This window comes from Argiope bruennichi, chromosome 8 (assembly GCF_947563725.1).
Source record: "Argiope bruennichi chromosome 8, qqArgBrue1.1, whole genome shotgun sequence".
In the NCBI taxonomy this organism is placed as follows: domain Eukaryota; kingdom Metazoa; phylum Arthropoda; class Arachnida; order Araneae; family Araneidae; genus Argiope; species Argiope bruennichi.
The window spans coordinates 9,957,244-10,079,139 of NC_079158.1; the positions used below are offsets into that span (position 1 = coordinate 9,957,244).

Below are 121,896 nucleotides of genomic sequence, written 5' to 3' on the forward strand. Positions count from 1 at the left end.
AAATTTTATCGAATGTTTCTTGTCTACTCGTACTTTTCGAGTATGTCTGGGAAATTTTTATTCTGATGCTTTTATTCAGTCTGAGGGTATTCCGCAAGGGAGTGTCCTCAGCGTTATACTTTTTATCCTTCATTTTAGTGAAACTTTGAATACTTTACCACCGTCTGTCAGCGGAACACTATACAGTTACTCAACGTATTGGTGTGGTGGCCGGAAACTTTTCTTGTGATGGTCGGGACGACGTCACTTTCGTTTCCTCACAAATTCTTTTCCGTTGGGGGCCAATGTGGTGGTATGTAGATTATTATGATCCGTGCAGGAAGCAACAGGACGAATGTTTTTAGGAACATTTATTTTAATAATCACATTCACACACTGAACAAACACAAAGACAAGACATTCACGCTTGCGGCTTCACAGTTCAGCATCCAATCTCATTCTAATTACAATCGCAATGCACTATGGGATGACATATAGGATGGCCTAATCAGGTATCACCATCTAGTATCCAAAAGAGAAGATACGAGTAATGCAACTGCTTCATAAATGGTATCAGAAAACGAGAACAGACAGTTTTGGTTTCGGTTCGCAAATTTACGGACCAAGAAATGTATCAAGTACGATAAATTACTTCGTGCTTAATTAAAATACAGAAATACAACAACTTGAAATTCACTGTATAGAATACCTTAATATTTAAAAGATGTATTATTACGCACTTTCAATGATTGAGATCAATTAACAAAACAATACAAATATTTCAATATCTAAACTAGCAACGATGAACAGGCTATGAAAACAGAAGTAACTTAGAAAATATTAAATAGTATGAAAACATTTCACAGAAGACGAAGAATCTTGATGTATTCAAAAATGAATGTTGTATTTCAACGAAACAAATGCTGGATGCTATTGAAGTTAAAGAACAACAACAAAAAATGCACAAGTGTTATGACACTTGTATGAGATTTGATTTGATTGTTTATTATGGCGCAAGGGCCAATACTGGCCAAGCTATGCCAAACTCAAATTAACTTAAAATACAAAAAAAAAAAAAAAAAAAAAAAAAAACTCATTTTAGTAAGGGGATGTAAAGTTAAAATAACAAGGTGAAAATAGAATTTTAGATATTATGCATGAAATTAATGTCAAGTAAAAATGAAAATACATTAATATGGAAAGGTTCGCCAATTATATCTGTCAAATTTGGATAATCACCGGCGAAATATTTTGCTCTTAGAAAGCGGTTCACATAGTATATGCCGAACTGAAATTATAGTATTACATTTTGTACAAATTGGAGCTGTGACTGAATGAAGTAAATGTTTGTGAGTAAAATGAGTATGACCTATGCGAAGCTTTGTTAACACAACACTCATTCTACGGCTGAGAGAGTCATTCTTAAACCCAGAAATAAATGGTTGGATGGAATGCAATTTATTATCAAGTTGCGAGTCCCAAGTACTCTGCCATATACGAAGTGAACATTGCTTTAGAATTTGATCTAAGTCTTGAAATGGAACAAAGGTTTCTTCATTTGAATTAGCTGTTTTTGCGGCAACATCAGCTTGATCGTTCCTAAGGATACCAACGTGTCCGGGAATCCAACAAAATAGAATATTAAAATTACGATCCAGCAATTTAAAATATAGTTTTACTGTACTGAGCACTAAAGGATGGCTTTGTCTGGATGAGTTCAAAATTACTTCAATTGAACTTTTTGAATCGGTATATATATGATCCAGTCTTTCTTTGATAATAGTCTTATCGCTCTTAAAGCAGTGTAGATGGCAAAAATCTCTGAAGTAAAAACAGAACAATGTTTGTTTAGCTTTCTGGAAAGTACAATGTGGTCAAATATTACAGCTGAGCCAACATGGTCACAGATTTTGGAACCATCTGTAAAAACAGTGCCGTATTTTTCAAACGACTGCCTATGATCGCAAAAAATTTGTATGTAAACAGATGGTGCAGTTGTAGATTTTGGTAGCTTATTAAAATCATCGACAGTTAGAATGCTTTTGCATGTCCAAGGAGGAATTTCGTCTTCTTTAGTTAAAATGTCAATGTTCTTTAGGTTAAAACTATCTAAAAGAGGGCGGATTCTAAAACCAAATGATGGAATAAAGGAAATCTTTTTCTCGTATAACTGTCCATAAATCGGATTCACGATTCTGTCATATAAAGGGTGTGACGGATTCTGATTTATTTTAAAAAAGTATTTGAGAGAAAATCTCTGGCGTCGTAATTGTAAACCTGGTTCTTTAGTTATTATATATAAGCTTTGAACAGGAGAAGTTCTAAAAGCCCCTGATACAAGTTGGAGCTCCTGATGATGTATTGCGTCAAGATGCTGCAGAATAGACTTTGCTGCTGAGTTGTAAATCACGCTACCATAGTCTAGTTTTGATAAAATGACACTTTTGTAAATTTTTAATAGAGTTGAAGTATTGCAACCCCACGTTGTAACTTGTATGAGAACAGGTGCGGATATTAATGACCAAAATTAAACTGATAATTTCTCGGTGCTGTAAATTTGAAAACACACACATTTCTTTTATGGATTTAAATGCAGATTTTGCTGGAAATGCACAAATAATAAATTATACTCAGTACAGGGGTCGAAGTCCCATACGAGTTAGGATTTAAAACTGAATACTGGAATACTCCTTAGGACATCAAGGAAGCGAAGATGGCAGACGCTGATTCATCTTTGAGGAATGATATCTGGAACACAATGATGGACTGTTCTCGGGATGAGAAAAATGACTGAAAATGAAAAATGAGAAATGTGTCAGGATGACGCGTTTCATAATTTGCTGCGGACGGGAAATTTTTTTTTCGATTTCTCTTTCGTTTCAACATTTCACTGGAACACAATGATGAACCATTCCCGAGATGGGAAAAATTATTGTGTCAGGACGACACGCCAATGTGGTGGCGAGAAAATTTTCTTGTGATCGTCGGGACGACATCACTTTCGTTTCATCAGAAATTCTTTTTTGTTCGGCGCCAATGTGGTGGCGGGAAAATTTTCTTGTGATCATCGGGACGACTTCATTTTCATTTCAACAGAAATTCTTTTACGTTGAGCGCCAATGTGGCGGAATGTAGATTATTATGATCCATGCAGGAAGCAACAGAACGAATGTTTTTAGGAATATTTCTTCTAATAATCACATTCACACACTGAACAAACACAAGACATTCACGCTCGCGGCTTCACAGTTCAGCATCACATCTCATTCGAATTACAATCGCAATGCACTATGGGATGACATATGGGATGGCCTAATCAGGTATCGCCATCTAGTATCCTAAAGAGAAGACAAGAGTAATGCATGCAACTGCTACATTTGGACATTTAGATTGAATAGCTACAAAGTTCTTTATAAAGCCATTTATCGCATTAAAATAAAAAAACAATGAATCAAGGAATATTTTAATATTTGGTGTACAGTTTGTAAGAAAATGTTAGTAGTAATTCAGAGTTATAATTTGATCTTTCTAAAGATAATTAAATGGCAAATAGAAGTTTAAAACTTATTGGGACACTTTTGAAATGAGAAATTCAACAAATATATAATACACAATAGAACTGAATTCAATACCACATTTTAAGATTATAATTCTAAACATAAATTTTTCAATAGATAAGATTAGTTATAGAAAAAAATGGCGAGTAACAAAGATATCGGTTCATGTGCGAAATATTGTAATAAGTAATTAGGAAAATGGAAAATCAGCTTGCTGTATAGAATATAGCTTGAAATTGAGTAAGGATACAATTTTTACATCATTCACAGCTTCAAGAAAACAAATAGTGTTCAAAACAAGCAAAGATCAGAGGGACCAAGGACATTTAATGAACGTGATAAGACGTTGATTGTAAAATAAGGTCACTTTAATTCAAACACTAGAGCAGTAAATTTGACTTTGCCATGTAAAAATAAAATTGTAAAACCTGATACTATGAAGTGTTTTAAGACAACATAAATATCACAGCAGAGAACCTAAAAGAAAGTCCTACATCAGCAAAACAAATCGGCGAACTAGGCCGGCATTTGCTAAAATGTTTGTAAAGCAGCCAAAAGAATTTTGGGAAAATGAAACTTTTGTTGATGAGAGCAACCATAATATTTTCGGATCAAAAGCAAAACGTTTGAATGAAACCAAATACAGCTACGCATGTCAAAAATTTACGACCTACTGTCCGATACGGAGGTGGCAATCAAATGCATCTTTACTTTGCAGAGTGGTTTCCGTAGAGATAGATCTACTTGCGATAACCTCGTATTGCTGGAAACTCAGGTATGCAACACATTTGCCAAAAGGAACCACCTTGTCTCCATATTCTTCGATATTGATAAAGCATATGACCGTGCTTGGCGCTTTGGCATACTTTCAACACTTTTTAACTTTGGTTTTAGGGGAAATTTACCCATATTTTTACAGAACTTTTTATCGCAATGGATTTTACGAGTTTGTTTAGGAAACTTATTTTCATCGTTTTATTCAAACTGAAGAAGTTCCACAGGAAAGTATCTGATCTTTGGCGAAAAGGCACCAATGTGTCAGACGTGTCACGTTGATTTAAGCATATTTTAATTGAATACCCTTTCTATCATTCCCATCGAATCAGCTTTTTCAATACATCATCCTTAACTCTAACCGACCTGGTGGGTGAGAAATACCACCCAAATATTTTAACTTTTTAAAAGGTATCCACTTTTTTACTTGCATCTAGCTGCTTTTCAACATTTTAATGTCTGTCAATGCTTCATTATGAAGTTAGTTGTACAATCAATCTCACACTTTTGTTTTGTTTCAAAATTGTTTTCTGTCTGTGATTCGGAAGTTTTAAAATTTTATCAGTTGATTGCTACATCTCTTATATTTTAGGCATTTTATCTCGGTTTGTATTTATTTACAATTGGCTAGGTTCATATTAATGTGCTCTTAAATTAAACCATATTACTGGCGCAGTATGGCCTCAAATGGCCCTTGTGCCAATAAATCCTACTTGCCCGACACCTAGCATTCCTGTTAAATTACGTGGCTATAATTGTGCAAAGAAAAATGCAAACATAGCATCTCATTCCTCGGGTGGTGTCTGTATCTTCACTTCGAACTTATATCCGAGCACACTTCTGCCTTTGCATGCATCTCTACAGGCTGTGGCTGTTCAAGTTTATATACAGACATTGGTCAGTCTGCTGCCTTTACTTACCGCCTCATGATGTCTTTCGGTTGCAAGATCTTGACAATTTCGTGGACCAGCTTCCTTCACCTTTTTTACGCGGTGACTTAAACGTACATAGCACTTTGTGGGCTTCAGATGGTGCAAATTCTTGTGACCAACAGATAGAACAGTTTATTTCTAATAAATGTCTCTGTTTATTCAATAATGAAGACGTACTTCCATGAACCCATGGACTACGTAGCTTCCATAGTCTTGATCTGGCCATATGTTCACTTGAATTGTAGACGCTGCTCACCTTTGCAGTGACCAGAGATCTTTTTAATAGTGACTATTTCCCTATTGTCTCCTCTGCTGATAGTAGAGGTGCAACTCATTAGCCACCTAGGTTCTTGTTCAAGTGTTCAGACTGAGATGCATTCACACAATTGGCAGATATCACAGACTATGGTTAGCACGTTTGCCATCACGGAAGCAGTACAACATGTCATTAACAGCATAATAAGCGCCGCAAATGCCACTATCCCGAAGACTTCTCCACGTCTAAGAAAATTTTGTAGACTATGGTGGAATAAGGCTTGTCGTGACAGTCATAAGAAGCAAAAACGACTTTGGAATATTTTTCAAAGGTACCCAACAACGGTGAATTAATTGTGTTGCTTTTAAGCGTGCCAAAGCCCTTGCTCGTCGGATACACCGTCTTAGTCAGTGGGAATCTTGGATAAAATTTATATCATCCATCACATCCTCAACTTCCAGTAAACAGTTGTGGAAAAAAGTAAAGGCTCTTGGGATGTATAGGGAAATCTCACTTCCTGTTTTAAATATATGAAATTAAATACCTTTCTCCCCATTATATGTAGCCAATATTCTTAGTCATGCATTCGCATAAGTTTCCGGAATAGATTCTTACAGCCCTTATTTTCTGGTAATTAAGAATCGCGTGGAACGGTTGCCTTTGCGCTTTAATGACCGAAGTGCTTACCCATATAATTGTGATTTTAGAATGTTTAAACTGGAAACAGCCTTATCTTATGCCCATGATACCAATCCAGGGTCAGATGGGATCACGTATAACATGTTCCGCCATTTGAATACAACTTCAGTTTCGAATCTATTGTTATTATTTAACGGAATATGGAGTGAGAAGTGCCTTTCCCATTGGCTCGAAGTTATTTTCATTCAATTTTAAAACCTGGTAAGGAACCATCCAAACCTCTGAACTACCGATTAATTGCTCTGACGATTTGTCTCAGCGAAACCTTTGAAAGAATGATCAATGCACGTCTCATACACGAATTGTAGAAAAGAAAATGCATCTTCCCGTTGCAGAGTAGTTTCTGTAGAGATCGGTCAACCTTTGACAACTTCGTACTATTGGAAACTCGGATACGCAACGCATTCGTCAGAAGGAACAACCTAGTCTCCCTACTCTTCGATATTGAAAAGGCATGTGACCGTGCTTGGCGCTTTGGCATAATTTCAACACTTTTCAACTTTGGCTTTTTGGGACACCTGTCCATATTTTTATTAGATTTGACTTTTAGAATTCGTGTTTAACCTTTATTCAATTCATTTTAATCAAGCTGAGGGAGTTTCACAAGAAATATACTCAATGTCGCACTTTTTATCGTCCGACTTAGTCAAATTTTAACTCATTTGCCTTCTTTTTTACATGCAAGTATTTACGTTGACGATCTGCAAATCTCCTGCCTTGGAAGTAGTAAGAATCTAATTGAACGGCAGTTACAAACTACATTAAACAAATTGGTAGAGTGGTAGTGTGCGATAACAAAAAGCACGCCATCTCACCGGAAAAGAACAGATTCATTCATTTCTGCAGAAAAAGAAATCGTCACCTTGATCCGAATATACACATTCGGAATTTTCCAATTTCGTGGTTAAGGAAATAAGGTTTTGGGTAGTGATTCCTAATAGGAAACTCACTTTCCTTCCGCACATCTTACACATACGGAAGAGATGTGAGAAATCATTGAATATTTTGAAAGTTCAATTGTCTGAAACCTCTTGGGTGCTGATCGAACCTCCTTACTCCGTATTTACCAAGCAAAAATTCTTTCTTACATTGATTACAGCTGCATGGTGTATGGCTCTGCACGTCCTACAATTTTGCGCCACTACAATACACCACTCTGCTCTAAGAATATGTTCAAGAGCGTTTCACACTTCTACAGTAGAGAGCTTGTATGTTATTTACCATCAACTTCCTCCATTTAAGGCGTCAGAAGTTATCTATTTTATATTACCGTACAAAGTTTGGTAAAAGTGAATTTTAGTGTGCATCCAGCTGCGCCAACAATGCCAAGTCGCCAATAAAGATGGCGGACAAAATAAACAAATACTTCCGCGGAACAGTTACGGTTACTATTTCCCGCCATCTAATTAGAACTTTTTACTGATAAGTATTTTTTTTCATACTGCCCGGTGCCTTCTACAGATGCCGAAGGCATCTGTAGAAGGCACCGGGCAGAATTTTTTAACTTAAAAAAAAACATCCTACGGCTTCGCTAGCAGCGGGAGCGGGAACCTAGTAGCTTCGCTAGCACATGGAACATAAAGACTGTGTGGAAAACAGAAACAGTACAATAACCAAGAGAAAAGAAAAAACGGAGAAATAAGCAATCGGAACATTCATCATACAAAATTTCAAACAAACATACTTTCCCCACCTTCATCAACTTGTAAAAAAATATATTCCACTCTCCCTCCATCCATTCTGCCGGTTCGATATCAAACCATTCTCAATACAAAATTTCAAACAAGCATCCTTTCCTAATTTCATTAACTCGTAAAATATATATGTATGCATATTTAACTCGCCCTTCATCGATTCTACAAGTTCGAAATAATCCCGACATAACAAATTATGAAGGGAACCAACCGTTATAACACCAAAAGAATTACGAGAACTGCGAAGAATTCCATTTGCAGCTTTCTTTGAAAGTGAGAATGCAGACGATTTTTTTAAGGCGAATACTGACAATTAAAAATTGCAAAAGAATAAATATTTTCTGTTCGTATTCACATTAAAAAAAGAAAGAAGAAAATAACTTTTAATTATAAGCTTAAATTTCTTTATTTAATAAATTTTAATTATAATAAAGAACAAAAATAAAATCTTTAATCGATATTTTTTTAATATTTTTAATTTAACATTTTTCATAATTTAATTGTAGTTTAAGTACAACTCAACCATTGCAAAAAGTAGTAAACAAAACAGCAGTACGGTAGCTATAAGAGGGATCCGATGGGTTGCAATATTGGCGACAATCGGCTGGTGCACACTAATTTTCACTTAGGCCCAAAGTGTTTCATAATCACTCCATTTGTCTAATGATTCTTCAGATGGTCTTCATAGACTATATGATGCCCGTCCTGTAATACACGACTTCTAAACGCAAACACAAACGCAATTCGAATTCTAATTTTTCTCAAAATTAGAAACGTAACAGCAGTTTCAAACTAAAACAAAAATGAAGAGTTGAGTTGATCCAGCTATATAGAGAGAGTTGAGTTGTTACAAAATATAATGTGAGTATCTCGTGTATAAGCAATAACTGTTTAACGTCACAGATGAATTCTTTTACAGTCCCTCTTACATCCTTGCATTCAGTGAGAGAATCAAAATAATACTACACGACTCTTTTAGCTTTCCACCTTGGGACATCCCTTAATTTTTGTTTTTAAATCCCTTCACTAGAACCGATAAATCAACTCCTCCGATAATTTTCCAGCAGCTCTTTCTGCATCATCGCTATCGATATTCTTCCTTTATACCAGTTTTCACGAATGGCTGAAAATCTGATGGACATGTTGGTTTGGCCATTATAACTCCATTTGATACAATGAAATATCGCCTTCAGAACTTCAGCTCTGTGTTTAGACTGAATTAGTGGCAATTTTTTATGCCCAGGAAAAAATCTCGCCTTCTACTCAGCGTAATTTTATTATTTATTCCGACAGCATGAGTGCCTTGAAAATTCTTTCTAATTATCATTATCGGATGCATCCGATTGCTGTTCGTATTTTGTTCACTCTTCGTTTATTATAAAATGGTCTTTTAACATCATGTTTTGTTGGGTTCCGGATCATGTGGGCAGTTTTGGTAACGAAACGGCCGACTCGGTTGCAAAATTTGCGGCGGCGCTTTTAAGAACTGGACTTTCATTTTCCGATGTTAAGACGACAGTTTTTAATCGCACATATTCTTCTTGGCAGGAAGAATATGTGATTAAAAACTGCCTTCTATGGTACCTTCGGGTTCAAAACCAGTTACGCTCCATCAAACCTATCATTGGTTTGTGGCCTGTTCTTCCTATACTTGAGATGGTTATCAAACTGACTAGTTTCTCTATAGGACACATTCGCCACACTCATAGGCATCTAATTCTAGCCGAAAAAGCAGCAACGTGTCCAACTTGTCAACTGGATTTTACAGTATATCGCATTTTGGTCGAGTGTCCTGCTTTTAATTCTCATCACATTCATTTCTTCCATTCACTGTCTTCAATTTTAGACGACTTGTTTTGTGAGAATTACCATTCGAATATTTTTAACTTTGTAAAAGCTATTCAGTTCCACATTTAAATATAGATTAATTTATGTTTGTTATATTTTTAATATATTTCATCACTCTTCTCGCATTCTCCTGTTTTTAAATTTTGTTTTTTATGAACTGAAATTTCAAAACTTTTTATCTCTCTTTTTAGCATTATCATATTTTATGCGATTTTATTTTGTTTTGTTTGCTTTTGCCATTTTTAATCGTATGTTCTTATAATCCTACCATTTCTTGGTGCAGCATGGAAATGTATGGCCCTTGCTCTAATAAACATAACAGAAACGAGGAGATGTGTCGTGGGCTGGCTCGTGTTCAATTGTTCTAAAACGCTTCTCGAACTGAGGAAGTAAAAGAATAATAATCGCAATGCTTAACCGCTAAATTTTTAGGAAATTTGACAAATATGGTCTATATAAAAGATGTTATTTGAAGGCTGTGCTTTATGTGAATAGTTAATATTTTAATTGTTTTTAATATTTAAATTTTTTGAAGAGAAATTATTGAGAAACATTCAGTAAGTAGCATAGAACACATTAAAAATTATTTTAAGACGCGTAGAAAGTTCTGATAAAATTTTAATTTCAATTTTATCAGATTATCATCAGATCACCAGAAATATTTTTTTAAACAGATTTCGCTAATTTCTGGCACCAGAGTCGGAGGCAGGCAGTCGGTCCCTTTTCTTTTGTCACCAGAGTCGGAGGCAGGCAGTCGGTCCCTTCTCTTTTGTCACCAGAGTCGGAGGCAGGCAGTCGGTCACTTTTCTTTTGTCGTCAGTCGGAGGCAGGCAGTCGGCCACTTTTCTTTTGTCGTCAGTCGGAGGCAGTCAGTCACTTTTCTTTTGTCGTCAGAGGCAGTCCCTCCACAATAGTCTGGCAAGAGATTCAAGTCGCTTCACATTATTCTGGTAGAAGTCAAGGTACCACAAGATAGTCAAGCAGGAGCTTGGCCAGTAGTCAAAGCAGCCTGGCAGCTGACAAATGAGCTAAAAATTACTGCAACAGACACATTTTGGGCAGAATTCAAGGTAGCACAGTCAAATCTCAATGTGGGGCAGAAGCAAGTACAAGTCAGAAGGTTGTATATATTCACTCCAAAGTCTTAAAAGTTTACAGTATATTATGATAACCTTTTGATTAAATTCATTTTAAAAACATTCTATTGGAAAACTTCAATTGGCAAACGATTTGCTCTAATTTAAAGAACATTCATATTACCCTTTCTGATTAATTTCAATTATTTAAAAACTTAATACGCGAAGAAAAAAGCTTTTGAGAAACAATGAAATTTTTTATCAATGGCTTTAAAAATATATAATAGTATAGAATTTCATTTGATGCCTGCCCATGGAATTTTGACGTTATTTTAAAAGAAGAACCTTTGAGAAGTTTTTTTTCAAACAAATAGTTACAGATGGAATATTTATAAAACTTTCTTTGCAGCCAAGAAATTGTGAGCTCAAATTCTATAATCATATTTCGCAAAGAAAACTACTTAAACATATTTTTAAAGTTTTCTATTTACTCGGAGTTGTGGAAAATTAAATTTATTTTGAATTTTCTAAGAGATTTAATATTTTTCTATGAGATTTAAAAATATTTTTTCAATAATTTTTTTTAAATTTATGAGTTGTAACTAAAGATCTGAATTTTTGAAAAAAAAATAGCAGAAATTGTAAAATTTCAGGATATCAAGAGTTTTTCATTTTTATCAAATATTTCATATATTATATATATATTCAGATTAATTATTATTAACAACATTGACCATAGCATAGTTGGCACTTGAACATTTCACTGTTCAGTTATGTTTTCCATCAAACGAAATGGGTCTACTTTTCTTAGAAACTCAACTCTATCATGAATTATTTATTCGTCATTGATAGAAATAGTCTGAACTTAATCAACTATAGAAAAAAAAATTCCAGTTTTTCATTTATTTAAAATGAATTTGTTTAAAATGTTAATTTGACCACTAGTGGATTAATATTAAAATGTTCTCACATAAATGCATAAAAGATGACAAATTTCATTTCCGGTTTGTTAGATTTATTCATTGTTTATAACAGACTGTTCACTGAAATAAACAATCGAAACAAAGTATATTTCTAAGAAAATCACCGTGTGAAGTGCAATATTTAAATTTGAACTAAATTTTTTTTAAATTTTATTAATCCCAAATAACTGACAAATCTAAGCAACGAAAATATATTCGAGAAAAATATCTGCTATGTGCAAGGAATATGTAAACTTACTTAGGTTTTATTGGAAAAAAATGAATTTTGTTATAAAGAAGATCATATGGCTTTTCATCGTATGGCAAATAATCTTGTGACATTTGGAATAGGTTATGATTAAAAAAAACCAAATAAAAATATTTTCTTTTTCAAAACAAATTGATTTAACTCTGTATTTTATTATTCGCTTTAACTTTAAATTGTATTGGCAAATTTTTCCTGCGTTTTTTATTTTATGTAAAGGTTGCAATAAGAAAAGTACTTATGCTAAAATTTGTTAAGTATTCATTCCGAAATATTTCAGTCGAAAGCCGTTATTTTGATTTTAAAAAAAACTTAATTTAGAGGAAAAGCACTTTTATTTTATCTAAACATTAACATATTCTAAAGCTAGATGCGCATTGAAATTTTTCAGAAACTTTGAGAATAGTCTTATACACGGAATAATGTACTTTACTTCCTTTCGCCACAGAATATCCCCGAACTTGGAATCTCTAGGATTCCCTGTCGGTTGAAAGGATATACGTGGGAGTATTTATTAAGATAAAAAAAGTATACACATATCAATCTACACATAAAAGACATAAAATATCATTAATACACTTAAAAAGTAACTATATACAATATTATAATGATGAAGGAGGTGTTCGGTGGGGAGTATGAATAGATGAAATCTATTGAAGTTAATATATTCTGGAGAAGAGCTTGGTTGAGAAATGAAACGAAAATTTATACTGGGCTTGGGGGTCTGGAGAAACCAATTCCTCGTTCTCTTGTAGGAACCGCGCAAGATTTCTAATTTTAACCTTGGACATCTTGTTTCTCTTAACGTTGATCCACCAGATATCAGCTAGTGGCATAATGAAGAGGATCGCCTTCTTCGCCGCAGCCACATTGATTCGATCCTTTAAAATTGAATCTCTTGAAATATGAAGGGAAAGGGCCTTGGCCAGTTGCAAAGATAATGTCAAGCCTACTCCAAGATGGTGGATCAAAGGACACTTTCGAGATGATTTGATGGATGTTTCTGCCAGTTGAGACATTGTCGCATTCTTCTTGCCATCACTGTAGGCTCAATTCATCTAGAATACTTTTCAGATGGCTTTTAGGAGTTGGGTATTGAACGGGCGTACCTGTAGAAATGGGCTTTTGGCTAGGGAATCTGCAACCTCGTTTCCGTTGTGGCCCACATGTGCTTTAACCCATCCTAACTTAATAGAAGGTTGGGGGAGCAGAATGGCTTGAATTTCCTGAACAATTGGGTTTGAGGTGAAAAATGAGCTGATCTCTTTTAAGCTGGACTCGCTATCACTCCATATATTAGCTTTATGATCGAATTTGCTAGCCCATTTACATGCTTCCTTAATGGCCAGCAGCTCTGCCTGAAAGACAATTAAGAAAAATCTACAATCAACTGTTAAATGTTTAGCCATCTGTAGAGACTTTCGTTGTCAGAAAATATCAGCTCCTTTTCTATTAAATATATATATAATTGTATTCGTAGTGACGAACCTAAAATGACGCAGTGTATTAAATTTAAATATTAGCTGAATAATATCGAAACTAAAGAGCATTTTGATGATTACGTTTTGGAAATTTTCATAGGAGTATGAGTTTAATATACTTTGTTATTAATACACTTTATTTTATTAAATATATCTACTGCTAATCATTTATTACAAATACGTAACCCATCTTCATTAATTATTACCAAATTGAGAAAATTTTTACCACATTTTTGTTCATTTGCCATTGAATACATTATATTCGCTGTTTCATGTGGTATTGGCAAGAACCGAATTTTGTGAAATGTTTATGGAAAGATGTAGGAAATTTTTCACTTCAATGTCATTTTATTGAAAACTTTGGGCATAGGCAATCTAATGTCATGTTAAAGCCTTTTTCAATAATTTAATAAAATAAAAAGAGTACTTCATTCGACTTATCTTTTTCTTGTTTTTTTAAGACGGTTAGACAAAATTCATAGTTCTGGCAACCCTGGTCGAAAAGGAATACGCTCTATAGGACAGCGACCAATGAAACTGAGCAGGCAAAGAACATTTTTTGTCACTTTTTTTCGAGATTTCCGTGATGTGTAAACACCCTGCTTGATAAAACATTCTTCGAAAATGACCGTTGTACTGCCAATCTGCGAACACTTCTTATGGGAAGGAAATGATAATGTCTTAAGGGTCGGCGAGGGAATCGATTCTCTTGGCCTCCTGAGACACCGAACGGAACTGCAGGTCGAAAACCTGGCCTCGGGAAAGGTCGAACCAGCGGACAGAGGTTAATAAAGCTAGCCGAACTCTGTCCATACTGTTTTTGAGAGCTGTTAGAGTCCAATAAATCACGCAAAAAGCAATACGGAAATAATTTACAATCGAAAAAAATTATATAATGATAGCTTATTTAATATTTTTGATGTATTAATGTTATTTTATAACTATTATACAGTAAACCCAATTATTTACGATTTTCAAACCACTGATTTTCAGTAACCGTGTTAATTTATGAATTTTCCAAAGAATAGTTTCTATTTAGATATGACAAGATTGTGAGCTGCAATGGTACATTTGGTTTTTTAAAACAATCCTGAAACGTCACACGGTATATGATAGAGCCACCGAATAGACGGTCGGGGGTGGGTGGAATGATCAAGTGGAAAATTTGTTTTGGTACATGTTGAAAGAGGGATGAAAGACTATAAGCACCTGCATAACGCATAAACTCACGCAAACTTGCATTCTGAATTCTATACTGTTGCTCAGCTGCTGAGACTAAAGCGTTTCTAAAAAATGGTAGCAGGTCTTGATATTAATTATATTTGATGGAACATATTCCTATCATCTTTCCAGCTTTCAAAAAAAATCTAATAATGAATGTCATCGGAAAACATAGCCTTCCCGAAATTTTTACAGCATTCAAGGATACGTGGTGAGCTCTGGGGGGATTTTTTTCCTTGTTTCTCAAATGCTATTAGCAATTTAGCTTCTAAACTTATATTCGATGGACATCTTCCTTCCATGTAAGGAGAAATTATTGTTTTTCACGCTGTGTGTCTGAGACTTTCTCTTTTGTTTGTACGGGATGAATATTTTTTGTTTATATAGGTAATAACCAAAAACTCGAATCTTTTCCCACATAGCATATCTAAAACAAGGAAAATCGGTGTTCTCAAAACATTATCTGGTGACTTGCCCATTATTTGTGGTGATAAAATTTAAATAACATTCAGAATAATAGATTGGAGGATTTCGTATTTTTGTATTAAGAGGTGTCTGATGTCAGTTTCAATCCAAAAGCACAAATTCATTATTATTGATTTTATTAATAAAGATTTAATTACAGCATAAATGAATTTTTATTTTCTTGCATATATAGTGTAGATAAAGTAATCGTCAAATTCGAGACTTCCAGAGTTCGCCAACACATTTATGGAATATGTCCATCTGTCTGTCGGACAAAATAACTGAAAAACGCTTTGAGCTGAATAGAGGAAATTTGGCATATGTTCTCTGCATTAAATTTGTAGATTTATATCAAATTTTGTGCAAAAGCCATTTAGAGGAAGCTGCTAGAATACAAGTGTAGAACGATAGCTACAAAAGGAAGAAAGTTGGATAGATAAAATTCGGTACACAATTTTAACATCGGTTGCTTAGACACCAATCAAATTGCGAGCCACACCCAAGAAGAGATTGATTGTCAGTCTGTTACCTCAGTGACATGTCAACGCGATCTCAAAAACACCGACTTAAATATATCACATTTGGTATATCATTTTTTGACTACTAGTGTAGTTTAGTGTCTGAATTTTGTTTCAACTGTTTGGGAAAAACGAATTTAAAGCAAATTCGTTTTTCGGATACTTTTAACCGCTTGCCAAGGATGAAACGCCCGATTCTCCGAGGATCACACAATACATGATATGAAAATGCTATTCAAGCCAAAGGCTGATATTTCATAGCTATTGACTGCCGGTATTATACAAGGCGCTTTTTGGAACAACATTTTAATAAGAGAGTATGCGAGAAAACTTCCTGCTGATTTTTTTAAGAGTTCAGTCAAATTTCTGGAAGAATATCATTAATATATATATCAAAACCAACAAATGAACTTAAATGTTTTAAAACTATTACTCGTAGCAAAATGAGTCATTTCCAAAATTGGAAAAACTTGCCTAATCCAAGCATCCTTATCCCCATTTTGAAGTCCCTTTGGATTAGTTGCCTCCATTTTCTATGTTTCATTGCAAGGCCCGAAACGTAATTTAAATCTGCTACCCACTCTTCGGATTCCCTAGTGAGTGTCCTTACTGCCTCCCTGGGCAATCTGTGACCAGAGATCGTACTCTCGAGTTTCTTTCGAATCCCATCGAGGCTGAAGTTAAACTCTGGATAGGCCTACGAAAGAAAAACATTTTTCTAGCAGGCGAAGATTACCGGCCGCCGGATAATTAAATTTATCAGATAAAATTGAGACTTCTTCCTATTCCTTTGTTTCGAGCATCAAGTATTAGACATTCTTCCGTTATGATGGGAAAAAAACAAATAAACTTAAACCTGTGGTGCTGTATCTTTCATTGTCTCTTACATTACTTTAGGTTTTCTTAACTTACTTTTCATCTATCATGTTATGATAACAAGTGAGATAACCACTCAAATATTGCTTTTTTTTTAAATTCATAGCATTGTTTGATTTATTTCTCTAGATATTTTTTTATCCCATTATAAATTGAAAAATTATAGCAAATGAGCACACACTATCATTTCTTTTGTTTTTCTTAACTGAAATTCTGTAAATATTTATTTCTGTTGTATTTTCTGTAGATATGCATTGCACAGTAACTTAATTATAATAATATCAAACCTTTCATTCAACAGAATGGTTATGGAAACGGGGTAAGAGCCAGCATTCTGTTCTGTAGGATGGTTTATATCAATGCAAATTCGGTTAACATATCGCCGCCTTAAGACATAAAATAGAAAATTCCCGTCAGATTTTGGTATTCTTTCTATAATTCCACCCTTCTTAAAACTTGAACATTTTGCTCCATTTTACATTTGATAATTTTGTATTTAGAGAAGAGGACTTTTGGTCGATCGCATCAATTGCATTAATTTTGTGTTCATACATATATTTTTTTTGTATGCATAAAAATCGACGCTCATTTGAGGACGCTCGTCTACGCTGATATACATTATTACTACATAATTTATTGAGTCACTTGAAATTGCAATTCATAACAAATCAAGGGCTTTTCGTGTTTCTATACTGAAATGCAAAAAATATGTGACAATGAATTTTTAAAAAGGTTTTCGTTTTACGAAGATGCTGATTTCATACCCTCAGAAATTCTTTTCCTCTTAATGACAAGTTGAGATAACATTTCTTACAATAATTCCATAAAAATAAAGTAAAATTAAATGAAATTGTTATTTGCCGCATTCGCAACAATCGGATCATCTGCGACTGGATTAGCTTTCCTTCTCTTCATTCTCGGAATAATCTCCGCTAAACAAAAAAAGCTATGAAGTAAACAAAATATTTCAAGTAACGTCAGAATGCATCAAAATGTTTTCTGAAGTGTAACTACTGAATATAAAATTCGGTAAACCATCAATAATCCAGAATTGCTTTTTTAGTTTTTCTAGAATAGCAGTTCCAAGGGAAATGAGTGTTCTCAAAACAGTATCTGGCGACTCGCCCATTTTTTGTGGTGATCAAATTAAATACCATTCAGGAAAATAAATTGGGAAAACTCAATTTGGTATCCCCCTCAGGGGCTCACCTACTATAGTTGAGTACGGGTGTCCCAATACCGAGGTTCCCAGGGATCTTTTCTTTTCCCAAGGGTAAGACCGTCTTTGGTAAGTACGGGTGTCGCGTCCCCGGGTTGCCCTAGCGATCCTTCTCTTATTTTTTTCTTCTAATCTCTATTTCTATATATGAGTTGAGTTGATATTTCAGTTCTATTTTGAGTTGGTTTTTATTATTGGCCTTTGTTTAATACTAAACCCATGTGTTTGCCGTGCATGGCGACCCGTTAGGGGCAAAATGGAATCCTGGGGTCCCTTTTCGTTCCCTTTGGCCCAGACTGCTCCGTAAGTCGGGCGGCAGGAGTGAGCCCGCTTCTGTCAATCGGCTGGTGGAGTGTATCTTCGGGAACAGGAAAGCACTACTGTAGGGCTAGGTTTGCATTCTGTGTAAATCTATATCCCGGTGCCACCCCTAAGGTAAGTACCGAGGCTGGAGGTACCCAGAGCCGGCAACTGCCTTCCCTTGTTGGGCTCCGAGGTGGGCGGGGGCGTACCGGGATGAACAATATCTGACTATTATGGGTTCCCGCAATTTCGGTCCCGGCAGAGACGGCTGTCTGCCAACTTCTCCTTTGGAGCAACCTGTGATAACCGCAAAATACTTCATAGTAAAAAAGTTGGAAGGTAATTTAAAAACTGTCTCTCCTATCTTAATTCATAAGACAATACTTGGAATTGTTGGTGAAGTTCAATCCATTAAAAAAACTAAACTAGGGGATATTTTAATTGAATTGAAATCAGATAATCAAATTAAATCATTACAGAGCCTTAAATCAATTGGAGAACATGCAGTTACTGTATACCCTCATAAATCTCTTAACCAATCTCGAGGAGTAATATCAGAACTAGAGCTTCAATACGATTCTGAAGAGGAAATTCTTGGATGTCTGAAAGACCAAAATGTTACGTCAGTAAAACGAATAACTATGAAACGGGATGACAAATTAATATTGACCAAACATCTAATATTAACCTTTAATGCACCTATACTACCCAAATCTGTTCATATTGCATACTTAAACTGCCCTGTTAAACCATATATACCTAACCCATTAAGATGTTTTAAATGCCAGAGATTTGGACACTCTATGGGAGCCTGTCGTGGTAAAGAAACATGCGGCCGTTGCTCTGAAATAGGACACGACAGTAAATCTTGTACATCTGCACCAAAATGTAGCAATTGTAAAGAAGATCATCCCTCATATTCTCGTAAATGCCCTCGATGGATAGAAGAAAAAGAAATACAAACAATCAAGGTGACACAAAATATTCCTTTTGCAGAAGCCCGAAAATTAGTAAAATCTAGAACGCCCACTGTTGGAGTGTCTTACTCATCAATGCTCAGCTGTTGTCCACATTGCAAAACCAAAATAGTCCAAAAAGAAACCCCATCTAATTCTAATTAATCCAAATCCATTACCAGAAAAATCACCAGTTAAAAACAATAGTGAATCCACAAACTCCAAAACAAAAAGTATCCATGGTAGACCCAACCCTCTAAATATCTCTAAAATAGAAGTGGTAAATGTAGACAATGCTATCAGTCAGGAAAATATTCAAAGCAGCCCGATGAATACCGTCGATAACTTAGCTCCAAACAAAGCATCTCGCATCCCTACATCAAATAATAAAAAGGTAATGACACCAAAAAAGCCATCTAAGTTTTTTAAAGAAACAAAAGCCATGCGTAAAGCAAGAATGCAGGCTTTTAAAAATAATTTGGACGAGAAGATTAAAGGTTCTGTGAAAAAAACGCACGCTTACGAAACAAGATCTGTTAAAAGAGTCGAAAACTGAAGAAGAGGATGATATAAAAATACATCCATCTGATGAAGATTTTATGTCTACTGACAAGGAGGAGCAGATATCAAAAATAATTCAAAAAAATAAGACAACAAATGGCAATTAACCTTCTTTCGTGGAATTGTCACGGTGCAAAAGCTCATTCCGATGACATTAAAATGGTTTTAAATGAATATCAGCCCGTTTGTCTCGGCTTACAGGAGACTTATCTCTCTCCTGAAGATTCTTTCAAATTTAAGTATTATGATATTATAAGGAAAGACTATACCCAGGGTGCAAGAGTTTCGGGTGGAATGGCCTTTTTGGTTTCCCAGGCTTTCCCTCACAAAGAAATCACTCTAAATAGCTGTATCCAAGCAGTTGCAGTGCAAATTCATATCGGGTCTCTATTAACAATATGTTGCCTATACTTGCCCCCAAATGATAAAGTATCTCAACGAGAGCTTGATAATCTCATTGATCAGCTTCCTCGACCATTCTTACTAATGGGTGATTTTAATGCACACAATCCTATTTGGGGAAGTGCAGATTTTAATTTAAAAGGACAACAAGTTGAGGCTTTGCTTGAAGATCATTGTCTTTGTTTGCTTAATAACAAAACTTATACATACTTTCATGTACCTAGCCGCACCTTTCACACTTTGGACTTAATTTTATGTTCTCCATCATTAGCCATAAAATGGAATTTTAGTGTTGCTGATAACCTTCATAACAGTGACCATTTTCCAATTATTTTATCATACAAAGATGATGATTTAACTTATCCTGAATGTACGAAAAGGTACATCTTTAATAAGGCAAACTGGGATCTTTTCTCACAGATGGCTTTCATTTCGGAAGACATTGTGGGAGATGAAAATATTGATGATGTTATTGAAAATATAACTAAAAAAATTTTAGAAGCGGCTGATAAGGCAATACCAAAATCCTCAGGGAAGATTCCAAGACATTGGAAACCTTGGTGGAATAGGGAGTGCAAAATCGCTGATAAAAAGCAGGCAATAGCATGGAATATATTTAGACGATATCCTACAACGGATAATTTTATAGCCTTTAAATATGCAAAATCAAATGCTCGACGAATAAGACGGAGGAGTAAAAGGGATTCATGGATGTTATTTGTAAACTCCATAAACAACCAAATTAGCTCTAAACAACTCTGGGATAAAGTCGGGAAAGTCTCTGGCTGCAATAAAAATCTCCCTACAACCTCTTTGACTCTGAAGGGTAGTACAATAACAGATATTAAGGCAACAGCTGACACTTTGGCTGAAACTTTCTCTAAGGTATCCCCCCTCAGGGGCTCACCTACTATAGGTGAGTACGGGTGTCCCAATCCCGAGGTTCCCAGGGACCTTTACTCCATTTATGTTTAATCTCCTCTACACCTTCTGCTGTCTGCTGTATCTCTTCTATCCCTCGACGGCAAGCGAGGGAGCTCTCCATGAGAAGCTGTCGCCACTCTGTTTGCTTCTTGCTTCTCATGGACAGCCAATGTCCCACGTGTTGGCCGTGCGTGGCGACCCATTTGAAAGACGGGTGGTGCACTGTGGTCCCCTGTGCATCAATCGGCTGGTAGATGGTCACCCGAGTATCTAGTCTGCTAGGGATCAAGCGAAGGGGTTACTCCTTGGGCTTGGCGTTAAGGGTGGTCACTGTCCCCGGGGGTAACTCCCAGCGTATAGGTTCCGGCTAGCACTGAGGTGTATGCCGAGGCTGGAAAAGACCAGAGCCGGTAATTGCCTTCCCTTGTAGGGCTCCGTGGTGGGCGGTGCCGTCGGGCCCGAATCTCCTTCAATATCATATGGCTCCTCCCAAGAAAGGTCCCTTTAGTGGGCGTCACATTATTCCTCAACAAGTCAATTTTGAAAACCATTTTGATAAGTTTTTCGTCATCAAACGTATTTCCGAAAATAATGAAACGTTTGAAACCGTTTCGCCATTTTTAGTGCAAAAGGCTATCGCTGCAACTGTTGGTGACATTACATCTATTCGCAAGATGCGTTCTGGTGACTTGCTTGTCGAGGTAAATTCCCGAAAGCAAGCCCAGCAAATTCAGAAATTGAAAGCGTTATCTACAATACCTGTCAGTGTCAGCCCTCACCACTCGCTAAATATATCTAAGGGTGTCATAACTTGTGGTGAAATACTGAATCTTCCTGTAGACTTAATTACAAAGGAATTGAAGTCTCAAGGTGTCACAGATGTCCGCCGCATTACCATCCGGAGAGACGGCAATATAATTGAGACAAAACACCATATCTTAACTTTTAAGTCGCCAAAATTACCTGAATTTATATATGTGGGATATATAAGGCGACCTGTCAGACCATACATACCTAATCCCCTGAGGTGTTTTAATTGCCAGCGTTTTGGCCACTCGAAGGCGAACTGCCGCGGGACCCTCACTTGCGCCCGCTGTGCAGGAAAAGAACATGATAGCCAGCAGTGTACCGCACAAGAAAAGTGCGTGAACTGCGGGGGAAATCATGCATCCTTCTCTCGATCGTGTGAACGTTGGATTTTAGAAAAGAAAATAACAACAATTAAAATCAAGGAAAACATCTCATATCCTGAGGCTAGGCGGAAAATCGCAATACAAACGCCTACGCCTGGTGTAAGTTATGCGTCTGCTATCCAAAAATCTTTTTGTGCAAATTGTACATGTCCCAGTTGTACGAAATCTGTCAAAGCAGGAAAGAAAATCTCTGAATCGGATACAGAACAATCCATAAACAGTGCTTCTGACACTGACAAACAAGTAAAACCTCAAACCAAATCTAGACCTCAAAAGTCAATGAAATTAAAACTTGCAAAGCGTGGCCAAACGCAGAAAGATCTATCTGCGAAACTTAAGAAATCTATTAGAAAAAATTCTGTCGCTTTGGGACTAGCGGCACAAGGTTTAGCACATAAGGACTTGACTTCCGTATTCGGTGGTAAACGTAATAGTCCCGACCTTAAACTGCACCCATCGGAAGATGAGGATGATTTTGATATAAGTTGCGACGTTTCTGCAACTCCTACTGTTGCTCCTTATAATTCTGTGACACATCTCTCTTAATGGGTACCTTCCTTTCGTGGAATTGTCGCGGCATTCGGTCCAAACTTCAGGACATGAAGACCATTATCAACACCTTTCATCCTGTTTGTTTTGGTGTTCAAGAGACCTTCTTGACACCCAACATTCCATTAAAACTACGAGGCTATAATTGTGTTCGGAAAGATGCAGGCACCGGAGTGCACAATTCTGGAGGTGTCTGTATTTTGACATCAAATCTATACCCAAGCACACCGTTAAATTTACATACACCTCTACAGGCTGTGGCTGTACAAGTTCATATCAGAACACTGGTTACAGTCTGTAGTATCTACTTACCACCTCATGATGTCATAAACTTACAAGCACTTAACAACTTGGTGGACCAGCTTCCAACACCATTTTGGATCATTGGAGATTTCAATGCACATAGTTCCTTGTGGGGTTCAGGAAATACAAACATTCGTGGGCGACAGATTGAACAGTTTTTAACTGATAACTGTCTCTGTCTGCTCAATAAGGATGATAAAACGTATTTCCATGAACCCACACGTACCTTCCATAATCTCGATTTGGCCATATGTTCCCCCGAGCTATTACCATTTTTGAATTTGAAAGTTGGGAATGATCTTCATAATAGTGATCATTTTCCTCTAATTGTCTCTCATGCTGATAGAGGCTGTGGAACCTGTCTGCCACAGCGTTATCTATTCCAGCGAGCGGATTGGGAGACTTTCAGACAATTGGCAAAAATTACAAAGTCTATGGTCAATACTACATGCGTCACGGAAGCAGTACGAAACGTCATTAAATGTTTAATTAGTGCCGCTGAAAAAACAATTCCTAAAACTTCACCACGCTTACGGAAATTCCGAAAACCCTGGTGTAATGAAGCCTGTCGTGACAGCCACAAACAGCAGAAAAAGCTGTGGAACATCTTCCGAAGGTACCCCACCACAGAAAATCTAGTCGCATTCAAACGTGCCAAAGCCATTGCTCGTCGCATTCGTCGTCAAAGTCAGAGGGATTCCTGGAGAAAATATGTATCTTCGATTACATCTTTTACTACAAGTAAACAGTTGTGGAAGAAGGTAAAGGCAGCAAATGGAGTCTATCGGGAATTTTCTTTTCCTGTTCTTAAAACTGGAAGTACGACTCACTCTGCTCCATTGGATATCGTTAATATTTTTGGGCAGACATTTGCACAAAATTCCTCTATTGATTGCTATAGTTCTTCATTCATAGCAACTAAGAATCGCGCGGAAAAACAGTCTTTGAAATTTCATACTCGAAAACCTGTTCCGTACAACTGTGAGTTCAAGATGATTGAATTAATTTCAGCTCTATCTCAAGCTCATGATACCAGCCCTGGCCCAGATGGTATCACTTATAATATGCTTCGCCACTTAGATGAGGTATCGCTCTCCAATCTCCTATATCTGTTTAACAGAGTTTGGAGTGAGCAAAATTTCCCATACCAGTGGCAAGAAGCTTTTGTGATTCCCATCCTGAAACCGGGCAAAGACCCTGCTAACCCTCTGAATTACAGACCGATTGCTCTAACTAGTGTCCTTTGTAAGACACTTGAGCGTATGGCCAATGCCCGACTTGTCTTTGAATTGGAGAAGAAAGCTTGCATTCCGCCCCAACAAAGTGGTTTTCGTAAAGGACGTTCAACTATTGATAACATTGTTCAAATAGAAACCCAAATTCGTAACGCGTTTGTCCTTAGAAATCACCTTGTCTCCATTTTCTTTGACATAGAAAAGGCATATGACCGTACTTGGCGTTATGGAATTTTAAAAAAACTTTTTGACTTGGGTTTTAAAGGAAACCTCCCAATTTTTATTGAACGTTTCTTGTCGACTCGTACGTTTCGAGTACGATTGGGAAATTTTTATTCTGATGCTTTTATTCAGGATGAGGGTGTTCCGCAAGGAAGTGTCCTCAGCGTAACACTTTTTATCCTGCATTTTAGTGAAATTTTAAATATTTTGCCACCATCTGTCAACGGAACTTTATATGTCGATGATTTGCAGATATCTTGTCAAGGGAGTAACATGCACTTAATTGAACGGCAATTACAAAATGCTATCAACAAATTGTTGAGTTGGTGCGATGACAATGGACATAAACTTTCAGCTGAAAAGAGCAAGTGTGTCCATTTCTGTAGAAAAAGGAGTATTCATCTTGACCCTATCCTGTCAATAAGAAATATTATTATTCCTGTTGTTGACGAAGTGCGGTTTTTGGGAGTGGTTTTCGACAGGAAACTCACTTTCCTCCCGCATATCTTGCAATTACGGAAGAAGTGTGAAAAGTCATTAAATATCCTTAAGGTGCTTTCCTGTACATCTTGGGGTGCTGATCGCGCATCCCTTCTTCGTATCTACAATGCTGTTATTTTATCTCGGATGGATTATGCATGTATGGTTTATGGTTCTGCCAGATCTTCTGTTTTACACAGGTTAGACACTATTCATCATGCAGCTCTAAGAATTTGCTCTGGTGCTTTCCGCACTTCACCTGTGAAGAGCCTTTATGTTTTATGCCATCAGTTACCGCTCGAATTACGCAGAAAGAAAATCTCTATTCAATACTATTTTCGAACACTTTGTGTCCCACAACATCCGAGTTCTCATATTCAATTTCCTGCTTCCCTCCGCAGACTTTCTGAAGCTCGCCCTTCTCACATACTACCTTTCAGTGAGAGAATCAAAGGCATTGTACACGAATCGAACCTGAGCAACGTTACTTTACAAACTTCTGACCCTTCGGTTTTTCCACCTTGGGATATACCAGTTTTTTCCTTCTTGAATCCTTTTTCTGGCTTTGACAAATCCACAACAGCTCCGATTGTTTTTCAGCAAATTTTTAATTCTCATCGCAACCATTATCATTCCTACACACCTATTTACACCGATGGTTCAAAAGCAGATGAACATGTTGGCTGTGGAATAGTTTTTGGATCTACTATTCACAGTCATCGCCTGCATAACTCTTGTTCAGTCTGTACTGCTGAATTAACAGCCATTTTTTGTGCACTTCAGCAGATTAGAGTTTCTACCCAGCGTAAATTTTGTATATACTCTGATAGCATGAGTGCCTTGAAAACCCTTTCTAATTTTAGCAACCGAATTCACCCGGTTGCTGTTGATATTTTATCCTCTCTACATACGCTTAATAATAATGGTTTTAGTATAATTTTCTGTTGGGTTCCTAGCCATGTTGGTGTCTTTGGAAATGATTTGGCGGATAAAGCTGCAAAAGAAGCTTCTTTGTTTCTGCAACAATCTCTTGTATATACGGATGCGAAGAGAGCATTCTCTTATTTTATTAATCAGTTATGGCAGAATGACTGGGATACACAGGTCCATAATAAGCTTCATTCAATAAAATTTTCTGTTAATTTGTGGCCTGCTCTACCTATGCGAGAGATTGATGTAAAACTGACTCGTCTTCGCATAGGGCACACCCGTTTTACCCATAAACATTTGTTGTTTGGAGATGAAGCACCGAAATGTCCGACATGCCGTGTAGACTTCACTGTTTTACACATTTTAATACTATGTCCCTCCTTTAATCATCATCGCAATCATTTGTTTTCTTCGCCATTATCATTAACACTTCTAGACTTAGTGGGTGAATATCCCCACAAAAATATTTTTCGCTTCTTAAAAACCATTGGTTTTTATAATTCTATTTAGTTTTTATTGCCTTTTAAATCGTCTCTGCTCCAGTTTTTGTTTTACTTTTTAAATTTACATGTGGAATTTAAAAACATTGGTCAGATCAACTTAATTCTTATAACGCTTTTAAATTGTTATGGAAAATATTTTAATCGTATGTCTGGCGCAGTTTTAGCCAAAACATGGCTCTTGCGCCAATAAATTTCAAACAACAACAACAACAACAACTTCTCTAAGGTATCCAGTGATACGGTTTATACCGAAAAATTTATATATTATAAAAAAATGAAGAAAATAATATTTTAAATTTTACCAGCCATAATGACGAAGAATATAATTCTGATTTCAGTTTTACAGAACTGAAAAGGGTTCAACATAAATCTCGAGCTACCTCACCAGGTCCTGAGAACATCCATCTAAACATGATTATTCATTTAAATAAATTATCCTTGTTAAATATTTTACGAGCGTATAATAGAATCTGGAAAGAGCATAGATTTCCAGATTCATGGAGACGAGCACTAATTATACCAGTAGCTAAACCAGGTAAGGATCCACAAGATCCAAGTAATTACAGACCGATTGCACTCACCAGTTGTCTGTGCAAAGTTTTGGAAAGGATGGTTAATGCCAGACTGATTAACATACTTGAAACAAAAAATTGGTTATCACCACTCCAAAGCGGTTTCCGTCGTGGTAGAAACACTATAGACAACGTTTTAAAATTAGAAACTGCAGTTAGAGAAGCCTTTATCAGTAAAAAGCATCTAGTGTCCATTATGTTTGATATGGAGAAGGCCTATGATAGAGTATGGAGATACGGCATAATGAAAGATATACATAAAATAGGTCTCAGAGGAAATTTACCAATTTTTATACAAAAATTTTTTAAAATGAGAAATTTTAGAGTTCGACTAGGTAATGTCTTATCAAACAGGTTTTATCAAAACGAAGGCGTTCCCCAGGGGAGCGTCCTGAGTGTGATCTTATTTATAATAAAAATCAATGATATCATTAAAAATCTCCCATCAAGTGTGCATGGTTCGCTATTCGTGGATGACTTCCAGATACATTGTTCTGGAGAGGACATGAGTTTTATAGAAAAGAAGCTTCAAGATGCCATAAATAAAATACACAGTTGGGGGGAAATGAATGGTTTCACAATATCTCCACAGAAATCAGCTGCAATTCACTTTTGTAAAAGACGTGGAATTCACCCAGACCCTAAACTTAAATTGAACAGCCAGACAATCCCTTTTGTCACTGAGATTAAGGTGTAACCAAAATATTTTTCCCAACCAAAATATTTTTTTATTCTTGCAAGATATTGGAATCGAAAAGCAAATCTAAGTTTTAAATTTTGACATCGTTTTTGTGCATTATATTTTTTTTTTTGTAATAAAATAAATGTTGGAATAAATCTTGTGTTTGGCGCAGCATGGCCAAAAATGGCCTTTGCGCCATAAAACCAAACCAAACCAATCAATTTGGTATCAAGAGGAGTCTGATGTCAGTTTCAGTTCAAAAGCACTCATTCATTCTTATTGATTTTATTAATAAAGAATTACAATATAAATTAAAGTCATTTTTATTTTCTTGTATACATAGTGTAGATAAAGTAAAGTAATCGTCAAAAAAATTCGAATTTGATGTTTTAGATCTTCCCGCTTTCGAAAACACATTTTCTGAATATGTCCGTCTGTCTGTCAGTCGGATAGAATACTTTGAGCTAAATAGAGGAAATTTGGTATGTGTTCTTTGTATTCAATTTGTAGATTTATATCAAATTTTGTGCAAAATGCATTTAGTGGAAGCCTGTCCATTTAGAGCATGCTGCTAGAATAAAAGTTTAGACGATAGCTACAAAAGGAAGAAAGTTGGATAGATAAAATTCGGGACGTAATTTTAACATCGGTTGCATAGACACCAATTAAATTTCGAGCCAAACCCAAGAAGAGGTTGATTGTCAGTCTGTAACCTCAGAAACATGTAAACGCGATCTCAAAAACGCCGACAAATATATCAAATTTTGTATATCATCATTATTATTTTTACTACTAGTGTATTTTAGAGTCAAAATTTTGATGCAACTATTTGGGAAAAACGAATTTAAAACAAATTCGTTTTTTGGATACTATTAACCGCTTGCCAGGGATTAAACGCCCGATTCGCCAAGGATCACAGGATCGCACAATACATTAAATAAAAATGCTATTCACGCCAAAGGCTGATATTTCATAGCTACTGAATGCAAAGCGTTTCTTCGGATAACACTTTTATGAGAGAGTATGCGAAAAAAACTAAGGAGGTCATTCCTGCTGATTTGTTTTTAAGAGTTCAGTTAAATTTCTGGAAGAATATCAGCGATATATATCGGAAACAACAAATGAACTTAAATGTTTTAAAGCTATCACTTGCAGCAAAATGAGTCGTTTCAGGAATTGAAAAAAACTTACCTAATCCAAGCATTTGTTTCCCCGTTTCAAAATCTCTTTTTATTAATCGTCCGCCTTTCCGGTGCCTCATCGCCAACCCTGACAAGTAATTTAAGTCAGAGACCCACTCTTCGGCCTCCCTTGTTAGGGTCGTAACTGCATTTTCGGATAATCTTAGTTCTGGTGGGATTTCGCTTCTTAACTGCCTCCTAACGCAGTCGCGGCTGATGTTGTGTTGATATGCCTGTGAAAGAAAAACATTTTACATATGCGGAAGTGAAAAATTTCTTTGTACTTAGCAAAGAGGCTCAGTTACAAAGAGGGAGGAATTAATTTAATTACATCAACGTCCCATTCATTGTTTGGAATCCTCATGCGATGACAAGTTTAATTTAAAAGGAGATGGCCTAGTTCCACAATTGAAATTTTAAAATGTCAGATGACTTAATAATTCGATATTGATAACTTATTCGTAAATATTTTACTATAAGGTATTTATTAAGATGCATCAGTTTTCATACCATTGAAAAAAATGAGTTGCACATTAAATTGATATTGGGAAAAAATATACCAATAACTACTTATTAGAGTTGCAATTTTGCGGCAGACCTTTGCGGCGATACATTATCACAATTACAATGCAACTTCAAACCATGCTTACAATGGCATAATTCACTTTACTTATTAATCAAAATAAAAATGGTTTTAAAGCCAGCACAATATGATGCATCAAAGAACCTCGTTTGATCATCCATGGGAGTTCAATGATTCGCCAGTCGCAGAGACAATTATTTCTTCTACATGTTACAGTTAATGCTTATTTACGAATGATGATGCTTGACAGTGGAAGATCCAGCACAAGATATGTGTGGTACAAACTATCAAATGCTCAATATTTGAAGAGTGTGAAGCAACGCCGCCTTGCGTACCTGTCCTTACATTGGTATGAATCATGATTTCTGAGCTTCGTTATTGGTTCGCTCTTCTTTCGTCATTTGTGACTCAACTAAAAGCTAGTGTTTCTTTTTTATATCTCTAATGAAGAAAATCGATTCATTTTTAATTCTCTTTGCCATTTGGATGAAAAGAAAGAAAGTATTGGAGCAAAATTTTTAATTGAAATGAATTACCACTTAATTTTAAATTTTCTTGACGAATTTAGATTAAAAAAATAAACTGCTCATGGTGTTCAAAAATGATACCATTTCCGTTTCAGTTATTGCTATTAACTCAGAAACGATCTTTGATTTATACTGCTATTTAGTTTAAATTAATTTCTGCTATTTTAGTCAAAACTAATTTCTTAATTTCTTTTATTTAATTGCAAAAATAAAAAAGGAAAATAAATTAAAAAATAATTATAATTCTCTATCCCAGATTATGAAGTTGTGTGCATAAGAAACAATTTTAAAAATATATCATTCGCATTTCAAAGAAATATTAAATGCTTTTAGAAAGAAAAATAAATTAAAAAACTTTCTTAAAGAATGTTTCGAAAATGTAATATTGTACACATACGCAGAGTTTAGTCCACATTTTGGCAGGCAAGGCAGAGTTCAGTCCACATTTTGGCAGGCAAGGCAGAGTTCAGTCCACATTTTGGCAGGCAAGACAGAGTTCAGTCCACATTTTGGCAGGCAAGACAGAGTTCAGTCCACATTTTGGCAGGCAAGACAGAGTTCAGTCCACATTTTGGCAGGCAAGACAGAGTCTAGTCCACATTTTGGCAGGCAAGACAGAGTCCAGTCCACATTTTGGCAGGCAAGACAGAGTTCAGTCCACATTTTGGCAGGCAAGAGGTTCAAGTCGCTTTACAATTGTCTGGCAAGAGGTTCAAGTCGCTTTACAATTGTCTGGCAAGAGGTTCAAGTCGCTTTACAATTGTCTGGCAAGAGCTTCAAGTCGCTTCACAATTGTCTGGCAAGAGGTTCAAGTCGCTCCACAACTGTCTGGCAAGAGGTTCAAGTCGCTTCACAATTGTCTGGCAAGAGGTTCAAGTCGCTTCACAATTGTCTGGCAGAAGTCAAGTCACCACAAGATAGTCGGGCAGGAAATTAGCCAGTAGTCAAAGCAGCCTGGCAGCAGACAAATGAGCCAAAAATTACTGCAACAGACACATTTTCGGCAGAATTCAAGGTAGCACAGTCAAATCTCAATGTGGGGCAGAAGCAAGTACAAGTCAGAAGGTTGTATATATTCACTCCAAAGTCTTAAAAGTTTACAGTATATTATGATAACCTTTTGATTAAATTCATTTTAAAAACATTCTATTGGAAAACTTCAATTGGCAAACGATTTGCTCTAATTTAAAGAACATTCATATTATCATTTCTGATTAATTTCAATTATTTTAAAACTTAATACCAAAGAAGAAGGCTTTTGAGAAACAATGAAATTTTTTATCAATGGCTTTAAAAATATATAATAGAATATAATTTCATTTGATGCCTGCCAATGGAATTCTGACGTTATTTTAAAAGAAGAACCTTTGAGAAGTTTTTTTTCAAACAAATAGTTACAGATGGAATATTTATAAAACTTTCTTTGCAGCCAAGAAATTGTGAGCTCAAATTCTATAATCATATTTCGCAAAGAAAACTACTTTAAAAATATGTTTAAGTTCTCTATTTACTTGGAGTAGTGGAAAATTAATTTTATTTTAACTTTTGTAAGAGATTTAATTTTTTGTTCTATGAGATTTAAAAATATTTTTTCAATAAATTTATTTTGTTTTTTAATTTATGAATTGTAACAAAAGATCTGAATTTTTGAAAAAAAAATAGCAGAAATTGTAAAATTTTAGTATATCAAGAGTTTTTTTATTTTTATCAAATATTTTATCTATTATATATATATTCCGATTAATTATTATTAACAACATTGACCATAGCATATTTGGGACTTGAACATTTCACTGTTCAGTTATGTTTTCCATCAAACGAAATGGGTCTAATTTTCCTAGAAACTCAACTCTATCACGAATTATTTATTCGTCATTATGGAAATAGTCTGAACTGAATCAACTATAGAAAAAAAAATCCAGTTTTTCAATAATTTAAAATGAATTTGTTTGAAATGTTAATTTGACCACTAGTGGATCAAGATTAAATGTTCTCACATAAATGCATAAAAGATGACAACTTTCATTTCCGGTATGTTAGATTTATTCATTGTTTATAACAGACTGTTCACTGAAATAAACAATTGAAACAAAATATATTTCTAAGAAAATCTCCGTGTGAAGTGCAATATTTAAATTTGAACTAAATTTTTTAAAATTTTATTAATCCCAAATAACTGACAAATCTAAGCAACGAAAATATATGCGAGAAAAATATTCGCTATGTGCAAGGAATATGTAAATTAATAAATCCTAGGAATTTTACTGGAAAAAAATGAATTTTGTAATAAAGATCATATTGCTTTTCATCGTATGGCAAATAATCTTGTGACATTTGGAATAGGTTATGATTAAAAAAAACCAAATAAAAATATTTTCTTTTTCAAAACAAATTGATTTAACTCTGTATTTTATTATTCGCTTTAACTTTAAATTGTATTGGCAAATTTTTCCTGCGTTTTTTATTTTATGTAAAGGTTGCAATAAGAAAAGTACTTATGCTAAAATTTGTTAAGTATTCATTCCGAAATATTTCAGTCGAAAGCCGTTATTTTGATTTTTAAAAAAACTTAATTTAGAGGAAAAGCACTTTCATTTTATCTAAAGATTAACAAATTCTAAAGCTAGATGCGCATGAAAATTTTTCAGAAACTTTGAGAATAGTCTTATGCACGGAATTATGCACTTTACTTTCTTTCGCCACAGAATATCCCCGAACTTGGAATCTCTAGGATTCCCTGTCGGTTGAAAGGATATACGTGGGAGTATTTATTGAGATACAAAAAAAGAAGTACACATATCAATATACACATAAAAGACATAAAATATCATCAATACACTTAAAAAGTAACTATATACAATATTATAATGATGAAGGAGGTGTTCGGTGGGGAGTATGAGTAGATGAAATCTATTGAAGTTAATATATTCTGGAGAAGAGCTTGATTGAGAAATGAAACGAAAATTTATACTGGGCTTGGGTCTGGAGAAATCAATTCCTCGTTCTCTTGTAGGAGCCGCACAAGATTTCTAATTTTAACCTTGGACATCTTGTTTCTCTTAACGTTTCTCACCAGATATCAGCTAGTGGCATAATGAAGAGGATCGCCTTCTTCGCCGTAACCACATTGATTCGATCCTTTAAAATTGAATCTCTTGAAATATGAAGGGAAAGGGCCTTGGCCAGTTGCAAAGATAATGTCAAGCCTATTCCAAGATGGTGGGTTAAAGGACACTTTCGAGATGACTTGATGGATGTGTCTGCCAGTTGAGCCATTGTCCCATTCTTCTTGCCATCGCTGTAGGCTCAATTCATTTAGAATACTTTTCAGATGGCTTTTAAGAGCTGGGTATTGAACGGACGTACCTGCAAAATTAGCCTGTTTGGCTAGGGAATCTGCAACCTCGTTTCCGTTGTGGCCCACATGTGCTTTAACCCATCCTAACTTAATAGAAGGTTGGGGGAGCAGAATGGCTTGAATTTCCTGAACAACAGGGCTTGAGGTGAAAAATGAACTGATCGCTTTTAAGCTGGACTCGCTATCACTCCATATATTAGCCGTATGATCGAATTTGCTGGCCCATTTACATGCTTCCTTAATGTCCAGCAGCTCTGCCTGAAATACAGAATTCTTTTCGTTCAGTTTGCCGAGCCACTGATGAGTAATTTGTTCGTTTTCGAATACGCAGTAGGCAAAGCCGGTTTTTCCCACGATTTTGGATCCATCTGTAAAAATATCCGTCTTGTTTGAGGGAAATTCTGTCCTCAAGAAGAAAGTCTGAGGGGAAGATTTTTGTCTGAGAGCATTTCATCTCGAAGTTCTCAGGATGTAATGTTATATTCTGAAAATGGCTAGGTAAATGAAGACGACTTACTCTTACATAGGTTGCTTCTGCTTGCGCTATGATGTGAAGTGGAAGAATTCCTTCGATAACTTGTAGTGCTGCCGTGGATGTTGTTCAGAATGCTCCAGAAATACTCAGGAGAAATTTTCTCTGTATTGAGATTCGGATTCTTTGTTGTTGGGATGAGAGAGGATAGGCCCAAGCTGATGCTCCATGTAGGATCATTCTCTCGGCAACGGTGAAGTAGAGATGATGCCTGAATTCTTTTTTCAGACCCCATGTGGAGCCAGCAATTCTGCTGAGATTTTGGTATAAGAGAGTCGCCTTCGTTTTGGTGTTAAGGAGGTGAGGAATCCAGCTAAGCTTATTGTCGATGGTAACACCAAGATATTTTAAAGATTGTTGCCTTTTTATTGTTAAATTATTCCATTTAATTGTTGGCCCGTTGACTAATTTGCTTATCAAGATATGACGTGATTTTTCTACGGATATTTGAAGGTGATGCTTGTCGGTCCAGCACTTGAAGATTGAGAGAGCATCCTGGGCGGCTGATTTCAATTTTGCTCTTGTTGATTCGGCTACTACAAAAACAAAGTCGTCTGCAAATGCCTGGAGGTGAATGTTAGGTGGCCATTTTTCATAAAGAATTTCGTTTGCGACAAGATTCCAAAAAACTGGTCCAGAACAGGATCCTTGAGCGCAGCCTTTCTGCTCTGACGAGGCGGCAGTGCCTTGAGATGTTTGAAGAAGGACTCTATTTTCTAGGACATATTTAAGTGTTTCTGTAGTTTTTGAATTGAATTGAAGTTTATCGAGGCTATTGCAGATGGAAGAGAATTGCGAAAGCTCTTTGGATGTCTAAAGAAATTACCAGGGTGTGTTTGTTTTTCTGTTTGAAATTATGAATTTTTTCCGTTAATTGCTGTATTGCGTGGTCTGTGGATTTTCCGTCGCTAAAACCAAATTGGTTTGGATGGAGCAAGTCATTTACTCTGAGGTGATGATTAAGTCTCTGCAAGAGGAGTTTCTGAAGGGTTTTGCCAATGGTGGGAAGAAGAGAGATGGGGCAATAAGAACTGATGTCTGTTTTGTTCTTACCCTTCTTGTGATGAAACAGTATTATCAATCCTTTTTTGAGTTGAGTAGGGAAACATTGCAGTTGGAGGCAATTATTGAAGAGGGTGTGGAGAATATCCGGGAGGTTCTTGTTAATTTCTTTCAATATTATATTGTCTATGGAGTCAAACCCTGGTGCTTTTCTAGGCGGGCTTTACGAATGACTTGTTTTATTTCGTTTTTTGAAAATGGTGGTTCCGGAATGAAAGGACTATTTGGGATTTCGGGAAGTGCAGTATCTTGGGCTGGAGGGTAAAGAGCCTTGAGGATTTCTTGGGCGAATGTGTTAGCTTCCCCTGCGTTGGAGTTCCCCAAGAACTTGAAGAGTTCTGAAGGTGGTTGGGCGTTTTTGATGCATGCTTTATATGGCATACCGTATGGGTTTGTTGAATCTGTGCAGATTTATGGAAAGAGGACCGTTTTGCTTTTTTTGGTGGCCTTTTTGAATTCTTTTCTTTGATTCTATTTCTTTAAAATGTTGTTTGAGAGACCCTTGGGAGTATTGTACTCTTCTTCTTAGTGCCCTGAGTTCCTTTTTCTTAATTTCGAGCTCCTGTGTCCACCAGTTGATGCTATGTTTAGTCTTGACATTTTTTACCTTGTAAGTTGCTTTGCATGCCTTGAAGATTTCAAGTTGTAAATTAAATGTGGCTGCCGAGAGATCTTCATGATTCAGAGAGGAGGCTATTGAGTTGAGAAGCTCTGGGATTTTTGTGCTGAGTTGCTGAATCATTTTACTGTGACCACCGTATGCTGTTTTAAAACGGTAGTAGCTCGAGCCTTTGCGTTGAGAGGAGATATGAATTTTGATACATTTATGGTCACTTAGAGAGTAATCTTCGAGGACTTCCCAATTACAGATTGAGGCGAGGTATGCTCCTTTGACGATTGAAAGGTCTGGCCAGCCTTTTCCATTGTTAGTTTCAAAAGTAGGGGGAGGGGATTTTTGTCGTTTAGGAGAAACAAATGATTTACTGCGATGAGATCTTCCACTAAAGATCCTCTGGCATTTTCATCTCTGTATCCCCAGATTCTACTGTGAGCATTAAGGTCTGCCCCGATGAGATCCATTTCCGTTCCGATGCTCTTGAGAAGAACATCAAGGTCTTGTAAAGTTTCTGAAGTGTTTGAATGTGGCGAAGAATAGGAGGAAATTATTGTCAGTGTCAGGGCTGGGATCCCCGACATTGGTACGGACAGAAATTTTGTCTGTCATAATTGCAACTTTTTCCCGAATTAAATGAAAAGTTCTTGTAAAATATATATAAATAAATACTGTAGAAAAGTCAAAGATTTATAGAGAGTAGAAACAGCAGGGGGAAAGGCCCTCAACTTTGGTAGAAGTGTGCTAAAGAATTCTCAATTTTGTGTTCTAGATAATCTAGGATTTTTTTATATATATATAAAAATGAGTGGGAGGGAAAGAGAAAAAGGGATATTCCCCTCCCTTTTTTTGGAGAGATTTAAGACACGGAAGCTCAGATGTGATGTTACAATTTTTGCAGGATCCTACAAATGTCTTGAAGCATTCAAAAATTAGATAAAAGGAATGAGTTTATGCTAAATTGTTCATGTCGCCGGACATTTAACATAGGAATTATGCACTGTGACTTAATGCAATCAAATGAAATTTTAAACTGACGAGAAAAAAATAATTTAACGCTGAATATTTTCTAGATTGAAGGTGAAACCGATGAACTGCTACGAAATATAACTGAACTTAGTTTTTCAAAAGTTACCAATGAGCTTCTCGTTAAACAGGAATGTTTATGTCCGTTTTCCCTTGATATGGCATTTGGAAATTCCTGTTAAAATTACTATATACGTATTTGGTGTACAGTTCATAAAATAAACATGACTTTTCGGTATTTAAATACGGAAGTCCTATGAGAGCTGAATACCTTTGTGCCTTGTATGAATAATTTTTCGCCAAGCATTAAATTTTGTTTCCTCACCTTTTAATATGCTCAAATTGATTAACTACACGAGTGGGAATCATTTGAAATGCAATTTTAATACATTTATTTGTCTTAATTACAAAATTGATTGAACTTTTAAGTTAAAATATTACTTCAAAGAATTTTACTCCCATTTTATTTTCGGAAGATTCTTTTTTTTCTTCACAAGATCACTCATAATTTTTGCTTCAATTCTTTCTTCAACAAAATTCTTAAAATTGGTAGTTTCAAAATATAAAATTCAAGAAGTATACCATTTCTTGCGATACAATTCAGATTAAAGAAATTGGATCTAAATATAAACAGTATTCATTAATTAAATGTATCAAAATTCCAACTGGAAGCTGAAATTGTTATTTAAAAAAATAAGGTACATTTGCTTATATTTAGGAAGAATTTCTTGAAAAAGTGGAAATGAGATTTTAGAGTTTTACAAGTTTTGATACGATTCAATTTTATTTGAATAAACATGAATCTTGCGAAAAAGAAATGCAAACTGAAATCACGTTTTGCAACTTCGGCATCTTTCATTTAGTTAAGGAACTGCTTTACTATGTGAAATGTTACATTTAAAAAAGCACATCTACGAAAAGCATGGCAATTTCAGAACTATTTCATATCCTTAGCGCTATATTTTACAATGTTTTCACCTTTTTGTTTCGAAACAAATCGAGCGTTCAGCACATAAATGGGACGTAGCTGTAATAACAAGAATGATTTCAACATAGCTTGTCCAATAATCGTCATAAGTAAATAATACTTCGACAGTTTGATTTGATGGTGCAGGGTTCAAAACTGACTTCATTGTTTTTGTGTTCCAATAATCAGAAATTTCAATTAAAATGGTCGAAAATTCAAACCCCGCTGTTTTGCATCTCCGATAAGTTTCGGACAAAATGGTTGACAGTTCCGAGACATTATGTAAAAATATTCGAATTTTGCATGAGCTTCGTCAACGAAGTTGCGACATGAAGAATCGACTCCAATTGATTTTTTTTCCAGTCGCAATAATTTTTGTAAAGCATACTAATTATATTGACGTACTGTATTTAACCGAACAAGAATTGGTTAATTTTCACGACAAACAATGAATTTGTTTTATTTTCAGGATCAAATCTTAAGCCACTTCCAGACTTTAACAGGCGTGAGGCGGGATATGGAGGGCATGCATATTCCTTCGCTGTGAAATTCAGATCATCGGTAAACAATCAAGCCTTGAACAAATGGAACAAGGACTTAAATATCCCACTGAAAATTTAACCTCTTCTAATGAATCCGAATTCTCGGAAGAGAATTCTACGAGTGAAGATGATTCCAATTCATACAAACTGGAAAAGAACAAATAAATTCTTGTTCCCTGCTTCACACTGAAAAAAAAATCCGATCAAACAACAACTTAAATTCCAGAACGAACTAATTTCCAGAACGAAAGCCAAAATAATGAAATAGAAAATCTTGTCAATGCAGCATTTGACGACGCCCGTAACAATTCAAGTCGAAGTAAACAGAATCGAAACGTCCTAAAGCTAGGAAATATAAAACTAAGACTAGGGCATCATTTCTGAGGAGAAATGCGAACTGAGGAACCAATAATAATACAAAGCCATCTCATCATTGCCGATGACAAAGAAAATCCAAAGACTCTACTTGAAGAAATTTTAAACCTTTATGAAAAGAAAATTATAGGCAATATTATTTTAGGTATTAAACTCAGAATTTCTCTTGCATCAGCTGATGATTACCATATCATCCATGTCTTATCCCTGACAGGAAGTTGAAACCATATTTTTGAATTCCTCGAAGGCAAACAGTCAACTTAAAATTATAATCAGAGGCCTCCCTGTCAACTTTGAGGCGAAAAAAACAGTAATTGACGAGTTGTAAAACTAACCTACTTTGTACCTAAATTACTCCCATTAGCTAGAGAGTGAGCAACAGCCCCTACCACTTTCTTTGGTGCGGATATCGAAAACGAAAGAAAATACGGCTATTTATAGTGTTTCAAGTACTATGGAACCACTACATCACAAAGATAAGTCTGAGGTAACGGTACAATTCTCGCAAAGCTCTCAATTCTGCTGGAGTGATCCAATGTGAGTAAAGTGTATTGATTTTCCATGAGTACGGAATTTGTACAAAGATTATCAATACTCTATCGAAGTACAGAAATTGCAAAGAGACCTGTACTGACAACTTTACCAGCTGCAACAAAATACCTCCGTATTCATAAGAAGATAAATCGAGCAAAACACGATGTGGAAATTTTTTTGTAGGCATCAATGGCACTCAATCCCGTATCTTGCCGAAAGAAAGCTCAGCAGAATGAAGCCCCGCCCTGAGCTAATCACGATCCACCACTCCTCAAATCACTCACACATACGATGGAAGCCACATCCCCAATCAGTAGGCTTCTTCTGTGTATAACACATTTCTTGAAGTCATTCCCACTCTGTGCGGGTTTTCGCGAGAATCAACGACTGCTGCGAACGGGATCTGAGAATTGTCTGTTTCTCCCTATACATCACATGAATTCTCAAGCTCATGCGGTCAAATAACCAAATTTTAATTGCTGTATGTACTTTTCCTTCGTCACTTTCGTTTTAAGTTTCCACAATATCTCAGAGTGAACAGAAGTAAGAAAACACTGGCTTTCAAGAAAAGTATCTAAATTCAGTCAAAAGAAATTTTCAACGCATACATATTCAGATGTGTGCATTTGAGATCGTGCATAGCGTTCTTATACGTTTTTTTTTTTTTTTAATCATGTCTTTTTTTTTAAATGGAGTGACATTCGGTCACTCCATTTTAAAAATGTTGATTGTCTGCAGTTGGCATATACAATTGCAACCTGATAAAATTTTAAATCTGCTTGATTCCTGAAATTGCCCTTTAAAAATGAATTGTCATTTCGCCTTTAGTGCACTCTTGTAATTCACCAGTATCTTTGTTTTCTTTCCCCTTAAAATCTCAATTCATACGCATCTACAATGATTTGCGCTTTATTTCGCCAAGAAGCCACGTTCATCTAATAAACTGAACGGCGATCAATCATAAGTGCCTGCCTACAGAAACGAGTGGAGCGATATCCAAGATGTCGCTGATTACGTAGAAATGTTCCGAGAAGGAAACCATACACATTTATTGCCTCTCATCATACCCGTATTTAAATCTGGAAGTGTCTATATATGTCTCAAAAAAATGCTGGTTGGTTCCAATCGCAAGGACATGAGTAATACCTAATAACACAATTTCAAAGATAACTTCACGATATCGCATGCATTCAGAGCACTGAACGACGTCGTGAAGATTTCTTAGTTTCTGCACTATCTCGTTTTATAGGATTGTGATTGCATTAATAAAATGATAGTTGATTGGAGGAGGACAGTTACAATGGCGGTCATTGGAAACGCATTATTCCTAGGCAAGAGCCGCGAGCACAGGGTTGTCAGGCTAATATTTTATTTTAAAGGCCAATTTAAAAGCATTTTTAATTTTTCAGAAGTTGCTTGATCTTTAAAAAACTTTATTGTCCAAAGTTTACTCTTTTTGAATCATTTTGGCTCGTGATTTCAAGAGTAATTTTTACAATATATTCTGTAATAAATTTTTTATTAAAACTTAAGAAAAAGCTACAATCAACTGTTAAATGTTGTAGCTTAAATGTTGTATCAGCTCCTTTTCTATTAAATATATACATAATCGTATTTGTAATCACGAACATAAAATGACGCAGTGTATTAAATTTAAATATTAGCTGAATAATATCGAAACTTAAGTGCATTTTTGATAATTACGTTTTGGAAACTTTATTTTATTAAATATATCTACTGCTAATCATTTATTACAAATACGAAACCCATCTTCATTAATTATTACCAAATTGAGAAAATTTTTACCACATTTTTGTTCATTTGCCATTGAATACATTATATTCGCTGTTTCATGTGGTATTGGCAAGAACCAAACTTTGTGAAATGTTTATGAAAAGATGTAGGAAATTTTTCACTTCAATGCCATTTTATTGAAAACTTTGGGCATACGGCAATCTAATGTGATGTTAAAGCCTTTTTCAATAATTTAGTAAAATAAAAAGAGCACTTCATTCGACTTATCTTTTTCTTATTTTTTTAAGAAGGTTAGACAAAATTCATAGTTCTGGTAACCCTGGTCGAAAAGGAATACTCTCTATAGGACAGCGACCAATGAAACTGAGCAGGCCTAGAACATTATTTTGTCACTTTTTTTCGAGATTTCTGTGATGTGTAAACACCCTGCTTGATAAAACAGTTTTCTTCGAAAATGATAACCGTTGTACTGCCAATCTGCGAACACTTCTTATGGGAAGGAAATGATAATGTCTTAAGGGTTGGTGAGTGAATCGGTTCTCTTGGCCTCCTGAGACACCGAACGGAACTGCAGGCCCAGAACCTGGCCTCGGACAGAGGTTAATAAAGCTTGCCGAACTCTGTCCATACTGTTTTTGAGAGCTGTTCGGGTCCAATAAATCACGCAAAAAAGCAATACAGAAACAATTTCCAATCGAAAAAAATTATATAAAGATAGCTTATTTAATATTTTTGGATGATGTATTAATGTTATTTTATAACTATTATGCAGTAAACCCAATTATTTACGAATTTCAAATCACCGATTTTTCATAACCGTGTTAATTTATGAATTTTCCAAAGAATAGTTTCTATTTAGATATGACAAGTTTGGCTATTCGATCTGCTTGATGTTTTTAAAACAGTCCTTACTCTACTTTTATCAGGGTCCCTTGCACTGACTGCTTGCTCAGCCCCTTGCACTTTAGGAGAGAGACGCCCGCTGAGATGAATCTTGTCAACACTTTCAACTAAATTGTGGAAGCAAATCTGCAAAAGAAATCAAATATTTCAAGAAGATGCAACTTTAAACTTAATCTGTGGAGACTTTGTAAAGATAGTAAACGATTTAACTTTTCAAGCTCGTTTAAGATGTTGAGTTTTCGAAACTAAACTTACCAAATTGATCATATTTGTTGGGTGTAGAGCATAAGATTTGCTAAACGGATACTTCTAATGATGCTTTCTTTGGAAAGGAAAATAAAACGAAATTTTATTCCTAGAGGAATTATAGCAAGTGAAGATCGACAAAGATCTATATGCTCATTTTCCACACATTAGAAAATATATTCTCTAACCGAACACGGTAAATACACTATTACGAAATCGAATAATGCTTTCTTGCGTAATTAGTTTTATGTTAAAGAAGAAAGATGTATGGATATTTTAAAACTGTTGAATGGATGATAGGTCAATAGTCTCCCTCAACCATGTTGCCACATTTGACGATCATTAAGGTAATGAATTTGGTGAGAAAATTTACGGTTCCAGAAACTAAAGGATTTTTAGAGAAAATTTCAATTAGGAGCGAAGATGAGATAACCTTTTAGAAGCTTATTTGCTTTGTTGCAGAATTTATAAAAAATCTAAAGACAAAGCTGAAATCGAATGAATTCTTTTTTTGAACTATTGGTGTCCGACAATTTATCTGAACGTTTTGTGCTGACGCAGTTACAGTAACGATTTGATGCTTGATTTCTGTCAGTCCTGTTTTTGTGTGTACTTTTTTTATGCTTTGTTAGATTTGTCTTGGTGCTTTCTTGACAAAAAGAAAAGTGCATTTATTTGTTATCGAACGCTGTACTTAATTCCATATGCCATCCTTTCGTAACCGTGTTAATATAGGAATTTTCGAAAGAATAGTTTCTATTTAAATATGACAAGCTTGTGAGCTGCAATGGTACATTTGGACATTTTAAAGCAATCCTGAAACGTCACATGGTATATGATCGAGCCACTGAGGAGTATAGATGGTCCGGGGGGGGGGGGAATGATTAAGCGGAAAATTTGTTTGGGTACATGTTGAAAAAGGGGTGAAAGACTATAAACATTTGCATAACGCATAAACTCATGCAAACTTGCACTATGAATTCTATACTGTTGCTCAGCTGCTGAGACCAAAGCGTTTCTAAAAAATGGTAGAAGGTCTTGATATTAATTATATTTGATGGAACATATTCCTATAATTTTTCCGGCTTTCAAAAAAAAAAGATCTAATAATGAATGTCGTCGGAAAACAAAGCCTTCCCGAAATTTTTACAGCATTCAAGGGTACTTGATGAGCTCTGTGGGGATTTTTTTCTTTGTTTCTCAAATGCAAGCATTTAGCTTCTAAACTTGTATTCGATGAACATCTTCCTTCCATGTAAGGAGAAATTATTGTATTTCACGCTGTGTGTCTGAAACGTTCTTTTTTGTTTGTACGGAATGAATATTTTTTATGTTTATATGAGTAATAACCAAAAACTCGAATCTTTTCCCACATAGCATATTTAAAACAAGGAAAATCGGTGTTCTCAAAACATTATCTGGTGACTTGCCCATTATTTGTGGTGATAAAATTTAAATAACATTCAGAATAATAGATTGGGGGATCTAATAATATTTTTGTATTAAGAGGAGTCTAATGTCAGTTTCAATCCAAAAGCACTAATTCATTATTATTGATTTTATTAATAAAGATTTAATTACAGTATAAATTAATTTTTATTTTCTTGCATATATAGTGTAGATAAAGTAATCGTCAAATTCGAGAGTACCAGAGTTCGCCAACACATTTTTGGAATATGTCCATCTGTCTGTCGGACAAAATAACTGAAAAACGCTTTGAGCTGAATAGAGGAAATTTGGCATATGATCTCTGCATTAAATTTGTAGATTTATATCAAATTTTGTGCAAAAGCCATTTAGAGGAAGCTGCTAGAATACAAGTTTAGACGATAGCTACAAAAGGAAGAAAGTTGGATAGATAAAATTCGGGACGTAATTTTAACATCGGTTGCTTAGACACCAATCAAATTGCGAGCCACACCCAAGAAGAGGTTGATTGTCAGTCTGTAACCTCAGTGACATGTCAACGCGATCTCAAAAACACCGACTTAAATATATCACATTTGGTATATCATTTTTTGACTACTAGTGTAGTTTAGTGTCTGAATTTTGTTTCAACTGTTTGGGAAAAACGAATTTAAAGCAAATTCGTTTTTCGGATACTTTTAACCGCTTGCCAGGGATGAAACGTCCGATTCCCCGAGGATCACACAATACATGAAATGAAAATGCTATTCACACCAAAGGCTGATATTTCATAGCTACTGAATGCAAGGCGTTTCTAGGAATAACACTTTTATGAGAGAGTATCCGAGAAAATTTTAAGGAGGTCACTCCTGCTTATTTTTTTTTAAAGAGTTCAGTTCAATTTTAGGAAGAATATCATCGATATATATCGAAAACAACAAATGAACTTAAATGTTTTAAAGCTTGCAGCAAAATGAGTCGTTTCAGGAATTGAAAAAACTTACCAGATCCAAGCATCCTCTTCCCCATTTCAAAATCCCTTCGTATGAGTCGCCTGCCTTTTCTATGCCTCATCGCAAGGCCCTAAACGTAATTTAAATCGGCCACCTACTCTTCCGATTCTCTAGCGAGTGTCCTGACTGCCTTCTTGGACAATTTGTATGCAGAGACCGTATTCTTCAGTTTCTTTCGTATACCTCCGAGGCTGAAGTTATATTTTGGATAAGCCTACAAAAGAAAAACATTTTTCTACATGCGAAAGTGAAAAATTTCTTTGTGCTTAGTAAAGAGGCTCAGTTACAAAGAGGACAGTATTCATTTAGTTACATCAACGTCCCATTCTGACGCAATGCATAAGGTATTTCCGAATGATTTTTATACATTTTAATCATGCTCAAATAAGACAATTACATTCCAAAATTTCGCGATCCATAAGCAGGAGGTTTTTGGACCTTCTGTCATATTCAGTGTGAATAAAAACCCACTTGCATGGGATCCTTTATAAAATAAAATGCTTAAAATATTATAGCCCCCAAAGTTGAAATAATGCTACAAGGCCAACAACGCCCTGGAGAAGATGAAAGGCAAATAAACTTCCAAAACTTAACTAACAGAATGAACAGACAAACATGTATAGATCAATAAAGACATTCTTTTCGAAGAAAAAATGAAAGCCAGCGTTTTACCGCAAATATCTTTGGAATTCAAGGAACATTAATTGACGTAAAATTACGAAATTGTCCATTTCATTTACCTTTTTTAAAAAAATGTAGGATTTTTTCCTGCAATAAATTTGTATCCATCTCATTTCTGTTGCTTCGTAGCAGCTCGAGAATATTTCAAAACTAATTTGAGTACAGTTGTTGGAAGAAATAGAATAGGATAAGATATTTCGGCTTTTAAACGACAGAGTTCCACTGAGAAATACCTTAAAAATCTTCATATAAATCTTAATTTTAAAATAATCTAGTTATATACAGATATTTCAATTTAAGCAAAAGTGCCTAGTATTTCAAAGATGTGAATAAACTAATTTCAAACTAAATTTGCAATTACGTCTACCGATTTTCAAAAAAATTTATATTTCTTCCGATTTTCTCATTAAATATCGAACTCAGATCTCACAAATTGAAAGAGAAAGCGATATTCAATTCGATCTGAAGTTTAATATCTAGCGGAGTTGGGAGAACATAATGTTTAGTAAACATTAAAATAAGTATTTTTTCCTGTAAAATTCAGAACTGCCAACCATTTCTTTATCCTATTTTCAAAACCAGTTAAAATAAGATTCCTTCATGCAAGACAACATAAAGAGTTTATTCATGGCAGGTACACCTTGAAATTTTGAATTACAAACCTGCTTTTTATATTTGCATTCTTCAAAACTATTTCTATAAAACTAATCAATTCTTAAAATCCGAAAGTCGAATTTTTTTTATGAATGCAATACATACTCTTAAATCCGAAAAAAAATTATACGTGAGCGAGATCCTTTAAGGAGTTGTGCCAGGCTTAAAAGTTGCACTGCTTACAATTCCGTAAAATAAATTTGTGGTTTCATTCATCTCTCATGCAAGAGGTTCGAGAAAGATGATTAACTATGAATCCTTTTGTTGTGAAGAATAAAAATATATAATTTTAAAAATTCGAAAGACATACAAGAAAGTAATACTAAGCGTCTCGGGCTAAAGATCTTATAAAATATGTTATCCAAATGTTAAATCCAAAAAAATTGGCATTAAATAAATTACTTAAAATTAAATATATTAAAGTTAAAATTTAATAAAGAAATGAAAATTCTTTCTTTACTGGCGACTTAAATAGGTTCTGTAATCAAATGTTAAATTTGCTCTAAAAAATCTTATTTTGCATCTATTTTATTTGAGAAATATTAAGAAATACTATTCAAATTAATTATTTGGTACGACTATTACGACTTCTGATAATTCGATATTGATAGCTTATTTGCAAATTTTTAAATGCGTTATTTATTAAGATGCATCGGTTTTTATACCATTGAAAAAGATGAATTGCACATTAAGTTGATATTGAAAAAATATATCAATAACTACTTATTAGAGTTTTAATTTTGCGGTAGACCTTTTAAATGACGAATGTATTTTTATTAATATTTTTCGTAAAAAAATTTCATCAAAATATTTATAAATATGTGTATTAGCGATACATTATCACAATTACAATGCTGAAATCAGACAGTTCAGCAGCATCAAACCATGCTTACAATGGCATAATTCACTTTACTTATTAATCAAAAGAAAAATGGTTTTAAAGCCAGCACAATATGATGCATCGAAGAACCTCGTTTGATCATCCATGGGAGTTCAATGATTCGCCAGTCGCAGAGACAATTATTTCTTCTATATGTTACAGTTAATGCTTATTTACGAATGATGATGCTTGACAGTGGAAGATCCAGCACAAGATATGTGTGGTACAAACTATCAAATGCTCAATATTCGAAGTGTCTGAAGCAACGCCCACTTGCTTACCTATCCTTACATTGGTATGAATCATAATGATTTCTGAGCTTTGTTATTAGTTCGCTCTTCTTTCGTCATTTGTGACAACTAAAAGTTAGTGTTTCTTTTTTATATCTCTAATGAAGAAAATCGATTCATTTTTAATTCTCTTTGCCATTTGGATGAAAAGAAAGAAAGTATTGGAGCAAAATTTTTAATTGAAATGAATTACCACTTAATTTTAAATTTTCTTGACGAATTTAGATTAAAAAAATAAACTGCTCATGGTGTTCAAAAATGATACCATTTCCGTTTCAGTTATTGCTATTAACTCAGAAACGATCTTTGATTTATACTGCTATTTAGTTAAGATTTATTTCTGCTATTTTAGTCAAAACTAATTTCTTAATTTCTTTTATTTAATTGCAAAAATAAAGAAGGAAAATAAATTAAAAAATAATTATAATTCTCTATCCCAGATTATGAAGTTGTGTGCATAAGAAACAATTTTAAAAATATATCATTCGCATTTCAAAGAAATATTAAATGCTTTTAGAAAGAAAAATAAATTAAAAAACTTTCTTAAAGAATGTTTCGAAAATGTAATATTGTACACATACGTAGATTTTTAAAATATGCTTCTTATTTCGTTCATGATATTTTACGGCTCTTGAGACAAAAGCTGATATTTCACAGCTATTGACTGCCGGTACTATGCAAGGTGTTTTTTGTAATAATATTTTTATAAGATTAAGCGAGAAAACCTTAAAGAGATCACCCCTCTGATTTTTAATAGTTCAGTCAAATTTCTGGAAGAATATTATCGATATATATCGAAAACAACAAATGAACGTAAATGTTTTGAAACTATTACTTGCAGCAAAATGAGTCATTTCCAGAATTGGAAAAACTTACCTAATCCAAGCATCCTCATCCCCATTTTGAAGTCCTTTTGGATGAGTCTCCTCCCTTTTCTATGTTTCATTACAAGGCCCGAGAGGTAATTCAAGTCAGCCACTCACTCTTCAGTTTGGTTTGGTTTGGTTTGTTTGCATTTTTCTGGCACAAGAGCCATCTTTGGCTAAACTGCGCCATTCATGTGGTAAAAAAGAGGTTAACTTTTCTTTAAAATTTAAATATATGAATGGTTATACGAAAACAATAAAATAGTTAAAATATACTGGAAACAGTAGCAAATGGATATGTATTTAAAATGAAAATTTTTTTAAAGGTTTAAACACTTGAAAAGTTTAAATGTATGGTAAAACTTTAATAGCATATAAAAATTTAAAAATGTTTGGATGGTGGTTCTCTCCCAATAAATCAGTGAGAGTTAACGGTGATGAATGAAAAAACTGGTTACGATGAATGCTAAAAGTAGGGCATTCGATTAAAATGTGATGAACTGTAAAATCTGTTCGACATGTGGAGCACATAGGTGCTCTGTCACCGAATAGAAGGTGCTTGTGGGTGAACCGAGTATGCCCTATACGAAGGCGTGTTAAAATAACATCATTCCCACGCACAGGTAAGACTGGCCACAAGCTTATAAAAGGTTCAACTGTATGCAATTTATTGTTCCTGCGTAAATCCCATGTTTCTTGCCATAGAGAAAATATTCTATATGCAATGGATTTCTTTGCATCACAATATGGAATTCTGCGATTCGAGAGACAAGTGGCAGTTTTGGCAGCTTGGTCCGCCTGCTCATTGCCAAGAATTCCTACATGACCGGGGAGCCAGCAAAATAAAATGTGGTAGCCCCTACATTGAAGAGTTTGCAAAAGTTTTAAGATTTCAACAGCAGCTGGATGCATATCATAATGGGTAAGAGTTTCCAGCGAACTCATACTGCCAGTATATATGCAGAACAGTCTCTGAGTTGAAACCGAAATATTATGAAGGGCTTGTGCAATTGCCACCAACTCGGCTGTCAAAACTGAAAAGTATGCATGCAGAAGGACACTGCTTATGTCGGTACCAGATACAATACCACATCCAACATGTCCATCTGTTTTTGAAGCATCAGTAAAAATGGACGTGTACGAGGAATATTGACACCTATGAGAACAAAAAAGTCGTTGAAAAATGACTGGATTGGTTTTATCTTTCACAAACCCAGAGAAAGGATTCAAAAAGGAAAACCTGGGAATATCCCATGGTGGGAAGATAAGAAAATCAGCAGGTTCAATGGCAGGCAAATTAAGTTCCGAAATTTCGGTTATTTTTTTAATTCTCTCACAGAAGGGAAGGATGTGAGAGGGGCGAGCATTGTAAATCCTTTGGAGAGTTTCCGGAATAGTCATGTGAGCAATAGGATGATGGGGGTGAGATTGCGCTCGGAAATAGTATTGCAGAGAAATTTTTCTACGTCGCAAGTTCAGAGGCAATGGTTGGCATATGACATATAGGCTTTCTACAGGCGATGTACGGAAGGCCCCTGAGCATATCCGCAGAGCAGAATGATGCACGGTATCCAATCGTCGTAAAGTAGTAATATTGGCAGCACCATATACCACACATCCATAGTCGATCCGTGACAAGACAACAGCTTGATATATACGGAGTAGCGATGATCGATCGGCTCCCCAAGACATGCGGGAGAGTACTTTGAGGATATTTAGAGATTTTTCACATCTCTTCCTCAGATCTAGTATATGTGGTAAGAAAGTAAGTTTACGGTCAAAAAGCACTCCTAAGAAACGTATCTCATTAACGACAGGTACTGGATTGTTCCGTATAGAGATTGATGGTTCAGGGTGAATGCTTCGCTTTCTACAGAAATGAACGCATCTACTCTTTTCAGCTGAAAGAGTATGTCCATTCTCATCACACCAAGCAACTAATTTTGTAATAGCCGTTTGAAGCTGCCTCTCAATCAAATGCATATTAGAACCCTGACACGAGATCTGCAAATCATCAACATATAAATTGCCCTGCACGAATGGTGGTAAGTGTTTAAGGATGTCAATGAAATGAATGATAAAAAGTGTAACACTGAGAACGCTCCCTTGCGGCACGCCCTCAGCTTGAGTAAAAGGATCTGAAACTAAATTGCCCATACGTACTCGAAAAATTCGAGAAGTTAAAAAGTTTCGAATAAAAACAGGGAGATTTCCCCAAAAATCCAAATCAAAAAGTCTCTGAAGGATTCCATAACGCCATGTACGGTCGTATGCCTTCTCTATGTCAATGAAAATGGAGACGAGATGGTTTCTTCGCACAAAGGCATTGCGAATTTGGGTATCCAGATGGACGATATTGTCAACAGTTGAGCGACCCCTTCGGAAGCAACTTTGCATTTGTGGAATGCATGCTCGTTTCTCCAATTCAAAGATAAGACGGGCATTGACCATACGCTCTAGTGTTTTGCAAAGAACACTTGTTAAGGCGATAGGTCTGTAGTGCATAGGGTTTGCTGGATCTTTCCCAGGTTTCAGAATGGGAATCACGAGCGCTTCTTGCCATTGATATGGGAAACTTTGCTCATTCCATATTCTGTTGAACAGATGCAGGAGATTAAAGAGCGATACCTCATTCAGATGGCGCAGCATACTATTTGTGACTCCATCTGGACCAGGACTGGTATCATGAGCTAGGGATATAGCGTTTTTCAGTTCAAATATCTTGAACTCGCAATTATATGGAAGAGTATTGCGGGTTTGAAAGTTCAAAATCCGTCGTTCTGAGCGAGTCTTTGTCGCCATAAATTTGGAATTATAAGAAGTATCGGCAGAAACTTGCGCAAATGTCTGTCCTAAAATATTGGCAATGTCTAATGGAGAAGAATATGTTACGCTTCCAGATTTCAGAATTGGCAAAGAAAACTCCTGATAAATTCCATTGGCAGCTTTTATTTTCTTCCAAAGTTGTTTGCTTGTGGTACGAGATGTAATCGATGAAATGTATTTGACCCATGATTCCTTTTCACTACGTCGACGAATGCAACGAGCAAAGGCTTTGGGTTTTTTTAATGCTACAAGATTTTCTGTAGTAGGGCACCTTCTAAATTTGTTCCATAATTTTTTCTGTTGTTTGTGGCTGTCACGGCAGGCAACATTCCACCACGGCCTTCGAAAGTTTCGCTGACGTGGCGAACTTTTAGGAATGGTATTATTAGCAGAAGTCATTAAGCAATCAAGAACATTTTGTACTGCTTCAGATATGTCTGTAGTATTAACCATATTTTCAGTGATTTCTGCCATTTGTGTGAAAGCAGTCCAATCTGCTCGTTCAAATAGGAAACGCTTTGGAAACTGAATGTCACGACCTCTATAAGTATGCGAGATTATTAATGGGAAATGATCACTGTTATGGAGATCATCATCGACTGCAAAATTTAATAGCGGCAAGAGTTCTGGGGAACAAATGGCCAGATCAATACAGTGAAATGTGCGTGTGGGCCCATGGAAGTATGTTTTCTCCTCGTCATTGAGAAGACAGAGGCAATTATCAGAAACAAATTGCTCAATCTGTCTCCCACGAGTATTCGTACTCCCCGAACCCCACAAGATACTATGAGCGTTGAAGTCACCCATTATCAGAAAAGGCGTTGGTAACTGGCTCACCAAGTTGTTAAGTTCCAATAGATTAATAACATCATGAGGTGGCAAATAGATACAGCAGACCGTGACCAAAGATCGAGTAAGAATCTGCACAGCCACAGCCTGTAGGGAAGTATGTAAAGTAAGAGGGGTGCTCGGATAAAGGTTTGATGTTAAGATACAGACACCGCCAGAATTATTCATTCCACTGTCTGTATCTTTCCGAACACAGTTGTAGCCACGAAGTTTAAATGGGGAATTGGACTTCAGCAAAGTCTCTTGAATTCCAATGCAGACTGAATGAAAAGTGTTAGAAATGTTCTTTATGTCTTGCAATTTGGAGCGGATGCCGCGACAGTTCCAGGAAATGAAAGTACCCATTAAGTGATTTTTGTTGCATCAGAACCAGTTGGAGCATTAGATTGAGTTGGCGAAATATCACAACTCATTCTCAGAGCTTCATCCTCTTCTTCAGATGGATGCAGAGAAATGAGGTCTGGGCCTTTAGAGGCCCCACCAAAAATAGACGTTAAGTCTTTATGGGCTACGCCTTGTGACGCCAAACCCAAAGCAACAGAATTATGAACAAGAGATTTTTTCAATTTGAAGGGTAGCGCTTTTGGTGAAAGACCGCACTTTGAGAGTTTCAGAGCGAGAGATTTTTGCGATTTAGATTTCAAAGTAGTTTTTTGAAATTTAGGTCTTTCTGGAACAGTATTTCCAGATTGTTCCGAATCAGAGTTGGAAGAGTTTTCAGGTGATTGATTTCCGCTAGTATTTTTATTAATTTTTCCTTGTGTCGCAGAAGCATAACTGATACCAGGAACTGGCGTCTGTGCTGTGACTCTGCGTCTGGCCTCAGGATAATATGATATATTCTCTTTAAAATTCACAGCTACAATTTGCTTTTCAATTTGCCAACCAGGACAGGTGCGGGAATAAGAAGTATGATTACCGAAGCAATTAACACACTTCTCTTGTGCGTCACACTGCTGACTTTCATGCCCTTTCTCTGCACAGCGAGCGCATGTGAGAGTACCGCGGCAGGCAGTTTTAGCGTGGCCAAACCTCTGACATTGGAAGCATCGTAGCGGATTTGGGATGTATGGTCTCACCGGTAATCTCATGTAACCAGCTTTGATATACTCGGGTAATTTAGGCCTGTGGAACGATAGAATTAGATGCTTCGTAGGAAGGAGTTTTCCATCTCGACGAACAGAAATACGTCGTACGTGTGTTACTCCTTCAAAAGCTAACTCTGCAGTGATTTTTTCAATCGTTTCATTAAAAAGTTCTCCACAAGTTATGACTCCATTGCAGTTATTCATGGAAGAATGAGCGCTAACCGACACTGGTATAGTGGCCAAGTTTTTCAGCTTAAGTATTTGCTGCGATTGTTTTCGGGTTTTAACCTCTACAAGAAGGTCACCTGAGCGTAGTTTACGGATTGTCTGAACCTCTCCGAGAGACCCGGTAATAGTCTTTTCAACAAGAAATGGTGAAACAGTGTGAAAAGTCTCTTTCAAATCAGAAGTACGATGTATAATAAAAAAAGTGTCAAAATGATTATCTGTAATTTTTTTTGATTTCGTTTGTTGCCCACTGAAGGGAGCCCTTTTGGAATGACCCATGCAAGGAAGAAAAAAGGTTCGGATCCCGGCGGCACCGCCCACCACCGAGCCCAACAAGGGAAGGCAGTAACTGGCTCTGGAAAATACCAGCCTCAGCACTTACCCCAGTGCTGGCCAGAATCTATACGCTCAGGGCCATCTCCAGGAACGTTGACCACCCTTAACGCCAAGCCCCAGAGAATGACCTCTTCGCTTGATCCCTAGCAAACTAAACAAATTGTTAAGTTACCAGCCGAATTGATGCACCGGGGACCGACAGTACACCACCCGTCTAATGGGTCGCCACGCATGGCAAACACGTGGGGGTATTTGCTGTCCATGAGAAGCAGGAAGCAAACAGAGCGGCGACAGCTTCTCATGGAGAGCTCACTCGCCTACCCTCGAGGGAAAGAAAAAACAAAGGTGATAGCAGAAGGCGCAGAGGAGAGTAAACCTAAAGAGAGTGAAGATCCCTGGGTACCTCGGGATTGGGACACCCGTACTCACCTAAAGAAGGTGAGCCCCTGAGGGGACTCACTCTTCAGATTCCCTAGCGAGTGTCCTTACTGCCTCCCTGGACAATCTGTGTCTAGAGATCGTACTCTTGAGTTTCTTTCGAATCCCATCGAGGCTGAAGTTAAACTCTGGATAGGCCTACGAAAGAAAAACATTTTTCTAGCAGGCGAAGATTACCGGCCGCCGGATAATTAAATTTATCAGCTAAAATAGAAATTTCTTCCTATTCAGTTGTTTCGAGCATCAAGTATTAGACATTCTTCCGTTATGATGGGGAAAAAAACAAATAAACTTAAACTTGTGGTGCTGTATCTTTCATTGTCTCTTACATTACTTTAGGTTTTCTTAACTTACTTTTCATCTATCATGTTATGATAACAAGTGCGATAACCACTCAAATATTGTTTTTTTTTAAATTCATAGTATTGTTTATTTCTCTAGATATTTTTTTATCCCATTATAAATTGAAAAATTATAGCAAATGAGCACACACTATCATTTCTTTTGTTTTTCTTAACTGAAATTCTGTAAATATTTATTTCTGTTGTATTTTCTGTAGATATGCATTGCACAGTAACTTAATTATAATAATATCAAACCTTTCATTCAACAGAATGGTTATGGAAACGGGGTAAGAGCCAGCATTTTGTTCTGTAGGATGGTTTATATCAATGCAAATTCGGTTAACATATCGTCGCCTTAAGACATAAAATAGAAAATTCCCGTCAGATTTTGGTATTCTTTCTATGATTCCACCCTTCTTAAAACTTGAACATTTTGCTCCATTTTACATTTGATAATTTTGTATTTAGAGAAGAGGACTTTTGGTCGATCGCATCAATTGCATTAATTTTGTGTTCATACATATAATTTTTTATATGCATAAAAATCGACGCTCATTTGAAGACGCTCGTCTACGCTTATTTCAACATTATTTACTAAAAAAAAAATTGAGTCATTTGAAATTGCAATTCATAACAAATCAAGGGCTTTTCGTGTTTCTATACTAAAATGCAAAAAATATGTGACAACGAATTTTTAAAAAGGTTTTCGTTTTACAAAGATGCTGATTTTAGACCCTCAGAAATTCTTTTCGTACCATTGTGTTTTTCGAAGCCGCCTCTTAATGACAAGTTCAGGTAACATTTCTTACAATAATTCAATAAAAATAAAGTAAAATTAAATGAAATTTTTATTTACCGCATTCAAATATCAAACCGCATTATATCAAATTTTGTGTAAAATGCATTTAGTGGAAGTCTGTCCATTGAGAGGAAGCTGCTAGAATACAAGTTGACACGATAGCTACGAAAGGATGGATGGATGGATGGATATTGGATTTTTATGGCGCAAGAGCCAAAACTGGCTATGCTGCGCCAAAACAAGTGGTATGTGTATATTACGATATGATTGTTAAACAAAACATTTCCTCAAGGTTAAAATACAAACAACGTTTTACACTTATAAAAAGAAAGCTTAATAAGTTTAAAGGACAAAGATCTTAAAATTCAGACTCCAATTATGGAAAAAATTCCAAGAAAGTGTTTAAAATCCCAATAGTTTTCATATAAAATGGAAAAAATTTATGGCCCTTAAAAATTCAAAGATATTCCTGTGAGGGTGTTCTCCCACCAATTCATGCATTTCCAATGTTAATGAATTAAAAAACCGCACACGATGAGAATTAAATTTAGGACACTGAATTAAAATGTGTAAAACTGTAAGATTAACATTGCAGTCTGAGCACATCGGTGGACGCTGACCAAACAAAAGATGTTTGTGCGTAAGACGGGTGTGACCAATGCGTAGTCTGGTTAATTTGACATCTGCCCCTCTAACCGAGAGCTACGAAAGGAAGAAAGTTGGATAGATAAAATTCTGTACGCAATTTTAACATTGGTTGCATAGACACCGAATTTCGCGCCAAACCCAAGAAGAGGTTGACTGTCAGTCTGTAACCTCAGAAACATGTCAACGCGATCTCAAAAACACCGACAAATATATCAAATTTCGCATATCATTTTTTTGACAACTAGTGTAGTTTAGGGTCAAAATTTTGTTTCAACTGTTTTAAATTCGTTTTTCCCAAACAAATTCGTTTTTCGGATAATATTAACCGCTTGCAAGGGATGAAATGTCCGATTCCCCAAGGATCACACAATGCATTAAATAAAAATGCTATTCACGCCAAAGGCTGATATTTCACAGCTATTGAATGCCGATACTATGCAAGGCGTTTCTTGGGATAACCCTTTTATGAGAGAGTATGCGGGAAAACTTTAAGGAGATCACTTCTGCTGATTTTTTTTGTAAGAGTTCAGTTAAATTTCTGGAAGAATATCATCGATATATATCGAAAACAACAAATGAACTTAAATGTTTTAAAGCTATCACTTGCATAAAATGAGTCGTGTCAGGAATTGAAAAAACTTACCTAATCCAAGCATTTGCTTCCCCGTTTCAAAATCTCTTTTTATTAATTGTCTGCCTTTCCGATGCCTCATCGCCAATCCTGCCATGTAATCCAAGTCGGAGGCCCATTCCTCAGCCTCTCTTGTCAGGGTCCTGACTGCATGACTGGATAGTCTTACTTCTTGAGGAGCCTTGCTTCTTAACTCTCTTCTCACGCAGTCGCGGCTCATGTTGTATTGATACGCCTATGAAAGAAAACATTTTTATATATTAGGAAGGGAAAAATTTCTTTGTGCTTAGCAAATAGGCTCAGTTACAAAGAGGGAGGAATTCATTTAGTTATATCGACTTCCCATTCTGCCGCAACGCATCAGGTATTTTCGAATGATTTTTATGCATTTTAATCGTGCTCAAATGACTAAGGCACTTGCATTCCAAATTTTCACGATCAAGAAGCAGGAAACTAACCTGTCACATTCAATGTAAATAAAACCCACACACACATTGGAACTTTGATAAAATAAAGTTAAATGCTTACAATACTCTAGCCCTCAAAGCTGAAATAATGCTACTAGGCCAACAATGCCCCGGAGAAGATAAAAGGCATTAAACTTCTAAACTTAACTGTATTATTCTTTTCAAAGAAAACATTAAGGCCAGCATATTACCTCGGATTACCACAAATAACTTTAGAATTCAAGGAACATTACAAGAGACAACGGAAAGCTTGGGACGTTTTCCGACGCATTCCAACATCTTCAAATTTGGTCAATTATAAGCAAGCTAAGGCTAATTCAAGAAGGATACAACGGCGCAGTAAACGAGAATCATGGGAACAATATATCAGTAGTATACACTCCTCTATATCCAGTAAAAAATTATGTGAAAGAGTGAAAGAAACATGTGGCATATTTAAATCTTTCAAATATCAGAATATTGTACAATAATGGACTTCCAGTTACATCTCACCACCACTGTGTTCGCGATGCCATTGTCAAATGTCTGTTCAACATATTTTGTCAGAATGCCCAAATTTCAATGATCAGCGTTTACAGTTTTTTCAAAAGTCTTGCCTTTCATTATCATCCCTGCTTAATAAGACACCTCATGTCCAAATTTTTGCTTTTTTAAAGTCCATAAAGTTTTATCCATTGATTTAAATCTTGTTTACTTTTTAGCTTCTCATATTCTCTTCGATTACTGTTTTAAATGATATAATTTTACCCATTGTTTGGCGCAGTATGGTCAACATTATGGCTCTTGCGCCATAAAACCTCAAACAAACTCAAACTCCAGTTACATCTCTACAAGATATCGCTAACTGTATTGCATCTGCATTAGCTCATACCTCAAATAGCAATAATTATTCTACTCTTTTTTCACACCACAAAAGTACAGCAGAAAAGCAAAAACTTAATTTTAACGCTTCATCATACGCCCCGTATAACACAGATTTCACTTTATTTGAACTAAAACAGTGTCTTTCCCAAATGAATAAAACCTCTTCAGGTCCTGATAACATCAGTTACCTTATGATAAAACATCTTTGCACAATTTATTATTGCTTTATAACAGAATTTGGAATGAACACTCTTTCCCCTCATGACAACATGCTATTATAGTGCCAATTCTCAAACCAGGAAAAGAACCGTCAAACCCTTGCAATTACCGACCCATTGCTCTCACTAGCTGCCTTTGTAAACTCCTTGAAAAAATGGTTAATAAGCGTCTAATTTATTATTTGGAAACCAATAAAGTTTTTAGTCCCTTTCAAAGCGGGTTTAGACAGGGACGCTCCACAACTGATAATTTTCTTGCTTTGGAGACTGAAATACGTAATTCTTTTATTCGTAGACAGCACACAGTATCTATCTTCTTCGATATTGAAAATGTTAGAACTCTTGTTACAGTCTGCTGTATTTATTTACCACCAAATGAACCAATTAATCAAAATGAACTTAATGCTTTGATTGATCAGCTCCCTACACCACTTCTTTTACTTGGCGACTTCAATAGTCATAGTCCTCTATGGGGTTCAAATAATCTGAATTCTCGAGGACGACAAATAGAGCAATTTATTTCCGAAAACTGTCTTTGTCTCCTCAATAATGACGAAAAAACTTATTTCCATGAACCTACTCGTAGTTTTCACAGTATCGACCTAGCTATTTGTTCTCCTTCACTTTTACCTTTTTTGAATTTTAATGTCGGATGTGACCTCTATAATAGTGATCACTTTCCAGTCATCGTCTCCCATGTTAACAGTACCTGTAAGACGCAGCGTCCACAGCGATACCTATTCCAAAGGGCAGACTGGGAAACTTTTACACATCTTGCTGTGATTACAAATACAATGGTCAATTGTGAAAATGTTACCGATGCTGTTCAGAATGTGATAGATCATACAAGACGGGTTGCTGATGCTACAATTCCCAAGAACTCACCCCATCCCCGGAGATATCGTCGGCCGTGGTGGGATGATCAATGCCGCGATGCCTACAAGACTCAGAGAAAATTATGGGGAATTTTCCGTAGGTATCCTACTACGGAAAATCTTATAGCCTTTAAAAGAGCACGGGCAACTGCACGTTGCATACGTCGTCGTAGACAGAGGGAGTCTTGGATTCACTTTGTTTCTTCCATCAATTCTTTTACAACAAGTGCACATCTTTGGAGGAAAGTTAAGGCAGCTAATGGGGTTTATCAAGAGTTCCCATTTCCTGTCTTAAACATAGGAAACGTTTGTTACTCCTCTCCAACCGATGTTGCTAATGTTATCGGGCAATCATTTGCGAGAGTTTCAAGTGTAGATTCATATAGTCAGACATTCCTTGCGACTAAGAATCGCGCTGAACAGGTGCATCTTCACTTTAAAACCCGCAGTTTCTTGCCATATAATTGTGCCTTTCAGATGCATGAATTAAAACGAGCTTTATCGCAAGTTCATGACACTAGCCCCGGACCAGACGGTATTGCATACAGTATGCTCTGCCATCTGGATGACTATTCTCTGGCAAACATTCTATGTTTGTTTAATAGAATCTGGAATGAACAGACATTTCCATCCCAGTGGCACGAAGCAATTGTGATACCACTCCTGAAACCTGGGAAAGATCCTTGTAACCCTCAGAACTATAGACCAATTGCTTTGACAAGTTGCCTGTGCAAACTTTTCGAACGTATGATTAATACTAGACTTTTATATGAATTAGAAAAAAATGAATGTATTCCTTCACTTCAAAGTGGCTTCCGCAAACGCAGCCCCTCAGGGGCTCACCTACTATAGGTGAGTACGGGTGTCCCAATCCCGAGATACCCAGGGATCTTTACTCCCTTTAGGTTTACTCTCCTCTGCGCCTTCTGCTGTCGCCTTTTTTTTCTTTCCCTCGACGGCAAGCGAGGGAGCTCTCCATGAGAAGCTGTCGCCGCTCTGTTTGCTTCTTGCTTCTCATGGACAGCCAAAACCCCACGTGTTGGCCGTGCGTGGCAACCCATTTGAAAGACGGGTGGTGCACTGTGGTCCCCGGTGTATCAATCGGCTGGTACCTAGTCACCTGATTGGCTAGTCTGCTAGGGATCAAGCGAAGGGGTTACTCCTTGGGCTTGGCGTTAAGGGTGGTCACTGTCCCCGGGGGTAACTCCGAGCGTATAGGTTCCGGCTAGCACCAAGGTAAGCGCCGAGGCTGGGAATGGCCAGAGCCGGTGGCTGCCTTCCCTTGTTGGGCTCCGTGGTGGGCGGTGCCGTCGGACCTGAATCTTATTCGATATCGCATGGGCTCCTCCCGAAAATCTCCCTTCAGTGGGCATCACAAAGATCTAAATCTCAAATGTAATATTCCACATTTTGACCGTTATTTCGTTATCAAACGTGTTTCTGAAAAGAATGATTCGTTTAATTCTATTTCACCATTCCTCGTACAGAAAGCCATTACAGCAACCATTGGAGAGGTATCTTCTATCCGGAAGATGCGTTCTGGTGACTTGCTGGTACAGGTAAATTCCAAAAAGCAAGCACTGCAAATTATGAAACTTAAAGCCTTAGCCACCTTTCCTGTTACTGTCAGCTCTCACGCATCCCTAAATTTCTCCAAAGGAGTAATAACGTGTGGGGAATTATTTAACGTTCCTTTAGAGGAGATCTCCGAGGAACTGAAACCCCAAGGAGTAACTCATGTACGCCAGATCACCATTAGGCGGGATGGACAACTCCTACCCACCAAACATTACGTAATGACCTTTCATAGACCAAAAATACCTGAATTCCTTTATCCAGGATATATAAAATTGCCTGTCCGCCAGTACATCCCTAATCCGCTAAGATGTTTTCAATGCCAGCGTTTTGGCCACTCCAGGGCTAACTGCCGCGGGACATTAACATGCGCCCGCTGTGCTGAAAAAGGCCACGACAGCCAGCAATGTAACGCTGTAGAAAAATGTGTAAATTGCGGTGAGAATCATGCATCTTTCTCTCGGTCCTGTGAACGATGGAAAGTAGAAAAAGAAATTACCTCTATTAAATTTAAAGAAGACATCAGCTATCCTGAAGCTCGGAAAAAAGTTTTAAATCAGACACCAAAACCTGGATTGAGCTATGCTTCCATGGTTAAAACAACCTTCTGTGTAAATTGTTCCTGCACAAATTGTGCACAATATGCTCCCCAACCGAAAAATACTGAAAAGTCATCCGATTCCGAAATTGAAAATGAAACAAACACGACTCCTGTAACTAGCAAATCGCCTAGACCTAAAATTAATTCTAACTCTCAGAAATCACTTAAACTTAAGCTTTCGAAACGAGGAATCTCACCAAAAGACATCAGGTCAAAGTTGAAAAAATCGACATCACAAAATTCTGTCGCTTTGGGACTTGCGACACAAGGTAATGTTCATAAGGACTTAACGTCCATTTTTGGCAAACCTAAAAGTCCCGATTCCATTTCCCTTCATCCGTCTGACGAGGAGGATGAGTTAGAAATGAGTTGCGATACTTCGCCAACTCTTGATAAGACTCGCACCAACATTCTCAATACTTCTGTGACTTAATGGGTACTTTCATTTCTTGGAACTGTCGTGGCCTTCAGTCCAAATTTGTTGGTATTAAGCAAATTATTAACCAGTTCCATCCCACTTGTTTTGCTTTTCAGGAAACTTTCCTGAAACATGACATCCCCATGAAACTTCGTGGCTATAACTGTGCTCGTAAAGATGCTAATACTGGAAATAATCCTTCCGGTGGTGTTTGCATCTTAACCTCAAATCTTTACCCGAGCTCTCATTTAAATTTGCAAACTTCTTTACAAGCTGTGGCTGTTCAAGTCCACATACAGACCCTTATCACAGTTTGCAGCATTTACTTGCCTCCACATGCTATCATTAACCAACATGAACTTAATAATTTATTGGACCAACTACCCAAACCTTTCGTACTACTTGGTGATTTTAATGCTCATAGTACTTTATGGGGCTCGAAAAATACAAATTCTCGTGGGCGACAGATTGAACAGTTTATCTCTGATAACTGTCTCTGTCTGCTTAATAATGACGAGAAAACCTATTTCCATGAGCCCACACGTACATTTCACAGTCTGGATCTGGCTATTTGCTCTCCCGATCTCTTTCCGTTACTCAGTTTTGCAGTTGGGACTGATCTCTATGATAGTGATCACTTCCCCTTAATGGTTTCCTATGTTGATAGAGGCGGCGCGACTTCTTGTCCCCCGCGTTTCCTATTCCAGCGGGCTGATTGGAATGCTTTCATGCAACAGGCAGTAATTTCGGTGAATATGGTCAGAACAACTAATATTACAGAGGCCGTACAAAATGTAGTTGACTGTTTAATTGACGCTGCGAACAATACCATCCCCAAAAGCTCCCCACGTTTGAGGAAATTCCCGAGACCGTGGTGGAATGAGGCTTGCCGCGACAGTCACCGAGAACAAAAAAAGCGGTGGAATATTTTCCGCAGATATCCCACAACAGAGAATTTACTTGCTTTCAAACGTGCCAGAGCCAATGCTCGTCGTGTCCGTAGGCAAAGTCAGAGAGAGTCCTGGATTAAGTTCATCTCTTCTATCACAGCCTTTACTTCTCCGAAACTACTCTGGAGAAAGGTCAAGGCAGCGAATGGAATTTACCAAGAATTTTCCATTCCTGTTCTGAAGACTGAAAACGGATTGGTATCTTCTCCTTTAGATATCGCGAATACTCTTGGACATTCATTTACACAAGTTTCAGCGACCAATTCGTATAAGCCTTCATTTATAGCGATTAAGAAACGTGCAGAACGCAAGTCTTTGTGTTTCTTCATCCGAAAATCGCTTCCTTACAATACAGAATTTAGGTTGCACGAACTACTGGCAGCTTTAAAGAAGGCTCATGATACCAGCCCTGGTCCTGATGGAATCACATATAGCATGCTTCGCCATTTGTCTACCACTTCTCTTTCCAATCTGCTGATTCTATTTAATCGCATTTGGATTGAACAGAAGTTCCCATCACAATGGCATGAAGCTGTTGTGATTCCAATCCTGAAATCCGGCAAGGACTCCTCTAACCCTCTGCACTATAGGCCAATTGCACTCACAAGTTGTCTATGTAAGACGCTTGAACGCATGGTTAATGCGCGTCTGATATATGAATTAGAGAAAAAAGCATCCATACCATTACTGCAGAGTGGTTTTCGCAGAGGACGAGCGACTTTTGATAATATTGTCCTACTCGAAACTGAAATTCGCAATGCATTTGTTTGCCGAAATCATCTGGTCTCTGTCTTCTTCGATTTAGAAAAAGCGTATGATCGCGCCTGGAGGTTTGGTATTCTCTCTACACTTGCAAATTTTGGCTTTAAAGGAAACTTGCCCATGTTTTTAAAACACTTTTTATCATTGCGTACATTTCGTGTCCGGGTTGGTAATTTATATTCTAACCCTTTTATTCAGGCTGAGGGTGTTCCACAGGGAAGCATCCTCAGTGTTACACTTTTTATTGTCCATTTTAGTCAGATTCTTAACGTTTTACCTCCATCTATCCAAGGTACATTATATGTGGATGACCTGCAGATATCTTGTCAGGGGAGCAATATGCGCTTAATAGAGCACCAACTGCAAGTTGCAGTTAACAAACTGGTAGATTGGTGCGATGAAAACGGGCATGTGATTTCACCTGAGAAAAGTCGATGTGTGCATTTTTGCAGGAAGCGTGGAATCCATTTGGATCCTATAATCCATATCCAAAATAGTGAAATACCAGTGGTTAATGAAATAAAATATTTGGGAGTAATATTTGATCGCAAGCTCACCTTCCTTCCGCATGTCTTACATCTGCGGAAGAAGTGTGACAGATCATTGAACATTCTCAAAGTACTTTCAAGAACCTCTTGGGGAGCAGACAGAACATCTTTGCTTCGAATCTATGAATCAGTTATTCTAGCACGCATGGATTATGGTTGTATGGTATATGGTTCTGCAAGATCTTCTGTTTTACGTAGATTGGATACCATACACCATTCAGCTTTAAGAATTTGTTCAGGTGCATTTCGTACCTCACCAGTGGAAAGTCTTTATGTTGTCTCTCACCAAATGCCATTAAATTTACGGCGCCAAAAAATATCTGTACACTATTACCTCCGAGCAATGTCTGTCCCGAAACACCCTCTGCACTCCTTGATACTTCCTAGTCGCCTTCGGAGATTATACACGGCTCGACCTTCTAACATTCTTCCATTTTGTGAGAGAGTTAAATTACTCCTAAATGATTCGGAACTCCGTGATATGAATATTCAGACACTTGATTTATTTTCATTTCCTCCTTGGGATATCCCTCAGTTTTCCTTTATAAGCCCTTTTCATGGTTTTGAAAAATCGACAACGGCCCCTGTAATTTTTCAAAAACTTTTTTGTTCTCATCGCTGTCAGTATTCAAAGTATTTGCCTATTTTCACGGATGGTTCCAAGACGGACGACCATGTTGGTTGTGGTGTTGTTTTCCACACGGAAACACTCGGTTACACTCTGTATGCATCCTTTTCTGTTCTATCTGCTGAGTTGATGGCAGTTTTTTATGCTTTACAGAAGGTTTCTCTCTGCTCCGAACGCAATTTTTATATTTATACCGACAGCATGAGTTCCTTAGAAACACTTTCCCATTTTCACATTCGAATTCATCCAATTGCCTTGGAAATCTTGTGTCTTTTAAAGACACTTCAAAATAGAGGTTATGAAATATTATTCTGCTGGATTCCAGGTCATGTTGGTATAGCGGGAAATGAACTGGCGGACAATGCTGCAAAAACAGCCACCTTGTTCATGCAACGTGAAATACCTTTTTCCGACGCGAAGAATGTTTTCACAAAACATATTTATTCACTATGGGAAAAATCATGGAGCCAACAGACAAATAATAAATTACACAGTATAAAACCATTTGTTAAATCATGGCCTTGCCTCCCAATGCGTGAGCTCGATGTCAAACTGACTAGACTCCGCATTGGTCACATTCGCTTAACGCATAAATATCTTTTTTTAGGCGATCGAGCTCCTTTTTGCTCCAAATGCCAAGTTATTTTAACAGTTATTCATATTTTAATAGAATGTCCTGATTTTAATTCTCACCGTTTACTTTTTTTTAACTCCTTGTCACTGAACATGCGAACGCTGTTGGGAGAAAATCCTCACGAAAACATTTTTAAATTCTTGAAGGCAATTGGTTTTTACCATTTTATCTGAATCGCCATATTTGCCTGACGCAGCATTCAATTGATCCAGAGTTTTATCATTGAATTTTTGAAAATTTTTTTACTGAACACTGTTTAAATTTTCATACTTTTTGGACCATATGCATGGCGCAGTATGGCCTTTTCAGGCTCTTGTGCCAATAAAATCTACAATCCAATCCAATCCGCAAACGCAGATGTACTGTTGATAATCTGATCTACCTAGAAACTAACATTCGTAATGCCTTTGTACGACGAAATCATCTTGTTGGTGCTTTTTTTTTTCGACGTTACTAAGGCTTATGATCATACGTGGCACTATGGGATCCTTCGCACTTTATCTGAACTTCATTTTAAGGGAAATTTGCCTATTTTTATAAAAACATTTTTATCTTATCGCCTTTTCCGTGTTAAAGTCGGTAATAATGTTTCAAATCCTTTTATTCAACCCCCTCAGGGGCTCACTTTCTTTAGGTGAGTACGGGTGTCCCAATCCCGAGGTACCCAGGGATCTATACTCCCTTTATGTTTATACTCCTCTTCGCCTTCTGCTTTCTGCTTTGTTTTTTCTTTCCCTCGACGGCAAGCGAGGGAGCTCTCCATGAGAAGCTGTCGCCGCTCTGTTTGCTTCTTGCTTCTCATGGACAGCCAAAACCCCACTTGTTTGCCGTACGTGGTGACCCATTTGAAAGACGGGTGGTGCACTGTGGTCCCCTGTGCATCAATCGGCTGGTACCTAGTCACCTGAGTGGCTAGGTTGCTAGGGATCAAGCGAAGGGGTTACTCCTTGGGCTTGGCGTTAAGGGTGGTCACTGTCCCCGGGGGTAACTCCCAGCGTATAGGTACCGATTAGCACTAGGGTGGATGCCGAGGCTGGGAATAACCAGAGCCGGTAATTGCCTTCCCTTGTTGGGCTCCGTGGTGGGCGGTGCCGTCGGACCCGAATCACTTACTATATCGTATGGGCTCCTCCAAACGTGGTCCCTTCAGTGGGCATAGAAACATTCCAATATCTTCCAACATATCTTATCATTTTGATCCATTTTACATTGTAAAGCGAGTTTCTGCAAATAACGAAACTTTTCAAACTGTCTCTCCCTTCCTTGTGCAAAAGGCTATAACGGCAACAGTTGGCGATGTTAAATCCATTCGTAAAATGCGCTCTGGTGACTTGCTTGTTGAGGTGAATTCTCGTAAGCAAGCCCAGCAGATTCAAAAATTAAAAGCACTGGGAAATATACCAATAACTGTAAGTCCTCACCAGTCGTTGAATACCTCTAAAGGTGTCATTACCTGCGGGGAACTCTTAAATGTCCCCATAGATATAATAAAATCAGAAATGAAACCGCAAGGAGTTATAGATGTCCGCCGCATCACTATACGGCGTAATGGACAACTCCTTGAAACAAAACATCACATCTTAACGTTTCAGACACCCAAACTACCAGAATTTGTTTACGCAGTTTATATACGACGCCCAGTAAGGCCGTACATTCCGAACCCACTTAGATGTTTTCAGTGCCAGCGATTTGGCCATTCTAAAGTTAATTGCCGCGGGTCTTTAACATGTGCCCGCTGTGTAGAAAAAGGGCATGATAGCCAGGAATGTTCCACACAGGAAAAGTGTGTGAACTGTAAAGGCGATCACCCTTCCTTTTCTCGATCATGCCCTAGCTGGCAGCTTGAAAAACAAGTAATAACAATAAAAATCAAAGAAGATCTTTCATATCCCGAAGCCAGGCGTAGAGTTCAAGCACAAACTCCTACTCCTGGTAAAAGTTACGCTTCTGTTGTTCAGAACACCTTTTGCGCAAACTGTTCGTGTAATAATTGTGTAAAATTTCACACTGATTCAAAACCACCTGAAAATATTAGGAATTCTGATTCTGAACATTCTAGCAACCCACTTGACAGACCCAAGAAACCACAAAAGAAATCGAAGAAAAAATTGCAAAACTCGCTGACGTTAAAGTTAGCAAAACGCGGTATTTCGAAACAGGAACTGCCTTTAAAATTGAAAAAGTCGGCATCTAAAAATTCCGTCGCTTTAGGACTTGCGACGCAGGGTATAGTCCACAAGGACTTGTCGTCCATATTTGGTGGCATGCCCAAATTACGTGCGGTTAAAGTTGTGAAAGTGCAGTTATGAAGAAAATAAAAAAGACATTAAAGAATAAACATAAGTTGCGTATGATAGTAGTATAATAATTAAAACATAAATAAGTTTGAAAACGCCCAACGATATTCTCTGTCTTAATTAAAAGAAAGAAACCAAACGATAAATTTGATAGCGAGATGCCATCACTTCGTAGAAATGCAGAACACATAGCATTTTAGAAAAGTTTATTATGCTATATAGTGTTTTTACTAGAGTAATTATTTTTCCCAAATTACTGTTTTTTTTTAATTTTTCTCAAATGATTATAATATTTTTACCAGAGTGAGCTTTCCGAGACGTTCAGGCCAGTGAGTTGCTGCATCTGGATCATTGGAATATAGCCTCGACGGAGACCGATCGCCATGCCGAGAAAGCTGGAAGAAAATTTCAAAATAATAATAATAATAATTAATTGGGAAGAGAGATTTAAATATCAAAATGTTTTTTCTTTAAGAAGCTACAGCCTAAGTTAAAAGCGAGAAGTATTAATTTAATTTTACTATTTACATATTAACTGACTTGAATTGAATCAAATGAGTAGTAATACAAAAAAAAATGAAAAGAAAACTGATTTTTTTTTCCGTCAAATAAAATATTTGGGGAGCAATGTATAGAAATAAAATGCAATGTGTTGTATTTACATATGATTTGCAAAGACTGTAAAAAAAATTATTAATGAATGGTAGTAAGAAGAGACTCTTATGCGAATATTAATTTTTGAAAAATACTAAAAGCTTGTAAAATTTTCTAGTACTTGATTATATTTAACTTTATTTAAATACACAGTTAAGATAATCATGTTCGTTAATGAAGCTTTGGAACAAAAAATAATAATTCAAATGCGAAACTTTTAATTAAGAGTCATTTTCATTTCGCAATACTATTAAAAAAGGCTTTGCTTAACAATGTTGAAATATCATTCATTTATTAAAAAACACTTTAAAGAAAAAGAAAAAAACAAAGAGTGAAAAAATTAAATCTATACTTATATATAAAGCTCAACGTGTGTGTGTGTGTGTGTGTGTGTGTGTGTGTGTGTGTGTGTGTGTGTGTGTGTGTGTGTGTGTTGGCGCTCTACAGAAAAGACCATTTGACCTACAGCTACCAAATTTGGTACGTGTATACCTTGGAGGTCGGGAATGCGCACCTGGGGTCCCTTTTTTTGAAATTTTAATTAGAATCTTAATTATTAATTAAAAACTAACTTTCCCACCAAAAAAAATCCTTTCATTTTCCCCACCGCCAAATGAGTAAGTCTTCAGATTTTTTTTTCAACTATAATGAGGTTAGGGCTAACATTTTTCGGCCAATTATTTCAAACGATTCTGTTTATTTTCTTAATGTTTGATGCATTTAAAATTAAACATTGTTAATTAATAGACCTGCTCAAGATGAATCTGAAAAAATTTTGTTGACAAATTCTTGAGATATTACATAAATTAAGAAAGATATTCTTTAATGCCCATAAGGTTTAAATGATCAGTGACTCTGTTTTCAGTAATCATATTACAAAAAAAATGCTTTGATACAGTAAAAAATATTATTATATTAATTGCAGATTAATCATTTCCACTTTAATTTAAAGCATAAATTCTACGGGAGCTAACAGAAAATTGGAGATATATAGATTACGTTATGACAGAAGGCCTTTATAATATTTTGAGTGAATTGAAATTTGAAGTTTTAAAATATTTTAATGAAGAAGTTATTAAAGTTGGAATTGCGTAAAATATTTAATGGCACGACCGGAGTTTAACCCCTTGCTTGGCGAAATTTTAAAAAATCGCCGAATCGGCGAAATTTTAAAAAAGTAGGAATTACATAAAGTAGTTAATTATTAAAATTTTAACGAGCATTAAGATTGGTGAACCGGCTGGTCGCCAAAGGCGGCTAGTAAAGAATAAATGTAAGGAAAGAAATCACTAATTTTCAGCTTTTAGTAAAAAGATACTTAATTCTGAAAACATTAAAATAATAATATTAAATAGTTTTTAAAAATTAGTTTAAAAAAAGAAAATTTTTATCAAATTCTTTCAGAATAAGAAAAAAATGGCATGGCTTTTTTTTTTCTGTGCTTTTATTAATTTTTTTAATGAAAGCACAGAATCATTACTAGGACTGCCAATAAATAATACAAGTGTTATTGTTATTTACATAATTGAACGTAAACTGAATTTTTAAGAAAAATAAAATCAAAGAAGCATTCAAAAACTTTCTGGAAACATCTCCTTGAAGAGGAAACAAAAGAACTTTCAAATTTTCTTACCGTTTGCACCAATAATAATGTTGCGTTTTCTTTAGATGCATGACATAAAGATGAAGAAAGGCCAGTAAGCAGCAGCAGCAACCAAAGCCTCATATCGGGAAGCAGAGAATATTTTATTTGCAATTGTTTCCTTGGAACTGAACACTTTTATCTCCTGTTCGAAGATAAGAACATATGTTAATATTACAACGAAATCCGTTGACCGAAAATATTATCGGAATATTAATCTTTTCCTTTCCAATCACAGTTGTGTTTACAAAGTTCTGCTGGAAGTTTAAATGCAATGCAGCTCACAAATGTAGTTGTGATCATATATTTAATTATTACAATTCGGAATGAAGAAGACAAGTATGAAATTTAAAGCGTTTTAAAATCAACTATCTTTATTTAGAATGTTCTACTTTCTCACGGATTTTAAACTTCATGACCCAATTCGTTCTGTTTTGAGATGCTATATGAATTTTTAGGGGGAAAAAAAACTATATTTAGAATAATCTCTGTACTATCTGGCATCTGAACTATCGAGATAAAGGGAATAAAAATAACTTTGGCAGCTGCCTTAATGATAATGAAGAGAAAAAAAAGTATTTTTCATTTCAAAAAACTAATATTTTACGCTACCTAGGTAAAATGTCACAAATTGAAAAAAAAAAAAAAAATCAATTTTCATACATTTAAAAAAATACCTAGCATTTGTCTAACTTTTTATAGATCTAGGATATAATTAAACTAGCTGGAGTGGTCTTCCCCAAACTTTCTCGCATACTCTCTAATAAACGCGTTATCCCAAAGAATGCTTTGAACAGCATTGATTTACAATAGTAACGAATTATTAACTTTTGGCATGAATTTAACATTTTTACTGAATCTATCTTGCGATCCTTGGTGAATTTTTGGCGAATAAATCTCTGCATACGGTTAATAATATCCGAAAATCGAATTTGGGTTTTAGACGCGTTTTTTCCAACCATCTGATACAAAACTACACCTAGTAGTCGCAAAATTCACATACCAAATTCATTTATTTAAGTTATTGAGTTTTTGAGTTATCGTGGTACATATATCTGAAAATACAGACCTATAGGCGCTCAACCCTTTGTTGAATTTGGCTCTAAATTTAAGGTGTATTTGAAAATCATTCAAAATATCGAATATTTTTTTTTATTGCTTAATAACGTTCTCTGATCCTTTAGCTTTCAAACGATACCAAGATGTTGTCAATATTCGAAATATTTCTCGAGTTATAATTATTTTTCTTGAGGTGCTTTCATTAAAAACCCTAGTTACGGTGTTTTTAAAATTTATTTTATTTAGAATGCTATTTTTCCAGTATGTTGCTTCATTCAAACAATCATAACGCAACAAGAAATGAACCAAATACAGTTATTTATATATCAAAATAATCTGCATGAAAAAGCGAATGTTTTTTGCCTCAATCAAAGTTATATTTATAGAAATAAATTTTCAATAGCTATTTAAAAGTTAAAATTACAGAAAAAATCTCGCTTTTTCTATTCATTGTTGATGAAAAAATTTTTTAAAAAAACTATATATTTTTATAACTTGATTGAGGCAGATAATATGAAGACTAATATTAGGCATAATTTCCAGCTAGAATTGTATGTCTGTACAAATTAGAATTTAAGATATCATGTTTCAAAAAGTAGGCTAATTAGCTCATTAAATATTATTTAATTAATTAATAATTAGTGTAATATGTTTTTTCTCACTGGACTTAGTTTAAACATATATTAATGACCTACTGTGAAAAAACCAGATTTTTAAAGTTAAAATTTTTTTAAAAAAATCTTCTAGTGTGTACGTACACCTTAATAGGGCGTACCGAAATCTGCGTACCAAATTTTATCCGTCTAGCTTTTTTTGCTAACTTATGTTTGAATATCCGGAATGACAGACTTCCTCTTTCATGTAAAGGTCGTATACTAAATTTTATCTGTGTAACTCAACCCGTTCTTAGTTATCTTTGTCACAGACAGACAGATGGACATAATCCCAAATATGTGTTTTTCGAACTCGGTGAGGTCTAAAACGTAAAGATTGGAAAAATCTAGAATTCGAATTTTTTTAAGGTTGCAATATTTTCTCCGTATTTTATACGAGAAAACAAAAAACGCAAATTCTATTGATGAAATAATACAAAGAATATAAATTTGAATTTCTTTCTTACTCTACACTCAATAAGGAGGATAGTCTTGTAGTTCTTTTAGTAAATATTTTAAACTAAAGTTGACATAAAACTGAAGGAAAGATAAGATCAGAGGATAGAGAGATAGTGTTAATTTTATCCAAAATCATATTCTGTCAATTGGAGCAAAATGGATGAGCACAGAAAATATGAAGAGAAACAGATTTATAAAACTTTGTAATAAATATATTATTGTGAGACGCTAAAAGTTAAGGAGTAAGGGGAAAAAATGATTGGTGTTTGTTAGAATGTCATCTTACATTGTGCCTCCGATCTTGCAGTATAAATTTTGTAAATCGCGGAGTGAATATCTATGAAAGGAATTTTGATAAAATATCTTGAAGATAACTGAAGTCTTTTGGTTTTATCTTAATTGGTTTTTAGAATTTGGATAACGATAGCATGCCTCCAGCGTTTTAGAATATAATCAAAATTTTGTTATTATTCAAAAAAGTGCAATTTTTGAGAGGGTAGTACCATCGAAGTTTTTTAACTAGGTTGCAAGGATTACGAACAGCTTTTACATTCTCAAAATTCTATTCTTTTATTTTAAAATGTTCTGCCTCTTTTGTCATCAAAAATGATTAATTCTTATTGGGGATCATTTATTGAAAAATGCTTAATAGATTGCTTTGAATTTTTGAATTACTGATGTGATTGTTATTCGAACAAATAACTTCATTATTTTTTAGTAATGCGATTTTTATGGTTAGATAAAGGTATTTTAATATTTTAAAGAACATCTTCAAGTTTTGAGAAAATGCTCGCTTACTCTCCCAATTAATATTTCTGGCTCGTTGAATAATAAATTTTAATGTACTTCTATATCTTTTGCATTGAATTCATCTTAAAATAGATGCATTCCTTTTTGCTTTCCCCAACAAATAATTTTTTTCAGTCGAATTAAATTATGTCATGCAACATTCCACCAAGGGAGATCATTTTAATTTGAAAAAAATTTATTTCTACTGTGATTATATATGATTTCAGAAACATTTTTTTAATAATAAATTCGATAGTTGGTTTATAAATGGAGTTGGGGAAAATCATTTCGGTTTCTTAACTTTCTACCATCCAGAATTCATTTTTTGAATTATTTTATTTTATTTATTTATGAACTTTATTGTCATTCTCTTTTATTATGGACATTATTATTTCAACTAATTATTTATTTATTTCATGAAAATGAACATTTAGATTCCCGGAAACCTCGAGAAACTGCATCGGCGAAGTTCTACAAGCGCCAAACAAAGGAATTCCGATCAGACGTGCGTATGGCATAGTGCTTATAGCATGATACACACAAAAAATATCGCCATTGTATAATTACGCTCATTAGACATTTGCACGACGGGGCTTGGCTCGACCCTAAAAATATGCTTTTTGTCGCAAAGAGAACAAACATTATCACAAATGCATGAAGGCTGGAGAATAACATTTGGTACACTATCGAGGCCAGCCTATAAAATTTCGAGGGTTTTTTATTAACGAAACAATTTTTTATGGAATTTGGTATAAATTTCCAAGTTAATTATCAGGACAGGTGGTGTTTCCTTTGGTAACATATATTTCAAGAATCAGCCTTTTGACAACGTCAAGTTTTTATAAGTCGTTAAATGCCGAATGATTGTTGTAAATTTAAATACTGACCAAGACTGTCTAATTGAAATTTTCTTCCCTGCTTAGTTCCGATTATATTTATATTGCTTCAGATTCGAAAGAGGCCTCAGTGGTCTGGTGTAAAGATCTCGGTTTCCAAATCGGAGACCCCTCAGGGGCTCACCTACTATAGGTGAGTACGGGTGTCCCAATCCCGAGGTACCCAGGGATCTTTACTCCCTTTAGGTTTACTCTCCTCTGCGCCTTCTGCTTTCTGCTTTGTTTTTTCTTTCCCTCGATGGCAAGCGAGGGAGCTCTCCATGAGAAGCTGTCGCCGCTCTGTTTGCTTCTTGCTTCTCATGGACAGCCAAAAACCCTACGTGTATGCCGTGCGTGGCGACCCATTAGACGGGTGGTACATTTCGGTCCCCGGTGTATCAATCGGCTGGTATCCCAGCCATTTGGCTGGTCTGCTCAAGGGGATCAAGCGAAGGGGTCACCTTCTGGGGCTCTGCGTTAAGGGTGGTAGACGTTCCTGGAAGTGGCCCTTAGCGTATAGGTTCCGGCTAGCGCCAGGGTGGATACTGAGGCTGGGAATGCCCAGAGCCAGCAATTGCCTTCCCTAGTTGGGCTCCGTGGTGGGCGGTGCCGTCGGTTCCCGAATTTGAATCCCTCTTTGTATGGGCTTTTTTTCAAACGTCACCGAAGCAACATCAAATTCTCGTTATTTTATTATGCATACTGATGAAACTTTTCATGCGCTTTCTCCATTCCTTGTACATAAATTGATTCTATCTACCATTGGTGAAGTATCAGATATTAAGAAAATGCGTTCTGGCGATCTCCTTATTCAAACGAAATCAAAAAAGCAAGCAGATACTCTGAGTAAACTTACTACCTTAGGTTCATGGCCAATAAAAGTATCTCTTCACAAGACATTGAATTTCTCACGGGCGGTTGTCTCGGAACAATCTCTTGTACAACACTCTGACACAGAATTAGTGGAAGAATTACGATCCCAGGGGGTCTGCGCCGCTCGTCGCATTCATGTTCGACGTGACGGACGTTTAATTCCCACAAAGCATGTTGTTCTTACATTTGAAACGCCTGTTCTACCAAAATTCATACGTGCTGGATATTTGCGGTGTAACATTCGTCCATACATACCTAATCCTCTGAGATGTTACCAGTGTCAGAGGTATGGTCACTCTCGGCAATCATGTCGTGGTAAAATGGTATGTGGTAAATGTTCTTCATTGGATCATGAAACTAACACATGCGATTCAGAAATATTGAAACGCCCTAACTGTGCATGCGCTCATGCAGCATCTTCTAAATTTTGCCCTAAATGGCAAATGGAAAAAGAAATCCTAGCCATTAAAATAAAAAACAACATAACCTTTAAAGAAGCTCGCCAAATAGTCAATGATAGAATGCCTAAGTCTGGTGTATCGTATTCCTCTCTTTTGAAATCAAAACCAGAAAACACTAATGTCGGTTCAACTCAAACCGAAGAATTATTAACGAAAATTGTTTGCCCTCCTCTCAAAAAATTACAACCTTTAAAAGCAAATGTAACACAGACGAAAAAACTTCCAACTAAAACTGACTATTATGCATCTAAGCTTGCAACTCCTGTAGATACTAGTTCCAGTTGTACTTCACCTGTTGCAGCTGTTGCTCTACATACAGACCCTGAAGTATGCAGTAATAACAAACCGACGAAAGAACTCCGAAAAAAATTAAAATCTTCTGGTATTACCAATCAACTTCCGCCTGATGAACTTTTATCTATTAATCCATCCTCTTCAGACCTCTCTGAAATGGATATGGAACCTTCTACGCAGCTCGATGATGTTACTGCAGGCAAAGTTAAGAAAAAATCTCAACGTAAACGCTGATTTTATGGCCACACTTATTTCATGGAACTGTCGTGGCTTTCGCAATAAATTGCACCAAATCAAGGACTTTATTAACAATTTTCACCCTGTCTGCATGGCATTTCAAGAGACATACTTAAAATCAAGCGACCCAGCAAAAATTAAACGCTATAGTTTGATTCGAAGAGATGGTAACTCTGATAGAGCATCGGGAGGTGTTGCTCTCCTCGTCTCGCATGACCACCCCACATCTATAATCCCACTTCACACACAACTGCAAGCGATTGCGATTCGTACTGCGATTCCGCGCTTAATTACAGTTTGTTCTCTTTACTTGCCTCCTAATTCCGCCATTGATAAACATGAACTTGATAGATTAGTTTCTGAATTGCCAGCACCGTTCATAATAATAGGTGATTTTAACGCTCATAGTCCTGTTTGGGGTAGTAATAGCACGAATCCTCGTGGAAGACAAATTGAGGAATTTATTTCTGATCACTCTCTTTGTCTTTTGAATAATGGTGACTATACACACTTTCATTTGGGTAGTAAAACTTTCCATTGTTTAGATCTTGCTCTCTGTTCAGCCCCTATTGCTCCGTTTTTCACTTTTCGAGTGGGGAATGACTTATGTGAAAGTGATCATTTCCCAATTTTCCTCACTCAAGTTAATATACCTGTCATGGTACCACAACGACCTAAACGTTATATTTTTGATAAAGCTGATTGGACGAGTTTCACTAGCAGGGCCAAAATATCAAGGGATATGGTGGAACATCCAGACCTTGATGTTGTTGTCAATAATGTGACCTCTTCAATACTCAGAGCAGCAGATGAAACAATTCCGAAATCGGGCACTGCTTTCCCTAAATTTCGGAAACCTTGGTGGAATAGTCAGTGCACAGAAACGCGCAGGAATCAACAAATTGCATGGAATAAGTTCCGAAGACGGCCATCTACGGAAAATTTTATTTTATTTCAAAAAGCTAAAGCTATATCTAGACGTACTCGGCGCCAAGCCCAACGGAATTCCTGGATTAAACTTACATCCAATATTAATTCTTCTGTATCAGTGACAGAAATGTGGAATCTAGTAAAAAAGGCGTGTGGAATTTATTCTGAATATCCTGTATCCTATTTAAAAGTGAAGGATCGGGAAATTTGTGACTTACAGGAAATGACTAATATTTTAGCAGAAACATTTGCATCTGTATGCGCAGCACAAAACTATACAGAACCATTTCTGTCATATAAGAACACAACAGAAAAAATTCCCCTTCGATTTCGCACAAAAAAGATTCTCACATATAACGTCGATCTGACCATAGAAGAATTACGTGAATCATTGTCCACAACTAAGCAAACTTCACCAGGTCCTGATGGCATCACTTATTCTATGATCTCGCATCTGTCAGATGACTCTCTTGATAATATTCTATACATGTTTAATAGAATATGGAAAGAGCATTATTTTCCATCAAAATGGAAATATGCCACCGTCATTCCCATATTGAAGCCTAATAAAGATCCTTTAGATCCTCTCAATTACCGTCCAATTGCATTGACCAGCTGCATGTGCAAACTTCTTGAAAAGATTGTAAATGCGCGTTCAACCTATATTTTGGGAAAAAAAGGATGTTTTTCGCCATTTCAGAGCGGTTTCCGTAAAGGCCGCTGTACAACAGATAATCTGATTTTATTAGAAAGTGCCATTCGTACAGCCTTTCTCAGACGCCACCATCTGGTCTCAATTTTTTTCGACATAGAGAAGGCTTATGATAGAGCATGGCGATATGGGATTTTGAAAGACCTATTTGAGCTGGATTTTCGTGGACATTTGCCTATGTTTATACAAAACTTTTTACAACACCGTTATTTTAGAGTTAGACTGGGAAATACGTATTCTGATGTTTATTGCCAAGAAGAGGGCGTTCCTCAGGGCTCAGTTTTAAGTGTAACCCTATTTATTTTAAAAATTAATAATATTTTATCGGTTTTACCTTCCTGCATACAAAGATCACTTTATGTGGACGATCTTCAGATATCTTGTTCTGGTAGAGATATGAGATTTATTGAAAGACAGCTGCAAACAGCAATCAATAATATGATAGCTTGGACAAATAAAAACGGTTTCACGTTTTCTGCTCAAAAAACCTTTGGTGTTCATTTCTGTAGAAGATTGTTACATCCAGATCCGGAATTATTTATTCAAGACACACCTTTAATTATGCAGAATGAATGCAAATTTCTTGGGGTAATTTTTGACAAAAAATTGACTTTTCTTCCCCATATCACATATTTGAGGAAGACATGTCTCAAGTCTCTAAATATTTTAAGAGTTCTCTCAAACACTGCTTGGGGCGCTGATCGCACTTGCTTACTACGTGTATATAGAAGCGTCATACGTTCAAAACTGGATTATGGATGCATCGTTTACGGATCCACGCGACTTTCATACCTTTCACGGCTTAATTATATTCACCATCAGGCTTTAAGACTATGCTCAGGCTCTTTCCGCACCTCTCCAGTAATGAGTTTGTATGTGGAAAATTTTGAGCCATCTTTGACTCGCAGAACACACATGCTATCCTTTTGTTATTACTTTCGAGTTTTATCAAATGAAAATAACCCTTTGAGGAAAATCTTTTTGGATCACAGCACAGACAGGCTATTCAATAAACGGTCTTCATGTATACCTCCTTTGGGACTACGAATTCGCCAATTACTTCCAGATGAATTTCAGACTCTTGATGTCAGCAATAGTGATTCATTTGTAAACCCCCCTTGGATCTGTAATAACATCACCTACCTGAATCCTTTTAAGAATCTATACAAAGCAGAGATATGTAGCTCTATTTTCAAATCTATTTTCTTTTCCCACAGACAATTATTTCATGATTATCTACCCATTTATACAGATGGCTCTAAATCTGATGCAAATACTGGTTGCGCTTTTGTTTGTGAGAACGACATTATAAGTTATAAACTTCACGATTTCACCTCTGTTTTTACCTCTGAATTGACAGCATTGTATATATCACTAAAATATCTTTCTGAAAAAAGTCCAGTAAAAGCCATTATTTACTCTGACTCTTTGAGTGCTTTGGAATCCTTGAATGGTGGTAGGAATTCTCATAGTCTTGCATGGGAAATCAAGCGTTTGCAATCCCATCTGCATAGGAGAGGTTTTACAATTTTATTTTCATGGATACCAGCGCATGTCGGCATAACGGGTAATGAACAGGCAGATACTGCAGCTAAATTTGCTACTACATATCGCCCTCAACCTCTTCATTACACTGATATAAAGAGCACAATACGTAAGTGGATGCTAAAGACTTGGCAAAATGACTGGAATCAAGAAGTAAATAACAAACTCCACGAAGTGAAACCGTATATTACGACATGGACTTCAACTTTCAACAGAAAATTTGATGTAATTTTAACTAGATTGCGTATTGGCCATTCACGTATCACACACAGACATTTACTATTCGGTGAATCTCCACCTGTGTGTGGTTCGTGCAATGTTCCACTAACTACACGTCATATTTTAATTGAATGTTCGGATTTTATAGAGAGCGCATTAACTTTTTTAACTCCTCTGATTTTAACTTGTCTTTCCTTATAGGAGAAAGACCCCATAAAAATTTATTTCTGTTCTTAAAGAAAATTGGAATTTTTAATGAAATTTAAATTTACTATTATAGTACTTTTACCTACTGTTTTACCAGTTTTTTACGTTGGATCTTAAGGAACTCAATAGAAACTTGACAAATGAACTGTGTTTTCGGTGCAGCATATCCTAGAAAAGGATCTTGCGCCAGAGAATTATCACATCCATCCATCCATCCAAATCGGAGACCTGATTCCACCGAAGAACCGTCGTGTAAGCTAGTCTGGTGCACGTTAAATCCGTCGGGGCCAAACGTCTTCCCGCTGGTGTGATGTGGAAGTTTGGAGAGGGGATGCCAGCTCAAGTGTCGTCTTTGTCATCAGACCACGGTTCAAAATTATGAGGTCCGTCTCAAAACAGTCCTAGAGTTGCTTTAAAACGAGACGTTAATATAACTAAAGCAAATTCAGAAACGAAATCTTTCTGTTTCTCCCATTTTTGCTACGTTACATGGACTATAAACTGAAAAAGACCATATAATTAACATCATCTGCCTGGTATCAATGGTTCCTGTACAAGAGGAGAAGACTGAGAGTTCTAACATGTTGTAATCTTTTATCGTTATGTTCGGTTACAAGCAAATGTACATACAAAATAGAATATAGAGGAAATCCTTAAGAACTCCCTAGAAATTTGGAATTAAAGAAACAGAATTCTTCAAAACTTGTGTTTCTTAGATAAAAAAAAAAAAATACTATTTCACAACTCTAGAGTGACCTAAATGGTAAACAATAGCAGGTTTCTAGGTAATACTGAAACTGCATAAGATGATTCAACTGTTCGTTAGATGGCAGCGCATATCGAAATAGGATTAGTAATCCAAGATACATTGAGCCCGAAGTACAAGCTTTCCTTAACATTATGTCTTCGTATTGTGCTTTCGTATGTTTCACTTTTTGAACCTTGCTAGGTTTTATATTTTATTTATATTCATTTTGAACTTTGTAATTCTACATTCTCTATTGTTAGTTTTTTACGTGTGCTTTGTGGCTTGTGTTCTCTGCACGTTTTTGGTTCATACACTCTGTAAATGGAGTCATCTCCGTAGTGTGCTTTTTTAAATTAAATTAAATAAAAAATAAAATAAAATAAATTTTTTTCTGACGCCCTGCATCAGCGGATCTCCGTAAATTCTAATTCATTACAAGTTGTTTTGGATTTCAATGAATGCGGGCAGGAAACCAATTCTACTGCTTGGCGCTGCTTCGAATGACCGTTCCTGTGAATTATTTTAACATTATCCCACCCGTACGACTAATCGAGATTCTTTTGTTTGTCACCGGTAGAATTCGTTCGGATCATCTTAATTATCATTAGATCAAAAAAATTTCACGGGACACTAACATGGTGTCGCCGACATTACCCGATAATATTCGCAATATACCAACGTATTGTATCGGACGACATAGTATTAACATTACGCCTCCAATCCAGAAATTTCCTGTCAAACAAAAATAGCCATTATGAGGAGAGACTGTAAGCAGGGCTGGCCACTTCGTGAGGTTTTATTATGTATTTAAATTAAAACGTCAGCCAATTTGGGCCAGTGAAATTCATTCCTTTTTTAAGAGTCGTCTGGTTTCATCTTTTATATTAATTTCCTTTTTTTTTAAGTTTATTTAAAAATGGAGGAAAATATTCAAAAGTGTTACAAATGCGGATTCGTTGGATAATTATATTGGTTTTTGCTTCCTTGATCGGTTTTGTATTAGCGATGCAACATAGATAAAGTCTGCCTCTGGTGTTGGATCGTATTCAGGCATCTGGATGCTATGGCGAGCAAGGGCTTCATACTTTTCGCTATTAATCTCATTTCGTCAAATTAACAATTCATTGCATCTTTCTCTGATTTTTATGGCTAGTACACTCACCGCTCTATTATATCTGGATTCTGTGAATGATTTTTTCTATTGAAAATGTAGAAATATTCATACAAAATTTTAGAGGACAGAAATCTATCATGTAGTACACAAAAAGATAAAAGTTTACATTCTCGTTCCAGAAAAAATTCGCACATGCATGAAAACATTCATTTATCACCATCTATTTTCAAGCAAGTTGCCTGCTTCTTTTCGATATCCGTTTTCGTAGGTTTATCTAGGTGCCACCAAATGGGTTAGATCTGTATAACTGGATTTTAATACCATGTGTCTCTTACTCTCCCATTTAATCTTTAGATGTTCGCTATTGAAATACATGTCCATTTCTAGAATATGAAAGTATTTCAAGAAAATATTTTCAGAAATATCCGTTAATCAACAGTGCACCGAGTTATTCTCAGTATATTGGCTGGATATCGGCAAATAAAACCAGCTGGAGTGATCTGCCCAAAACTTTCTCGTATTTTTTTTTTTTTTTTATAAAGGGAAATTTTCATTTTAGATGCGTTTTTTCCAGACCGATTAAAACCAAAATTTTAAGCAAATCTACAGACGCAGTTATAAAATCAAATGCCAAAATTTGATATATTTAAACCATAGCGTTTCTTATTGTGCTTATATGCTTCAGAAAGTACTGACGTTCAATCCTCGTTCGATTTGGTTCAAAATTTAATAAATTTAATAATAATATAATAAACAAAATAAATGCTAAATCTATGCAAAGAATTTTGTCCTTGTAGCTCTCCTATCAACTTATATTCGAAAAACCGGATCATATCAATTTATATTCGAACAGCTGGACAGAGAACTTCTTCAGAATAAAATTTATCCAGAATTCGATAGTAATCCACAAATTCGGTGCAAAGGCCATATACTAATTTTTATTCGTCTATCTGAAAGCATTTCTGAGTTATCTTTGTCAAGGAGAAACACATACATTTTACAAAAATATGTTTTCCGAAGTCAGAATCTGAAACTTAGTCAAAATCTAGAGTTCTAATTCTGTGTCGATTCAAATGTTTTATCTATATTTTGTATACGAAAAAGTTAAAAAAAAAATCGCAAGATTCAAATGCTATTGTCAAACAATTTTAGCGATCATCCGCAATATCCATGTTCGTCGACTACGAATGTTAGCTAATATAAATGTGTACGATATATTTAAATTTATAAACTAAAATTAGTTTCTAACCTTAAAATTTATGATTTTATTTAGCAATAAGTTATTATTACAATAAATCATCAGAAACCATAAAATTAGTCGTAAACAATATAAACAGCATAATAAGCAAATGAAAATAAAAGCAAAAGCTTAATTTAGTATCACTTTACCTGACTGAAGGTGAAATGACGGTAAAATACAAGGTCTCGAGGAAGTAAAATATTTTTTTTTTCGAAGGGAGGGTTATTTTATTTTGTCTCTTTGTATCATTCGACAAACATTTCACATTCCTAGGGTTCTGCCTCGCTAAAAATTGTTGAAGTGTTCCAGAGTATTCTATTTTTGTTAATGATTTAAAATATTTCTAAAGCAGCATGCCATCATTGTTAAAAATATTTTTGTTGAGTTTGCCACTATCTGATCAGTGTGATATCGTTCCATGAAATTTTGCATCTCTCTTTATTTTCCACAAATTTCAAAGATCGGAGCAGTCAAAACATCCTCACTTCCTTCCTCTTCCTCTAGCAAAATTTCCGTCTGCAGAATACATGTGACATCAACAGTTAATATTTATCTTCCCGATGATGTTTTTAATTCTTTCTGTTAACATGGATTAATTTGATTATCTGAATTAGAATTGTAAATAATATCTTAAAGAAATGTGTGACTTTTGAACTTATCGTAAATTAATATTCTTATTTTTTCGTCAATATAAATTCTTTTTAATTTTTCTGGTAAATGGTTTAAATCACAGTCTCATTTCTAAGTTCTCAAGCCAATCTCATTTCTAAGTATCTGAGCCAATTATGATCCTTCATTGTAAATATATTCTATTCTCGAATCAAAAGATTTTAAATAATATCTTTTCTTGTTTGAGAAAATCTTATATCTTCCATGCGCATTCTTGCTAAATAGCATCGAATTTGGAAATTTTTTATCTGTAATTTTTTTTAAGAGCTAACATGTATTCTGAAGAAGTTAAAAAGGTCATTAACACGTTTCACGCCATCGATGACTGACATTGAACTTTCCATACTGACCGTGACAGTCATCGATGACTTTCTGTATAAGATAAAAGATATAAAAAAAAAAAAAAAAAAAATCATTTTACTGATCAATTAATGAATGAGACTAAATTTTCTTTATCAAAATATTCTAATAGGTTCCATTTATTTAAACACGGTAAACATCTTGAGTGTAAAATGAAATTATGTACCGAGAACATCGATAGAGACCGCGGATCAAACGGAAAGGAAGGCATATCGGAGTGGTCTTTAACGTGCTAAATAAAAAACTCGCTTCAGCATCATTTGATTTAAACATGATAGTTCAAAAAACAATTATTTGATAATTATTGCTCACTAATTGATGCTAAATGAGAGGCAGCTACCATGATTATGGATAATCTTTCAATAACAAAAGAAAAAAATGATTTTCCTAAGCATAAATTTTTAATCCGAGAAACTTTGTTTTGATTTGTCGCTACTGCACGCGACTATATTGGATATTGCTTTGCTCCTATCTACTTTGTCAAGAAAATTTGTCATTGTTTTTGTATTAGAATTGTCTCTCATTGCATTTTGTAAATTTAAAAAAAAAATGAAAAAAAAATTATTATTTCGAAGGACCAGGAGAAATATTCATAAGTTCAAGGCTTGGGCTTGGAAATAATTAACAAACCTTTACATTCATTTAAACAATAGTCTTCGATCCCTGCATAAGAATGTCAACAAGGTGATCTTGTCAAAATAATGCTTAAAGTCATAATAATGGGCTTTAAACTTTATTTTAATTTTTCCGATTTCCTCCATAGTCCCTTCATTCCAAGTTGAATACGCAAATTACAAGGTGTCCATCCCAAAAGGTGGCGTCTAATATTTACAGATTCGAATAGAACACGTTAAAGCGAGTATTTTGAAGTAAAACATGAGGGTCATTAGATTATGACGCTGTATTCAGGGACCTCACATATTATACATCAAAATACTCATCTTAACGTGTTCTATCTAAATTTGTAAAGGTTAAACGCTGCGAAATGCTAACGCTATTGTTAGTCGCTATTGTTTTCTTGTTTTTTCAAAAATTTAAGCTTTTGTTCCATATTGTAATTTATTCGATCAATATTCACGAAAAAGAAAGACTAGATTGAGCTGCATCTGTGTAATTTCCCAAACAAGCATTGAAAATTACAATTTCGTCTCTATTGATGAAATATACTTTGGATGTAGATATTCTACGAAAATCCCTCCTTCATATTTTCTCTGTGTCATTTTCGTTGCAATAAAATTTCATTGCATAAATGAATCATTTTGAATAAATTGTTTAAAATGTGTCTTTCTGATATTTTTTTCAGGCACAGAGAAAATTAATTCCTCTTTAACAGTGTATTTCCCTTTTCTTCATCTTCGAATGCTATTTTAAAAAAAATTAGCACCTTATCTGGACATTTACAGCACTAGATAGCAGCTAGAGTCATCTCTCCAAAACTCTCTAATAAAGATGAATTTGTATTTTAGACACGTTTCCTCCCCAACCAATTGAAATCAAAATTTCAGACTACAATTGTAGTCATAAAATTAGATACCAAATTTCATATATTTAAATCATCGCGTTTACGTGTTTCTGAAAGTAGAGACCGACAGAGTGTCAACCGCCCGTTGGATGTGGCTCACAATTTAATAGGTGTCTACATTATAGAAAAATGTGTGTACCGAATGTTATCCATCCATTTCTCTTCGTTTTATGCTTATCCTGCTAACTTGTATTCGAACAGCCGGAGAGGGAGATTTCCTCAGAACGAATTTTGTTCCAAATTGGACAGAAATCTTCACATTTGGCGTAAAGACCGTATATCAAATTTCATTCGTCTAGCTCAGAGCGTTTTCATCTTTTTCATAAACAGACAGACAGACATAGTGAAAAAAATTTGTTTTTCGAACTCAGGGAGACCTAAGATATAAATTCGTAAAAATCCCAGATTTGTGTTGCTTGCAATACTTTATCTGTATTTCGTATTTGAGAAAGTAATAAGCAATACGCGAGTCTCAAACTAGACAGTTTGATAAGTTAACTATCGTACATTGCTGTGTCTGTCACTCAAAAATAGCAATATTGTAACGAATTGTAGCACTTGAAGGGGGGGGGGGAGACAGCAAAGACCATCCTCTATATGAATGAAATACTTTCGTGGTTTCTACTTTACAAAATCGCTCGTATTGTGAGGTATAATATGTTCGATTGATTTTATTCTCAATTGAAAATTTTCATTTATATTGTCTACAGAATCTATTGCAAAACCAGGTTTGATCAAATAGCTTAAAAGTAATGACAGAGCAAAGGAACGAAACGCTTACAAAGAAATTCAGACAAAAGACTAAAATAGAAATTAAATTCACGAGTGAGAAAAAGCGCTGAAATTTTTATAGAGATAACAAATTTTTTATGAATAAAAATATATTTTATGGAACTTTAACCGAGATCTTCTTTTATAGCATCATGGATGGAATGGCGTATTTCGTTTTTTTTTTTTTTTCTTTACTTTGTTCATATAATTATATTTAATAATTTAAACGAAAATTATCAGACTCTACAACTCTTTTTTTTTTAATATATTACTTGACAATATTATGACCTTGCCACTGAATCGTCGTCGAATCCTTATTTAAATAAAATATGCATTTCCGCCAATGGATTACATTGTGCCTTCATTGGAAGTCGTCTTTACTGTTCGGATTGTAATTATAAAAGAATAGGTATAAGTAAACTTCTCCTGAATGAGCGCGAAAGACAGTTTAATGATTATAACAACATGGATAAAGGAATGTTGTAGGTCGTCGGTTCGAGTAGCGTATTTCGTTTATTATTATTACTATGCCCTTGCCAGATGACTTACGAGAAGAAATAGAAACCATTCTCGTCATAGAACGATCGACATGAATGCGCATGAACTGCGAAATAATTTCCATATGCATCTATATTCGAACTTTAGAAAAGAAAAACCGAAAACATTTTCATTTTTCAAAATTAGTCAGCTTCGTGGACTTGCGCATTCTTTCCCCTATGGCCCCTGAGGATAGTTAAGAAAAATTTGACTTAACATTTGCTAATTCTCCTAAATATCTTTTAAAAACATTTTTCTTTACTTAGTAGAATTCAGACTATTCAATTTTTATTGAAATTGCGAAGAATAAATCTATTGTATAAATGTTAAGCTCAAAAATCACACAAATGAAGCAATGCAATATTTTTTTCTTTCGAAAACTTCTATTTTATAAATAATTTTTATTTCAAATTCAATATCAATCATTCTAACTTCAAAAACTTTTTTTTTTTATTTTAACTTGATACTTCAAGTAAGAAATATAAATATACAGAGAAACGTTAAATAAATATAAAAACACAAAGAGACAAAAACAACATTTAAATTGACTAGATATATACTAAGCTTTAAATAATAACAATTACTAAATTAATATTTCATGAATGACAATAGTTTTTATGAACTTTATACAAAGATAGATACATTAAAAATTATAACCAAAAATATATCGAATTTTAACATTAGATTGCACAATAGTAATTAATTTCAATATATGATTTGATATTTTTTATACTGTTGTCATTATTGCATTAATGATGACATGAAACCACTCAAATCAAAATTATTTTAAGTAATATACATGAAGATAAAAATATATGCTTGTACACAGTATATAAAAATAGTAGTTAACATTTATTAAGTAATTAAAACAGGAGAAACATTTAAACCATGGAAATAGTAAACCTTCTTATGATGTACAAACATTTTTTTTTACATTACATACATTTATAAACATTTTTTATCACACTAAAAAATATATTAAAAAATATGAAGGAATTATAAAAATTACTGTATTATAATATTTATTTCATATTTTAATTAATTTTAAAATGAAAAAATGCATATAATAAATTAAAGTATTCTTAGCCAGAAGAAACATTATCATAGACAATTTTCTGACATGAAATTTTAATAAAACATTGATTATTAATTTTGCAATTAATAAATAACTTATTGAGAAGGACCTGTCTGTAAATAATATCAGTAAATGAATTTATAAATACAGTGAAATTTTTGTCATTATAATTTGCTTGAATCTTGAATATATCGGATTGATATTCAAAATCTAAAAAAATCTTTTTTTTTTCTTTTTTTTTCATAATTTTAGAAAAAATTAGTTTTATCTTTAATATAAAAATGAAAAAAGGACCTAGACTTTCATTTAGAATCATAAACAAAGAAAAAAGTTGATTTTTAGAATAATAATAGTTATGAATGGGTTTTTTTAGCAAATAAAAAAAAATGAATAATTCCTTAATGGATTTGATAATCTGATCCAAATACAGAACAAAACATTGAGAGTGTTAAAAATCTGTTATTGTATGAGAAAGAGCTCCAAATTATGCATATGAGGATAAGCAAAATTGCACTCACTTATGTCTTCTCAAAACGTATTGTTTTAATTACTTTTTTCATTATATCTTATTTAAATCAGCAATAAATCAATCATTCAAATTAAAAAATCAATCCCCCCCCCCAAAAAAAAAACATGCATGCCTCAGAAGTTTCCTACACAATAAAATATATAAGAAAAACTGAAAGAGCACATGAGGTTGCACATTTTCGTATTTATTTATTTGTGAACATTTATTGTGAACATATTATATATTCACATCTTTATCAAAATATCTGATTCTGTAAAATCCATTTATTGGGAAATATACCTGCCCATCTACATGCATGTGATTTTAACACTAGAATAATTGAGAGGAAGTTATGACAATTTAACTTAAAAATGAAATAAGTTAGAAAAATATAATTTGATATACAGTCTTGGCAGCCAAAATCATCTACCTTTGGAGCCATTCTGCCAAAGAGAAAGGTTTTCTTGATTGCCGGATTACAGCCTTATTCGGCACATTTTACATGCAAAACATCTAAAACATTCCTTTAAAGATAACTGGAATAAGAGTGCATGTTCCTATATAAATAATTTTATTGATTTACTCTAAACTCTTCCAAATATGACTAGATTTAGCAAATTAAACATCTAATACAGAGCACAAAAAAAAAAATGTCAGTTACAAGGCACTTTTTCTGAGGTGGGGCCAGTAACAGCTTTGAGATATTTTGTGCAATTCTAAGTCAGCTCCTTAACATCAGGGTAAAAGATATAGAAGAAGATACTAATAAACATTTCATATTGACAGTTTTCATTTAGTATTCATGACCAGTTTGCATACAATAAAAAGAAATTTTAAAATGCTTCAGATGCTTGTCAATATATGTATTTATTAAAAATTTGTCAAAAAATTAAAATTCTTAATTTTATTTTTTAAAAATGAATTAAGGAGGACTTTTGGAATTCAATTTTATTAGAAAGGTTATTTTGTCAGTAAAATTAGAAATTTTTATCCAAACCAACATTCCTGTAGAATTTTTTCCCCCGGTAGAAAAAAGTTTTAAATCTTAAAAAGGCAATTTGTGAAATGTAGATTTCATGAATTTGTATCAATATAAGTATGAATATTTTGCTGGACGGATAGTATGTAACATATTTATTTTATACAACAAAATCCTATTACAACGTTATAATATGTGCTGCGTTAATCAATAGCAATATCTTATCAAGGTTAGTGTTTGAAAGCTTAATTATCACATTAAAGTGCATTACACTAACCCATAAGTAACACTTCAATATAAATCTAAAAATAATCTTCCTGATAGCCACTGACAATATATGACGATTTTATAGCTAAATGATCATGGAATATGACATTTGCTATCATAAAAATTGCTGAATGGCGACTTATTTCTTCAAAAAATATTAATTAACATGACATTTTAATCTATATTTATCACTAATGCAGATGCTTGTTATATCATCATAATTCGACAACATAAATGAGCATTAAAAATATACAATATCCAAACATTTATCTACTTCTAGAATATAGAAAAATAACAGGACTGTGCTACTATATGAATAGTTTTCTTTACTGACAGTGCTTGGAGTTTTACCATATTACTGGCTTTAATAAATAAACTAGTGGCCTAAAAACTATTCTTTATTATTATTATTATTATTTAAGTAAGCATTAGGTAGGCAGTCTTAATTTGAAAATATTACTTAATATATATCTCTACATATAAAAATCATAAAGGGGAATTATACATTCATAAAATTCTTAGTTTGATTCCTTTCAAATAATCATATTTTAAGAGTAACTTGTTTCATAGTTCAAACCTTTTCAAAGTTGATTTAAACTTTGAAAATTGATATTCAGCTGATTGCATCATTTTTTTTTTTTTTTTGGTATAATTGCTGCCAACCAAAATGGACAATCACTCAACTATTGCAGAATTAATTCTATAGAAGAATTACTTCCTAAACACTTCAATTCATCACATTTCGCTTGAGTATTTAATCTTACTGAAATTGTATTCATATACACTCAAGCTCATAAGCTCACCATACAAAAATATCCCATAGAACATCTATGGCATTTGAGTAAATATAATCTGATTCACACAGGAAGTAAAACAAATCCCAAAATAGAACTTATAGTGAAAAATATAATTGAGAAAACCGATATTCTAATCCATTTACTCTTGCTAGTGACAAAAACATGTTTTTCATCCTTCTGGAACTCATCTCCTTACATTACACTGCATATCGCACTTTGTCCTTGATTCTGACGTACTTCTAAAAAATTTGAGCGCCTCTTGATTGCTGTAAATAAAAAAAAAATATGTATTAAAAAAACATGGAGATTTAAGATAGTAAGATTTCAATAAAAATTTAATTAGGCTTTAACAATTGAAATCATAATAATCCATCTTGCAATTGCAGCATGTTTCTAATTTTCATTACATCAAATTAAAATAACTGGTGATACATTTTTAGAACATCGATAAAGCCTGATGACATTCATGTTCAGACTTGAGTTTCAAAAAATTATGTAGAAAAAAAATATTTCAAAATTAGTATTATGGGTAATCTTAACCATTCAAAAAATGAGAATTTCATGCAGGAATAACAAACAGTATATCAAAGTTTAAACAACTGAATGATTTATAAAGATAATTTAGCTGTATACTTAAGAGGAAGAAATTTTATCATCCGAGCTGAAATAAAAATATTGTACTGACACAGATATATCAAAATGTTTTCTATAAAGCAATGTGCTAAGTGATGTCTAGAAAGTGTGGATCGAGCGATAATGATTACAGAAATAATTACATCAACAGTATTGCACAGTCCTTTTTCGGCAATTCGTTAATGCCTTGCACTTCCTTACAAATAATACTTAAGAATATATTTTAATTAAGGAAAAAACTTAAATGCTCATGGGATTAATCACAAAAATTATATATTTAATTTTTGTTTCAATAGTTTTATACATGTAGAGTAAACAAAATATAAATGTCAGATTTTTAAAATAATAAACAGGGTTCTTCTCAAGCATGCAGTATGAATGGCATGCAAATCAAAATGCTCCATCCATATCCAATTCCCAATAATAGCGATTTTAAAGAAGAATTTTGTTTTCATTTATTGTGTTAGACAATTCAAAATTCATCATTCCCTCTCATTAAGATAATTACGTGCAAATTTTATTTTCACATTATATTACAAAATGGACACATGCCTACTGACATAATTAAACATATCAAAAAAATGAGATTTGAGAAAAAAGAAAATTAATTTCCTAAGTTTGAACACTATTACTTTCAAAATAGTCAATAAAAGAATCAATGCACAGAGTTCTTAAGTTCGATTATTAGAATAAGTTTCAAACAGAAGATGTGTCATCTTTTGTGAATTACTCTGGATATAGTGACATAGAACTCCTCGAGTTTATTTTTAAAAGTGAAATTCTTTTTCCTTTCTACTATTAGATTTCAATACTTGCTGCTTCCTTTGTCACTCTAATAATAATAAAAAATAAATTTAAAAAATAGAAAACCTTGTAAAAACGTAAATGAAGCAAAAAGAAAAAGAAATGTGGAAAGCTTTCTGAGAATAGAGTACAGCTCTGATATTATCTGTTGAATTATCACTTCAACATTTACATAATTTTCTATTTATATCATAGACTTATTTTATAGGTTTGAAATGAAACAAACTTCATATGTGGATCTGAAATTTAAAACTTTAAACTACTTATGGGTAAAATATCTGCTTTAAAATTGCAATCTCTTGAAAAATATTTTTTTGCCGTGCTGGGGGCCATTCTAAGCTGAAAATATTTCTATTTGAATCTTGGCAAAACAATGAAATTGAAGAAAAACTCTACAGGAAGGAATATACAAAAAGAATTTGGCTAGCTCAAACTTTTCTCTGATCCCTGCTAGTAAAATGTTAAAGCATAATCTATAATTTGACTTATTATAATTAATTTGAAATCAAAACTAAAAATAAAAAAATTATATTCCTGAATTGTTTTCAGTAATTAAATGCATCCTTACTTTGTGCCCTCAATGATCAACACAGAATAATTATTAAGGTCCATTCAGTCAAGAAGCTGACTGCTGTACAATGTGTTCAACAAAAAGAGCCATTAAATTTTGTAACTTGTTAGAAGTGAATTGATATTTTGGGAGTCTTTACTTATTGGGCAACAATGCAGTAATGCTTGGCTGTTCATAAAGCAGCCCCAATGTTTGCCTGCCCCTTTGTTTGTTGTCCCTGCAAAGTTAGACTAGAGGCTTTTCAAGTCTCATCAGTATATTTACATTAATCAAAAATAAGAGGCAGATTAACAACACACTTATTTCATATAATTACAAGACAAAGTTTTTAAATAAAAAAAAAATTAATATTACATTTTAATATGGCTCTTTTTAATAATTTATGCTTCAATTATTGTTTTGCCAATCATAGATATTTATTAAAAATATTACATTATATATATATATATAACTTTTAAAAAATTTGGCATATTATGAAAGTACAAGAATTTATATTTTATTTTTCATTCAACAACATGTTTAAATAAAAAAAGGAAGAATTTTTCAAGCAATAAATATAAGAGGAGGGGGGGGGGAGTATAACAAATATGAAGAACAAAGCATTTTTCTCTTCCAACAGTATATAGTTCAAATAATTCGAGAAGAATAGTTAGATATCTTACCTTCTAAATATACATCTCTTTTGAACATTCCAGCAGCCAATGGAACACTGTTTAAATTGAAAAGAGGATAAAACAATAAGCATGCATAAAATTATAAATTAGTTACATAAATTACATTACTTTTCTACCAGAAATGTTCAGTTTAAAAAGATGTTTTCAAAAAATACTAACTATTAAAAAAGAAAAAAAAAGACTTACACAAATATTATTACATGTAATAATATTTGTTTCATTCAAATAAATGACACCAGATGATTCATGAAAAAGATTAGTTGACTTTATCAGGAAAATAAAAATGTTTGGAACCAATAAATGTCTAAGCAATATTAAACAAAAATTTAGACAAAAACGGGAATATAAGAAAACTCTCAGAAAATTGATTGAATAATTTACAATTTAACAAAAGGTAATAAAATCCTTATTTTCTTCCAAAGTATAAAAAATTATGTCAGCAATCTGATTTTGATTACTAACATCTACAGTTAACAACAAATCTTAAGTTAAAAATCAAAACGAATTTATTCTGCAATATTATTTAGCAATTTTAAATACTTTATTTAAGATTTTTCACATTTCAGAATACAAATAAATAAGCATATGATTACATTTTTCAATAATTAAACGACGTTATTTTACCTCAGGATGATTTTTTTTACAAATTAATGTTAGAACATTGACAATAAAAAATCCCATTCTCATTTGATTAAAGATTTCATTTTATTTATCAATGGTTTATTTAAAAACTATAGTACAGATTGTTATATATACATATAGATACATTTCTAAATAATTCATCATTAAAAATATCACTATGAAATTAGAAAATATAATTTTAAAAACTGTCAAAAAGATATTCATATGAAAAAGGTGAAAAGAAATATATTATTGATAGAAACTTTTAACGCCAAATAGATACACTGTACAGAAAACTTCATGCACATTTTTCTAAAAGTTTAATTAAATGAATCAAAAAAGCTTCAGACTATTTGAAATTCAATAAAATATAAAATTTTATGCCATTATATTTTATATTACATGCAATTTAAAGGCAAATTTTTCTTATGGGCATTCTATTAAAAAGAAATTTTTTGAGGAGTAGTAAAACATGTTAAAATTATAAAATTGCTAATAATCTTTTTAACACTAAATGAACTATGAATATTTCTGCTACCGTTTTCAATGTATAGGTAAAGTGACAGAGCAATTAGAGCTTGAAAATATTAAATGATATAATATAAGAATAAATAATTGTCTTACTATTTAATCTCAACAAAGATTTTAACATAGTTTGCTAAGTTTATTATTAAAAAGATATTTTAAAAATTTAAAAAAAAAATTGTTGATAAAAAAATTTGTACTTGTCTCTTCCAGGTCTGAGTTTAACTTTGAAAACAGCATACACAGGTTTGTGGTCAGATGTTGAAATATCCGGAACAGCATTGTAATAAAGACAAGAGACTGAAGATTTTTCTTTACAACGATACAAGATGCGATCCTGTGAAAAGCAAGATGAAAATTAAAAAATAAATGTTTACATAAAAATAATAAGAGTGCTATAAGAAATATATAAGAGCAGAAAACATAAGAATTTACTATACAGATTTATTATCACCATTTAGGAGTCCACCAACTTTTAACAGCAGGAAGTTGAAAAACATAGCTGGTTCTATCTTCGAAAGCAGAACTCGCAACATGTTTTATATACAATTACTTTTACCAAGTTTTAAATTTTTTTATTAAATTACCATATTAAGATTTATGCTAATTAGGAAGAAAAGTTCTTTTAGTCTAACAAAGCTAAAATGATAAATTTTTAATAAAATTTTGAAAGTGATCTCGCCCCTCTCCTCCAAAAAAATAGTACAATACTGTTAGGGGAGGTTTAGATAGAAATCTATCAAAACTTAATAACACTTTTTGTCATTACTTAGCAGCAATATTTAATTTTGATGATGAGTCGAACCCTGCTAAGGGAAAAGTATTTAAAAAAAGTCATTTCAAATTATTGTTTCATTGCATTTCTTATTATAAATAAATATTGCATTATTTTAGTTAACGTCTTATGATCTGATATGTTTAAAGTAAAGAAACTGATAAAAAAAATTCAAAGAAATTCAGTTTACAGCTCCAGTTTAAAAAACAAACTACTGTCGAAATATGCTGCCAATAGAATTTTTGACCATTATATAAGGGGTAAGATTTATGAAATCAAAATTGAAAAAATCACTTTGCTTTTACATATTTATATTGTTATTATTTATGCAATTATTTATTATTAATACAAACCACATAAAAAATCACAATAATTGATTAGCCAATTAAATTATACTTATAACTCTTTTTTTTATATAAAATTTGGGAGTATCCCCCCCCCCAAAAAAAAAGTTTAACAAAAAAAATTACTTTCATTATGTTTCTTCTGTAAACTAAACTTTTCTGATGATTTTCATATGAAGTATTGTTTAACGCATTCCGAAGAATGAATTTTTTTTTCCAAATGCTTTTTTGACATATTAACACAATCTTTATCAACCAAAAGACAATTTTAGTTTAGAACATAAAATACACTATTTTTAGTTTTCAGGAAAAGTTCTTTTTTTACAGAAAAAAATTATTCTTAAAGTGGAAAGAAATATGGTACTTCACTTCACGCTTATACATGCATCAACCAGCATTATATGAATTTGATATCTGTGTAATTCATTAAAAACATCTGATAATATCCAAATCATGCTGTAATTGGGATTTTTTTAATGACAAATGCTATTTAAGTTTTAAAACCACAGTTTTCATTCACAAAGGAAGAGGCCATTACAATTCAGAAATAATTTTCAGTGAAATGATTGGAAAGTCCTTCTATCAAAGTAGATTTAATAATAACTCAATTTTAATAAATGTTTTCATGTAGTAATAATACTCACTGTGTAAGACGGCACCCGAAGCTTTGAGGAGTTGAAGGTACTTGTTCCCACATCAAACTTGTAGGAAGGAATGAAATGAATGACACTTTCTTTGAAGCCATGGAAGGCCTGCCCTGAAAGAAAATTCACAAAACAATTTTTAAATATCCAGTGCAATGCAATCATAAAAATACAATAATTAAACCTATTGTGGTTATCATAAAGTATATAATGCAGGAAAAATGTGCTTCCCTTTAAAATTGTAAATTATCAAAAACATCTTTTACTGGCATATTATATATATATATATATTGGACAAAAATATGGAAACACCTCGTGAAATGCATGCTTATAAGGAAATGTTTATTAAAGTGAAATATGTAGGTAGCGCTGGTGTTTTCGCCTACTGACCCCACGTATACAACGACGTGAATACAATTCGCACGTCATTTGTTGTCTGTGCAGTTGCATCATGTCAGAGCTAACGGACTTCGAACGTGGGCAAATTGTTAGAGTGCATATAGTGGGTACTTCCATAAACAAGGTAGCTGAGGATGTTTAGTGTTTCAAGAGGTACAGTATCAAAGATTTATTCCGCACATTTGGAATGCGGAAAAACGTCATCCGCTAAACCACAGCGTCTGTTGAATGATCGTGACAGATGATCATGAAGGAGGATTGTGACGAAAAAGCTGCCAAAGTTATTGCTGAAATGAAGTCATACTCACAAACACTGTGGGTACCAAAACAATCAGAAGGGAGCTCCATAAGCAGGGAATTTCTGGCCGAGGTGCAATTCAAAAACCATTCATCAGTGATGCTATTGCTCGTAACAAGAAAAAATGGCGTTTAATTCAAAAATCTGGGCTGTGATGCAGTGGAAGACAGTAATATTTTCAGATGAGTCTTGCTCCTCGCTATTTCCCACTTCTGGCCGAGTTCACGTCTGCTGAACGCCATCCCAAGCTGTTGCTTGTTATCAGGACTGAACCCAGCTGGAAATTCTGTGATGGTTTGGGTAGCGTGGTTTTCTGGGGGTTCCATGATAAATCTGCTAAAGAGCATTACGTCCAAGGATTACGTAAACGTTTTTGTCGATCAAGTCTATCTCATGGTGCAAACTTTGTTCCCCAAAGCTGAAGGATTTTCCAAAACGACAATGCACCTGTTCACACAGCTCATGTTGTCCATTTTCTAATGAACGATGATATTGTAATAAATGATTTTTTAAGCACGAGGACAATTTATCACATCTCACCTGCCACTATAGTCACCTGACCTCAATATAATTGAACCATCATGATCTACATTGGAGAGGAAAGTGCGTAGATGCTATATCCACCAGCATCATCGTTACCGGAACTTGCCACCGTTTTGCAGGAAGAGTGGTACAAGATTTCCTTGGCAACAATACAGAAACTGTATTTATTCATTCCGAAAAGACTGCAAGCTATATTGAATGCCAACGATTTTCCTACATATTAGGCAAGGAAACATGTTTTTTTTAGGTGTTTCCATATTTTGTTAAGACCTGTATAAGGGAAGCCACATACTAACTTAAAAAATATATATGCTTTCACAATTATCAGAAGCTTCAAAAGCTGAAATGAAAACATTTAATTAAAACTATGCTTGAAAAATAATTTCATACATTTAGCTTCAAATATTATAAACTGTAGAGGAATTTAAAACAGAGAAGATAAACAATTTAATAAATGAAAGTATAAATTATTTAAGAGAAACAGAATACCTTCTTCCATGGCTTTATGTAATTGGTCGTGTTTTACTAGAAAACTGCAGGAAGGTCGAGCGTTGCGCACCTTTTCTTCTACAAATGACAAAACTGATGGCCGATCATGCATGACTCGAAAATTTAAATCTCCGCACCAAAACACGCAATCAAAGCGTGAAGTCACATCTAAAATATACAGCAGAAAGACCACAACTTTTGGATATGACATATCACAGGAACAGAATTTTTTTAAAGACTAATAGATAAAATTTCAGTCATCAAGTTTCTAAAAAAATTTCATTTTACCTTCCATGAATAGTATTCTAAATACTTACAATGTTAAGAATTTGAAATAACTTTAAGGATCAGAAACTTAATTCAACTTCAATGATAAGTTTTAATAACTTTATTTCTACAAAAAGACTTTTACTTAGAATAGAATTTCATAGAATTATACACAGAAAGAATTGTTGTTGTGTAATTGTAAGTGTAATGCATTGTATAATTGGTTGTCTATTAAATTCTTTTAAATTGTTACAGCCTGTTTTCATGCATTGCTCTTACAGTGCTGTATTATAGCAGATTGTTTCGAATAATGTTAAACCAAGTACATTAATGATTTTTTTTAATGACCAGTTCATATGTATGTAAGGTTGAAAAACATTCATATGTAATCAATATGAGATTCACATCTAAATATTTTCTCAAAAAATAAATAAATAACTACCAAGCAAAATTCGGTTTTTCAGATATTTTTATTAAACATGACTCACAGAATAGAAGATCTGTATAAAAATTTAAAATCCGCAATTCATCAGAAAAGTTATTGATTCAAACTGCCTAAAATATGATTATTTATTTCATTTAGTTTATTTATATTAGATATATACGCCAATCAATAGCTGTTGGGCCCTAATTAAAGCGGTTATCTTGCATATATTAAACTATGCATGCCTTAAATAAAACTGAATTATTAGATTAATAATATAGTTAGTTTAAAACGTCACAGAAAACATTTTCCATCACTTAATTTTTATAGTATTACATTCCATATTTATTCCATTTCATATAAACAAACATGTGCTGAACATTATTATTTCTTAGGTTTAATTTGCAATAAGAGTTAACTTAATCTTTTATTTTGAGTTTTTGTCAGCGCGATGACAGTACACTGATAAAAGCCACTTTCCCCCTCATACTCATAACATGCTCGTACAGGTCAAATTTTATTTTCATTTTGTGCGAAATAAATTGTTAGAAAATATGATTAAAATATTAATTTAAAATTCATTAAAAATAGAAATTTAATTTATAACATTGGTATCATTGAAAAAAATTATTTTTTGTGAGCTTTAAGATGATGTAAATATCAGTTTTGTGCTATAAAATTTTGGGAAAAATATTTTAATTACATGATTTTTTAAAAAAGGGCAAAAGCGGTGACATTAGCTGGGGGACGGGCGGTCAAAAAGGTTTCCGGCCGCTTATTTTCCTCCCCGTAGACGAGAAATTAAGAATAAGTAAGCAAACGTTTTTCTTTTTCAGAAGGAAGGTGTAGGGAATCGGATATCAAAAACTGTGGGAATTTAAATTTATCTTAAAGTTATTATGCTGTAACAATCAGCGAAATGTGTCTGAATTTGACGACACGGTTACTAACAGTTAAATCTGCAGAATGTTGGACATCTGATTCTATTATCACCCATTTGATCTCGTAGTTTGAACAATCGGCATGATAAATGAATTGTATTTTACTGATTATTACTATTATCATTTACAATAGCTCGTCTAAGAAACGATTACGATGTTACCGATGATATTAAGTCGGCAGAATATCGAACATCTGACTCAGTTTTCGTTCATTCAACCAGTCATTTGTACTACACTTTGAAGATGAACCGATATATCGACAAGTGAATCAAGTATCGTGTTTTATCGACCGTTTTGGGTGGACAAACTTACAAACCAACAAGGCGGATGAAAATTCCTATATAGACAAATATTTTAGAAGAGGAGGAAAGTCGTGCTCAAGAAGATACGGAAATTTTCTGGAGAGGTTTGGAGAAGAGGACCGGATAAAACATATGAAATTGAACTGCGTCTTTCTAAGCCATATGACCTATTTTAAATGTAAAATTAAAATGGGTCTTTTCAAACTTGAACTAGTGATTTCGTAGGGGATAGAAGAAAATCTTAGCAAAAATCTTTAATTAAAGAAGTTGTCATAATCTCTAAAGTAAATGATTCGTAAAGTATATGAGCATCCTGTACTTTGAAGCGAACCCAGAAAAAGTGAATTAATATCTAAGATTAAAAAAAAAAAATCACTCAACTTGTAATTATTCCCATTTGTAAAATAAAGACAATAATAATAGTAATCAATTATTGATGTTTAACAAGCTTGTACGGGCATGGCTTCAATCTAAAAAAGCAGCAGTAACGAATTAAACATATATATATATATATATATATATATATATATATATTCCAGTTTACAATACAAATTTCTGGAGCATATTTGTCTTGGCGAATGGTTTTGGGGTACAACAGAATCTCTGCACAGGCACATAGGAGGGCAAATCCTTCTTCCCGGACATTACCTTGCAGTCATCAAAAAGTAGAAAGACTGCAGTCGTTGGGAGCGAAACAAAAACAACTCACGAAGGTTTCCAGAAGGGTTTTTTTTTTAATAATGATTGTGCTTCTTTTTCTGAATCCATAATAGAAATTCTTTGCACCACAGATGTGGCAGAATATCCAGAGAGGTTTAGGTAAGTATTAATTAATTTCTTCATTTATGCTTACGTCTGATCTGAACAAGACGACTCGAAGTCGAAAGAAATTCACAACCTCTCAAGAAAGTCTATCTTTGACATGATATTATAATATAAACTTATACTAGATATTCTAATCTTAAGAGTACATTTTCTGATTCAAAGCAAATATTTTATCATCAGGTTATTCAGTGCTGATTATATTTCAATTTAGTTTTAAAATATATTTAATTATAATATAACAAGCAATATATATATTATCAGATAACAGTTATACATACCTTTATCATGAAAATGGTTCTTTAAAGGAATAGATTTAGGCAAATCCAAAGAAGAAATAATTTTTTCATAATCAGACAATCTTTCTTTGAGTTTTTGTTCATGAGCTAAATAAATAAAAATAATAAAAAGTTATATCAAAACGAAAAACTAAAATTAAATATAACTAATATCCTCCGTGAACCAATGGGTCCCCAAAAGCAATGAATTGATAGTAAAATTATTCAAATTAATTTAATTTTCCCTCAAAGAATGTGTAAAGGAAGCCAAAAACTTAGGAGGAAAAAAATTTATTGTGACATCCAAAAAGGAAACGATGATTTAATACAAAGTGCATTAAGCAATCAATTCATTTTTCAACTCCACCCAGTCAATGGTTTCTACGCTAATGCAAGTCTTTCTTTTCACAGAAGTTTATTACAAATAACTCCAAAGAAAAGTCACTTATAAGATTGTTTCCACAATTATTTCACTGTACATATTTTTTAGGACAGATGTATGTTTACAGATTATACTAAACAAAATTTTATATCATACATAAAGAATGACTAATATTCTTGGCCCTTGTTGGCTCTACGATAAAAACAAGAGGCGTTTCCCCTCAGGCTTAAATCGGCTGTCTTCGAACAGCGGGCTTGTCCGTGGCAAGTGCCATAAGAAACAACAACAATAAGAATGACTAAAAAATAATTATTATTTCCTTGCAAGTAAATATTTGGTTTAAAGCAAATTTATAGTCTGAAAGCAAGTGCTTTGAAAGTCGCATCAGCACAATTGTATTATTTTTTAATATTGCTCAGAAAAAAATGTTCAAAAGTAAAAACTCAAATAAGTAAGGCCCAACATATACCAATATCCCTAAGAGAAAAAATACCTTATATATATATATATATATATATATATATATATATATATATATATATATATATATATATATATATATATATATATATATATATATATATATATATATATATCCCTAAAAGTAGAAATATAATAATTACATAGGTTTTCTTAACAATAAATCATTTGTTCTCAGACAATTTTTTTTTTTCCCCTTTACCATTAAATGAAACTACAAAGTTGACATTCCTTTTAGTACAATTTCAAACCGAAAAGAAAACATTGCATAGAATTTCGATGCATTACCTGTCAGATGAGAATTCACAAACAAGAAAGAAGAGCCGAAACACATGAAACATATAGCTACAGCACCCTTTGTTTTCACCATAGTTCCTGGTCTGGTGGCAACACTTGATTCTTCTGGTTCTAAAAAAAAAAAAAAAAAAAAATCATGAAAAAATTTTTCAAATAATCCTGATTGAAAAATTAAAATCTTAACAGTTTCCTTTCACTAATTCATCTATCTATAGTATTTCTCTAGCCAGGAAGATTCGGCGTTTTGGTTCACTGGGACGTTTCGTACTGCGAACTCTCAAAGTTTGGTTTTCGCAATTAGTTTGTTTTTTTCAGCTTTTTATTTTTATCTCCTTGGTGAATATAAGCTTACTGCTCTAATCTCTTTTTATATTTTTAATTATTTTATTCAAAAGCTGCAAAGTCTGCACTCTGTTAAACAGAATCACTTGACCTTTATTGTTTCGCACTCTTTCTTGGAGAATGTGACCTCAATAATGCAGAGTTCGACTAGCATTAAAATGCCTCCTACTTCTAACGAAAACTTTTTTTAAATAGTGTAATATCCACTAATGAAATTATTCGAATTAACCAAAGACAATATAAAGAAATCAACATCTTTATATATATATATATATATAACGGAGCTGCACCATCCAAGATCCCAATTGCAAACGCATTTCTTTATATTAAACAACACATCAATCGGCACAGTAATGTTTTGAATATGAAATTCACAAGACAAAGAAAGATTATCTTCACGACATCGGACCCCGTGTGCATTGCCCAAATCTTAAGTATGGACAAAATCCCCCGTTTCGACTGGTGCCATTTGGGAAAATGTGACTGATAGATTCCTGATATTTGATATACCCGCTCAAACTCCTCATGAAGAATTGGCTGAGGAACTAACACGCAGTAAAAATATAGAAATTATTGAAATGAGAAGATTTTTTTTTAAATCTAACTCTACTCGAGATTCTTCCCCTGCTCTCGTTGCAATACTGGCACCGCGTTACCAGAATCCATTAAGTTTCGGTTTACAAACCAGAAAACCCAGAAGTTTATAGATGAACCAAGACAATGCATGAAATGTCACAGTTTCTTGTATCCAACTAGAATTTGCAGCAAGCAAATTTGTCACATATCTGGTTCCCACACGATAGCCAATGTCAAGATCCCGAAAAGAACATTAATTACCAGGGTCCTCGCCTAGTGACATCAAAATCTTGTCCTTTTTACATCAGAGAACGACAAATGCTAGAACTAAAATGTCGAAACCATTTAATGACTGGAAAGGCCAGACGTCTTTTGTAACAATCTTCAAAATCAAATTATTCCAATGCAGTCAATATGTCTGAGATTGATGTCGAGGAAATTGTAAACCAAAAAATTGAAGTAATTGTTAAAAATTTCTAGGAGAAATTACAACAACAACAACTATACTTATTGTAATTTTTCAAAAAACTGTTGAAACTTTACTGCAAAATGTTGTCCATATGTTTAATTAATGTCAATTAAACAAATCCCCAGAGAGAAGAGAAAAAAAAGCAACGAAAGTTGTGGCTCAACCTATGGACATTCCAATGGAATGGGATACAGGTGGTTCTTCAAATTTGCATTAAAAAAAAACTTTTTGGAGTGTTTTTTGCTTGTGTTTTTTTTTTTTTTTTTTTTTTTTTTTTTATTCGTGTTCTTATTTCTCACTTTGTCAAACAGGTGAATTTTTTCCCCTTTCTTTTCAAATTTACAAACCTGCTGGTTTTTAAATTCCTTTTACTTTTTACCTTTTCAAAATCTCAAGCTGAATCTCAATTTCTAATAATCTTCTTAACTGTCTTTTTCTATTGCCTTTCTTCAATGGAATTGCAAGGGAATTAAGAGGAAAAGGCGTTGTCTTACAATTCCTCGATTTTCTACCTCTTCCTTTTCGGATTTTTCAAGAGATTTCTGTTTTCTTTTCGAAACAGAAATATTTTCCTTTACGAATAGAACTCTTTTCCGTACACACAGATGAAATAGATCAGGTGGTGATCTTTTTATAAGCCTTCCTGCAAGTATTTGAGGCAGAATACTTCCCAACAATATTAGAGAAAACTTGAATTTGAAACTTTTGGCAGTGGAAGTACAATTCCAGAATATCAAATTTAACATTATTAATTTATATGTTCCATAAGGTTTTTATACTGATCAAACAAAACACTTCTTTTATTAATTTTTTTCTGTCACTACCTACTTTCATCCTGTGCGATTTTAATTTGCAGCACACGTTTCGGGGAACAACCTGTTCATTAGCTCTGAGTAACAACTTCCTTGATTGGCTAACTAATTCGCACTGCATAATTCTAAATACAACTTTTCTCGCACACAGTTCCTTCAGGATTCAATCAATCTTGGGCCTAACTTTTTGTTGAATTGATATTCATAATCAAACCTCTTTATGTAATGGATTCAAATTTAGAGGCGATCTTCTTCTATAGTTATTTCTCAGTCGATAATAGAAAATGCAATTAAAAACAATTAATTGGTCGAGGACCAATGATTAATATTTAGAATACGAAAGACTTTTAATTGAAAAATATTTGCATTATGGAACATAATATCATTTTATGAGGTATAAAATTTTAAAAGGTTGAGAATTAAAATAAATTCCTTCATTTTGCTGAAAAACACATTAGGAAAAACCTTAATAATTTGGTCGATGGAGAGCAAAAATCCTTTTTTGATTATGCAGCTTCAAACAAATGGAATGTGTTACTTACCAGAACAGAACCAAATGAGATCTCTCCTGAGAAAAATGCACAGATGCAGCACTCCCAGAGAAGTGGAAGTGAACAGAACATGAGAGGGTCCTAGTGTTGTCTGAAGCAAAACTTCCCACTCTAACCTAAAATTTAAATTTTTAAAGACTCATAAAATTATTGGCATTAAATATCTTATAAGCAAATAGATCAGCAGCTTCACTCAATAATATCTAATTTCATTTAAAGCATAGATTCTTTTGAATTATGTTAATTAAAATAACAATGAAGTAAAATAAAATTCCATTCTTATAAAAAATTCATTGAAAAACACTTTTTCATTAATATATGTCAAGATTTTTTAAATACAGCAATATAACAAAAAATAAAGATTACTTTTTTCTTTGCATTACTTCAAAAATAAATCGGGGGGGGGGGGGGGGGGATATAATCGAAAACGAAGACCCGTCAACCTCAAAATTTTGCTAATGAATGGTATATATTATACTCTGTTTCACCCTAACTTGGCAGTATTGTAAAAGGTAGAGAATGTGACGCTCCGCGTTGGGAAAAAGTTCCCCATCAATTCCGACTTTAAAATAGTTAAAATGCGCAGAAATTTATCAAATAATATCATTCATTACAGAAATCCTTTTTATCAGTATGTATTTAAAATTATTCTCAAATTAGAAGTGCTTATCTGTTAAGAATTTTGTAAATAAAGCGAACGAATAAAACTAAAAGATTGACATAATGAATTCCACTTTGGCTAGAACCGGTCTTCAAGGTCAAATATTTGGCGCGCTTTTCTTTTACGTCTCCGCCAACTCAGCTTCATTCAGTTCGCAACCATTATCATCTTTCGTACTTTTTTATTCACGCTTTTTTACCAGCTGATATTTTTGATACTATTAATCACATTAGTAGTTATTAGTTTTGATTGTTGAATATTTATTCGATTCGTCATTTCTATTCACTTCTAAAATGTCTGAAAAAGAGAAAGTGTTATCACCGACTACGCTGTGCACACCTTCAAGACGAGTGAAATCAACAAAAAGTGCAGCATGCAGAAACATAAATGTTTATTCTCGACTTCGAGAAAACCCTCAAGATTCTATCAATCAAATAGTCGATAAAGTTTCGCATCTTACAGGTGTTTCGCAATGAACAGTTTTCCTTTTGAAAAAAAGAAATAAAGGATCCAGTCCTTTAAGTACTCCTGAAAAAAAGCGCCCAGGCTCAGTAGGCAAACATTCAGGTCTTATAAAATATGATGATTTTACATTATCCTGTATTTGACGAAAAATCCATGAATTTTTTCGTAGAAATGAGATCCCAACATTAAATAAAGTTTTAAAAGATGTGAACGATGATACAGATATCTTTTCGAAAAACATTAGCTGAACTACGCTTTACAGAATATTGAAGGATTTAGTGCTTTCTTTTGAGAAACGATATGAAATAACTTTAATGATTCATTAAAATAATGTATCAATAATATTGAAAAAAATAAGGAAACAATTAATTCTCCGATAAAGTAATAATATAATAAAGTAAATAAATATTTACTATTTGGCGAAAAATCTGCGAGATGAAGTTTCGCCAGCGATCTGCATTTCTAGTAACTTTGTACTTTAAAGTAACCCAGTTCCCCTGACAACGACGGCAATTCGGCATGCCTAGAATATACACTACTGCCAAGTTAGGGTGAAACAGAGTATAGTTGAAAACTATTTTAGAAACTCGTATTACTTTGTTACACAAAAGAAGAAAAGAAAAGAAAAACAAAGGAAAGCATTCAGTTTAGCCACTTAAAATGAAATGCATCTATCACTAGGTAAAATATAAGGCACTAGGCATTAGCTTGTTAAAAATATGGATATTTTTACTTTCAAAACATAAAAATACAATTGCTGAAATCTTTGAGAGAGAGACAGAGATTCTGAGTAATCTTATCTGGTCTACCTGGCTCGTAAAATGTGGTTCTTTTTAAAATAGAACCACCCAATAGAATTTATATATGTATATCAAAATGAAATATTGTGATAAATTTGTAATACTGCTTTCCTGAAAAGTTACTTTAATGGTTGAAAAAGAGATTTACAGAGGTTCAAAATGATAGCAAGACATGTTGCAACTGCAGAGCTGCACTTTTCACTCAGAAAAAAGAATTTATTTGCAAAGAACCCCTTTGTAGTAATATTTAAAATAAATATTTACCTTGATTGCATGCTCTCTTGTATACCAATTGCATAGATATCAGGCAATGTGTTTATGGCCAGAGGAAGTAAAAAGTCATCTAAGCTCCGAGGAGGATCCTGAAAAGAAAGGGGTCTTCAAATTAAACCTTATGTGCATAATTCATTGATCTTTATGTATATATAAAAAAATTGAATAGCAGGTTTTCTTTCATTTTAATACGAGGGTATTTCAGAAAGTACGTTCCGTTTAATAAAACACACAAAGAAAAGGAAATGATGATTTGTAACTAAACTTTATTAAATAATGAACTACAATTATCAGACTATTTTTCGATGTAGGTGCCACCCATTTTTAGGCCTTTATCGTAGCGATGCACGATTATTTGGATGACGTCATCAAAGAAAGTTGTAGCCTGCAATTGCAACTTTTGGCTAAAAACGGATATGACCTCATCGTCGTCCAGAACTACTTGGCAACAAGAAAAGACTTTCAGGTACTTTAAAAAGGTGGAAGTCATTTGGTGCTAAATTCGGGTTATAGAGATGGTAATCAAAAATTTTCCATCGCAACTCCGTAAGGAATTATCGCTTGCCATGCGCAGTGTGTGGTATGCAATGTCATGAATGAGCAAACTGCCATCCAGAAGCACGCCAGACGCTTATTCTGTACTGAGCGAAGCAGTTTTCTAAGCGTCTAGCAATAAAGTTGTTTGTTTGTCCGCGTGTCATGAAATCCACCAGCAAAACATCGTGTCGATCCCAAAACATTGAGAAAGGGGATGACTGACCATATCGCGCATGCGGCGGGATGCTCGATTGTTTTAAACATTCTAAACTTACCAAACAAGCGTCGCATAAATCAGATCTGAAAATGCTTCTCCTCGCTTGCCGATGATTCAGCAGAAAAAAATGCGTATTTTTGAAATGATAAACGCAGTTATTCTGCGATGAAATTGGAAAACCGAACTTACTTTCTGAATTTACGTTAACTTACAAATAATTAAATAACACGCTGCATGTATTAAAAAATTTATTTCTATACAAAAAAAAATTATAAGTATATAATTCCTTTTCTTTACTGACATGAACTTTTAATAATATTGATTATATTTGATAAATGAACAGAAATAAAAATGATCATTAATCAAAAATATCATGTCTTCAATGATAATTTTGATAACATATTCATCATTCATTTGAAATACTGTCTCTTTAATTCTACTGATAACATATTTATTTTATAATTTTAATAAAGAAAAATATAAAACTGAAAAGACAAACAATTAAATATTGGCAATTATTAGTTTTGATTATTTGGAATAAAAATACATTTCGTGTCCAACATTGATTTCTGGTGTAATGGCTACATTAGTGATAATTTCCAAAACTTTAAAAATATTTGAAAATTTAGCAAACATTTCAAATATGGTTATTCTAACATTACTCAGGATACTCAGCAAATATCAAATTTTATATTTCAATAACTTTAAAGTTTATTTAAAATAGGAGCCTCTTTTTATGAGGTGGCAGTTATAATTTTTTGTTATTGCTCTATCTGGAAACTTATCAGATTTTCTTGGCCATTAAAATTTTAACCAAGTGATTGGACTAAAAAAAAAAATCCTTTAGAATTCAGCCTCCTATTTTTAACACTAAAAAGATTCTTCTCTGATTTTTTTTTTTTTTTTTTTTTCCCCCTGTTGAAATGGCTCTTATGTAGAGGTTGGGCTTCGAACAATGCAATAAACAAACCCCTGTTTAATAAGTGCACCCCAAGAGAAAACTAATAAACCATTTTAAGTTAAATAATTAAAGAGCATTATGACTGTTAATTGCACTTGTTTTAACAAAAGAAATATTTTTAATATGCAGCAATAAAGCATTGCACAGAAACTGTCTATTTTTGCCTCAGTGATAAATTTTTGAATTATATTTGGTTGCATAATATTTTCAAAATAATAAAGTTCCATTTTTGTAAAAACATTTTAAATTTGCAATATCTTAGTTTTCATGGATATAATTGCAGTTTATAATAATAAATTAAGAAATCATGAATCGCCTCCATTGAATTTGTGTTCATGCAATAAAGCATTAATGTATTAACTTGTATTTTTTTATGTGATAATTTTCAATACTACATAAAGTCATTATATATTACAGGAAATAAAAAAACAAGTACTCTCTTGAGATTATTTCATTTATAATGAAAATAACACTGCTAGATTCTTTGTAAATAATAATGAAAAACACAACTGTAAAATGCTATTGTATTAAATGCTATTGCATAAAGTATAAATTAATGAGTTACACATTATATGTGTGAATTTTGACCAATTACAAAAGATTATGCTTAGTGTGATACATTCAATGAATTGCTTTATTAATATACATCATAGTTGAAGTTAATGAGATAATACAATTTCTTTTTATTCAATTGAAAAAATACATCATTTTAATCATAACTAAAACCAATAATGAATGTTTTTAAGTTAACTTCAGTTTCATAGCTGTTTTCAAATAAATAAGTCTTTTTGTTATAAATTGTACTTCATATTACAAAATACAGCTGCATAAAAATTGCTTAACTTCAGAATTACTAGTATTATGCATGTAAAAGATATAAAACTAGCTTAAATATTTGTAAATATTTTTTTTCTTTCGAAAATGAGTAAAATAAATAGGAAGCACCATTTCTCAATTTCCAACATATGCAGTATGAAAACAGATAATGTAAACATACATAGATATGAGGGTAGAACAAAATAACAGAAAAAGATAAATGGAAATAAAAAAAAATAATCACACCAAATTTAATAAAAAAGAAAGAACTGATTCAAAATTTGGAATTTAATTTGGCAATTGCTTAAATTTGAGGGTTATTACACAATGCATTAAGCTGAATCAACTCTTAGCCACAGAACATCTGTGCACAAAAAATAAGAGAAAAAACAGAAAAACTCTTCCATATACCCAATATGCTACATTACATACACTACAAATATACATTACCTTTCAATATAAATATCATATATTTGCTCTTTTGTATACTTTTACTGATTTGTATCACACATACATGAAAATTTTTTTTTAATAGTTAAGCACAATATCTGAATCCTTATCTCAAATTAATTCTTATCTGATGTCTTTAATCCTTTCCATTAAAAGTAAATTAACAGTTACATCAACGAAATCAAACAAAATTTATTCTCATTTTTGAAGATAAAAAATCTGTTACTTTTTCATAAATCCAAAAATTCTAGGTTACAATTATTTAAAGATATCTACAGCATAATTAAGTTTTCAAAAAATTTATCTTGAACTGGGTTATGTGATTTACATGATTATTAATAGAAACTTTTCCAATTTATGTTAAATATTTGCAGATTATATATGTATTAATTGAACCTTACTTTCCTAATTTTTTATTGTTCAATCATATTTGAGTAAACTTTATGAATAAAAGAAAGGAATGGCAGAAAAAAAAATTGAAAATATTTATTTTAAAGCTTTATTTTTATTTAAAATATCATTAAATATTAGCAAATTCGTTGCTGTAACTTACCTACATAACATCAAGAATCTTACTGCTTTTTATTAATAATAATAATAATAATTAAATTAATCAAAATTAATAGGAAAAGGCAAAATTTAAGTTACGCCATAGGACATCATTGTACGACACATCATAGAAGTCTTACAGCTACAATATATAAGTTGTCATTCCATATTGCTGCCAGATAAATATCTGAAATTATACTTTTGAAATATTGTCAATCTAAACTTCTAAGGCATTATAGAAAGAGTAAAAATTATTGATTTAAAGATTCCTAGAGTAAATTTATTAACAATTTGACAGTTGGCTTATAATATGAAATAATTAATTGGGAATTCTATTAGGCTGCAGTAGTCTGCCCAAAGTTATTTATAGACTTAGTGACTTTTATCTACCAAAATATAAAATGTTTCTATGATTTATTTTGAATTAAAAATAATTATTTAATTGTAGTCATTAGAATATATTCTGAAAGTGAATTATTTTTCATTAATACATTAATTCTTCATATGCATAAACACATTAATTTAATAAGTACTTCATTAATGTACATTATACATTAATGAGATAAGAGATCTCTTAAGTAAAGATTTAAGAGATCAAGAAAATCACAACACTTAAGTTTGTGAGTATGAGAAAACATTTTTTGTATTTTTATACATGTATATTTTTTCTGTGATTCAATAAATTTGTGAATACTATCATATTCCATTATTAAATTTCCAAAATACAGAAGTTTTTACCAGATAATTTCAGTGTGAGTTGCTTCAATTAAATACATCTATAAAGTTTTTATATTTTGGTTTTGATTAAGAATACAATTACCCCAACCTCATTAGAAGAATATTTCATAGAAAGGCATTTGTCTTCTTAAAGTTGAATATTGATGACTTTATTGATAGCCATGAGGTTCAAAATGGAGAATCAACATCCAGTCATCAGTTATAATTAAAAAAATTCTTGAGCAATGCAAAATTTCATTTGCTACCTTTTCTACTATATTTATCAAACACTTCTAGTCAATTCTCTACAGGTGGTCGTTTTCAAGGGCTACCAAAAAATAGCTATCCTACCATTCATAGCAATATAAGGTAATCAATAAGTCCCACTAGTGAATGAAATAAATAACAGTAAACTTGATAAAAGGCAGTAAATTGACTTAATAATTGTTACTTCACTATACAAGTGCCAACAACACTTGAAAAGTCTTGTATCTTAGTATTCTGATATCCTTGTTTCTTAGCAATAGGAATTCGAAAAGGCCAGCAATTTTAATTAGACTATAGAGCATTTAAATAATAATGCATGAATCTCAAAATCATAATTATTGGATTTAATTATTTTTACCAGTATGATAGCGATATATATTATCTTAAAGTTAAATACAATATTCATTTCTAATTTCATTGTTTTCTTCCTATCATCAGCTTTTCATCCTTTCTTAGAAATTCATTCTGTGATCTGGATCAGAATTATAAACAAAAAGGAGGCTTTACATATCAGAAAATTATAAATTAGGCAAAATGCTCCTAAATAAATAATCTCCCACATGTGAGTTTTAGTACTACTTGATTATGAACTTTGATTGAAGAAAGCAAAATACTTGACTAGCATCAAATTCTTTTTAAGAACTGATTTTAATTTTGGAAACTGAACGGTTGGATACATTTTATTTCAATTAATTGAACATATAAGATAAATTCAAGTATTATACCTACCTATTCAAAATAAATAAATTCAAAATAATACCTAATTATAATTATTATATGAAGCACATTAAAAAAACAAATAAAGAATAAAATTCCATATAAATGATCAAATAATATTGAAATAATTGAATGCAACTTAATTAATTAATTCATCAGAACTTAATTTAAATCTTGAAACCATCTTGTGTCAGTTATTAGACAAATTGAAGTAGCTTATATTATTAAGAAATATGAATCAAAGTAAAGGTATACATACATGACCATTCATATTCCAAGTACCAACAAAAATAGTAACTTGGTTATCAGGAAAGAAACGATTTAATTCATCACTTCCTAAAAGAGAACCAGTCAGACCCTTGCAGCCAAACACATAGCTCCTGAAATAGAGAGAAATACAGTAATTTTTTTAAAAAATTTCAAACAAAACAGAAAATTGCTAAAATAAAAGAATGGCCTAAAATAAATCATTATGATGTTGCTTAGATAGCAACATCATTAGATTGAAATGAAAAACTAAATTGAATAATAAATTCCAATAAAGTAACTGCATAATGCATACACCTAGAGATGCAAAATGTCAAAGATAAACGGAAAGCACAAATCAAAATATGCAACATTAACTTTCAGAAACTGTTTTTATTCTCTAAAAAGATATAAACTTGTATAGTTTTATCAAATCTGACTTTAATAAACATGAACATTTTATAAACATGAATACAAAAATATATATTTACAGCTCATACACTGCATATACTAATAAATATATATACCTTAAAATATCACTAATGTGTCAGGATAATAAAGCACTTATTAAGATCTTTCCTTAAACACATCAGTTTAATACATACTTCCAACAATTTATATTCTTGTAAATAAAGCATGGATAGTTTTTATAATAATATACAATTTATAGTTCAGTGAATAATATCGTACCAAATATATATATATATATATTGTCAAAACTATTAGTAGTAAATGTATGTAATCTAATGTTCATTTTTTAGTAATGTAAAATATTAATATGTTCAAAATAAAAATATATATGTGTCAATATGAATCTGAAAAAGCTGATAAGTTTTCCCACTAGATTTTCAAAAAGTAATCCTGTTTCAAATACTTTCAATGACATTTTCCACATTAAAAAATATATATAATAACAGATTTAATTTAACTTTATTAAAAACAAGAATCTCACAAAATTGAAATTTTGAGCAGCAAAAATTTCAATTAGAAAAAATATTATAATTTTAAAAAGCAATTTACTCAGATTATATATATAACAATTTTTAATGTAAGAATAAGAAATTCAAATTTAAGAAGTCTTTCAGAAAAAAGTGGAAATATTTTGAAATTTAAATTAGGATAACAGTCTAATTATCAAATTTCAAAAGGGAATAATAAATTTAATCTGTACTTAGAAATAATTTTTTTTTAAATATAAAATGATCCCTTTCAGTCAATTCCCAAATGTTTGCATCATTTTTTTTAAATTTTCTTTGCAATAAATGATGCATGTATTATAAATGAGTTAGTTTAATAAGTATTATTTTAAATTATTAGTTATTGAGTATTATTTGTTATTGAGTTGTTATTTTGATTGTTTGATTTAATTTAAAAAATCATTTATCATTATACCTGAATTTCTGGTATTGAAATATTTTTAATTGTAGTAACAATAAAAGGCTTCATCATAAATATTTAGATGTTATGTAAAATTTTATTGCTATTTGATTCTTTGGACAGTATTTTAGCTAGTTCAAATTGATGACCATTTTGAATATACTAAGTGCAAACTTGTATGCGAATGTCAAATTATAGAAAAAATATGTTAAACCAGAAATTTGTTCATCACTACAGAACAGAACAGAAATTACCCTTATTTCAGAATAAAATGGATTTAAAAAATTATTAGTTTTAATTTTTAAAAAAATGGATTAGTTTTTAAAATGTTCTCCTGAAGCTAACTGGTGCCAATTAAAATAGTGGACATATTATAATACTTTTACTTTAAAAGACATGAAAAAAAATGTGGCTTTATATCTTGAAAATTAGCATACAAATTGACTAGATATAAAAAAAAAAAAACCTAAAAGACCAAATTTATTTCAGTATGTAAAGAAAACTAACCTAGATCTTGCCTTTACCATTGCAAGAGGAGGCAAAACATTCCATAGTGAATCCTTATTTTCAGAACTAGATTTTGAATTTTTAGTTAATAGATGCTCATGAGTCTCCTTAAGATTTTCTTCATGAGAAACATTTTTTTCCAATAAGTTTTCTTCATTATTGTTATCACATTCTAGGTCAGCTGTTAAAGTTGCTTTGTCCACAAATGTGGAAACTACCGATTGAGAATGCTTATCCATAAACTTTTTTGACAAATGTAAATCATCAGGTAATGAAGAACAGCGACTAGATACTGCAGTTTGAGAATGTTTCTGTAAAAGATCAGAAAAGCTTTGACTGATATTAGAAGAATTCTTGATATTAAAATCTTTTATCTTCTCAGGTAATAAAATGAAATCTTCTGATTTTTCAGCAGAATTGGAAAAGATTTTTTCAGGAGGCAAAATTTCTTGATGACAGTCTTTAGCTTCACACAGCATACTTTCAGTGTAACTTAATTCACTTTGTTCAGGTGATTGAGTCCTCATGCAGAATTCTATTTGGCCTTTAATAGAACCACTATTTGTCCTTGTTACAGAGACTTCAATATCTGGATTATTTGAATCACAAGAATCAGCATTCCTCCAGGATTCATCAATTTCTTCTGAATTGTTGGTATTGTTATCAATAAAGCAGTTACCATTTATATCAGGGTTAGCTGGTGTGATATTCAGCTGAGATTCAGAATCATTGACAGTAGCAGAATCTGTATTTTCCTTATAGTTGGTACAGATAACATCATTAATATTATTTGAACTTTCAGTGTGACAAATATCCAAATTGAGTGTTTTGATAGCATTTTCAACTTCAGGAGTGTATGTATCATTATTTTCTTTATAGATAATATTATGTATAGCAGCAGCACTATCAATATTTGAACTTTCTGTAATATTTTGATTTATAAAATGCTGTCTTTCTGAGGACTGAGAGGATAAGTTTGATTCAAAATCCTCAGGATGAATGAAGTTTTCATCAGCTGTTTCATTCATTTGTGCCACCTTATTAGACAGCTCTTTTGAAGATTCATAGTCAATTGAAGCTTCTACTTCTTTCAATGTTGTTTCAAGATCCTCTTTTTCATTTGTTTGATCAAATTCAATAGATTCATTACAAGATAAATCCTGTAGATTGGAATCAGCATGAAGGATTTCAGGAATTAGCGCTACTTCAAATTCTTCTTGAAGTTTCTCATGCATAACAGATGGATCATTTACTGCAAAATTTTCTTCAACATTTGATTCAAATTGATTATGCTGTTCATTTTCATTCAATTGTTTGGGTAATACATCATTTTGTATACAACCCAAATCCATAGACAGCTTTCTACTATGCATTTCTTTCATTTGACTGTCTACGTGATTGATTTGATCAGGCATTGTATTAGTACTTCTTGAACTTATCTCACAAGTTTCCACAGAATTATGACTCATCTCGGGAGAGGAATTTTCTCGTTTCCAGCTATGAATCCTATTGTCACACAAATCTTTCTGGTTATTAATAAAATCATTTGATACACCAAAAGATTCTTGATCGCAATTCACAAGCGACACTACCGAATCATCCAAAATACTAGCAGGTTGGTTTGGGCCGGTATGTACTTTTTTTCGTCTTTTTTTAACACTAGAAGCACTCTTTTGCCGGGGTTTGACTGAATTCTGATAGATTTTGCTGGCGCTCGGGAGAGAACTGAACATAATGAAAATGTAGGATTGAAAAAATGGGCTAAAGAGACTTAGCAGAACATTATTTTGATTTCACTTTTAAAAATTATTAAAAACATTTTTAGCATATCCTCAAAATAAACATTCGAGGATTATCAAATTCATTCTGTAAAGAATATAGCAGGCAATGACAGAAAAAAATGGCCCTTACAAATTTACTCTCTTATTTATAAATTTTTATATATTACATCCATTAAATTATTCCTATAATATACTATAGAAATTCACATATCCCTCATTTTTTCCCTTGATCTGCGCTACAGCTGGAGATCGTGATGGTTTTTTTCTACTCTCGGAATTGGTGCCAATTTGAGAGACCGTGCTACCATCTAGTGACAGCATTACGAATTGATAATTTTTAATTAGTTGTTTAATCTTGTTTTTTCGTGTACTTCAATAAAGTGTACTAAAAAAATATTATTGTGTTTTTTTTATTGTTGTTGTCATTGTTTCTTTACCTTTGCTGTTTACGGTAAGACCAATTGCTTTTGTTTTTTTTACGTCATTTAAGACGTTTCTTTTCTGGAAAAGTATTCGGGAAATTCATTTGTTCTAATCTTGAAGTGCATTTGAAATTATCCCCATTCTTGAAATGTATTAACTATGACCAAAACATACAAACAAATATGGTTCACTTCAGAATAAAATTACTTTAACATAGTCATTCGAAAACTTTTTCGATCAATTTCCATCACTAAATGTTGCTGATTGCAACTCAACCAAAGCGATTTGTTTATATTTTTCTGCCCTCCGTTGCTATGGTAAAAATCAAACTGTATTAAACTAGAGATAAGTCGTTCACGAACAACGAGTTAAAACGAACTGAGTGAACGTTGTGTAGATGCAGCTATTCTCATACGCAACTGAAATTCGATATATTGAAACGGTCGAGGAGAGACACTGCAAATCTATTTTGCGAATATAGTTATTGAAAAATGTTTGCAGCAATTGGGAAATTATGGGTAAAAAGTTATTTGAAAAAAACTTAAATTTTGCTTGTAAATCTATCTTTATGATAAAAAAAAAGTCATATGCTTTAGAATTGTTTCATGCAATAATATTATAAATAAAATATATAATATTTTCTGTCTTTATTTATTTCATTTGTTCCTTGAATTGTAAAATAAGGTTTTAAGAAAATATATCAGTTGATTTTTCTTAAATTAGAAGCATTGTTAATGGAATAAAATATTTATTTAACATGTAAAAACAATCTGCATTACTTTTTCTGAAAATAGAAGGTGGTGTGGATTGATTCATTTGCATTAATAAAGTAGTAAAGAATTTACTGAAATAACATTGAAGCATTTCTTTATTAAACAACTAAATCTTTCAAATGCGTAATATTTTCTTTTTAGTATTTTATTATATTTATTTCATAAAGATATTTCAGAATAAAGAGAATAATGATGTGCTTTTGTCTATGATTTGAAGAATGTGCTACTACATTTGCTACTAATGAAAAAGATGTAAGAATTAATTCTTAAATGCAGTGTAAACACTGAATGTATTACAAGAATTTTTTAAAAATATTTTTCTCCTACAACAATTATATTTAAGGATATGCTATTCTTAAAAAAAAGGGGGGGGGATTCTAAAATTATATTTATATAAACATGCACTTCAATTTTATTTTATAATTTTTTTTTTTTTTTTTTTTTCTGATCTGTAACCTAATAACTAGACATGTAGTTCAAGAGAGAGATATCACGCTTTCTGCCATAATCATTAATGTATTTAATTGAATAAAGAAATTTCAGAATAAAATAGGTCAGTATTTTTTCAAATAATAATAATTTTGATATGATAACTAGTGTGTATGTGTGTGTGTGTGTGTGTGTTGGCGCTCAACAGGCCAGACCGTTTGACCTACAGCTACCAAATTTGGTGCATGTATACCTTGGAGGTCGGGAATGTGCACATGGGGTGCCCTTTTTTTAATTTTTAATTAGAATTTTAATTATTAATTAAGAACTACCTTTCGTTTCCTCACCGCCAAATGCTTGGTAAGGCTTGTTTTTTTTCCCACGCTAAAGAGATTAGGCTTAAGAAATTTTCGACTGATTATTTCAAACGATACTGTTTATTTTCTTAATGTTTAATACATTTAAAATTAAACATTGTTAATTAATCGATCTTTCAGATTCATTCTGAAGTACTTTTGAATTAAAATAAAACAGAATAAAGGAAATTAAAAATTTCTAATCTGCATAGCACTACCCCAAATGGAGTAGAAAATTCATGCATTTGCGTTACCATAATTGGCGTTGAAAATTCACGCATGCGCATTGTGTTCTGATTGTTGACAACTATTTTCAATGGATACGGACTTGGTTTTGAAGGCTTAGCATGTTTTCGACAGATTATTTCAAACGATTCTGTTTATTTTCTTTGTGTTAGATGCATTCAAAACTAAACATTGTTAATTAATAGACCAAAGGCGGCTAGTTTTTAATGTTATCGGCAGAAGTATCTCTACAAATATGAGAACCGTAGATCATGACTTGCCTTATTTATAGAGCAAAAGCTTGAGTCTAATCGATAGCTTACTCCATCAAGCAATTAAACTGTTGAATTTTGTACTCGTTGATGTAGGCTATATATTATTTAATGGCTATTAAAGATTAATTTGGTGTCAATAATCAACCCTAGGTATTTTTATTCATTTGGACGGGTTTGCCGAAAATTTAGATTGGACTGGATCGTTTTTTTTTTTTTTTTTTTTTTTTTTTTTTTTTTTTTTTTTTTTTTTTTTAATGTAAAAAGGAGGCACGTACGTTTATTTGGACTTTTATTTTCAAGTCAACGAGTCAGAGCTGTAAAAGGGTTACATAATGTTGTAAAATTTCTATGTATATAATTGGATTTTTATGTTGAGTGAGAACAGTGATATCATCTGCAAATATTGCTAAGTGACAATTATCAGTTTTTATAAGAATGTCATTGACATAGATGTTGAACAGCATTGGAGAGAGCACACTTCCCAGTACACAGCCACTACCGATTGATCTGGGGTACGAAATTATGTCATTTATTCTTACATTAAATATACGGAAGATAGATAAGAGCATAAAATTTTGAGCATTTGTGCCAAAATTCCAAGTCTCATCAGCTTGAAAAGCAGGCCAGCGTTCCAAATTTTATCAAAAGCTTTGGCCATATCTAGAAAAAGTACTCCTGTGGTTTCGGACTTCTTTAAGCCACTATGAATCAATTTTGTCACACAAATTGTTTGATGACAAATTTTATCTAAATCCGAATTGTTCGGATACTATGATAATATTGTCGCTGAAAACTTGACTCACAGATTTGAGGGGTCACAGATTTGGGTTTGAGAAGCACAAATTCGTACACGCTTCTAAATAGCGAGATGAGAAGAAAATTTTGTGTTTGGTTTCGGAATATGGACAACCATAGCTGTCTTCTGGCATTTTGGAATTTAGCACTTTTGCACTAAAACATTAAGCCAATATGTCAGATGTAAAATAAATCTGAGAGATTTTTAAACATGGAGTACTAACCCGATTAATTTGCTCGGCGTAAGAGTTTTCATAAACTCCATAATTTCTGTCAGTCACATAGAAACTATTGTTGAAAGGAAACTCCTCAGTTGCTTCTTTACTGACTTGACAGAAGAAGGATGTTGAAGCAAATGTCAGAATCAAACTGATTTTGAAGGCTATCGGCCAAGACTTGCTTTTCAACGGGGGGAGGGGGGTTTAAAAGCGAGTCTACCTTCTATCTCTTCTGAAGGGTGTCTGAGAATCGTGGAGAGTCTGCACAGATAGTGTAACTCAGGTTTATGGTTTCGATTTACCGAAGCCATATCTGCTTCAACTGACCTAGTTTCAATCTTTTCACCTCATCTTGAGTTACAAAGTACTCAAGTGGTCGTCCCGTATGTAGGTCACGAGAATGCTGTCAAATTCTTCTCAAATAATTGCTCGGTTCAATTTGGGTTTAGATTTCTAAAGGAAACTTCATTGGCAATTTATTAAATTTTTGTTTCGAGGTTTCGGCAAAAGCCTCTTTGGAAATTCCTAAACTTCTTTGAAATTGATGATTCCTAAACAATCAATTGTAATTTCTGCACTATCATTGCTGTTAATTTTGAAAGGAGGTAAGGGTTTTGAATTTAAAATATGCCTAAATTTCTCCCAGTTGGTGGAGAAAGGCTGTTGTAAATTTATAGGAAAAGTTCTAGCCTCAAAAATTGTAAGATTTTTTTTTTTAATTCCGATATCAAGAACAGTATTATTTTGAGTTATGAAGGTAATGTGAGTCGGTAGTGGAGTGTCAAAACTCTGATACCGACTTGACCAAGGAGGAAATTGCATAATTTACTTCCAAAATGGTTTTTTCGATAATTGTTCCAAGCAATATGAGCTGCATTCAAATCATCTGCAATGATGAAGGTTAGGCCCAAATTTAAAAATGTTCTAAAATCCTCCACTGGGAATCTTTGTGCATCTCTTATTCTTACTTAACCTGATACAATTTTGATAGAAGAGGTAATTATCTATTTTAACTTCAATAATTGTTGCGTCCATCCCTTCTAAAAGAAGGATGGGGATGACATGAGTTTTAATGATTGATTTTACATAAATGCGAGCCCAAAAAAGCGATTACTATGACTACTAGGGCAGACCAGATCAGTCACTTTTCTAGATCCAGTAGTTGACGATTAGAGGTATGTAACTCAAAAGAATTGAGTTACTTAGACTAAAAATGCATCATGATTTTGCTCTGCATCAGAGTCATGTACCTCAGCGATCCTGGAACGCAATCTATCCACATTCCTTGTGCAGATTTTAAGATTATGAAAATTAATAGTTTTTAACCGATTGAATATTAATATGAGTGAGTGTTACTTAAGCTGATGTATTGCTCAAAAAGGAATTAAGCCATATCAGCATCGTGGGACGCAGCACGAATTGCTGGTAGTGCATTTTAAAACGATTTCAGCAAAAGATGTGCGTCATATCAATCTTCTCTCTTTAACATATCTAGGCCTGAAAAAATGTCAATGAAAATTTTAGAATTTGTAGCATCTTCTGGGATTGACTTTTTTGGAATATTTATTACTATGGGAGAGTGTTTTGCGGCTCTGGTATAGTTAATGAGGAGAATTCTGACAGAACGTTGATAAATGACAATTTTTCATTGTCAATTTTTCTATTGGTGCATTGGAGGCTTTGGGAGTTACGTTTGGAGGGATTTCGTCCCTCCTGTTTAGTGAATCGTGGATATCTGGCACCAGTTCACCGCATGTTCTCCTACACAGTAAATACATTTTAGTTTGTTCTCATAGGCCAAAGGGCATTCTTTAACTTTATGAGTTTCTGCACATTTGACACTAGGGTTTATACAAAAACCGACTTTTTGAAAAACCGGTTTTCGAATTCCACATTTCCAAAAAAACCGATTTTAGCCGGTTTTCGAATTTTTGTCAAAAAAATTAGAATAGGGAAAAATATTTTCTCTAAGTTATATAAAATAACAAAAAGCGAAATCAATATCAAATTCAATGAAATTAAAGATTACATATACATATTATTTACACAAAATAACGAAAACTTAAACAAAAATGTTGAATAATATTTATATTGTTTTCACTAATTTAAATTTCTCCTAAAAAAAATAGGATTTTAAAAAACATAAAATATCGACTGACGGTGGCTAAGTTTTAAAGCTAAGTCTAATTTTGGACACAATATTGCCTGAAATTGAAAATACTCGTTCATTAACTACTGAGATTGGTTTTATAGTTTTCATGGCATCAAATAACATATCTGTTTTTTGCTCTTTTATTCATTGCCTCAAATAATGAAAATTCAGCTTTCAGTGTCTTTGGATTTGCAAGTTTTTCTTCAGGGTCTTCAAGAAACTTATGAATTGATTTTTCTATGGCTTCATTACTCTAACGAATAGTTTCTTCCATTTGCTCTTCATCAGAATCGGTTTCCACATAAGAATTTGGACATAATCTAGACAATATCTTTCCAGATAACTTAATAATTTCAGTTTTTGAAACTAAAGAGAGTATTCTAGATTTCTTCGCTGAACTAGAAGTGTGCGAATACAGAAAAAGAGTCGCTAATTCTACTTTCTTGAAATCGTTCTTCTAAAGCATATAATAATTTCAAATTTATTTCAGTGTTCAAATTTTTTAGTTCATTTAACAGAAATTCAAATATACCTACACTTGTTAATAAATTTGCATCTCATCGCTTTAAGCCCCCAGCTGCTAGACAAATCGGTTCCAACCGACTTTTTTCTTTCTTTCTTTCTTTTCTTTTCTTTTCTTTTTTTTTTTTTTTTTTTGAAGAATTGGAATATCCAGGCGTTTCAGAAAACTGGTTTTCTTTCTTTAAAAACCGGTTTTCGAATGTAACAAATTTACTTAAAAAAACCGTTTTTTTAAAAACCGGTTTGAAAAACCGTCAAACCCTATTTGACACCTTTCCATGGAAGCTTATAAGCTTCTGAACAGTGGTAGAAACTGACACCGTCAGCATTGAGATGGTTCCTTTGTATTTTTGCATCTTTGGTGCCAGACTCTCAGTGAAGGAGTAAATTGTGTCAGACAGAGTACCGTTTGCTCTTTGCAAATAAAGCATGCACTGGAGACTTCGTCTGAAATTTGGTCAGTTGACTTGAAACTGAAAAGTCTGTCTTTTCAAATTTCGCTTTAATTTCTTCAGATGGAGTGAAGGTGGGAGACCGTAAATCATGACCTTTAAGGTTCTATCGCACCTTGAGATTTGAGGTCATAAGAAAAGCTTCGATGCTTCTCTTCGGTATCAGCAGTTAGTTTTAAGAATTTATTGCTCATTTGCGAACGTAGAGACGGAGCCAATAATTCTAGAATATTTAGCATAATTGGGAAGTCTGCCCTCAGATTTACGAAAAAGAGCATAATTCTTTTTTGTTTCAGCTGTGCAGACGCATGCGTGTGGGCAGCAACCTCGTCATCTAATATTACCATCCTCGAAATAGTCTGAATACAAAATAATTTATAGATCATTATTCTCATTATTATTATTATGCGCTGGATTGGATATTAATTTCCCAAATAAGGTGTTGGTTCTATGTAACCTCCTGAATTATCTACTTTTTTCAGTTCTTCAATGGGCTAGGTTTATTAAATTTAGCATTTATTAGGTTAAATAATCTTTGCTTTGGCGTATTCGCCTGCTTATTTACTGAATCATTTGCTTTAGGCTTTGAGGAGTTAGATTTAATTTTTGCATTTTATCTTTTATTTCATCATTACAATTTTTAGTTTCAATTTCCGTTGTTTTTTGCTCGCCTTCTACATATCCCATTTAGTTCTTTTATGCAGCTTAAATAGGGGAATAGCCCATCTGTATAAGATATTAAATAAGACCACTCTCACCTGCTCAGTCTCTTGTTGGTATTCTGCAGAGGCCTTTTGGTGTCAGTCCAGGAAGCTATTAT

General features: G+C 33.8%; 1 protein-coding gene and 2 long non-coding RNA genes across 3 annotated transcripts; all 3 read right to left on the reverse strand.

Moving 5' to 3' along the window:
- Positions 1-12,235: 12,235 nt before the first annotated feature.
- On the reverse strand, positions 12,236-31,183 carry LOC129981325 (uncharacterized). The gene is made up of 3 exons (XR_008785302.1): positions 30,326-31,183; positions 28,829-29,051; positions 12,236-13,400 (listed from the first exon to the last, which is right to left on the reverse strand). It is a non-coding gene; the product is annotated as an uncharacterized LOC129981325 (long non-coding RNA).
- Positions 31,184-53,453: 22,270 nt separating this feature from the next.
- Positions 53,454-81,727, reverse strand: LOC129981326 (uncharacterized). Its single transcript, XR_008785303.1, has 5 exons — positions 81,517-81,727; positions 68,944-69,097; positions 66,956-67,051; positions 55,832-56,054; positions 53,454-53,535 (listed from the first exon to the last, which is right to left on the reverse strand). It is a non-coding gene; the product is annotated as an uncharacterized LOC129981326 (long non-coding RNA).
- Positions 81,728-86,436: 4,709 nt separating this feature from the next.
- On the reverse strand, positions 86,437-114,686 carry LOC129981681 (uncharacterized). Its single transcript, XM_056092620.1, has 11 exons — positions 112,676-114,686; positions 110,805-110,925; positions 105,306-105,403; positions 103,107-103,231; positions 100,357-100,476; positions 99,210-99,314; positions 96,173-96,340; positions 94,444-94,556; positions 92,881-93,017; positions 91,523-91,569; positions 86,437-89,118 (listed from the first exon to the last, which is right to left on the reverse strand). The coding sequence occupies exons 1-11, from the start codon at positions 114,406-114,408 to the stop codon at positions 89,045-89,047; spliced, it is 2,841 nt and encodes a 946-aa protein (XP_055948595.1). The 5' UTR covers positions 114,409-114,686; the 3' UTR covers positions 86,437-89,044.
- Between the last annotated feature and the right edge of the window lie 7,210 nt (positions 114,687-121,896).

What these genes read in the sequence shown, in the direction of transcription:
- LOC129981681 (XM_056092620.1), bottom strand. Translation starts at nt 114,408, where the DNA reads ATGTTCAGTTCTCTCCCGAGCGCCAGCAAAATCTATCAGAATTCAGTC. An exon ending in ATGGTAAAGGCAAGATCTAG is followed by an intron (nt 110,926 to 112,675) that starts GTTAGTTTTCTT and finishes TCTCTATTTCAG; the next exon opens with GAGCTATGTGTTTGGCTGCA. An exon ending in GAACCATTTTCATGATAAAG is followed by an intron (nt 96,341 to 99,209) that starts GTATGTATAACT and finishes TGTATATTTTAG; the next exon opens with ATGTGACTTCACGCTTTGAT.